The sequence below is a fragment of the Rattus norvegicus genome, chromosome 10 (assembly GCF_036323735.1).
Source record: "Rattus norvegicus strain BN/NHsdMcwi chromosome 10, GRCr8, whole genome shotgun sequence".
In the NCBI taxonomy this organism is placed as follows: Eukaryota; Metazoa; Chordata; class Mammalia; order Rodentia; family Muridae; genus Rattus; species Rattus norvegicus.
Window position 1 is genome coordinate 55,155,923 of NC_086028.1, and position 133,889 is coordinate 55,289,811.

The following is a 133,889-nucleotide window of genomic DNA, read 5'->3' on the forward strand; positions in this document are numbered from 1 at the left end:
AGCCTGGTCTACAGAGCAAGTTCTAGGACAGCAAAGGCTACATTGAGAAACCCTCTCTCACACACATGAAAAAAAATTACAAGATTTATTTTTTTAATGGTTGTTTCCCTCCATGTGTGTATGTGCATCATTTAGACGTGAGAGCCACCATATGTGCTGGGAAATGAACCCAGGTCCTCTGCAAGAGCAGCTGGTGCTCTTAACCTGAACCAACTCTCCAGCTGCCAAAACTCGTAGCTTTGTGAATGATAGCCAAGCATTCTACTGACTGAGTTACATCCCCGTCTTTGACAGTTTCTTAATCCTAATACAAACAGGGCTCACCTCTGCTTGTGGGTTTCCTCTCATTCATTCACGAACTCATTATTCGGCCCACACCTGAAGTCCTCCGTACCTTTGACACTTTTCCGATTCTTCTGTTGCGGCATTGAGATACCTTGATTGCCTTCCTCTGTTGGGATCTCTCTCTTTTCGCGGTCAGGGTTAGAATTAGAGGCTTTTTTTTTTTTAAGATGTATTTATTTATTATATATAAGTACACTGTAGCTGTCTTCAGATACACCAGAAGAGGGCATCGGATCTCTTTACAGATAAGGTTGTGAGCCACCATGTGGTTGCTGGGAATTGAACTCAGGACCTCTGGAAGAGCAGTCGGGTGCTCTTAACCGCTGAGCCATCTCTCCAGCCCAGAGTTAGAGGCTTTAACAGTGTAAGTAAGTGGTCGTTTCTGTGTACCTACTGCCTCCCTGGCGATTTGGTTCTTTTCTTGTCTCTTCTCTTTTTCCCTAAAAATCACAATCCTCAGCTCTGAAAGGACCAGAGGGGTGCAGTGGGCAAGTTTGCTGTTGGAATTATGACTAGGTGGACCCCAGGAGTGGCCAGCAGAGGGCGCGCTGGGACAGGGAGAGAGATCATACCGGGGCCGCCGCGTAGCGAGCACCGCCAGAGCGCACTTGAGGAGCGCGGAGCATTGCAGCGGCGCACTCGTGCTACTCCCAGGGGGTGCTGTACCAGATAAAAATGAACTCTGTATAGTGCCACCCATGTACTCTCATGTGGAGGAGACGGCACTCGGAAAGAGTTACTTAGAGCCATCTGCAGATTGGGAACCAACACTTATTCTCATAAGTGGTGCGTTGTTCCAGATGCCAAGATTACTACAGAAGTTTTACTGCTGCGGTGTTTTCTGCCTAATATGTGTTCAGAACATTAAAGGAATAAACGTTCAAAACCATTTCATATTAAGAAAAAAGTCATGATAAGATAGGATAGTCGATACTTGAAGAGACACACACTTTTGAGACGCAAAGAGAGCAAGTTTTAAGCAAATTGCATGTACAAGGGCGGTGAGCCAGTGGTCCCAAAGAAAATCTGAAAGTACTCCGTGGGAGACACCAGAACTGCGGCAAGAGGGTCAGGAGGTCAGGTTACCCAGAGGAGGCTTAAGAGAACTTTTCTGGAGCAAAAATAACGTCCTTTGGTTTGCTTGTTTTTAACATATGAGCTCTGCCTGGCCTCAAAAGTCTTCCTGCCTTGGCTTTCATTGTGCTGGAATTACAGGTGCTATCTACCATACACAACCTAAAAAGAGGTATGTTAGGGTATTGGCTACATGTATGGATATTTTATTCAAACTAAGCAAAGAGCTGTGCTTTGTTCTAAATCTGTAAACTTTGTTACTTTCTTTTCTTTTCTCATTTCTTGAGACATTGTCTCTCATTGTAACCCAAAATGTCCTGGAACTCGCTATAGGACCCAAGCTGACTTCCAACTCAGCAAGGATGCACTGGGGAGGCGAAAGCAAAAGGATCAGGAACTCAAGGCCAGGCTGCGTTACAGAGACCTTGTTTCAAAAACCCTAAAAACATAAAAAAAACAAGGGGCTTCTACTTGTGATAGCCACTGTGCCTGCCCTGGAGTATGCGTGGACGTTCCGTGCGGGAAGGTACCCAGGGCGGTAGGGGGTGGAGAGTAGAGTCCAGGCACCGACCGTCTGAAGAGTGGAGGTCAGCCGCCCCCCTGGCTGCAGAACCGCGGCTGCTGGCCGCTACCCCCACCCGGGTCGTCAGGGGCAACCTCGGAGGCTCGCCCGGGCCCCGCCTTGCGCGCAGAAGCCAGGTGGCCGTTGGGGCGCCACCAGCCGGTTTGATTTCCCGCGGCCGGTGAAAAGGGGTGGAGGGGGGAGGGGAAATGAGTCATTAGCCAATGGGCTGAAGCGAGTGCATCACGTGACGGTGGAGAGGCGGGGCCCAGGTGTACTTACGGAGTTGCGGGAGGGGGCCGTAGCTTCAGAGCGCAGTCTAGGAGGCGGGGCTGGCGTGCGGGCTTTGGGGGCTGCGCGGCTACGATTGGCCGGCGGCCGGGAGGAGGGACCTGAGCGCGCAGCTTCAGCCCACTGCGATTGGCCTCGGCCCGGGGCCCGCGGCAGGCGTGCGGGCGAGGCTCGGGGCGCGAGGACCGAGCGGGGTGGCCGGTCCGCGAGCCGGGGGGAGGGGCCGGGGTGGTGGTGGTGGCAGCGGCGGAGGAGGCGGTGGCGGCGGGGGCCGGTACTGGACCCGGCGGGATGAGCGAGGCGGAGGCGGCAGTGGTGGCGACAGCGGCCCCCGCGGCGACGGTGCCCGCGACGGCGGCAGGGGTGGTAGCGGTGGTGGTACCGGTGCCCGCGGGAGAGCCGCAGAAAGCAGGCGGCGGGGCGGGCGGCGGGGGCGGAGCCGCCTCTGGCCCCGCTGCTGGGACCCCCTCAGCGCCCGGCCCTCGCACCCCTGGCAACCAGGCGACGGCGGCCTCGGGGACTCCCGCGCCCCCGGCCCGGAGTCAGGCGGACAAGCCGGTGCTGGGTGAGGGGGGGGGCACGCGCTAGGGCGGCTCTGAGGGTCGGCGGGCTGGGGGAGGGGCAGCAGGGTTTGGAAAGCCGAAGGTAGGCCTGGCCCAAAGGACTAACTGGTCCGGGAGCTGCCGAACAAACTATTAGTGGATTCCGCTGGAGGGAAAAATTGCCGCACCTTCATGAGCCGGAGGGCCGGGCAGGCAGGTTCAGCTAAGGCTTTGGGTAGGAAAATAAAACCTCAGGGTCTGGCCACACCCCTGTTTGCGGGATACTTGGTGTAGTTGACTCCGGTTCTTGTTAGGTAAACCTCTGAGCTTGGGAAGCAGGTGAATGGGGACCCTTAAATTTAGGAGGGCTAGAATGGTGTTGAGCTTTGAACCCTGAGGGTGGACCAGGTGAGTACCCGGTTCTAGGTGAAAGACCTGAACTTCGTAAGATGTGAGGAACGTGGGTTTGAGAGCCTGAAATCCCTGTGTGAGTTCATCACTTAGAACTGGAGTAAGAGTACTTTACACTTCCAGTGAAACCTGGTTGACTCGCAGCTTGTTAGGGCGGCAGGTTAGACTTTAGCTTAGTTTTCTCTCAAAACTCAGCCCAACCCCGTCTCTTCCCCCATCTTACTATCCCCACTGCATCTCTGCCTGGCAGCAATCCAAGTCCTGGGCACTGTCAAATGGTTCAACGTCCGGAATGGTTACGGATTCATCAACAGGTATCCGAGGAACCCAGGGAGGGGGAGGAAAGGGTGTCTTTTCCGAACTGACAGACCTGTGGGATTGGACACCTTATTTCATCTCTACCCCTGCCAAGGCACATGGTTGTGATGTCCAGCTGAGGCTGGTTGAAAGTCTTTAACCACAGCACCAATGTGTGCTTACTGGCAAGAAGACGCTGCACCCACATCTTCAAGGGCAGTAGAGGATTAATGACCCAGGAACTTGGCAAACCTGACCCTAACCTTCCCAGCTCCTCTCTCACCTTCTGGAGTTGCTGCATTATTTTTAGCATGCTGTGTGCCTTTGGGGTAGAATGTTCGGGGCTCCTGGTTGGAGTCCTCACTGATTTCCGGGTGAAGGGCAACACTCCTGGCACCTTCACAACTTCTATCCCTTAAAGAGCTGTGGCTCATTTGAACCATGCACCCCTCTCCCCAAAGGAAGCTGATGTGCAGGAAAGGAAAGTGCCTGCCCGCCAGAGAGTGCTGCTTTGCTTCAGTTGCAGCCCCACCCATTCCAAGCTCTGGGAGAGGCTGTGGCCTTATTCTGACCTAGTAGAGCCAGGTCCTGACTCTGGCCTTCCCCAGCTCAGGCCCCCTGCCCAGCCATGCTCTCCTGGGAGCCTCAGTTCCCTCTTTACAGGCTGACCTTTGTGCAGATTCCAGTACTTGAAAACTAGAACATTTGTTCTGGGGAAGGCAGCTTCCTGCAAAGAGTCCTGTCCCCTGTCCTAGGACTAAACCAGAGACATAGGCAAAGTGGTGACCAGGACTGAGAGTATGTCCTTTCACCCTTGTTCAGCTTGTGTGGAGAGCTTGTGGCTCTCCAGGCTGAGGGTGGCTAAAGGCTTTGTGGCTGTTTGGAGAATGTCCTATGTTCTCTCACAGCTGTGCACCCCTGGCTCTGGCCCTGCTTTCTCCCTCTTTGAGCATAGAAGGAAGGAGCCTGTGGAATTTTCCAACCCCAATAGGGGTTGAAAGGAGAAGGAGATATTGGCCAGGGAGTTAGACCTGGCACCAGCAGGTTCTGAGGTGCCTCTGGGGTAGAAGGTGAGGCTGTCCTGGCTCCTTCAAGGTGCCTCTGCTGCCTCCTCCCACGTTTCCCTATGAAGTCCAAGTTTCTTAGTGGATTTACAGCATGCTTCTCTTTGCACCAGCTTTTGGGGCCCTGGTGGCTTGCTCTTCTTGCTCCCAGGGTCCCATCATATCCCCAGGAACTGGAACAGTGAAGAAGCTGGGCCCATCTTGGGAATGGGCACCTAGGGAGGCCTCAGTGGAACTGAGTGCCTTACCCATCACCCCCTTAACAACCCATCCTGTTCTGCAGGAATGACACCAAGGAGGATGTCTTTGTTCACCAGGTAAGAGCTAGGTTGGCTTTCTGAGGGGAGGCACTTGCCCTCCCTTTGGAAGCCTTTGCCATAACCCCTAGAGCTGCACACAATATTTCTCTGGCTCTTCACAACAGCCTGACTGTAGCTGGCCTCCCATCTGCCTCAGGTGCCTGTATGAACCACATTAGCCCAACTTCCATTGAGCTGCTAAACAGCTGTCAGAGTTGTGTGTTGCCCCCAGGGCATGGCATGCTCACCACCTCCTGGGACCTGTTAATACCACAGGAAGGAATCAGGCAATTTTCTGAGGGAAAGGCCAGAGACACTTGGGTGCAGTGAGTCTCAGTGTGTTCTGTCGACCAGCAGCAGCATCACCTGAGTTCTCCGGCCCCGCCCCAAGCCACTGAATTAATCAGACTTGGGGCTGGGGCCCGGGCACTCTGTTTTAACATGCTCCCAGGTGATTCTGATGCTGGCTAGTTTGAGAACCACTGCTGTGGTGGAGGTGCTCAGTGGGATTGAGGTAAGAAGCACAGTATGTTTTACCCACTTTACAACTTCAGATGGTTCAGCCTTTGTTTTGCTCTTGAGTTCCTACTGCCTCCATGTTTTGAAGTCCTTGGGGGTACAAGGGGAAGGGAGGACATCTTGGGGGATAGCAGCTCCCCTACTAATATTTTATTGTGGCACTGTGGAGATGTGCTCCAGGCCCTCCCCTTCCCCTCACTACTTTGACCACTTTCTTGCTCTGCCTTCCAGCCCTAGACTCCAATAAAATGTCACCAAGAATGGAGTTGGGTGGAGGCTGAAGCTGGTTCGAGGGATCCTGGCTTTGCTGCCCTCACCTTTCTCATGACTTTTCCCTCAACCAGACAGCTATTAAAAGAAACAACCCCAGGAAGTTTCTGCGAAGTGTTGGAGATGGGGAGACTGTGGAGTTTGATGTCGTGGAAGGAGAGAAGGTTTGGGAGCTGCTGTGGGGTGGAGTTGGCCAGCACTGTGGGAGGGTGGCCTGGAGGTGGTGGGCAGAGGCTTTGGCCCTCCTGGGACCAGCTCTGCCTCTGGCTGTGGTGGAAATGGGGCTTGCACTCTCTCACCTGATGTCGCTGATTGCTAGAGCTGCTCTGGAACATGTCCTAACGAACCCATCCCTGTCACCAGCCAGTAACATGTGGGTTTCTTCTCTTTAGTTCACCAAGCACTTCCATGTCTGTTTTCTACACGGGACCCCAGCCCTAACAGGACCCTCAGTCAGTCCTCTGGAATGAAGGAGGGACAGTGGCTCTCTCTATCTCATCCTGTCCTGTCTTTACACTCTGGGGGGAATGTGGCAGTTATTTCTAAGGACAAGTTGTTTCTTCTCAGATGGGTACAAACTCCTTCTGCTGCCCCTCGGGGGAGGGGAAAGGAGTGGTTTTGAGGAGTAATAGGGTAGAGGACTTGGGCCTGAAGAAGGGGGACACCAGTGATCTGGCAGGTTTGTAAGTGCTGTGTGTGTTGTCAGGGCAAATTCTGATTGTTGCTTCTCTACCTCCCCAGGGTGCAGAAGCTGCTAATGTAACTGGGCCTGGGGGGGTGCCAGTGAAGGGCAGCCGCTATGCCCCCAATCGACGTAGGTTCCGTAGATTCATTCCTCGGCCTCGCCCGGCTGCCCCACCACCCATGGTGGCAGAGGCTCCCTCAGGTGGGACAGAACCTGGCAGCGAAGGGGAACGGGCAGAGGACTCGGGGCAGCGACCTAGACGACGGCGCCCACCTCCCTTCTTCTATCGAAGGCGGTTTGTGCGAGGCCCTCGGCCCCCCAACCAGCAACAGCCCATAGAGGTGAGACAAGAGTTGCAGCCAGAGAGCTAGTTCTCCACATTATGGAAAAAACTTGGGGGGGGGGGGTTGTGAGGGCAGAGACCAGAGAATATCCTCACAGGAAGTAGAGCTAAGATCCAGGAAGTGCCAAGGACACCGGGAGCTCCACAGCCTACCTAGGCCTTTGTATGTTCCCAGGGCTCCGATGGGGTAGAACCCAAGGAGACAACCCCATTGGAGGGTGACCAACAGCAGGGAGATGAACGGGTACCCCCACCCAGATTCCGGCCCAGGTACCGAAGGTAAGACTGTTTTGTCTTCCCCTTCAGAGTCCAGTGTTAGGCCTGTGTGAAATGACAAATTCTAGAGCCTGGAGCAGATGAAGACAAAACAGGGAATCCTGGGGACTCTGCCCAGTTTCCTGATCTGTCAGTTTGATTCTTTATAGGCCTTTCCGCCCCAGGCCACCCCAACAGCCTACCACAGAAGGTGGGGATGGAGAGACCAAGCCCAGCCAAGGCCCCACTGATGGCTCCCGGCCTGAGCCCCAGCGTCCACGAAACCGTCCCTACTTCCAGAGGCGTCGGCAGCAGCCCCCTGGCCCCCGGCAGCCTATAGCTGCGGAGGTGAGAGTCTCGGTGTGAAAAAGATCAGCTATACTGTCCTTTTCCTTTGCTTCGACTTCTTCCTTTTGCACCTCTGCTGCTTTCCTTGTCCCCATCTCTCTGGTATCCTGCCTGGCCGACATTACTACCAGGACACCCTGCACAGGCAAGCAAGCCCAGGTTGCCATGCCCCATCCTTATCGCCAGCTTTGGAGTGGGAAGTGTGTGTGGGAACTGGTTGGAAGGGATGAGAAGAGGAATGTTAAGAAAAGGTTGTAAACAAGTAAGTCTTAATTTACCATTGTTCCTTAGACCTCAGCACCTATCAACAGTGGGGACCCCCCCACCACCATACTGGAGTGATTCCAACTCAGAGGACACCCAGAGCTACCATCTGGTGAGTGCTGCTTCTCAGGGTAGGTGACCAAGAAGGCCAGGATTGGATTCTGCTAAGTTACCCTTTATGATTGGTCTCTCTTTCTTTCTTAGGTATCTGCCAGTTTCCAACTGACTCTACCCAGCATCCCCCTCCCCCCTTTCCCATAATTCATGACATCAAAACATCAGCTTTTCCCTTGAGACTCAGGAGGGCCAAAGCAACAGCCTTTGGCTTTTTTCTCTTTTTTTCCCCTCTCCCCTAGCATGGGTTGAAGGAAGGGATCCATCCTTATTGTTCAGAGGCATCACCTCCCTCCCCTAAGTCAGGCTGAGAAGGAACCAGCCAGCTCATACCTCCTCCTGATTGTTTTTCTTCCCCACCCATTTATTTTTTGTTTCCCTTCGACCTCCCCCCATCACCTCTGAAGCCATTTTATGAACTGTCATGTGCCACCTGAGCCTCCAGTAAAAACAAAAGCAGGCTTTCTTGTTGTCCTGGTCTCTGGCTCTTCTGTTTGAGAACGAAGACTCACTGGTGGGTGGGGCTTCCTTGCTTGCTTCCTTAGTGGTGATAAGAACTCTTGTCACCAAGAACAACTGGATCCATAACTGAGGGTGAGGTCTTGGCAGTGTCTGGGCACTTGTTGAATATAGTTTACAACCATTTACTGTCGTTTAAGCATTGATAAAAATCAAGGTAGGAAGCCAGATGACCCAGCACTCAGGAAGCTGAGACCGCAGGATTTCTAACTCTAAGTCATCCTGGGCCACATATTCTATCTCAAGAAAACAGATGGTTTTAAGAAGTGGGGCGGGGTTGGGGATTTAGTTCAGCGGTAGAGCGCTTGCCTAGCAAGTGCAAGGCCCTGGGTTCGGTCCCCAGCTCCAAAGGGGGGGGGGGGAAGTGGGGCATTCGGGTTCAGGCCTGTAAACAAGCGCTCTGGATGGTTGAGGCAGGAAGTTTGCAAGTTCAAAGCCAGCCTGGGCTCTATAGTGAGACCCTAGTTTTTGGAGGAGGGAAATGAAAGTTATGAAAGTTAATGTGAATAAGTGACAGAATCTAGAGGCATCTGCTCTCTGGAAGAGGTGAGGCATTTTCTGTCTTAGCACACACTCCAGTTCCTCCACATCAGGACACTTGTCTCCATACAGTGACTTTATGGATGAATCTCTATATACATATTTAATACACCAGCCCCCAGGTTTCTGCTCCCTATCGTACATACAAAAATACCAAAGGCTCCCTCCCAACCAGTGTTTATAGGCAGCCTTTCAAATCCCCTCCTGCCTTAGTTGGTCAGAAGCTTTCGGGTTTAGCACCCTTCCTGGAGGGGAACAAGAAAGTGTTGGTACCCACACTTGGCAGCCCTGGGGAACAGGCCAGGGCCCCAAATGGAGACTGATGTGCTCTACCATCCTTGCCCTGTCAGGGATGTACTGTTGTGTTCCTTTGCCCTGGAGGGTGGAGCCTACAGCAGCGAGGCAAGGCTAGATTTTGGGAGGGTGTATCCTTTGCCCTGGAGGGGTCAAGACAACCCCCTTCACCCAGAGTCTATGTGGCAAGAGTTCAGTGAAAGCGCCAGTTTGTGGGAGGAGTCATAGTAGGAAAGCACTCACTCACAGCCCCCCTGCTTCTCATCCCCCTGAACTCAGGGCAGCTTCACCCTCCAGCAGACCCCTTCTCTTAAAGGGAACAGAAGTATTCTAGAGCTGAGTCTCTGGATAGGGGTAAGAGGAAGGCAGGACGGGAGAAAAGCCCATCTAGGTGGCCACAGCCTAGCCACAACACATAAATAATCCAAAAGAATCACACAGAGGGAATGAGGGGTATGTGACCCGCCCCTCCCTCCAGCTTCCCAGTTCCCCAGGCTGCTGTTTCCTTCATCCTGGAGGTAAGGGAAGAGAGGGCTAAAGTGCTGCGAGGAAAGGAGGGAGTCTGGTGGGGAGGGTGGCTCTCCCACCATTTTGCCCCTCAGTCATTCTCATCTGGCCCTAAGTATTCAAGTTCTGTACTGGGTTTCACCTCCTGCTCTAAGAGAGAAGGTGTCCGTCGGAAGGTGGCCGAGATCTGGTCAAATGTCCGGCCTCTGGTTTCAGGCACTCTTAGGAAGGTGAAGATGAAGAAGCCAAGCAGGAGGACGGCAAATAGAAGGAAGACGTAGGGACCCATAGCATCCTGGGACAGTTGGAGAAAGAAATGTTGACAGAGGGGTGGGAAGCCAGGCACCAAAGACTAAGGGAACTGGGGCTGCGTAAAGAACAGGTGTGGCTCCTTAGGAGGAGGCAGTGGGAATGACCGGAAATGGAAGCTTACATTGACAATTTCCTTTAGCTTTTTATCCTTTGCTCTCCTAAGAGTGTACACCTGGGGTAGATTTCTAAACCATTTATAGCATTAGTAGAAAGTTTAAGTTATACTACTGGTTTATTTTTTAGAAGGCATCTAAGCTGCTGGACCACTGGTTTCCACCCATCTATTTCTGCCTCTTTCCTTTGATCCTGGTGAAGTAACCCCACCAGACTTAGCTTCCAGGGACCACCTGCAAGGCAGGGAGTCCCTGACCGGACAGTGAGGGGACTAGGGTGCCTTGCCTCTCCCCTGGCCACTGGTGTGGGAAACCCAGCAAAGGGTAGGGAACCTACCGCAACATACTGGAAACCCATGCCAACGATGAAGTTACAGGTCCAGTTGGAGAAACCAGCTACAGCCATGGCTGCTGGGCGGGGGCCCTGGCTGAAGAGCTCGGCCACAATGAACCAGGGGATGGGGCCAGGACCAATCTCAAAGAAGGCCACAAAGCCAAATATGGCCACGATGGACACATAACTCATGGATGGAACCCGCTCCTAGAGACCAGGAAGGAATAGCAGGAAATTTGGGTCCGGCCTCTCTAGATTTCCCTTGCCTTTGGTCCAGGGTTTATCGTGTAGAAGCTGCTACTCTAGGCTAAGCAGGCCTGGAGCATCCCTGGCCACTGCCCTTTTAGACAGGTGCCACATGTTGCCTAGGTTGGCCTTGAACTTTTAAGGCCTCCACCTCAGCCTCCCAAGTGTCGAGCTGCCCTGGAGCGTCTCTGAGAGCTGCCATTTTGTTGGCTACCTCAGAAGGTTTCAAGGTAGAATATTCTGGTTTCTTGTTCCCTTGGCTCTGAAGCTGTGTTTCTGTGAATCATGCTTGTGAGGTTTCATAGGAACTATTACGCTAGGTTCCTATGTCCCCAGAGCACCTTGGAAACAGACTGTAGACTGTAGCACCCATGATCCTGGCACAGTCATAGAGCCTCTTGGGGCTATCCCCATGGGTAAGACTGCTGTGTTCTCAAAGTCCCAAGGCCTCACCAGCAGCAGCAGAGCCACCGTCATCAAGATGGCACAGCCACACATGCCTGCCAGGCCCAGGAGATGGAGTGTCCGTCGCCCAGCTCGCTCTACTAAGAGCACCTATGGGGAGAGTGGGGAGGGGGAGCAGTGGTTGGCAACAAACAAGGTAGGACCCCAGGGCACCCAGGGCTACAAAACCAATGGTGTGGCCGTTATACAGGCAAGAGTTACCGAGACCAACGTGAAGACGGTATTGACCACACCAGCTCCTATGGTGGCGTAGGCTGGCTGTTCCACCCCAGCTAACTCAAAGATGCTGGTTGAATAGTAGAAAACCTAGAAGTAAAGGGGCAGGAGAGGCAGAGCTAGAAATGTCTGGTCCTTTATTCCAATCACAACAAACTGGGCAGAGCCTGAGTGCTAATAGAGAAGGTGGCTTGTTCCCTTCTCCCTTTTCCCAAACTGGTACTTGACCTGGCTCTGCCTGGGTCTCCATACGTACAGCATTGATGCCTGAGAGCTGCTGGCTCAGCTGCAGCACCACTGCAATAATCAGAGGCTGCCGGTGGGTGCGGCTGCCCAGGAGCTGCAGCAAGGACAGTGGACGCTCTCTTTCCAACTTCCGTTTCTCATCCTTCAGCTCAGCCAGTGCATCAGACACATCAGCCCAGCCTGTCAGGCGCTTTAGACCTGGGGGTGGGGAATATCAGGCTTTATGGAACCTGAGAGGAGACCTACTTACTAGCAAGATGGGATGGACATATGGGCCTGGGCTAGATGCAAGGTGAGAGCTCACTCTTTCGGGCAGGCCCCTCCAGGTTCCGGATGATGTAGAGGTATCGGGGGCTCTCAGGACAGAAGGGCAACAGAAGCAGCTGCAGGAGAGCAGGGAGTACTGTGATAGCCAGAAGCAATGGCCACAGGGTAGCTGTGCCCAGCATAGACTCCAAACCCAACACCTGTAGGAAAAGACAGGAAAGAGGTAGAGTGACTTTGATCTCCCTCCTGCCCAAATACAGACGTCCACTCCAACTTCTACTCCTAGCTCCCCACAAAGCCAGGCCTACTTACCTGGGCAACCAGAATGCCAATGACGATGGCCAATTGGTTGAGTGTTCCCAAGGCACCCCGAAGATGAGTGGGGGCGATTTCTCCCACATACATAGGCACCAACCCTGATGTTAGCCCTGGGCAGAAGGAAGAAGAAAAAGCCGAGGATAGCTGCATATTCCCACATAGAAGCCCATACATGATTAAGGAGAGCAGAGGCACAGAGTGGAGCCATAGCACCTGTGGGTACCTGAGTAGGCGCCAATGAGGAACCGTCCGAGAATGAGTATCTCATAGGAGGCCGCGGCATTGGCTAGGCCCATGAGGGCGCCCCCCAGCACAGCCAAGACATTGTTGGCCAGCATAGCCCTTTTCCTGGCAGGCACACAGAGAGGAGGGCTGGTCACAACACCCATGCTATGGCCCTCCTTCCTACTCCTCCCCGCCTCTGCCCTCCAGCTCCATACCTTCCCAACCATTGAGAAATGATGCCAATGAGAAAGGAGGAAATCATGCCACCCACAGAGAAGATGGCCACGGAGAGAGCCCAAAGGGTAGTGAGGGTGCCTTGTGGGATGGAGTCCGGTCCCCCAGGACCCTGCCTACCCAGCCAAGTTGCATTGTAGCTCTGTTCAATCACCTGGGGAGGGGGGGACATAAAAGTGACTTGTAGAGACCTTTCTCTTCCCACCACCTGATGTATTCCCACCCTGACAGCCGTGGGTCACTCACTTTCTGTGGGGCGTTGATGACTCCAATGTTATAGCCAAACTGAAGGGAGCCAAGCACAGCTGAGAATACAGCAAGGACCAGTGTCCCAGTCACTCGCTGCTGAGGGGGTTCCCCATCCTGGGCAGACAGAAACAAAGGGGAGGTATGTCACACAGAGTCATGTTTGACTTCCTTCAGGGGCCCAGGCCCAGCTGGAGCAGGAAGATGCTGGGCTCCATCCAACATACTGGGTGAGAGAAAGTGGGCCATATTAGGAATTGTACAAAGCTCTCACTGTAAACAGAACTCCACAGGAACCTGGGCACGTAGGAGAAAACTGATGTCTGTGTCTACACTACAGGCAAGAGTTTGAGGATCTAGACCTCAAAATACCCCTGTGACCTTGAGACAGACTCAGATTTGTGTGACCTTGGGTAAGTCACTTCCCTACTCTAAACTGAACCTGGATTTCCTCTTCTGTCAGGTGATATTGTCTCCCTTAGCTACCTGTCAGTCTGTGAAAACTCTTGGAAAAATCAAATTCAACTATAACAGTATCCAAGACAGTGCCTGTTTTTATAAGTGTGGTGTTAACATCAGCTCTAGTCCTCATCTCTTCCCTCTGGAAGTTCTCTCAGCTTGCTCCAGCAGGCCCTCAACAGGCCCAAGAAGGGCTATTCCAGAAAGGGCATCTGGGTCATTGCTTTGGGGTAGCTTTTAGGTCTAGGCCTAGCCTCCCCTCAGCTCCTAAAATGGGACCAAGTACTCTGGGATGTGACGGGATTTTAGCAGGGAGAGAGAGTCATGTCCAGTGGAAGAGGAGGGATGGTAGTGAGTGGTGTGAGGGGCGGTGGCAGTGGTGGCTGCTGCTGGCGGCACAGTCTGTCTCCAAGCAGAAACCTGAGCTGGGGGGGGGGGGGGCTGACACTCCCCTCTGCCCCTCCACCCACCGCAAGGCCAAGAGAAAGTTCAGCCTCCTGGGGGACTGCCAGAAGTGGGGGTGGGGCCCCCGAAGTGCTCTGGTCCTAGAAACACTGTAAACCCGAACAGCTCCGGGAAGGTGAGTCTCCGGATCTGCCTTCTCAAATAGAGTCTTGGGCAGAGTATCACCGGATGCAGCGCACAGGAGAGTAGGAAACAAGTTCTGGATTTCTCAGAATCTAGTCTCTCAGCCTGGGCACGTAGAGCCTCTCGGACCCACTCTGTCTCTTGGCGGGATTGGAATTTGACCGTCACGGGTTGTCTAGGCTGAATATAAATAGCCAGCCCCCCATCTCCAACCCCTGCGCCTGCGCAAGAACCGCCCCCGAACTGACCCCAACCCGAAACCCAGCCCCCAAAATCTGAACCAGATTCCCCAATTCGCCCCAGAATGCTGAACCTTACTTCAGAGCCGATCTGCTGGAAACCCGACGGCATCTTGTTTTAAAAGAAGACTCAGGCACTGCAATAAAAAAATGAATAGGGTATAGTGTCCCGGCCTGGCGGGCAGAAGACCCCGGCCTTCGGAAGTGGTGTGCAAAGGGCGGGTCTGGTGGGACTCACTGCCACAACCCAAGGAACCGGAGAGCACCAAGGCTCTCCGGGATCTAATGAGATGGGCTTGAGGGGGAAAGATGCGGAGAGCTGAAGCCACCTCCTCACTCCCGCCCCGCCATGGGCCACGCCCTTCACAACACCCATTGGCCAGGAGCCCGCACACCCCAAAAGGCCACGCCCCCAACCCTAAGATTAATGCCAGCTGGGGAGACACGCCCCTAAGGTTCCCGCCTGCCTCTGGGATTTCAAAGTGGGGTCCTTGGAACAAAAGGCTCTTCCCGCCACCCAAAATCCTGGACTGCGAAATTTCTTAAAGAGTTAGTGCAACTGGTCCCCCTGAGAGGTGGAAGAGGAGGGTATGGGCTAGGTGTACTTGCCAGGGTACGGGGTAACTCCAGCAGGGTGACACAGAGCCTGCGGGTGTGTGTGTGTGTGTGTGTGTGTGTGTGTGTGTGTGTGTGTGTGTGTGTGTGTGTGTCAGAAACAATGCCCCGAAGTAACCCGGAATGGCTATTTTTAGCTCCCACGTTAGGCTCCGCCAAATGTCAGGTCCCGGGTGTCCCAGCCTGTCCCAGGCGGGGGAGGGCAAGGGAGATGGAGCCTTAAAGGGTCCGCGACTCGCTTCCCACAAGGAGATGACCCAAGGGACCAATAACTTCCGCTCCCCGTGTGTCTGAGAACCGTGTCTGGTCGTCCTATCTTTCCACGCACTTCTGGGCGGTGCACAGTCTACTGGCCCATCCCCTCCACACATTTCTCTACATTGGTTCCTGGAGGGAACCCAAGGGACAGGTGCTCACGCCGGTCACATCACCCTCTCTGAAGTCCCTGAGCCTCCAGGCATGTGCTGGCCGCGTGGGCGACAAGCTTTTCAGAGTCAGCTCCTGTTTTGGGTCTCCAGTTGAGAGGGCACGACCTAAGCACGTCCAGGGAGAGAGCACTGGCAGAGAATGTGGAGAGAGCTCAATTCAGAAAAAGCGCAAGAGAAGTGCAAGGCTTCTAGTGCCACCTAGAGGGAGAGTGAAGAACCTTAGTGAGTTGAACCAGAGTAGCGAGCTTCTGAGGTGGTTTTCATCTATAAACACTTCCCCTAAGAGCTCATTTACTTACAACCCAACCCTCTCTGGAGCACCAGATCCATAAGTCTAGCTGCCCCCAGAATGGTACATATGACGAACATGTACAAGCATGAACCTCCTTCTAAGTTCCTTTTCCCAACGAGCTAACCAGTCACCTTCGTTGTGTCTTGTCAACTCTGGTGTTTCAACCTCTCTTGCATGTTGGTCTTCTTCATCTGTAACACCACCACTTTAGTCCAGACTATCCTGACATGACTGCTTTTCCTGTTTCTCCTCTTTCCTGAGGAGGAGAGTGGAGGGGCAAGAAAGATGACTCAGCAGTTAAAAGCACTGACTGCTCTTCCAGACTCAGGTTTAATTCCCAGCAACCACATGGAAGCTACAACCATCTGTAACTTCAGTTCCAGGGAATCCAACACCCTTTTCTGGCTTTCATTGGCCTCAGGTACATAGGTGGTACATAGATATACGTGGAGGCAAAACGCCCATTCACATAAGAAATACTAAAATTAAATTAAAAATAAAGAGAAGCATGCCCAGGAATGGTGGGTCACGTCTTTAACCCTAGGGCCAGCCTGGTCTACAGAGTGAGTTCCAGAACAGCCAGGGCTTCAAAAACACAAACCAAAACACCATATACACATGCACGCACGCACGCACGCACGCACGCACACGCACAAACCCAGGAGGGTAGTTTACAATTTCCAAAACACATCACATTTGTTTCATTTTGTTTCGTTTTGACAGTCTTGCTGTACCTGAAGCTGACATGGAACTCAGTGTATAGTAGATTAGCCTCAAACTTGCTGTTCTAGCCAGACTTCTGAGTGTTGGGACTGTAGATCTGAGGTTAACTCCTGCCTAGAGTCACTGTCTTTTTGTTGCCCTGTGGTCAAGTTTGGATTCTCCTACCCAGATCTTCCCTTAACTGTCTCCTTCCTTGTCTCTACCCCTTCTCCTCTTCCTCTCCATCCTCTTCTTCCTTTCTCTCTTCCCTTTTTTTATCCTTCCTGTCCCTTTTTCCCTCTTCCTCCTTCTCCTGGCCTAGAGCTTACTATGTCAGCCACTCTGTCCTTGAATTTTGTTACTTTGGCCTCAGCTTCATGAGGCCTGGGATTACACTTGGTGCCTTTGCCTGTCCCTGAGGTCTGGAATACTAGAGAATTCCTATTCATCCTCCAAACCAGGGCTCTCGGGGTTGGAGAGATGACTCGGTGTTTAAGAATTCTTGTTGCAGGGGTTGGGGATTTAGCTCAGTGGTAGAGCGCTTGCCTAGGAAGCGCAAGGCCCTGGGTTCGGTCCCCAGCTCCGAAAAAAAGAAAAAGAAAAAAAAGAATTCTTGTTGCAGGGGCTGGGGATTTAGCTCAGTGGTAGAGCACTTACCTAGGAAGCGCAAGGCCCTGGGTTCGGTCCCCAGCTCCAAAAAAAAGAACCAAAAAAAAAAAAAAAAAAAAAAAAGAATTCTTGTTGCAGAAGACCTAGGTTAAATTCCCCGCATCTACATGGTGGCTCACAATCAAGTGTAACTCCAGTTCCAGGTGATCTGACACCCTCTTCTGACCCCTTTGGGCACCAGGCACACATGTGGTACACAGACATGCGTGCAAGCAAAACACCAAAATAAAATAAAATAAATAAGTACATCTAAAGGGAATAATTTTTTTTCTTTCTTTTTTTTTTTTTTTTCGGAGCTGGGGACCGAACCCAGGGCCTTGCGCTTGCTAGGCAAGCGCTCTACCACTGAGCTAAATCCCCAACCCCTAAAGGGAATAACTTTAAAGGTTCAATCAGCAGCTGCAGCAGCTCAGTTCTTCTGTAGCTCTTTCTGTTTCCGTCTGGAAACAGGGCCTCTGGTGTAGCAGTCTCTGATGGTGTCATCAAGGTGTTCAATGACATGAAAATGTGCAAATCCTCAAGGCCAGAAGAAGTGAAGAAAAGAAAGAAGGTGGTGCTCTTCTGCCCGAGTGAGGTTGAGACCATCATCCCAGAGGAAGGCAAGGAGATGTTGGTAGCAGATGTGGGGCCGACTGTGAACGACCCCTTACTCCACTTTTGTCAGGATGCTGCCAGACAAGGACTGACAGGCGCTACACTCTCTAGGATGCAACCAAGGAGAGCGAGGAGGACCAACCTGCTGTTCAACTTCTGGGCCCCTGAGAGTGCACCTCTTCAGAGCAAAATGATCTGTGCCAGCTCCAAGGATGCCATCAAGAAGAATCTGACAGGAATCAAGCATGAATTACAAGCTAATTGTTTCGAGGAGGAGGTCAAAGCCTGCTGCACCCTGGCAGAAAAACTAGGTGGCATCTTCCTGGAGCACAAGCCTTTGTGAGCCACCTCCAGCCCCCTGCCTAGTAGCCCTGGAGGTGCTCTTGGGTGTTATAGGCTGCCCCTTTCCTGCCAGGCAGAAGGGCTGGGGGTATCCCAGCAGGGAGGGGACAATCCCTTTACCTCAGTTTCTGATTGTTCCTCCCTCCCACCCGGTGCACTTTCTCCTCCCTCATCCCTGAGGGTTCTGGCCTTCTCAAGTTGATTTTGATTTTCTGATTCCTCTTGGGTTTAAGCAGACCAAGTCCTGTCCCAGGCATCCAGTTTTTCCCCATCCAGCTTCTAACCACAATAGTGACTCTGTGCTTGTCTGTTTAGTTCTGTGTGGAAATGAAATGTGGAAATGACTGTCCCTGTGCCAACTGGTTGCCCTCCCCTTTCCCTTGATCTTGGCCACTCATGGAAGCAGGACCAGTAAGGGGTCTTCAGTTAAAAAGAAAGAAAAAAGAAAAAGAAAGAAAGAAAGAAAGAAAGAGAGAGAGAGAAAGAGAGAGAGAAGGAAAGAAAGAAAAGGAAAGAAAGAGAAAGAAAGAAAACATTAAAAAGGCTAATTAGGGGTTGGGGATTTAGCTCAGTGGTAGAGCGCTTGCCTAGCAAGCGCAAGGCCTTGGGTTCGGTCCCCAGCTCCGAAAAAAAAAGGAAAAAAAAAAAAGGCTAATTAACAAAATAGAGTTTAAAAACAAATCAAGACTTCCCTCCTAAGCTATCTCTCTCTCTCCAAACCTACGTGTTTAAATGCATAAACACTTAGAAAGATAGTTTAAAGAGCGAGGCCGGGTATGATGCTGCTCACGTTTCATCCCAGTACTGGGGTATAGATGTGCGTGGATTTCTATGAGGCCAGTCTGGTCTACATATCCAGTTTCAAGCCAACCAGGGCTACACAGTGAGACTCTTGTCAAAAATAAATAAATAAAATAAAATAAAAATAAAAAAATAAAAGAGCGGGGGCTGGAGAGATGGCTCAGCAGTTAAGAGCACTGTCTGTTCTTCCAGAGGTCCTGAGTTCAAATCCCAGCAACCACATGGTGGCTCACGACCATCTGTAATGAGATCTGATGCCCTCTTCTGGTGTGTCTGAAGACAGCTACAGTGTAACTCATATACATAGAATAAAATAAATTTAAAAAAAAGATTAAAAAAAGATAAAAGAGCAAAGCTTGGAGGTAGGGTTGCACACCTTTTTTTTTTTTTTTTTTTTTTTTCCCCGAAGCTGGGGACCGAACGAACCCAGGGCCTTGCGCTTCCTAGGCAAGCACTCTACTGCTGAACTAAATTCCCAACCCCGGGGTTGCACACCTTTAATCCCAGCACTCCGGAAGCAGAGGCAGGTGGATCTTTGAGTTTGAGGTCAGCCTGGTAACAGAGAGAGTTCCAGCACAACCGGGGCTACACAGAGAAACCCTGTCCTGAAAAATCAAAAAAGAAAAAATGAGGGTTGGCAAAACGGCTCCCAAGGGACGTCCTTGCCACCAAATGTGATAACCTGACTTCAGTCCCAAGGTCGTATGCTATGGAAGGAGAGAATTGACTGTCACAATGTTGTCTTCTGACATGCACATGCAAAGTAAATGAATACATTATAGTAAACAAATAAAATGGTGAGATAGCTCAGAGGGCAGAGTGGTGCTTGTGCTCAGGCCTGATAACCTGGGTTAAATCCCTTTGTCCCACAAGGTGGCAGAAAAGATCTTTGGCTATGTGCCTGCTTTTGCACTCCAACACACACACACACACACACACACACACACACACACACACGAATGAATGAATGAATGAATGAATGAATGAATGAATGAATAAAATTTAAAAGATTGTGGAGAGGTGCTGGGGACATAGTTCAAATACAAAGTGCTTACAAACGCATAAAATTCTGGGTTGGATCCCCAGCGCTGTAAACTGTTGAGTATGGTAGCACAGGTCTATAGTCCCCAGGCAAGAAATTGAAGGTGACTCTAGGCTATATAGCCAGTACAAAGCCAGCCTGGGCTACATGAAAGTCTGGGGGTTGGGGTTTTAGCTCATTGGTAGAGTGCTTGCCTAGCAAGCGCAAGGCCCTGGGTTTGGTCCCCAGCTCCGGAAAAAAAAAGAAAAAAAGAAAGTCTGGCTTTTTGTTTGTTTGTTTGTTTGTTTGTTTGTTTTGAGTGTTGGAGACATAGAAGATTCAGAAGGTGAACAGAGAAAGAAGGTAGGGTATTTGGAGAAGGAGGATGACTAACACGGAGTGGAGAACAGAGGAAAGGGAGATTCGTGGATTCGTGAAACAGAAGCTCGGAGTGTGTGCTGATCTTTTACAGAGCTCCTCAGCTGGTTTATCTTGGAGCCTGTTGCAGCTTTCCCCAATCTCTCCCCCTTATCTCGGGAAGCTAATCCATGCAGACATTCGTTTTCTAAACCTCTGTATCTAGGTAAGGAGGCAAGGGGCTGGACCGTAGGAGAGAGATCCAGGGAGGCTCCCGCTCCCGCTCACCATGCAGGCTCTCATTTCCTTTCCAGTGTCCAGGTCAGAGGTGGAGGCATCAGTTCAGCTCAGAGAGCATTCCTCCTCCTCTCAGGCCTCTCCTGTGTTTGATTTCTGTGTTGGGATCAGGTGCAGAACACTGAACTCATAACATACGTTTTAATACAGCATTACTCTGTTGCCCAGGCTAGCTTGAGCAATTTAAGGCAATCCTTCTGTCTCAGCTTCCAGAGTATGTGAGCCACCACACCCATCGTAACCCATTTTATTTATTTATTTATTTATTTATTTATTTATTTATTTATTTATTTATTTATTTATTTATATTTTTGTTTATTGAGACAGGTTTTCTCTGTGTAGCCTGGCTGTTCTGGGACTTAGTCTATAAGCCAGGCTGGCCTCGAACTCAGAGATGTGCCTGCCTCTGCCTCCTGAGTGTTGGGATTCACACCTGGCCATAGCGCAGTTCTTTTTTTTTTTTTTTTTTTTTTTTTTTTTTGGTTCTTTTTTTCGGAGCTGGGGACAGAACCCAGGGCCTTGCGCTTCCTAGGCAAGCGCCCTACCACTGAGCTAAATCCCCAACCCCATAGCGCAGTTCTTGATTTGTGTCTTTGTTGATGTCTGGTTTGTTATTATTTTATTTTTAACACATGATTGGTGGTGGTGGTGGTTATGATGGTGTGTGCGTGCACACATTGTGTGCCACACATGTAATAGTCAGTAGACAACGGTTGGTGTTGGTTCTCTCCTACAGGGGGATCCAGGCTGTCATGTTTGCACGGACATTGATTTACCTACAGAGTCGTCTCAGCAGCCCTGCTTCTCCTTCTGAAGGCTTTATCTCCGGGTTCAGCATGTGGTCAAGGCAGGTTGAAAGAGTCACTATGTAGCACAGATGAATCCCTAAATTCCATCCCCGTACCAACCCCATACACCAGGCATGGTGGCAGCACATACCTGTAATCCTAACATTCAGGAGGTGGGGGTAGGATCAGGAGTTCATGACAACTTGAGGCCAGCCTAATGCTACATAGTAACATAGTGAGAGACCTTGCCTCAGAAGGCAGTGGAGTGCTCGGGAGGCAGAGGCAGGCAGGACCCTCTTATTGTACCTGCTTAGGATCCGTGAGTGGTCTCCTATGTCCCTGTGACTTCCAGCCACAACAAATAATAATGGGACAATGAGTATCTTATGATCAGTTTCTTTGGGAGACTTGTCAATGGCATGGCTGTGACTCGGTCTATATTTATATCTACCTGTAGAAGCAGAGCGGCTGAGTCACAGGGTGTCCTGCCTAGTTTGGCTCCATACTGTACTGCCAGCTGTCTCCAGAGAGGCTGTCCGTGTCTCTCAGCAGTGTGGGATGGCTCTGGCACCACTGTCCTGTCCTTCAGTATCACCCAGTGGTGGCTCAGACGACTGCCTGAGCTGAGCCCCAGCTGAATTACTTACTAACTTGGTGCCCTTTGGAAAGTGACCTTAGCTCTTTGTGCTTTATTTACCTCGTTGGTAAAACGAGAAGAGAGGTAATAATAGTAAGTGCATCCCAGGCCCTAAGGAAGGTGAGCGGTAACTGTTCAGAGTGTTCAGCGCCAACGGCAAGGGTCCAATCCATCTCATAGAGTGTACAGTGTGAGGCTCTGACATAACTAGACACCTGTGACCAGCCTCACAATCAAGGCAACGAACCCATCTATCACCCTTCTAGCCTCATATAAAAGTTCATTTTATGTTTATAGGCATTTTGTGCACCATGTGTGTACCTAGTTCCAGAAGAGACCAGAAGAGGGCAGGGGATCCCCTGAAACTGGGGTTACAGACAGATGTGAGCCCATCTGATATGTGTGCCGGGCACTTTGGCAAGAACAGTCCTCCTTTCTCTCTCTTTCTCTCTTCTCTCTTTCTCTCTGTCTCTCTCTGTCTCTCTTTCTTTTTCTTTTCTTTTCTTTTTTTTTTTTTTTTTTTTTTTTTTTTTTTTTTTTTTTTTAGGAGCTGGGGACTGAACCCAGGGCCTTGCGCTTGCTAGGCAAGTGCTCTACCACTGAGCTAAATCCCCAACCCTCTTTCTCTCTTTTTCTTTCTCTCTTCCTCTTTCTCTCTTTCTCTCTCTCTTCCTCTCTCTCTCCCTTTCCTTTCCTTTCCTTTCCTTTCCTTTCCTTTCCTTTCCTTTCCTTTCCTTTCCTTTGAGACAATGTTTTCCTGTGCAGCCCTAGCTGTTCTGGAACTCACTCTGTAGACCAGGCTGGCCTTGAACTCAGAGATTCACCTGCCTCTGCCTCCCAGGTACTGGGATTTAAAGGTATGGGCCATCACTCCACTGCCTGACACCCCTCTCCCCCCATCTATCTCTCAATATATCACACACACAATTTTTTTCTGTTTGCCTTTGAGATGGTGTCAAGTAGTCCAGGCTGATCTTGAGTTTGCTATGTAGCTGAGTCTAATCTTGAACTTCTGATATCCTGCCCTACTTCCCAAATGCCGTTATAGACATCTGTCACCACACCTGCTTGACTTGATTCTTTCTTATTGCTGTGCAGTATTTTTTTTACTACATTTATTTACTTCCATGATTCTTCATACCTATATGAGCCTGCCATAGAGCACCATGTGGAGGTCAAAGGGCAACTTGTGCAGGTTAGTTTTATCAACTGGGGCTCAAACTCGGGTTATCAGGCTTCAAAGCAGTGCCTGTACCCACTAAGTCATCTTGCCCGCCCATACATAGTATTCCAACATAGGATATAGTGCAGTTCCGTATTCCGGTCACTTGTTGGACTTATTACAGGTACAGTTGCTAGGAGCATCTCTGAAGAAGTATTTGTGCAAACATGTGCTTTCATTTCCTCAGAGAAAACCTGAGTTATATGACAGGCGTAAGTTTCATGCTAGGAAACTTCCCAACCTTTCCAAAGCAACTGGACCACTCCCATTCCTATCAGCAATTGTGAATTTCAGTTTCTCCACGCCCTTACTGATGGTATGTGGTCAAACTTCTATAGGCTTTAGTTGAAATGGACTTCATAAGTGTTCATTAAATGAATGAGACGTTGTCCATATTTCTTTTTTTAAAGATTTATTCATTTATTATATATAAGTACACTATAGCTGTCTTCAGACACACTAGAAGAGGGCATCAGATCTTATTACAGATGGTTGTGAGCCACCATGTGGTTGCTGGGATTTGAACTCAGGACCTCTGGAAGAGCAATCAGTGCTCTTAACTGCTGAGCCATCTCTCCAGCCCCCATATTTCTTTTTTTTTTTTTTCCTTTTTTCAGAACTGGGGACCGAACCCAGGGCCTTGCGCTTGCTAGGCAAATGCTCTACCACTGAGCTAAATCCCCAACCCCCCCCCCATATTTCTAATTATTAGAAATACAGTAAAAGTCAAGCATGGTTGTGTACACCTTTAATCCCAGCACCCGGGAGGCAGAGGCATGCTGATTGCTGTGAGTTTGAGGCCAATCTTGTCTACAGAATGAGTTCCAGGACAGCCAGGGCTATACAGAGAGAAATCTGGTCTTGAAAGAAGAAGAAGAAGAAGAAGAAGAAGAAGAAGAAGAAGAAGAAGAAGAAGAAGAAGAAGAAGAGGAGGAGGAGGAGGAGGAGGAGGAGGAGGAGGAGGAGGAGGAGGAGGAGGAGGAGGAGGAGGAGGAGGAGGAGGGGGAGGGGGAGGAGGGGGAGGAGGATGAGGAGGAGGGGGAGGAGGAGGATGAGGAGGAGGGGGAGGAGGAGGAGGAGGAGGAGGAGGGGGAGGAGGAGGAGGAGGAGGAGGAGATCCCTCCCCCCCCCCCCCCGCACAATAGGGAGAAAGTGGTATTTTCTTAGAGTTTTCTCATATTAGTAATGATATAGAACATCCTTTTAGGGTTTAGAGTTAGGGATAAAACCTTGCACACATCAGGCAGGTGTTCTGCCAGTGAGCTAAAACTGAAGCCTTTGTTTTTCTTGAAGCAGGGTGTTGTTACTCTGTAGCGCATGCTGGTCTTTCATTCACTAAATACCAGAGACTGGCTCTGAATCTGCATGGTGGCCCTTGGTTGTAATCTGAGAGTTTGGGAGGCTGAGGCAGGAGGATCATTGAGAGTTTGAAGCTAGCCTAGGTTACATAGTTCTAGGTTAGTCTGAGCTACAGTGTGGGAAGCTGTCTTGCAACAAAACACCAAAACCCAAACCAAACTCAAACTGTTCTAGTCTGTCTCTCAGGTGTTATATTAACTCTAACAGAACAATTTAAGGGATTAAGGAGTTTATTTGGCTTATGGATCACAGTCCATTGATAGCCACCAGGACAGACAAGGAGAACTGCTGCTTATTGGCCTGCCTTTTGACTTGTTTAGCTTGCTTTCTTTCAGGTGTGGATTGCCCTGGGGCTCTTTGTATTTTGATGCTAATTCCAGCAGCAGGAGGGGCTGCCTAGGAATCGCTACTCTGGTGACTTTCTCTGAAACTTCTCCCCAACTTTAACTTGTAAAATAAAGGCTAGAGCCTGTGATTGGGCAGGGGAAGGGAAGGTGGAGTTGAAACGTTTTAGTTTAAGGAGAATGAAGGAGGAGAGAGAGAAAGGGACTTCAGAGGAAGAGGAGGTGGAAGGAACATGGGGCACAAGACCTGGAGAAACCGCAAGTTCTAAGGGGTCTCCTCACTGGGCAGTAGAGTAGTGCAGTGATGAATCTGCCCAGTCTAGGCGTGCAGCTTGTGTTCATAGTAATTGAGTTGTGTTTTCTTGGCACGGGCTTATTTGGGTTGGAGATTTTACCCCAACACCCAGGACTTGATGCCTAGGTGTGGTCCTGTTCACAGTAGGCTGGGCCTTCCTAAACCAATTACTAACGGAGAAAACGCCCCCACCCCCACCCCCACCCCCACCCCCACCCCCACCCCCACCCCCACCCCCACCTCCACCCCCACCCAACAGACTCTCCTATGGGCAATCTGATGGAGGCAGCCCCTTAGTTAAGATTCACCTTTCCCAGATAACTCTAGTTATGTCAAGTTCGGCGAAAACATCCAATCAGTCATCACCTAGTCAAATGAACAAACCCCACAAATTAACCATCACAGACACACGCACGCACGCACGCATGCACGCACGCACGCGCACACACACACACACACTAAGGGGCTGGTGTATAGTATGGCAGAGCTATCATACCATACATCATTCCTGACACTCTGGGTTTGATTCCCCAGTACCACATAGAGCTGAATGTGGTGGCCTACCCTGAAATGTCAGCACTAAGCAGGTAGGTGCAGGAAGATGAGGAATTCAAGACCATTTTTGGCTACAAAGTGAGTTAGAGCTAGTTTTGATGGGTGTTGTGTTGTAATTCCAGCATTTGAGAGACCGTGAGTTCCAAGCTGGACCAACTAGTAAGACCCTCCACCTCCCAGGGGTCTTAATTCTAGCATTCTGGAGGCAGTGGCAAGCAGATCTCTGAGTTCCAGACCAGCCTGGTCTACAGAGAAAGTTTCAGGATAACCACAGCTACAGGGAGAAACCCTGTCTCAAAAAACCAGAAACCAAAAATCAACCAACCAAACAAAACAAAACCCCGGAAGCGTCTTGCCACCGAAGCATAGGGTGGGAGCGGCTGCTCAGCAGAAGGGCGCTTGCTGTTCTCGCAGAGGGCCTGGGCTTTGTTCCTAACACCCACACGGCGGCTCACAAATATATGTGATTCTGGCTCCAGAGGATCTGATGCCCTCTTCTGACCTCTTTGAGCATAAGACAAGCACACAGTACATACATACATACATACATACATACATACATACATACATACATACATACAAACATACATACATACATGCATATGCACATACATACAAGATACTAATACATATAAAATAAATAAAACCCAAGAGCTGTTCAATAAAATACTAGTGGCTTATTTTTGGTTTTGGTAGGTTAATCTTGTATAGCTACCTTGCTGAATGTACCTGTTGGTTCAACGATGGCCTCAAACTCACAGAGGTCTGCCTGACTGTGCATCCTCAGTGCTTGGATTAAAGACATGCCCCGGGCTGGAGAGATGGCTCAGTGGTTAAGAGCACTGACTGCTCTTCCAGAGGTCCTGAGTTCAAATCCCAGCAACCACATGGTGGCTCACAACCATCTGTAATGAGAACTGATGCCCTCTTCTGGTGTGTCTGAAGACAGCTACAGTGTACTCATATATAATAAATAAATAAATCTAAAAAAAAAAAAAAAAGACATGCCCCACTGCCTTCAGAGTTTTTTTTTTTTTTTTTTTTTGGTTCTTTTTTTTCCGGAGCTGGGGATCGAACCCAGGGCCTTGCACTTCCTAGGCAAGGGCTCTACCACTGAGCTAAATCCCCAACCCCGCCTTCAGAGTTTTATCTTCTTCCTTTTTAGTTCTTTTTTTTTTTTTTTTTTTTTTTTGGTTCTTTTTTTTTTTCGGAGCTGGGGACCGAACCCAGGGCCTTGCGCTTCCTAGGTAAGCGCTCTACCACTGAGCTAAATCCCCAGCCCCTCTTCTTCCTTTTTAATCTTTCTAGTTTCATACAATTCCTCCTAACAGCAGCCTCCTCTCCCTCCACTCCTCCCAGTTCCACCTCCCTTCTGCCACTGTTTTCCTTCAGAGCTGGTCTCCCAGGAGTATCAACCAAACCTGTCATAACAAGGTGAAATAAGACTCCTTACAAACACTTATACTAAGGCCGGTGAGGCAGCCTAGTAGGAGGAAAAGTGCCCTAAGAGCAGACAAAGGGGTCCAGTTCCACTATTGGGAGTCCCAGAAAATCCCCAAGCTAAACAACCACCACATACGTGCAGAGGACCTAGTGCGGACTTATGCAGGTTTTATGATCGCCAGTTCAGTCTCTGTGAGCCCCTAGAGCTCTTTTTTTTTTTTTTAAAGATTTATTTATTTATTTATTTATTTATTTATTTATTTTATGTATATGAACACACTATCGCTGACACACCAGAAGAGGGCATCTGATCTCATTACAGATGGTTGTGAGCCACCATGTGGTTGCTGGGATTTGAACTCAGGACCTCTGGAAGAGCAGTCAGTGTTCTTTTTTTTTTTTTTTTTAAAGATTTATTTATTTATTATATATAAGTACACTGTAGCTGTCTTCAGATACACCAGAAGAGGGCATCAGAACTCTTTACAGATGGTTGTGAGCCACCATGTGGTTGCTGGGAATTGAACTCAGGACCTCTGGAAGAGCAGTCGGGTGCTCTTAACCGCTGAGCCATCTCTCCAGCCCGAGCAGTCAGTGTTCTTAACCACTGAGCCATCTCTCCAGCCCCCCTAGAGCTCTTAATCACTGTGCCACCTCTCCAGCTCTGAGTTCTTGTGTTCTTGTATTCAATGATTTACTTCAAATATATGAGAGAGAGGGGGGAGTGGGGGGGAGATCGACAATGATGCTTGCTGGTGAGCTTAAGCCACTGCGTTTGTTAGTTGGATACAGGAAAGTGAGTGGGATAAACGGATTAGAATATCCATGAGAACAGAGAGGTACTTGAATGGGACACAGCATGCATAGTGTGTTATAGGGACAGAGAGAAGGCAAAAACAAACAAACAAAACAAAACCCCAACAAACTAAAAACTTTAGAAAAACCAATAGGGAAGCCAGAGATGCAGTCAAGGAGGAAATCTGTGAGTTCAAGGACAGTCTGATCTACATTGCAAATTCCAGACCATCCAGGACTACAAAGTATAAATAAATAAATAAATAAATAAATAAATAAATAAATAAATAAATAAATAAATAGAGTTGCTGGTGGCACATACCTTTAACCCCAGCACTTAGAGGCAGAGGCAGGACAAGTTTGAGTCCTGGTAGAGCGCTTGCCTAGCAAGCACAAGGCCCTGGGTTCGGTCCCCAGCTCCGAAAAAAAAAAGAGCATCTGTGCTCTTCTGGAGGGTCTGGGTCAGAATCCCAGCACTCTGTGGTGACTCACAACTGTCTGTAACTCCAGTCCCAGGGATCTGACATCCTCTTCTGGCCTCTAAGGGCGCTGCATGCATGTTGTGCACAGACATACACGCAAGGCCAGATGCCCACACACATAAAATGAAAACATTAACAAGGAAACAAGACTGCAATGGGTAGATGGTTGGAATGTTCCATGACAGCACCTCTGCCTCCCGAGACTGAAGGCTAATGGCCCCAGTGACCACTCCCAGCTTAGTGTCATACCAAGGTGTGGCACAGGGGTCTGGTGACATCTAATCTCTACTAACATCAATAGGTCTCAGGGTTAAATACACCATACGACCCACCACACAGCACAGACTTTCCAGCACCAAGTGTCAGCACTGCCAACATTGCTCCTTTCGCCCGGTGGCATGAGCCTGCAATCAGAAAGACAGGAGGCAAGAGTGTCATTGCAAGTTTGGGACCATCTTACTCTCCACAGTGAGTTCCTGGCCAGTCAGGGTTACATTAGCAGATCCTGTCTCAGAACCTCTACCAAAAAAGCCAGGCGTGGTGGTCCACGCTTGGAATTCCAGCACTTGGGAAAAAGAAGTAAGGAGGGTCATGAAGTCCAGACCACCGTGGCCCATGAAACAAGACCTTGCCTCAAAAAACAAAACAAAACAAAGCAAAAGTCATAATCCTGCTTCAAATCAGTGACTAAGTTCCAAAGGGGCAGGCAGTGCAGGGCCTTTGCTCTCACTCTTCTTTTGCTCATAGCGTGGTTCTCTCCCGACTGACTCATTATTTAAGTCACTTGCTCAGAAAGTCGCCCTGATCTCGCTTGAGATTGGACCCAGCCTTTTACATTACTCTGCCTCATTACCTTCAAAACAACCAGAGTTTTATGTCTTTATTGCCCCGCTTCCTCCTTACAGAAAACAACCCAGAGGAGTAGCAGTGTCCTTATCTGTCTTGTCTACCAGTGTATCCCTAGGGTTCATCGCAGGACATTTATAGGCATTCAGGAAATGCTAGTGGGACAGTAGAGGAACTGTTGTTGTTTTTTCTCGGAATTCAAAATCTAGACACCTCTATACTTTACTGGGCAGCAGGGAAATTGATACTTAATCCATAAGTACACAAATAAAGTTTCAGACTATGAGAAGAACCTTGAAAGGAAAGTACAAGTAACCATGAGAGATGACCTGACTCAGCGTGGGTGGGGCAGTCAGGTCGGGCTTCCTACTAGAGCCACAAAGGACGAATTTCTTAGCTGGGCAGAGGAAGGTGGGTGGGGTGAATGGATTAAAGCACTCAAGCATAGAGAACAGAAAGGTGCTTTATGGGGGGTCGTGGTGGACGGAGGTTTAGAACATGCATAGTATGTTTGGGGGACAGTTGAGAGACAAGGCAGGTACGTAGGTCAGTAATCTAGAGTGATACTTAGGTGTAGCTCGGTGGCACCAGCACTGGTGTGAGGCTCTTGAGTTCAATCCACAGCAACAGAGGAAAAGAAAAAGTGCCATGGAATGATTTTTTATTTTACTCTTAATATTTATTTACTTTTATGTATATGTATGTATGTCTGTGTCCGAGTGCATGCAAAAGCCAGATCAGGTTAGAAGAGATATTGGAACTGGGCATGGTGACTCATGCTCCTGCTCCACCCCCTCCCCCAAGGGCTTCACTTTATAGCCCTGGCTGTCCCGGAACTCACTCTGAGGACCAGTCCAGCCCAGCCTCTAACTCAGAGATCCAACTACCTCTGCCTCCCTCGTACTGGGAAGAAAGTCATGTGCCACCACTGCCTGCCACGCTCCAGCTCCTTTAATCCTAGTAGTCCATTGGCAGAGGCAGGAGGATCCCTGTGAGTTCAAGGCAGTCTGGTCTACATAGCAAGTGTCAGAACAGCCAGGGCCACTAAGAGAGACTTTGTCTCAAAAAATGAAATAAGTAAAACATTAGTAAATAACAACAACAACAACAACAGAAACAACAACAACAACACAAGAGGCATCGGATCGCCTAGTACTGGAATTACAGAAGGTTGAGTCATCATGTGGATGTGGATGACAGAACACTGATCCTCTGCAAGAACAGAAAGTGCTCTTAATTGTTGAGCTGTCTCCCAAGCCCCTCACTGAGGGACTTTTTAAAAAGAACGCAAGGTTTAAGTATACAGAAAGGAAGTACTCTGGGGAGTGAGTTTAGGAAAGGCTAGGAGCAGACTGGTTTGGAGGCAGTTGTCTCCAGGTGACAACTAGATAGTAGCTAGGCATGTGGTAGTGACGGTGATTCCTGAATATGCAAACAAGAGGAGAATGAGAAACACAGACTTTCAGAGCTGGAAGGCACACCCTTCTGGAAGGCTGGCTTTAAACTATCTATTTTTCTGCCTCTGCCGTCTTCCAAAAGCATGCAGCAACCACATCCAACCAGGAAACCACCTTAAAACAAAGCAAAGGGCTGGAGAGATGGCTCAGTGGTTAAGAACACTGACTGTTCTTCCAGACGTCCTGAGTTCAAATCCCAGCAACCACATGGTGGTTCACAACCATCTGTAATGGGATCCGATTCCCTCTTCTGGTGTGTCTGAAGACAGCTACAGTGTACTCATATAAATACAATAAATATAAAAAACTTTAAAAAAAAACAAAACAAAAAACCCAACCACCCAACCAACCAACCAACCAAACAAACAAACAAAAAAACAAAAGCAAAAACCCAGCTGTGTATAGAAGTTGACATCTATACCCGGCAATGGGCGGGGAGGCCCCGGTGGTCCTCTTGGGAAGTCCAGGTCTACACAGTGAGTTTGAACTAGACAGAGCTACAAGGTGAGATTCTGTCTCAAAAATACCAACCCACTCACCAAAAAACCAACCAACAAACCAACGAAAACCAAAACAAACCATCCCACAAAACAAAAATCCAAAAAGTCAAAAATAGACGCAAATAACAGAGTTCACGAAGTTCTGTATTCTAAACAAAAGCAGGTTAATTCTTCATTCTATACAAAAACAGGTTAATTATCGGCTGAACGAGAAGGACATTTAAAGATGTTTACTGGATAAATGGAGAACTTACAGAGAAATGTGTGAGGGGAAGAACTATCAAGAGAGGGGTCTGGAGAGATGGCTCAGTGGTTAAGAGTACTGCTCTTCCAGAGGACCCAGGTACAAATCCTAGGACCCACACTGCAGCTCACATCTGTCACAAGGGCCTGACAGCCTCACAAAAACATAACACGTGTAAACAAAAAAACAATGCACATACAAGTAAATTAAAGGGGCTGGGGATTTAGTTAGGGGCTGGGGATTTAGTTCAGTGGTAGAGCGCTTACCTAGGAAGCGCAAGGCCCTGGGTTCGGTCCCCAGCTCCGAAAAAAAGAACCAAAAAAAAAAAAAAGTAAATTAAAAAAAAAATCTAGCAAGAGAAGAAAGACCTGGGAGGTGGAAGGAGGAAGGAAGTTGTAGGAGAGATAGACTGAAAGAAACGGGTTAGGGGAGGCAGTGAGGGACACATTGTGCTACTGGGCTCCAAGGGTCTGGAAGGAGCAACCGTAGTCTGAAAGTGGGGGAGGAAATAAAAAGGCAGAAGGCAGGAAAAGGAGAAAGATCAACGGGAGGAATGAGAACCTTGGGAGACACGTTGGGAGGAAGGATGGGGTGAGTTTTGGAAAAGTAGGAAGGAATGTAGGGCTGAGCTAGGGTTTTCAAGGGATGAATTAAAGGCCACCCTGGGGAGTCAGATGCTAAAGTGGGTCGGAGGGGACGTGAAAGGGCACACAAATAGGTCCCTGGAAGCTCAGAATGAAGGAAAGAGAAAGTTTGTGGCTGGGGGAGGAGGTGAGGAAAATGGAAGATAAGCTGAAATGACAACCGGGGGAAGGAAATGTTGGGTGTGGCATGGCAGACTCTCTGACCTAGGTCTTACCCCTCTCCTCACCCTCGGATAGCTCCTTCAGGTAGAAGGAGCCTGTCTATTAGAGGAGGCGCTGACAGGCTCAGGTGCTAGTACATATACCAGTGGGTCTAGGGACCAGGCATGTGGGGGCTTTGGAGAGCCATGCTTTGTGGAGGGCTGCCGTGGAGGCTTGAGCAGTGAAGCGGAAGGTTGCTAGACTGTGTGTCTGGGTGCAGAAATTCCTAGAAGGGCGCAGCACGGGTGATTTTACTGTAATGGGTTAGGGCCTCTGAAGATGAGACAGGCCATGGTAGGAGACTAAAGACAAATGACCAAAGAGTGGAGGCGAAAGTCAAATAGCAGCGCCTGAGCCTGCCGTGGAAGGGTGGCGGGGAGCCTTCCCAGGGGCGTCTGCGGGCACTGGCTCCACAGCGACCCCGGAGCACCTGTACGGAAAAGAGAGAAAGGGGCCACCTAGAGTCTGCAGGGCAGACTCGGACCCCAGGGACTTCTGAGAAGCGATCGCCTATTCCCATCAACGGTTAGAGCCAGGCAAACGAAGGGGCGTGACCCTGGAGCTCGGGTTTCTTCCTCTTCACCTGGACAAGGAGGGGTAGGGGCCAAGACTTCCGGTTCAGGTGAGTGTCCCTTCGGTGACGTCAGGTCACTCTCGCCTGCCCCTCTGGTCCCGCCCAAGCTCCTGCGCTCCGGGTGCCCGCGGGGGCGCGTCCCCGACGCCCTCCGTATATATACTCAGGTGCGCCGCACCTGTTCGCCCGCACCTGCCGACTTCACCGCCTGCTCCTTCGCTGCGCACCGCAGCCCGGGACCCAAGGGCCCGCAGACTTTCTGGGGCCACGCCCTAACAGCCCCTCCACTTCTTGGGGAAGTCTCAGAGCACGCCTGAGGGAACCGCCTGGCCTTCGGGGACCGCTTTTGTCTGGAACCAGTCCTTCGAGCGAAGCCGGTTCCCTCAGTTGTGAGAGTGTCGCTTCACCGGAGGGGACGATTTGTGTTTGGCTCGGTTAACAAGATTTTTAGTTACCCGGTCAAAAAAATTTTTTTTCTCCTCTGGGTGACTTAAATCTCTATACAAAATTTCTTGTGTGGCTGCTCCCCAGATTTTTGTTTTACTATAGGGTCGCCCTCCCGGCGCGTCCCATCTTTTCTGAGACAAGGAAATGGCTAACTCGGGCCTGCAACTACTGGGCTTTTCAATGGCCATGCTTGGCTGGGTGGGTCTGATAGCGAGCACTGCTATCCCACAGTGGCAGATGAGCTCCTATGCAGGCGACAACATCATCACAGCCCAGGCCATGTACAAGGGGCTCTGGATGGAGTGTGTCACGCAGAGTACCGGCATGATGAGCTGCAAAATGTACGACTCGGTGCTTGCCCTGCCAGGTAAGATCGCGGGACGGACGGGACGGACGTGCTCGGGGTCAAGGTGGCCGGGGTTGGGTGGGGCAGGGCCGAGGCCGTAGGGCCGGACGCTCGGGGTTGCCAGGGAGGAGGAAGTGGAGGTCTTGGGCGCAGTCGGTGGGACAGAGAGGGAGCGAGCCTGAGATCTGGCTGTTCCACGTGGGCCCACGCCCCTCCGCCCAGGTCGAAGGGGGCAGCCCTTGACGAAACACTTCCCAATCCCCGGGAGTCAGTGGTCTTTCTCTTCCCCTGCTTTTTTTTTCCGGACAAAAGAAGAAGAGGGACGTAGGTGCTCAGGGCCGCAGAATCGTGCCCTCGTTAGACGTGGGACCGCACTTGTGGCCTCTAATCTTATCGGCCGATTAGCTGAAGCCACAAAACCCGGTGGCCTCGATAGCAGGGCCAAAGCTAGGACACGCGCCGGTTGGTGTGGCCCAAGCGAGGGCCTTAGCCGCCACCTGCACTTCCCTTTCGCCCCCTTTCTCCCTTCCCCCCTACCTGGAGCGGTTTCACCGAAACCTTGGCGCCCCGGGCGGGTTCTGGAGCGCAGGGCGGGGCGGAGAGACGGAAGGCCTCGGTGGCGGGGTGGGGGCGGGAACAGTCTGCACAGGGCCTACCTTGGACTAGGGGCCCCAGGCTGTCGGCGGAACTCGACAGGCGGACCACGGTCCAGGGGTTAGTGGGCGCGGTCTGCAGCGCTTAGACTGGCGCCATCCTAAGGCTACCTGCCATTTCCAGCAATGACCGCTTTCTTCCTCCTCCTCTGCAGCGGCCACGCAGGCCACTCGAGCCTTAATGATTGTGTCCTTGGTGTTGGGCTTCTTGGCCATGTTTGTCGCCACGATGGGCATGAAATGCACACGCTGTGGGGGAGATGACAAAGTGAAGAAGGCCCGCATAGCTATGACTGGAGGCATTATTTTCATCGTGGCAGGTGAGCCATGGGGGTCCAAGGTGGGACCAAAGCCTCACTCTTTCGTCCAGAAGAGCATAGCCAAGATCTTGGTCTGGACACCCAACACCAGAATCTTTTTTCTCTTTCTAGGTCTTGCTGCTTTGGTAGCATGCTCCTGGATTGGTCATCAGATTGTCACAGACTTTTATAACCCCTTGACGCCCATGAATATTAAGTAAGTATCCAGTCTAAAGACACATATGTGGACTTGGGACTTGGAGGACATCAAGTCCACATTTTGACTCCAATCCTCTCTCCCTACAGGTACGAGTTTGGTCCTGCCATCTTTATCGGCTGGGCAGGGTCTGCTCTGGTCCTTCTGGGAGGGGCCCTGCTCTCTTGCTCCTGCCCCGGCAGTGAAAGCAAAGCTGCATACCGTGCACCCCGCTCCTACCCTAAGTCCAACTCCTCTAAGGAATACGTGTGAGCTGGGGACCCCAGCCTGTGGGCAAGGTGTGAGGCAAAGGCCTCCTGGTCACTCCACCGCCAAACACCATGTATAGTTCCCTGTGGGAGGGGGGGGAGGGCCGAGGGGGGTGGGTGGGAGAGGAAGACAAAACATGGGGAGGGTGTGCTTTTGTACAGTAATAAAATTAAGTTTTGGAAATTAGGTCTTTTCAGGCTTTCTCCAGACGCAGACCCTTGCACAGAAGTTGGAACTAAAGTGTACCTACAGCACATGTAGTTCAGTGATGCCTCCAGGTCTTCAGCCCCTACTTTCTTAGGCCTAGTGCCTCAGCTTTAGTCTTAGGCTTTTACCTACTCTCCCTAAACTTCTTTCCCATTATTATTCCGTGTGCCCTAATGGTATATGGGTGGGTATGTGTAGGGCAGAGGATAGCTTTGTGCAGTGGGTTCCAGGGACTGAACTCAGGTCACTGGGAATGTGGCAAGTACCTTTTCCTGTTGCTATCTCACCATCCCCAACATCCACTCTTGTTTAAGCAGTTAAGAGAGGTTTTGAGTAACACACACATATATTTTATTAGAAATGGGCACGGGAGGAGGGGATTTCTTATTCTCTGGGCATATACTACACTCTCACCACCCTTTCTGCCCCAGCTTGATGCTTCTCCTTGGCTCACAAGACACAGCCTCTCCAGACAAAGCAACAAAGGCAGAGTCTGCTAACAGCAGGATGGTTCTGAGCCCACAGCCTTCCTCTCCTATATGTCTGTCAAATATCTAGGTCGTCATCTGGGTCTTCTTGGTCCACATCATCAAAAGCATCTGGCTCGTAGAAGATGCGGCCAGTGGTCTGGCCTGGCACTGGATGCAGCAGAGCTTGCTGTCTGAGGAAGGAAGAAATGGTGAGGGTGGGTGCTAAGTCAAATCTGGACAGTTCCTTCTAGGTACAAGGATATTAGCGTAGGTAACCCATCCCAGGTCTTTGCTCCTTAAGTTCTGAGAGTGATCAGCGCTGAAGTATCACTAGGTCCTGGACAGGACAGGGACTGTCCTGAACTGCTCTAATAATCCCAGGTCCTTAGCTTGAAGGCAAGGATTTTTCAGTCTTGCTTCACACCCACCCACATACTGAGTACAGAGTAAGAAGCATCTCCTGAGCTCCTATGAACAAACCCTCGAGACACTCATATACATTGTGGTTTTCACTGCTGCCTGGAGAAAAGGGTCACCTCCCCATCTGGTCTGGCTCTATTAGTCCATGGCTACCCAGGGCCCATGGCTTTACTGGAGGGAAATACAGGAAGGTCCTCTATCATTGTGGGAATTGGGTATAGGTGGGTATGGAACCACTCCCTAGACCTGTCTCTGGAGGTGGACTTCAGCCCCTATAAAATCTTGAGGTTAATCAATAACCTGTCATCACCCCACCTTTCTGTGACACAGATGCTGATCCAAGCCCAACCTTACTTTTCAGAGCTGAACTGGAAAGGCAGAGTGAGGCTGTCTTTGGCTTCTCTTTCTTTCTTGGATAAGTGAAGGTTAAAGGTCAAATGACTGGCAGGATCCACCTGTAGGCACAATGCTGTGACCGCTCAGATCTACTTTCCAAGTCCCAGACCCCCAACACTTCTACTCCCCCTCCCCCTTTCCGTGTTTTGAGGCAGGATTTCTCTGTGTAGGCCTGGCTGTCCTAGAACTCACTCTGTAGACCAGGCTGTCCTGGAACTCAGAGATCCCCTTGCCTCTGCCTCCTGAGTGCTGGGACTAAAGGTGTGTGTACAGCTGCCCAGCGAATATCTTGTTTTTATTTTTTCTTTTGCCAGACTCTAAGCTCACACCCTTGCTCTGGCCTTGCCATTTTTTTTTTTTTTTTGGTTCTTTTTTTCGGAGCTGGGGACCGAACCCAGGGCCTTGCGCTTCCTAGGTAAGCGCTCTACCACTGAGCTAAATCCTCAGCCCCTGGACTTGCCATTTTTGATACCTGGGTTGTGTGAGGATCCCGGTGTAGCTCAGAATGGAGGGGAAGACCTTCATGGAGATCCAGGCTGAAGTCAGGAAGAATGGAGAACCACCAAGTCTTAGGGAAGAAAAAAAATCCCCTCATTCATTTGCTGTAAGGCACATTCCTTAATTTGCTACATTAATAGACTTTTCTTCCTGAGACAGGGTTTCTCTATGGAGCCCTGGCTGGCCTCTCAAGTGATGGTGTCAAAGGTGTGCACCAGCCTGTCTGTCTGGCTTATGGGCTCTTGAATTGAGCAACCCTGAGTTCAAATTATGGTTCTTACATTAACTACTTAGGTGACTTAAATTTTAACATATTTGGGTTTGTTGCCCAGTCTGAATAACAGGATGAAATAATGACTTCAAGCACAGAAGTAAAACCCAGGTTGGGTGTGGTGGACACCCCTTTAGCCCCAGCACTTGGGAGGCAGAGGCAGACAGATCTCTGTGGGTTCAAAGCTAGCCTTAATCTAAGTTTCAGGCTGAAAAAGCTACACAGTGAGACCCTGCCTACACAAGACAAGAACACCACGGAAGTAACTAGACCAACTGTCCATCCCTGTTTGTTTTTTGAGGTGGCTGCATGGATCACACAGCCCAGGCTGTCTGTTCCTCAGCTTACTAGGGAACTTTAACTCCTGGTTCTTCTGCCTCTGCTTCCCAAGGGAACATCAAAGTTTTTCTTTTTTGAAGATTTATTTATTTTATGTGAGTACACTGTTCCTCTCCTCAGACACACCAGAAGAGGGCATCCGATCCTATTACAGATGGTCGTGAGCCACCATGTGGTTGCTGGGATTTGAACTCAGGACCTCTGGAAGAGCAGTCAGTGCTCTTAACCACTGAGCCATCTCTCCAGCCCCAGGAACGTCAATTTTTATCACTCATCCCATCTTGCTGCCTGTGCTGGCAGCTTGATGTCAATTCACAGAAGTCATCTAAAAGCAGGAACCTAAATGAGGACAAGCCTCTGTAAGAGCCAGTGGTGGAGTGTTTTCTTATTAGTGATAGATAGATAGATAGATAGATAGATAGATAGATAGATAGATAGATGCCAGTAGGGGCTGGAGAGATGGCTCAGTGGTAAAGAGCACTGACTGTTCTTCCAAAGGTGGTGAATTCAATTCCCAGCAACCACATGGTGGCTCACAGCCATCTGTAATGGGATCTGATGCCCTCTTCTGGTGTGTTTGAAGATAGCTATAGTGTATTCATATGCATAAAATAAGTAAATCTTTAAAAAAAATTAAAAAAGAGAAGCCAGTACACAGTTCTAGATCTCTTCCATGGCCTCTGCATCAGCCCTTGCCTCCCGGTTCCTTGCCCTGTTTGAGTTCCTATCCTGGCTTCCTTTGATGAGGGATGACAATGTGGAAGTGTAAGCCAAATGAATAAACCACTTCATCCTTAAGTTGCTTCTGGTCATGGTGTTTTTATACAGCAATAGAAACCCTGACTAAGAAACTGGCCTTTCTTTGATCCTAATCTCCAGTCTTCTCCGTTGTCTCTCCTGACCTGGTAAGTTGCACGTTGTTGGGGCCTTCGACAGAGGATGGAGGCTGAAGTCTGGTCCATTTTACCACTCAGAGTCACCTCTGTGTGAGCAAGGCTGCTCACTGCTCCCACGGGGCCAGGACCATGAAGCTCTTCATGCAGGAGGCCCAGGACCCGCACCTGCTCTATCAGGGGGTTATCACCTGGACAGGGACAATAAATGCAGAACATGAAAGATAACAGGCATCATTTTCTTGAAGGCCTCGGGGAGCAAACAGTGAAGGGAAGAAAGGAATACCATAACTGGTAACTGGACTTTTATCTTGACCAACCTTAGCATCTCACCACACATCTCTGTGCTTCTGTTAGTCCACACCTTAATTATCCAACATGGATATGATCAGGGGACCACCGACTTCAACACCAACAATTTATCATGTGTCTCCGAACTCTGTAGCCTTGTTAGTTACTGAGCTGCTGTAAGCTGTGTGTATCAGCCTCTTCCTCCCTCCTTGGGAGCACTACCTAAGATACATGGCACTGACCACTTTACCACACTATGCATGGTGTGCATGTGCCATGGCATGCTTGTGGAGATCAGAAGCTTACTTTTGTACACTGTTCTTTTACAATGTGGGATCCAGGTGTTGAATAAAGGTTATTAGATTTGGCAGTAAGCATCGTTACCCACTGAGCTAGCTTGTTGGTTGGCCCAATTTGGTACATTTTAATTCTTTTGTAATTAAAAAAAAGTTTGAGGTAAGGTCTCAGTAGATGGTCTGGACTTGACCAGGCTGGTCTTGAACTCATAAAAGATCAGCCTGCCTCTGGTAGGATTAAAGGTGTAAGCCACCACAGCCAGGTCTAATCAAACAAGTTTATTTTTATTGATGTGTATGAGTATCCAGAGGTCAGAAGAGGGTGTTGGTACTTGATCTCCTAAAACTGGAGAAGCAGGTAGTTGTAGGTGTTGGGAACCAAATTGCAGTCCATTGAAAAAGCAGCACGTGCTCTTAACCACTGAGCCATTCCCCCCAGCTCTCAACATTTGATTTTTTTATATAGGCCAGCATTTTTTTTTTGTTCTTTTTTTCAGAGCTGGGGACTGAACCCAGGGCCTTGTGCTTCCTAGGCAAGCGCTCTACCACTGAGCTAAATCCCCAACCCCCAGGCCAGCATTTTTTAAAAAAAAGATTTATTATTTATATGAGTACATTGTAGCTGTCTTCAGACACCAGAAGATGGCATCAGATCCCATTACTGATGGTTGTGAGCCATGATGTGGTTGCTAGGAATTGAATTCAGGACCTCTGGAAGAGCAACCAGTGCTCTTAACCAATGAGCCATCTCCAGCCCATAGGTCAGCATTTCAGATCAAACTATACAACAATTTCAACTGGCTTATCCTAAAGCTATCATATTCCCAACACTTCCTTTTTTTTGAGACAGGGTCTTATGTTGTCCAGGATGGTTCTGAACTCACAGTAAAGCTAAAGATGACCTAGAACTGATCTGCTTCCCTAGTACAAGGACTAGAGGCCTTCACAACCACATCCCCCCACCCCCATAAGATTTTCCTGTATCTATAGAGCCGCTCCAGGCTCCTATCTGGCCACATTTTGTCTGGCTGATCCCTGCTCTTTGAGATAAGATCCTTTCTCAAGGGATCAGTGCACATATCAAAACAATCCCTCTGCCTTACATCCCCTGTCAGACCATCTTATAATGGCTCCCTTTCACTTTTAGTTATTTATTTTCTTTAGTACTCTTAGGTTGTTCCTTAGTAGAGGAACCCCCCACCTCCTAAGTTCCGGATTACAGGTGTAAACACCTGCCTCGTCCAGTTTGTGTGATCCTGAGAACGCAGCTAGACCTTTGTAAGTGTGGAATTTATTTCCAGCCATTTACTTTTTTATATTTTTTATGACCTGAAAGGTCAGCCTTTGCTTTTCCATTATTTAAAATTGTACCTGATGATGCACTTGTTATACTTGTTAAAGGAGGAATGAGCTATTGAGCACAGCTGCCTGGCTCACATCACCCCTGGCCTCCAGCCTTAGCGCCCTGTACACTGCATGGAAGTACAGGCCTGTACTCAGCCAGGAGGCAAAAGCAGATCAGACGCTCAGGGTGGACCATCCTCTCTGCCCAGCCAGACCCTGCACATCCTCCACCAGGCAAGCGCACGGTGCACAGAAGTATGTGCAGACAAGAATCACACAAAAAAATGTAATCCAAACAAAATCCTCACAGCTCTCTTAATTTAGGTGTATGCTAGAGCTCTAGCAGTGGAGGCAGATGTTCTCGATTCCAGAAAACCCTCGAAAACAGACCCTGTGTAAAAAACCAAGAACAATTAAACAAACAAAACACTCCACCAGGGCTGGAGAGATGGCCGAACATTTAAAGGTTCTTATTTCACAGTCATAAGGACAGATTTGACCCTAGCACCTATATAATAGGCCCAGCACCCAGGAACATGCTGTACCCCAGCTCCATGGGAGGTAGCTGAGGAGCGGGGACTTGCTGGCTTCAAGTCTAACTGAGAACATTTGAGTCCCAGGTTCAGGGGTAGACTCTGTATCAGAGGAATAGACAAAGAATGACAGAGAAGGCACCAATTCTCTCTCTGGCCTCTCTTCACAGAGGCACGTGAGTGAACCTGTACACACACACTTGCACACATCACATATGGGTGTACATACTCCTGTTGCTGTTATTGTTTTTGTTTTTTTGATAGTGTTTCTTTGGGTAGCCTCTAGCTGTCCTGGAACTAGCTCTGTAGACTACTAGGTTGGCCTTGAACTCACAGAAATCCATGCAACTGTCTCTGCCTCCCAAGTGCAGGGGTTAAGTGTATCCACCTATGCCCAGCTAGATACACACATAAGCCTCAAAACAACAAACCTCCAACTCTACCACTCCACCCCCAATTGTCCCCAAAAGGACATGGCAGAATGTCACACTGCAGATCCCTGATGCTTATTGTTGGAAAAAGAAAGGACGACATTCTTTGGCAGGAGGAGCTGGACTAGGGTAAAGAACAAAGGGGGAACCTTCCGCACCTGCACCTGGGTCTACATTTCGCTGGCTCAGAGCATGTAGGGCTTGACAGAGTGTAACACAGGGAATGTGACATAGCAGCCAGCTGAGAGAGTCAAGGGCGATGGTGACAGAGCCACGGTCTGTCCTTCTGCACATGGATCTCAAGGCTTTTAGAGGTCCTTCAGGAGCAGCTTCCCCAGGTTGTGACCAGTTCAGAGGGTCTCTGAAGAGGTCATGGTAAACTAGGCTACAAAGAGAAAACAGGAACACATTACAACCTTGAGTTTCTTCCTAATTTTTGGACTCTTTCTCAATGTTTGCCAACATCTTAAATGTTAATGAAAGCTAATGACTGGAAGGATTTAGTAGCTGACAGCACATAGTTTGGTGTCTCATAACCAAGCTTGGCTTTAGACCCTATTTAAGACCTCCTAACTGGGAATTCTATCCTTTAAAGTTCTTTTTTTTTTCTTTCTTTTTTTTTTCGGAGCTGGGGTCCGAACCCAGGGCCTTGCGCTTGCTAGGCAAGTGCTCTACCACTGAGCTAAATCCCCAATGCCCTGTGACTCCACTTTCAGGGGATCTGATGCCCTTTTCTCAATTCCACAGGTACCTACACTCATGTGCACATATCCATTTACATACAATTATTAAAAAGTACATCTTGGCCTGGAGAGATGGTTCAGCGGTTAAGAGCTGTTTTCCAGAGGTCCTGAGTTCAATTCCCAGCAACCTCATGGTGGCTCACAACCATCTGTAATGGGATCTGATACCGTCTTTTGGTATGTCTGAAGACAGCTACAGTGTACTCATATATATAAAGTCAACCGATCAATCAATCAACTGATCAATCAATCAATCAATGTACCTATCTTGCCAGGCTGTAGTGGAACTTGGGAGGAAGAGGCAGGAGGATCTCTAAGTTCAAGGCCAGCCTGATCTACAGACTGAATGCTACCCAGGACTACAGACACAGAGAAACCCTGTTTTGAAACACAACAACTCCCCTACCCCCTAACCAAACCAAAAAAATTGTTAAACTAGGCATGGTGGTGCAAACATGTAATCCCAGCAGTCAGGAGGCAGAGACAAACATCTCTGTGAGCTAAAGATCTGTCTGGTAGACAGAGTAAGTTCCAGATCAGTCAGGGATATGTACTAGAACCCTGTTTCAGAACCAAAGCCCAAGCAAGAATAACAAAAGCCCTCTCCTGTAGAGATTCCTCTATGCAAAGGCCTCTATCATTTCTTACCACTGCTTTCTAAGATTTACTAGGGCAGGAAGCAAGGTTGCCTCATCTACTCTTCTGTCCCCAGTGTCCTAGCGCAGCTCCAGGTTTTTGATCCTCAGTATAGATACACCTAGTGAGTGAACATGGGTACTGCAGCAACCTTCTCAACTAGTCTCCACATCCAGGCTGCCTTGTTCTGTTACAGTCTCTACAAGGTAATCAATGGACTAGTGTTTCTCAAAGGTATGGTGTGACTCGCTCTCTCCCAACCGTCTTTGGCCCAACACCTAAACTTCTATTGTGCTCTGTGAGTCTTCTGCAGTCAGGTGCCCTTTATCGCTCTGACCTCTCCAGCCTGTCCTTCGTTACTTTGTTGCTTCCTTTGCCTTGAGGAGGAGTGCATCAGCGCAGCAGTGAGTGCTGATGCAAGCCCAGACTCTAGCACTGAATTAAGCAGCATTCTCAACAACTCAAAGGCAGTCGTCTATACTACCAGCTCCTAGGTCAGTAAGTACACTGCCTATCTTTTGACTTCTAGGGTCTTTCCTTTGGATTGCCCAACCTGTCATCACTCCTCACTGCCTCAGTTCCCAGCTACCTGAAACCCCAGCTTCAGATAATCTGATGTTCCTAAAAAACTACCTTCTCCTCTAATTACTATTATTAATAATTTTAGGAGATACGGTCAAAATTGTTATGTGGTCAAGGATGACCCTGAATTTTTGACCTGCCTGTCTACACTTCCTAAGTGCTGGAATCATAGCAGTGCTAGAGATTAGATTCAGGACTCTGAGCAGGCAAAGAAGGCACTTCATTACCAACTGAGACATGCATCTAGTCTCTAAAACAAGTTTAACAAGGATTTTACCTCACTTTTAATCATATGTATATGAGTGTGTGTGAGCACAAGTGCCCAAGGAAGCCAGAAGAGGATGTTAGATACCCTTGAACTGGAAATACAGGTATCCTGTGTAGGTTCTGACAACCAAACCGAGTCCCCTGCAAGGACAGTAGGCACTCTTGACTGCTGAGCCATCTCTCTAGCCCCTATGATTCATTTTTTTTTTCTTTTCTTTTTTTCAGAGCTGGGGACCGAACCCAGGGCCTTGCATCTGCTAGGCAAACGCTCTACCACTGAGCTAAATCCCCAACCCCCTATGATTAATTTTTAATATTAATTTTTAATATTTTTTTAAAGAAAATTTACGTAATGTGCATTGGTGGTTTTGAGTGCATTCATATCTGTGTGTGGGTGTCAGATCTTCTGGATCTAGAGTTACAGATAGTCAGCTGCCAGGTGAGTACTGGGAATTGAACCCAGGTCCTCTGGAAGAATCACCAGTGCTCTTAATCACTGAACCATCTTTCCATCCCCTATTATTTTATCTTCTGAGACAGGATCTCGCTAGGTTGCCTTGGCTGGCTTGTAACTTACTATGAAGACCAGGCTAGCCTTGAATTCATAAGAGACTGACCTGCCTCTGTCTCTCAAGTGCTAGTATAAAGGCATGTGCTACCAGGACCATCTGGATAGTGGGGATTGACCCTAGGGCTTGCTAGGTATTGTGGTACATGTCTTTAATCCCAGCACTCAGGAAACAAGCAGACAGACCTCTGTGTTTGAGTCTAGCTTGGCCTATAAAAGTAGTTCCAATACATTGAGAACTACACAGAGAAAGCCTGTCTTGAAAAACAAAAACAAAAAAGCCTACTTAGAGATCTAAAGATCATTTTTGCTAAACACACTAACTTCACTTGATTCTACACATAATGAAAATAAGATGAAGGCTTGGGGGTTGGGGATTTGGCTCAGTGGTAGAGCGCTTACCTAGGAAGCACAAGGTCCTGGGTTCGGTCCCCAGCCCTGGGGGGGGGGGGGGGGGAGATGAAGGCTTGGATTACTGCCTTCATACTGCGCCTGTCGCTTTACTTCAGTGTTTGAATTAGATTCCACCCACTTCAGCACTTTAGACGTTTGTCATTTTTTTTTTTTAAAAGATTTATTTATTTATTATATATAAGTACACTGTAGCTGTCTTCAGATACACCAGAAGAGGGCATCGGATCTCTTTACAGATGGTTGTGAGCCACCATGTGGTTGCTGGGAATTGAACTCATGACCTCTGGAAGAGCAGTCGGGTGCTCTTAACCGCTGAGCCATCTCTCCAGCCCGACGTTTGTCATTTTTAAAAAGCATTTATTTTATGTATATGAGTACACTGTAGCTGTCCTGAGAAACACCAGAAGAGGGAATCAGATCCCATTACAGATGGTTGTGAGCCACCATGTGGTTGCTAGAAATTGAACTCAGGACCTCTGGAAGAGCACTTTTCTGATTTCTGCAAGTACCAAGGCATGCCCATGGTCCACAAACATACGTAAAACACTTATACACATAAAATAAAATAAATACAAAACCTTTTAAAGTAATTTTGTCTTTTTAACATATAATTGTGGAAAAACCTTAAGAAAACAATCATTTAAGTAACTGTGGTTACTTGTGTTTTTTAAGGAATAAGATTTGCTTTTTTTTTTTTTAATTCATTTATTTTATGTATGTAAGTACACTGTAGCTGTCTTTAGACACACTGGAAGAGAGCATCAGATTCTATTCCAGATGGTTGTGAACCACCATGTGGTTGCTGGGAATTGAACTTCTGATCTTTAGAAGAGCAGCAGTGCTCTTAACTGTTGAGCCATCTCTCCAGCCCGATTTATTTGTTTTATATTTATTATTCGTTTAGAGACAGCGTCTCACTACATAGCTTCCCGACTGGTGTGGAACTCTACTATGTAGACCAGGCTGGCTTCAAATACAAGAGATGTGCCTTTATCTGCCTTGAGTGCAAGGATTAAAAGTGTGTACTACTGCAGTGACCCTTATGTCATTTTTTTTTTTTTTTCCGGAGCTGGGGACCGAACCCAGGGCCTTGCGCTCGCTAGGCAAGCGCTCTACCGCTGAGCTAAATCCCCAACCCTCATTTTTTTTTTTTTTTTTAATTAAAGAAGTCTTAAGGGCCGGAGATGGCTCTGCGGTTTAAGAGCACTGACTGCTCTTCCAGAGGTCCTGAGTTCAAATCCCAGCAACCACATGGTGGCTCACAACCATCTGTAATGAGATCTGATACCCTTTTCTGGTGTCTGAAGACAGTTACTGTGTACTTATATATAATAAATAAAAAAATTAAGTAACACAATCACTTAAAAAAAAATAAGTCTTGGGGTTGGGGATTTAGCTCAGTGGTAGAGCGCTTGCCTAGGAATCGCAAGGCCCTGGGTTTGGTCCCCAGCTCCGAAAAAAAAGAACCAAAAAAAAAAAAAAGTCTTAAAAAGTTCTGCCAAAAGGTTAATTTAGCCTATTACCCTTTGGAATTAGTATATTCCTTTATCCTGACCTGCATTTTCAATTCGATTCTAGCATCTATGGTCTTGAGCCTTATAACAGCCTCATGTCCCTTTCCATCACTGGTGTGTCCTTTCTCCAATCTAGTCGGCCAAAGTCTCTAAAAGACACTTCCCTAGTCTTTTAATTTTTACTGTCCCAAATCGTACGATCCCAGTTTCTCCACAATACGAGATTCTGTGCTGTCTGTTGAAGAGAAGCTCTTAGCAACTGTAGTCCGAATGAAACCGAATGTATTCTTACCGGCTGTTGACATCAGAGCCGAGACCTTCGCGAAACTCTTCTTCACTCACCTCACAGCCCAGAACGTGGACTTGCTCCCCACTAAGGCAGAGATGAAGGAGATATGTTGAAGAGTGGGGGTACCGGCTCCTTTCCCGGGAAGGACCAGGAGAAGCTGTGGGCTAACTCACCGAAGTGCAGATTTCTTGATAAGAGCCTTCAGGAGACCACGCCCCTCCCACTCCACGGAATCTGTGGAGAGCCAAATATGGGTGAGATATACTGAGCCCTCGGGTCTCCGACCACGGCTCCCACCCCTAGCCGGGTATCCCCGGAGGATCTTCTAGGCTCCCGCTCCTTCAGCCAAGCCCAAGGCTACCACCGCATGCCTTTATCCCTCACCTCGAAGAAGCACCAAACCACCGGTGGCCAACAACGAGTCCAGCATCTCTGACGCCTCAGGACGCCTTCTGATGTCGTCACCACTAAGGAGGCGGGGCATTGAGGATTGCGTCCAACCTTAAAGGACCGCAAAGTCCGGAACGCAGACCCTGTTTTCTTCTTTTTTTATGTTCAGTATTCTCAGAAGGCTTACTCGGAGGGGCCGCTCCTGAGCCTCTGTACACAGTCCTAGAGACGACATCCTTAATCTGTTCTTGCACCATGACTGGGGCGAGAAAGGCCGTTGGAACAGTTATCAGTGGGATGGGGACAAGGATAGAGGTCGCACGAGATCCAATCCCCAAGAAGGTCCGAACCTGGGAATAAATGACGTAACTCAGCCACGCCCACATCGTTCCGGGCTTCTCCCCAGGTCCCGCCCCGCAGTAACCTTGTGCGCGTGCGTAACGCTGCATCCTTGGTCAGAGCACTGCTTTCCTTAACTCTACCCTCCCTCTTCAGAATGAGTTGAGGGAAACATCAATCCCGGGGAAGTGAATACACGTCACTACCGGAAGTAATGTCAGAGGGGAAGAGGAGGAGGGAAGAGAGGAGGAGGGAGCCCTTTGGGCGGTAAAATGGCGCCTGTCAGAGTGGGAAGCCCAGCTGCAGAGGCTGCAGCCCCGCTCCTCAGCGGCTAAGAGATCCTGACCTCGGGGAGGGGGAGGCCACTCCGGCCCAGCGCTCCGCGCCTTTTGGCTCCCCCTCCCCTTCCTTCCCAGCTCCTGCGCTCAGGGGCCCCAAGAGTCGCGGCAGCCCATCGCGCGCCGCCGCCCCCGCCCGCCCCCTTCCCGGGGCAGACCCCTAGCGCGCCTGCGCAGAGGGCCACCCTTCGCTTCCCCCTTCCCCTCCCATCTCCCTCCCTCCCTTCTCCCTAGCCCCCTCCCCCACTGCCCCCTCCCCCAATTCTCCATCCCCTTCCCTCCTGGTCTCAGAGGACCCTGTCCTAGCCCGACCTGTTTCGGCCTGCAGCCCACGCGAAGTCGTCGGTGCCACTTCCCGCTCATGTGGGCCCCCGCGGGCTGCCCACGCCAGTCCCCCAGTTCCCGGTTCCGCTGGGCTTTCCCTTTGCTGGGGGTGGCTTTCTGAGCCACCCACTCCGTGCTCATCTCTGCAGCCTCTCCTGCCGCTCGGGGCCCCCGTTCCCCCTCCCTGCGGCGGGGGGCTGCCCCCGGGGGGCTGGCGGAGCTGGGCCGCGGGGGCCCCGGGGCCGGCGGTGCCGGGGTCATCGGGATGATGCGGACGCAGTGTCTGCTGGGGCTGCGCACGTTCGTGGCCTTCGCCGCCAAGCTCTGGAGCTTCTTTATTTACCTTTTGCGGAGGCAGATCCGCACGGTGAGTTTGCGTGGGTGCTGGCAGTGGTGGGGTCCTCTGTCCACGGTGCTCACGAAATTTTGGGATAGTGTTGGGCCTCTGTTTTAGGCCTAGGAGGGGAGCCTTAGCCAGAGCTTTACTCGTTGGAGAAGTAGGACACCTTTAAGCAGGATTTAGACCTTAATAAAAGAACCACAATTTTTAGTGGGCTTGATTTTTTTTTTTAATCTGCCTGGGGTAGAATTTGGCAGTTCTTGGGGGGCTAGAATGGTGCTTTCTTTAAGAAAGCTAGAGTTTGTTGCTAAAGAAAGAAGAGGCGGGGAACACCTGTTTGCTGGTAGCCAGAACTGTTGATATGGGCTTTGGAAAGACCCTCCTGTTGAAAGAGTCAGACTTCTTTGTCACTGGTGTGGGTGGGTAGGAGGGCATATGTAGCAGGGATGGGAACTTGGGAGAAAAGCCTTGGGTGTGAAGGAACTCTTCCAGAATGGCTCTGGAAATCTCTAGCATGTGCATATGGGCTTGTTAAGACCTTGGGACAAGAAAACCGATGCTTTTACAGTAGGTGTCTTTAGTTGTTAAGAGGGAGCACATTAAAGTTGGGTGTCTCATTAGAAGACCTGGCTGTTAGCTGGAGAGCTTGCATCTGAAGGTGGACATGTTTCTCCAGGAGACTCTAGCAATTATGAAGGGATACCTGGAGTGTAGAGACTGTTTGGATGAACCCAAGCATCTCTGGGTTCTCTCCCTCAAGCTTTTCTCCAAGGTAAAAATTACTTAAGCTACCATCGCTTCTTAGTGAATATGCCCTCATCACTTCTTCACCTCTGGAGGAAATCTCCTGAAGTCAGATTCTGAGGGAAATGAGTGAGCTGGGTGTAGGCTTTGGCAGCCTAGGTCAAGAGAATTCCCAGAAGGACTTTGGTGTACTGGTAGAAGACTTGACTGAATGACTTGGACTTGAGTTCATTCTCTAGTTCATTCTGGTCTGTTTATTTCTTCCACTTCCTGCTTTAGGGTTAGGATTATTCTGGGTGGTGGTCATAAGCACACCTAGTCTCCTTAGATAAGATAGGATCTATTCAGGGTGTGTGAGGCTGACCTGGTGTGGGCCTAACTCCTCTGGTTTCCTTCGTGCATTGACTTCTCATCCTTTCTTTCTGACCTTGCCCTGAGAGAATCCTACCTCTTCTCACAGCTCTTTTTTTTTTTTTTTTTTTTTGAGTATAGTAGTGCTCATCTCTGCATCTTTAGCCCAGCTATTGGAAGACTAGTTAACTTCCTAAACTGCTCTCTTCTGTAAATCACTGACCCCACAGCCTTTTGTCCTCCCTTTCCTTCTTCCCTTCCAGTCTGGTTTCTTCCCCACGCCCTCTCTGGCAGAAACTTGGAGCATTCCCTACATGCCCAGCATGTGCAACCCGAGATAGCAGGGCAAGACACCCGAGCTGTGTCAGCTCTCATCACAAGCTCAGGGAGAAGAGAAGGGCAGATGCCTTGGGATTAAAGAAGAGTGGGCCTTCTGGTTTCCAAGCAGGGGATGTGTGGCTTAGGGCCTAGGAGTGGACTGGAGAACATTTGTATGTTAGAACAGAGCAGGGGAAGGAATTGCCAAGCTCCGCATAGGAGCTCTGGGGATTAGGAATTAGCTTTAGAGAAGCCTTGGGGAAGCAGAGCTGGGAAGCTCAAGGTGGTGCTGTTCCCTTTCCCACCTTTCTGTAACAGTCCTTGCTTCTCCTGGCCTTCTGTACATCCTGTGAGCTTGTCAAGTAGAATGTTTTCATGTTTTCTACATTCCCCTGGGCACCAGGATAAAGGGCTCTTCAGAGATTCACTACAGCTTGTGACTTGGCTAGTAGAAACAGAAGCGGACAGGTGGCTGGTTAAAATAGTCCTAGTGGCCTCTAGCCAGAGGAACTTAACTGACCTGACACCCCTGGATTCCCTCAGCTACTGTTCCCCTCAATGATCCAAGGACTTCCTTTCCTCATTCCTTCTCTGCCCACTAAGAGTCTGAGACTCTTGCTTCCCATTGAAAGATGACAAGAGTCACCAGTGAAGAACTCTTGAGGTGAAGGGGGGTGGTACTGTGTGTCTCCTTGTTCAGTGTAGCAGGATAATATCACATTAAGAGATACTCTGCTCTTAAGTCATTATCCTTGCTACAGTCTTTGAGACACTGCAAGATTAGGCATGACTGAGAGGAATTCTTGTTCTTATGGAGGATTCATTTTAACTAAGGGGCTAAATCTAGCTGTGCAATCCTAAGCATGGAGGCATTTAATCCTTGTTGCCTATTTCATTGTTCTTGATACAAGGGTAATGACAATATTACTAGGATTTTGTTTTCATGGTGCTGGGAATCGAACCGAGATTGAACCTAATTGTCTATTGGATAAGTGTCCTACTGTTGAACTTTCCCTGTATCCCTGTTAGGATTATGTATGAGGTTCTAATCATATATACAGTGCCTAGCATATGATAAATGTTCAGTATTTGCTGTTATTGTAATTAGGAAGATTTAAGGGATTCTAATTCTCATCTCCCACTGTTCTTAGGTAATTCAGTATCAAACTGTTCGATATGATATCCTTCCCTTATCTCCTTTGTCCCGGAATCGACTAGGTGAGTATGTCAGATAGGACAGCTACTAGAAGGTGAAGCAGGGCTTTGGGCTGGAGGTCACTTGGTGTTATTCCTTCCCATTGTGGTTCAGCCCAGGTGAAGAGGAAGATCCTGGTGCTGGATCTGGATGAAACCCTTATTCATTCTCACCACGATGGGGTCCTGAGGCCTACAGTGAGGCCTGGAACACCTCCTGATTTCATCCTGAAGGTGTGTGGAGATTGTGGAATGTTTGTGTCTCTCACTGTGTCTTCCCAGGCTTGGTGTCAGGGCTTGGCAAGGCCTGGCACCAGGGTCAGCCAGAAGGAGAAAAGCAGGTGGTGGGCACGGGGCAGGGCCGGTGTGGTGGTGCTTAGTTCCCTTACCTTTTCCCCGTTCTCTGCAGGTGGTAATAGACAAACATCCTGTCCGGTTTTTTGTACATAAGAGACCCCATGTGGATTTCTTCTTAGAAGTGGTGAGTGTGCATGAGCCAACTGGAGCTCCCTGTTAAAAGAACGGTTGTAGAGTTCTAGGTGCTTACGTGTCTAGAGGAGAGGGTGAGAAGTTGGAGTAGTAGTTGGGGTTCTTTCTCTAGAGGAACAGAACCATTAGAATATGAATATATTGATATATTTTTAGCTTACATTAAAATAATAACAAGTGGTTTCATACCTGAGAAGCTGAGAACCTGTTTGAGAATCCTCAAGCTGGGTTGCTCAGCAGTGGGAGCAGCCTACAGTGTTTGCCTCAGGTTGGAGAGGGTGACAATGTGGTAGTTGCTCAGCCTATGAAGCTGGTGCTGAAAAGCTGGAAGGTTTCTGAAGTGCTGTGGGTCCTTAGATAATGATAGGCACCTGGGAATGCTGGGCGTGACCTCAGTGGAGGGAGCAGCTGCTGCAGCGTGGCGCCTCAGCACAGAGGCAGGAGGGAAGGTCAGATGAGGAAGAGGCAAACAGTCCTTCTATTGTGCCTTCCTACCTGGGCTGCGGTCGAAGGATCCACCAATGCTCGAGGCGGGTCTTCCCGCCTCAGTTAAGGCGGTGAGGATGGTTCTTCTGTTGAGCTCCCTATTGGTGTTCTAACTTGTGGCAAATTGACATTAAAACTAAACATTACAATCCATCCTTTGTTACTTAGGAAATTAACATGTCACTTTAAAAACCATAATCTTGGGTGGAAGGGATGGCTCCGAGGTGGATAATACTTGTTGCTCATTCAGACGGTCTGATGCTGTGTATAAGCACCCGTAGCAGGTAGCCCCTGAGTACTTGTAACTCCAGCTCCAAGGCCTTTGATCTCCATGGGTACTTGTACTCATGTACACTCCCACATCCACATAAACTTAAAAAAATCAAAAATAAAAGTGAGAAGTCATAACTTTATGCAGGGACATACAAATAAATCTTAAAAACTATACCTTTATTCCCTAAATCTCATGTTCACTTAGTAATATAAAGTAAAACTTTAAAAGTCCCACAGTCTTCAAAAAATTCAAGCTGGGAGGTGGTGCTGCATGCCTTAATTCTGGACTTGGGAAGAAGATCTCTGAATCTCTGAGTTCTAGGCCAGCCTAGGCCACAGAGTAAGTCCCAGGACAGCCAGGACTACACAGAGAAACTCTGTCTTGCAAAAAAAAAAAAAAAGTTTAAAGCCTCTTTAAAATATTCAGTCTTATTTCAAGAGGAAAGATCCAGGGTACAATCAAATCATAGCAAAACTAACATCTGGTACTGCAAACCAAATCCCACAGCTCAGTGTCTGACATCTGGGACCCACCTATGGTCTCCTGGGCTCCGAAGAGCTTGGGTAGCATCGCTTCTCCAGTTCTGCCATTCGTAGCACAAACAGCTTGTCTCAGGCACAGGCCAGCTGTGCTCCACATCTGCCATCATCGTCCATGGTCATCCAGTGATCCTGGCTGCTGGCACGTTTACCATTTGCCTCCTAGCTTCTCCCCAGGAACTCTAACCTTTTCACTAAGAAGCCTTAGCTTTTCTTCCTACTCTTTCAGTCCTGGGCTTTCCACTGTAATTGAGTCTGTACCTTCATCAGTGGACTCTCCTGGCCTTTCATAGTGCCAGGCTTCAACTTTTCTCCTTTAATTCTGGGTCTGTCATACCTCTAAACAAGTAGTGCCATGTGGGGCTCTGAGATACATACCATTGGCTGTCACCTTAGATGTAGCCTCAGCCCCTATAGACCATAACTTCTGTGTGCCAACCCTGAGGAAATAGGTTTTAGAAGATTTCACGGGGTTGGGGATTTAGCTCAGTGGTAGAGCGCTTGCCTAGGAAGCGCAAGGCCCTGGGTTCGGTCCCCAGCTCCGAAAAAAAGAACCCCCCCCCCAAAAAAAAAAGATTTCACCTCAGTTGATGCTGGTCTCTTACAAGCGATTCTTCAGCCTTAGCTAAGCAGCATCCATTAAAGCACAGGTTTCTCTTCCACAGACTTGTTATGTTGTTGTTTGAGACAGGATCTCTCCATGTAGTCCTGACTGTCCTGGAACTCACTATGGAGGTCAGGCTGGCCCCCAACTCAACAAGAGATCTACCTGCCTCTGCCTCTCTAGTGCTGAGAATAAAGGTGTACTTCCTCATGCTTGGCTTTGGGCCATAGATTTTTTTTTTCTTAAAGAGTTGTTTTTGGTATTTTGTTTTTTAAGTTTTATACGTGTGTGTGAGTGCCTGCATGAATGTCTGTGTACCATGTGCATGCCCGATGTCCATAGAGGCCTGTCAATGGAACACACAGAACCAGGGGTGCAGGCAGTTACATGGTGCCTGATGTGGGTGCTATGTCTACAAAGTCTTTTTTTCTTTTTTCTTTTTTCTTTCTTTTTTTTTTTTTTTTCCAGAGCTGGGGACCGAACCCAGGGCCTTGTGCTTGCTAGGCAAGCGCTCTACCACTGAGCTAAATCCCCAACCCTGTCCACAAAATCTTAACCCAAAATATTACGCTAACTGTTCTGGTAGTCTTGGTTTCCCTCTGAAACTTTACAAGCCAAGCCTCTGTTGTCTGCATAGTTCTCAGCATTATCTTCTAAGCTCTCCCAGAACAGCTCACTGCAATAAGCATTCAGTGCTTTCTTCAGCTCAAAAGTTTCAAATGCTTCCACAATCCTCTCTCAAATCAACCTCGTCCAGTCTGTCACAGCAAGATCCCATTTTCTGCTGCCAATTTGTAGTAGGATTTTCTATAGGAGCAAAATTGATAAGATGAATATGTATTAAAAGAATTTATTCATTTATGTTAAATGAGTAACGAGTTGTACACCTGAGAGGCTGAGAGCCTAGTAAATGCTATGTCCTTGTTGGAGAGGTGGATGACACGAAAATTGCTTAATCCACTGAAGGCAGTGCTATCTCTGGGTGGGCTGTCCTGAGTTGTGTAAGAAAGCAAGCCAGTGAGCAGCATTCCTCTGTGATCTACTAGTTTCTACCTCCACGGTGCCTGCTGTGGCTTCCTGCTTTGATTTCCTGACTTCCCTTAGTGATGGAATGTGACCTGAGCATTATAAATGCGATAAATGCGATAAATTCTTTGCTCAAGTTGGTTTTGGTCAGTGTTTAGTTATAACAACAGAAAGGCAAACCAGGACCGTGAATAAGGACAGTTCAGTAAAGGAGAGGCTGGGGAGGACAGGCAAGGGAACGGCTTTCAGTAGCTGGGGTTACAGTGATACAGTTCTGTTCTTTCACAGGCATCCTGCACTTTTACATTTGTACCTCTGAATCTTCCCCCCCCCCCCCCCCCCCCCCCCGGAGCTGGGGACCGAACCCAGGGCCTTGCGCTTCCTAGGCAAGCGTTCTACCACTGAGCTAAATCCCCAACCCTGTACCTTTGAATCTTAAGGGTCTTGGTTGCCTCAGACATTGGGCGTGGAAGCTTGGCAGGGAGTTCAAATACCTTGAGTTTTCACAGCCATTTGGTGTTACTTGAAGACTGAAAAAGAACCATTATGTCTAAATGTTAGTTAGTTTGTATGACACTGTATTCCCCTCCAACCTCCTTCAGGTAAGCCAGTGGTATGAGCTTGTGGTGTTTACAGCAAGCATGGAAATTTATGGCTCTGCTGTGGCAGATAAACTGGACAATAGCAGAAGCATTCTTAAGAGGAGATACTACAGACAGGTAAGGAGCCAGAGTCAGGTTTGAGTGGCAGGTTACGAGGGTGGGAGGTGTGAGTGGGGCTGAGGGGTGGGTGTGCTAACTAGTCCTCTGCATTTTCAGCACTGCACTTTGGAGTTGGGCAGCTACATCAAAGACCTCTCTGTGGTCCACAGTGACCTTTCCAGCATCGTGATCCTGGACAACTCCCCTGGGGCTTACAGGAGCCACCCAGGTATGGGAAAAGGTCTGTCAGGCCCAAGACATGCTTCTAAGGACATTTTAGTTAGGTTTTATTTCTGAGACAAGGTCTTCTTATATAACCCAGGCTGGCCTGACCTGACTCTGTCTTAGTGGTTCTGGGAGTGGAACCCAGGACCTCACACTAAATCCTAGGCAAGCATTATACTATTCAGCTATACCTCTAACTCCTTGAGAGGGTGAATGCAGGAAGCTAGGAGGCAGAAGAGTTGGGTCCTAGTTCAGAGTTTGGATTCCCTACTGTATTACAGATCTGAATGTAAGTTGTGTTTCTGTTTTAAATGAGGTATCCACTCTTATATGGGATATAAGACTATAAATGGGACTTCTTTATTAAATTCACTTCGAGTGAGGCACAGGTGTAGTTTGACCAGAACTCTAACCTCAAGCTGTTGGGAAGTCTATTAATTCACTTTGACATTTAAGGAAAAAGAAGATTTTAGGTGATTGACTTTTGGTGGGTGAAAAATGGGGACTTATAAGTAATAATATTGAGGAAAGTCTCATAGGCTCTTCTGAATTTTTTGCATTTTCTCAATTTTAATTTTACCTACCCTAGACAATGCCATCCCCATCAAATCCTGGTTCAGTGACCCCAGTGACACAGCCCTTCTCAACCTTCTCCCAATGTTGGACGCCCTCAGGTAAGGGAGGTGGCCTGTAGACTATAGGTTTTGTTCTTTTTTTTTTGGAGACAAATTCTTTTTATGTAGCCTATGCTGGCTTGGAACTTGCTTCTTGGACCTTGTTTTCGCTTCTCCAGTGCTGTGATTACAGGAGTACACTACCAAAACTGGCAGGATTTGGATTGCCAAGGAAAAGAGGTGTGGGAAATCTAAAAGAATTGGGGGGGAAAAGGCATTCAGAACTTAAGTGTGTGGGCCAGGTCTTCCTACTCATTACTCGTACCCTTTTGGCTTCTGTCCAGTTTCACTGTGTGAAAGTGTTATTGAGTTGTGTCTTGTCCAGTGAGACTCCGTTGTGTTAGTGTTGTCAACTGTAAGGTAGTCCACCAACGCAAGTTCCTGTCATTCCAGGTTCACTGCTGATGTCCGATCGGTGCTGAGCCGAAACCTTCACCAACATAGGCTCTGGTGACAGCTGCTCCCCCTCCACCTGAGTTGGGGTGGAGGGGAAAGGGAGGGAGAACTCTTCGGACGGCCGTCTGTAGCCCTGTCCAGTGTGAGGACTGCCTGGGCAGAGTCTGCTCCTCCCGCCCCTCTCTGCCCTGGGAGCCCTACACTCCGCTTACGGAGTCAGGATGGACACATGGGCCAGACTGTGAAGCAGCCTCACTCTTTGTGTTCACACTCCGTGGAAATGCCAGACTGGGACAGGCGAAGGCCTAGGGGAACCGAAACCGTCTGGTGAAGAGGCAGGACTGGCCAGAGTGACAGACATATCCCAGAGGCTCAAAAGAAGCCAATTCAACTTTGTTGTGATTTGATTTTTTAAAAACTCTTATACAAAACTGATCTAATTCTTCACTCCTGCTCCAAGGGCTGGGCTGTGGGTGGGGACTGGGATTTCGGGCCACTGGATCTTCCTCAGTCTTGTCCCTTCCTTACTTTTCCTCATTTTTTTTCTTTCCCCAACCCCCCAATACCTGTAATCAGCTCCTTTCTTCCTTCCTCTTTTAAACCATGCATTATAACTTTGAAACCAAAGCTGCCCTAGATCCTTCTCTGATGTTTTTGGAGGGAACTTTGTTACATTTGCTCTGCCTCTGAAGCAGAGGGGCAAGATGCTGTTTGGAGTGCGGAAGTGGGATTCAGCACAGGGATAAAGTAATTTATGCCGGTGTTTGGCTGGAAAAGCCCCACTGACTGGATAGAGTCCCTGATGCACAGTGGAAGAGCAACTTTAGGACATAGAAGGCTGAAGAGGAAAAAAATCTAGAACCCTCGAAGGGCAAACAGCTGGAGAAAGGCTGGGCTTGACTGGGAAGTTGACGTGGACAGGCTGAGAGGGCGCTGCCTACGAGCTGTTGGCACTCCGGCAATAACTTGGGGCGGAGCCCTCTTTCCTGGCACCTCCTCTCCAGAGCCGGGACTACATTTTGGCCCTCGCCACGTGATTCTCCGCCCTTTTCTGAGGTCACATGATTTTGTTTGCAACACTCCGGGATGTGTTCCTCCGCCCTGATATAGTCCCTATCTTTGGGATTTTTGCAGTTTCTATTGGTCCGCCTGAGTCTTGAGCCTTCGCTGTGTCTGCAAACCTCTTTCTTCTCCGTCTTATGGTATCCTTATTCACACCTTGGGTACTACTTTGTTTTGGTGTCAACGGCCACCTTCAGCGTAGCAACACGTTTCATGAATATCTAGACTTGTAATTGCCTTTCCCTAACGTAATTTCCGAAAATAACTGCAGAACTAAATCTCACGACTGCCACTTAGTACCACTCTCGTCCTCTGCTTTGTACTGTGGGGCTACCTGGGGAAGGATTTTTCAGTTGACTTGAAACGACAGCAACCTTATCTGCGATGTCATACGCGTAACTCACAAATTGATTCCAAAGCAGTTACGCTGAAGGCGTAAGAGGACGGAGCAGCGGGTTGCGCTAGCAAGCTGAGCTCGTGGTGTATGTCAGCAGGCGGGGCCGGTCCGGACGGTCGGGGGCGGGGTTGGTGAATAGGGAAGTGGCGCAAATTCGTGGATCGCTCCGCTGAGTCTGTTCGTCGAAGCCGCCTCCGCCGCCGTCCCCTGTCCCGGCCCCCCCCCTGGGTTCCCTCAGCCCAGCTCGGTCCAGCCCGGTTCTCGGGAGAATGAAGTTCGTGTACAAAGAGGAGCATCCGTTCGAGAAGCGCCGCTCTGAGGGCGAGAAAATCCGAAAGAAATACCCAGACCGGGTCCCGGTAAGGACTAGCCAGGGCCGACGCTAGCGTCGCTGACGCTGTCGCCACAAACTAGGCTTGAGTCTGGGAAAGCCGAGGTCAGACTCCAGTCTGCCTTGAGGTTAGAACTCTTGTCTCTGGTACCAAGGGCGAGAGGTCTGAAGAAGTAGAGCTGGGAGTGCGATGTGGACGGGAGAGAGTGAGACCTGGGAATTTCTCAGAATGGAGGCCTTAGTGAGCTTGACAACCAGAGTTTCCATGGCCATGCTCCCAAGTAGCTAGATTTAAGGTAGATTTTTTTTGACCTAAACAAGTTATCCTGTATTCACTGATGAAAATAGTTATTGTGATGAACCGTTCTGGGATCAATTCTCAATATTTAGGTAAGACAGTGAGGCCAGGATCTCTGGACCTAATGTTGATACACCACGCATGTAAGGATAAATATTATTAAGAAATGAGATTGCAATAGGCTTCAGTACAAGGAAATATTGTACCTTGAGTTCTTCATCGATATAGCTGTACGTTTTTTAAAATCTCATTCGTACCTTCCTTTCATCAGGTGATAGTGGAAAAAGCTCCCAAAGCTCGGATAGGGGACCTGGACAAAAAGAAATACTTGGTGCCTTCTGATCTTACAGGTGGGAGCTTGACCCATGGTGTATGTTTCTTTCTGTGGGTGGGCCTGCCATCTCTGTGGGAGGAGGCTTCACCTGGCAGCTGTTTTCTGGTGGCACCTACGATCTCTTTGACTTTCTTGTATCTCCTGTTTTTGGGCAGTTGGTCAATTCTACTTCTTGATCCGGAAGCGAATTCATCTCCGTGCTGAAGATGCCTTGTTTTTCTTTGTCAACAATGTCATTCCACCCACCAGTGCCACGATGGGTCAGCTGTACCAGGTATAGTACCATGGCCGTGTTTGGAGAGGAAAGAAAAGGTCAGCAGTTCCTGTTGGCTTACTAGCTTTAAAAGGTCAATAAAGTCCTGGGTTGGGATCTTAATAGCAGTGGGAGGAGAGAGGGTATGAGCTGGTGGAGTTGTTTTGACTGGGACTCTTACTACCTAAGGAAGTCTCTTTCCCTTATCCAAGAGTCCCAGATGTCAAAAAAATAGTTTGAGGAGTGGTGGTGTTGTTGGTTTTGTTGTTGTTGTTGTTGTTCTTTTTTCTTTCGGAGACAGGGTTTCTCTTTGTAATCTTGGCTGTCCTGGAACCCCCTCTTGTAGACCAGGCTGGCCTCTGAACTCCAGAGATCCACTTGGTTTTGCCTCCCTTGGGCTAGGCTTAACAAAAGGTGTGTGCCACCACTGCACTAAAACTTGACATGTAGACCAGGCTGACCTCAGGCTCAGAGATCTTCCTGCTTCTGCTTCTTGAGTGCTGGTATTAAAGGTGTTAGAAGTTCCAGTCCTGAATAACGACTGATAATGGTGCACACCTTTGATCCTCTAAGTCCAAGCACAGTTTTAATCCGATCCAGGCTGCTGGATTTCTTGGAGTTTGAGGCTATCCTAATGAGTCAGAGATACTTAGTGAGACCCTGTATCAAAAATAAGAAGTAAAAACAAAATAAAACAAATCAAAAACACCTTCCCCCCCAAATTAAAAAAACCCACAGAACCACTGCACGTTGGGTGTGATCATGCCACAGCTTCAGTCCCAGCGCTCCGGGAGCAGAGGGAGGTAGATCTCTGAATTCCAAGGTCAGTGTGCTCTACACAGGGAGTTCCAGGGCTACATAATGAGACCCTATCTCAAAAGCAAAACCTCTAAAAGATACCCCCACCCCCACCCCCACCCCACAGAGCAAGCAAACCCTTGAGAGGCTGAGGCAATAGTATCAAGTTGGAGGTCAATGGCTGCATAGTATAGTGAGTTTGAGGTCAGTCTTTTTCTTTTTTGTATTTTCCAGACAGGGTCTCTGTGTAATAGCCTGGTTGTCCTGGAGCTCACTCTGTAGACTAAGCTAGTCTCCAACTCACAGAGTTCCTCCTGCCTCTGCCTCCAAAGCGCTGGGATTGACGGTGTGTGCCACCACTGCCCAGCCAGGGTCACCATTTCCTAAAGGAGCAAGAGAATAAGGACAGTCTGCTTTTCTCTTATTCCTTTTGTACTAAGGAGCATGTCTGGTACCTACAAATGCTTATGGATGATCTGTACCTGTAGATCTATTTTGAGTCAGGTTCTTAAGTTGCCTTGGTGGCCTTGAGATTTCCGTCCTTCCTGCATCTGGAATTACCAGGCCATGCTTAAAATGATTCTTGAGGAATGTATTGGTGATAAATGGTTGGAGTAATGAGTTGCCTTAAACCTCCTTTTTGCTTTTACTTCAGGAACACCATGAAGAAGACTTCTTTCTATACATTGCCTACAGTGATGAAAGCGTCTACGGTCTGTGAAGTTGCTGTCCCGGAGGTGGGGGTTCCATTCTACAAAGAGAGGTGGCGCTCCTTCCTTGGCATCCAGTTCCTCCTTCAGGCTCAAACACCATCTCCTTTCTTCAGGACCTGCACTTAATGTTTGAGGCTGTCTCTCCAGTCCCTCTGAGCAGGAGGGGTAATGGTAGATGCAGCCGCTGTACATCTCTCTTTCCCCTTGTTTACCCTCCATTCCCACTCTGCTTTAGACTTCTGGATTGTCGATCTCTGTCACATCGGATGATTGTTTTGGTTTCTATTCCCTTTCTAACTGCCCACTGGGCTCAGAACCCCAATAAACCCTTCCTTTCACTACCTTCTTTTTGGGGGGTAGATGGAAGGGGTTGACATTGGGTGGGGGAGGTAGGAGGCACATCAATAAAGAGGAAACCACCGAGCTGAATTGAATTTGCCCTGTGTCATTCTACCTCCTGGCTTTTTGTTTCAAGTGTTGTGAACTTCAGTGGTGGGAAAGGAGGATTGAGGTATAGATCAGAGAACTAGGAAGGCATTGATGATGTTGGTCTTTCCTCCTTTTTTGATGAGTGGAATAATGTAAGCATTCTCTCATGAAACTTTAATTGTATTTATGTATTTGTGATGTAAACAAAGAGGTGGAGGTTGGTAGTGTGGGGTGGTATGGAGAAAGTTTGAAAGAACTATTTTTTGGTAAACATGTCCAAATGTTACTTCCCATTAAAGAAGATATGTTCCTGTTTGGGAGGTGGTAAAAGGACTGTCTTTAACTGGTTGTCACTGGCAGAGGTTGTGCCAGTGTATGGGATTCTGTAAAGTATAATTTGAGAGAGGGCAAATACTAGAAGGTGCCATTATCACTAGGAGAACTTCATCTCCCAACATCCATTTCTCCTGGCCGGAAGTGGGGCGGTTCCCTGTTGGTGGTAAAAAGGTACAAAGTGAGGCAGTATGGTGGCCGAGAGTTATAATCCCTTCTTCGTCCACTTTCTTGGTCCCGCCCAGCCTACACTTCCCGGGAGTCAGTGCGCACTCTTCCGCTCTCACCCCCCCTCAGCTTCGTATCTCCCCGCCACTCCCCTGGTGGTGGTGGTGGTGGTGGTGGGGAAGTTGCTTATTGCGCCTGCGCCAATCCGTGGCTTACTGGGAACTGAAGTTCCGGAGGATCTTGCATGCCCCTTTCCGCTGCCCCTGCACAGACTACAAATCCCTTGGTGCACTGCGCGACAGAGCCGGCAGGGAGGGGGAGAAGGGAGGGAGGAGAGAGGAGGAGGAGGGAGCAGGCGGCCGGCGGTGCGGGGGGAGGGGGCCCGGTCCGGGAGTGCGGGAGGCAGTGGTAGAGGGAGGAGGCGGTAGCGGACTGGAGTCTCAACCGCGCCAAGGCGGACACTTCGGTGGAGCGAGGCAGTAGAAACACGGAGCACCCAAGGCAGCACCGGGAATCCCGGCTTAGAGGAGGGGGTCGCCGGACCGAGTGAAGGGGAGGGGGCGATGCTGGAAGCCATGGCGGAGCCCAGTCCCGAAGGTAAGCTCTCCATAGGCACAGAGGACAGGGAGCGGGTGAGGATTCAATGGGCAAAGTTGGAGGTCGAGCCCCGGCACCCAGCAGAGGAGTGCGGGAAAAGGGGTCGGGGCCCTGGCTCTTGAGGTGGAAGGGCGATGAGTTGCGATACCTTGGAGAAAGAGGAGTGGGAGACTGGGTCGGGATAGTTAGACATCAGGCACGGTGTGGATAGTGGTGGTGGGGTGTCTAGGGATAGGCGCTGGAGACCTAGCTTCGGGGACTAAGGGCTGAAAGGCCTCGCTCGGACTGGTTGGCGCTCCGAGACAGAGAGGCTGAGGGAATCTGGTTGCCGGAGAGTAGTTGAGGGAGCACGAAGAGGATTGAGTGAGGGGCCCGGTAGTTGGCCGAGGTGGGGGAGTTTGTGACGGTGTCGCTTGAGCACCTAGTAGTTGCCGCCAGAGATAGCTTGGTGATTGTTGGAGGGGTGGGCAGGTAGTTGTGGAGTGAAGAGAGGGTCTGGGTATTGTCTCCGGTAGAGAGCTCGATACTGAGGGGTAGTTGTGGGGCCAGATAACTGGGAAGCGAGGCTAGCCCGGTACTTGTAGGGGCGGCCGGGCGAGGGGGGGGGGTTAAGACCGGCAACTTGCGCGGGTGGGGGGGTTGGTCGGCTAGGGCAAGAGCTTGCGAGTTGTGGAGTGTATTGGGGGGCAGCGGCGGCGACAGGGGGCCTTCTGTGGAGTGGCTGGATGGTGACCGGGGGCTAGAGTTTAGGGGTCCGTAGCCTAAGGGACTCGCTGAGTACGGGGGCAGGAGGGGGGCGGCCGGAGAAGCTCGGAACTGGGCCCGGGGGCCCGGCGGGGAGCCCGAAGAGCTCGAGACGGGGAGGGAGGGGCTAAAGCCCCGGATGGGGGCGGAGGGACAGCGAAATTGTGGGGAGCGCGGCCGCGGGGTGGGGTGGGGGGGCAGGAGGGGCTGTGTCCGGGCTGCAGCTCTTTGCCTGTCCCGGACGCGAAGTAGTGTCGGGAGTGTGAGCCTGTGTGTGTGTTTTGGGTGGGGGTGAGGGGCGCGCCCGGCCTCGTGTTCGAGTAGAAGCGGCCGGAGGGCGGGGAGCAGTTCAGCGTGGTCATCCTGGACCCTGGGGGCGGGCAGGCGGCGTGTGCGGTCTTGGAGGGCCCAGGGCAGTGGAGCGCGGCCGGCTAGGAACTCTGGGCTCCGGGCGCGTGTGAAGGACGGGGGCGGGCGGTGGCCTGGTCTCGCCCCGGGAGCGGTATGGCGGGGTGGGGCGCCAAGAGAGCCGAGTTGACTGGAGAGGCTGGGAGGGGGCGGGGCGCCGGGCCTCTGGTTGGGGGAAGGGGAGCGCTATAGCGAGGCCCGGGAGGGCGCCGCGCCCAGGCTCCGCCCCTCGGGGCGGAAGGGGGAGCAGGGGCGGGTCCGGCACAGCTGGGGGCTGGCTGGCCTGGCCAGGCGACCTAACAGTGGATGGGATTAGGTCGGGAACTCCAAGGTTTAGAGGTAGGATTTTACACAGACTCTTTTCTAGTGCCTTGACTCAGCTTTTATTGATTTCACAGATCCGCCTCCGACTCTTAAGCCCGAGACTCAGGTGAGCTGTCCCATACCGGTACACTGCCTATTTAGGGGCTGTGGTTTTGGGAGTGCTCCTTTAACAGTCGTGCCTGACTTCCGTGTGATCATATGTGTCTTTCCTTTTAGCCACCGGAGAAGCGGCGGAGAACAATTGAGGATTTCAACAAATTCTGCAGTTTTGTCTTGGCCTATGCTGGTTACATCCCCCCTAGCAAAGGGGTAAGGAACAGGAATGTAGCTGACTTGGGTCAGAGTGAATTACTTTATAGGAAGACCCTACTGTAATATGTGAGACTAAGAAAACTAGAGGCCCTTAGGGCTGTGGTGGGAAAGCTGGTTTGGAGGGATGGAATAACCGCAGTAGTGCTTTGAACTGCAGTAACAAAGATTCGGAGTGTTGGTTAAGATTTTTTAATGGTTTTGAGTGGCTGTTAACTAAGTGTTTCCAGGTAAGTTGGAGGGAGATGAGTGTCCTAGCAAATGAGATACCGAAACACAGTTATCCTGTACAGCTGTGGCCTCGGGGGAAGATACGGTTAGAGCAGCACATGTCAGGTTTGGGGTCGGGAAACTTCTAGTTCCTGGTTTTTGTGCTGGATATGTGGCAGGGCTGAGCTGTCACTAGACTCCGGCTGACCCTAGTCTCTTCCTCCTTTTAAGGAAAGCGATTGGCCAGCTTCTGGCTCTAGCTCTCCATTACGAGGTGAGAGTGCAGCAGACAGTGATGGCTGGGACTCAGCCCCGTCGGACCTTCGAACTATCCAGACTTTTGTTAAGAAAGCAAAATCATCAAAGAGAAGGGCAGCTCAAGCAGGTCCTACCCAGCCAGGACCCCCAAGGTCCACTTTTTCTCGTCTGCAGGCCCCTGATAGTGCTACTCTGCTTGAGAAGATGAAGCTCAAGGACTCTCTGTTTGATCTGGATGGGCCCAAAGTGGCATCTCCACTGTCTCCCACATCGTTGACCTCCCGGCCTCCTGCTGCTCTCACCCCAGTGCCACTGTCCCAGGGGGACCTCTCCCAGCCTCGAAAGAAGGACCGAAAGAATAGAAAGTTGGGACCAGGAGGTGGGGCTGGCTTTGGGGTGCTTCGGAGACCTCGGCCAGCTCCTGGGGATGGGGAAAAACGGTCTCGAATCAAGAAGAGCAAGAAGCGGAAGTTGAAAAAGGCCGACCGGGGGGATAGACTCCCACCTCCTGGCCCTCCTAGGGCTCCTCCCAGTGATACAGACTCTGAAGAGGAGGAGGAAGAGGAAGAAGAGGAAGACGATGAGGAAGAGACGACAGTGGTGGGTGGTGGTGGAGTTCCAGCCCCTGTGCTCCCAACACCCCCTGAAGCCCCCAGGCCCCCTGTTACAGTGCACCCTGAAGGGGCTCCCCCTACTGACAGTGAAGGCAAAGATGCGGGCAGCACAGAAACAAGCCAAGATGGAGATGGCAGCTCCAGTGAAGGAGAGATGCGGGTCATGGATGAGGACATCATGGTAGAATCAGGTGAGAAGGGTAGGGCTGCCCCGGCATGGGAAGCTGGGGTGATGGGCTTGGGGGCTGTTATGAGTTAAGCCTTGAAGCAGAACACTAAACAGACTTTTTTCCCCCCAGGTGATGACTCATGGGATCTGATCACATGTTACTGCAGAAAGCCCTTTGCTGGGCGGCCCATGATCGAGTGCAGCCTCTGTGGGACATGGATCCACCTCTCCTGTGCTAAGATTAAGAAGACCAATGTTCCTGACTTCTTTTATTGCCAGAAATGCAAGGAACTTCGGCCAGAGGCCCGGCGGTTAGGGGGTCTTCCCAAATCTGGAGAACCCTGACGTCACTGTTTAAGGCTGGAACTTCTGACATGGGAACTGAGCCTCAGTCTCCAGCCTTCCCTTGGATTGAGGAAGGTGTCCCCACTTGAGGGCCAGAATTCCCAAGGGAGAGGTGTCCTACCTGCTCCGTGGACTTGAAATTGACCCATTACAATTGGGTTAGGGGAGGCTGGATCTGTAGACAAAAATCTCTGTCCAGTGAACCCTCCACCCTTTTCACTTTCAGGGCCAGGGCTCAAACTGGGCTGTAATGGGATAGTTGTCTATGAAACTGTAGTGTAAATACAGCACTCCCTTCCTCACATTTCTTCTTTCTTCCATTTACTTTCTTCTACACCGGATGTATTTTTAATTTTGGGCTCCCCCATTTGAGCGAGGTTGCTCAAAGGTGGAGAACCAAAGCCTGGTGGAGTGAGGAAGGAAAGCAAAAAAGGTGTCAATTATCACTCGCCTTGTTTTTAATAATATCGGCTGGCTGCTTGTACAGACGGCCTACGTGTTGTAAATAAAGCAGAGTGGGCTCTTGTGTTTTACAGCCCTTGTTGTCCTGTTTGGGGAGGGGATCTTTGGGAAACCTGGTGGAACTTTGGGTAGAGTTGGGGCTGAAGCCCACTCTTAAGTCCAGGGCTGTAATTTCACAGTTGTAGAGGTGGAAAATTTAGGGGCTATGTCTGGCTTGGACTCTAGGAGACCCTGTCTAAAGCCCCTCATCACCACCTTCCACGATAAATCAAATCTCTAAAGGAGAAGCTTTCAGCTCTCTCATCCCAAGTACAGTCTAGGAGCTACCTACACTAAGGGCTTAAGTTGAGATTCTCACTTAACAGCCCATAACTCACGCCCCTCTAATAGTTGCTAACTGAGGTCCCTTGAGCCTCAGATGAGTAAAGCAAAGTGGGGGCCAGTTGCCAGCATTCCAGAGAGTAGAAGCTTGCTAAGGTGCTTGGCGGGGGAGGGGGTGTTACACGTTTTGGGGGCGGAGTCGTCTAGGGCTGAAGACCGTTGCTCAAGGCAGTGGTCACGTGAGTGTCTAGGTGGAGCTTGTAGTAACGTGACATAAGGAAGTCACGTGAAGGACAGTCCGCTGCGCAAAGTGGGCGGGCTTGGGTCACGTGGCATGGGGAGAGGTGGGCGGGGACCTCGGTGCTGCTCGCGACGTCCGTGGTGGTAGTGGCCCTCGTCTGTGGGGTCTAGGTTTTGAGTCTCGCCACACGGCTCTTCTCGATCAGACCGCTGTTCCACGCCATCCTCCTTGGACACGTCTTCCGCACTGGCCCTGCACTGCCGGCGCTAGCGCGTCAGTTTGCGGGTGTGCGCAGGCGCGGCGGGGGCGCCTAGTCCTGTTGGGTGGGCGGCTGAGCCCGGGAGCGCGTGAGCGAGACCATGGCGGGCAGCAGCGCGGGGGGCGGTGGTGTAGGCGAGACGAAGGTGATTTACCATCTGGATGAAGAAGAGACTCCTTACCTGGTGAAGATCCCTGTCCCGGCGGAGCGCATCACGCTCGGCGATTTCAAGAGCGTTTTGCAGCGGCCCGCGGGCGCTAAGTACTTTTTCAAGTCTATGGATCAGGATTTTGGGTAAGCGCGAGGCCTAGACTGAGAAGGACGGTGGGTGTGCTGGTGTGGATTGGGAGATGTTGAGGCCTGTAGTGGAGCATAGCATATTGTACTGTGCTAAGGTAGAAAGCCCATCCCAAGACAAACACGGTTATATTTGGACACATAGAAGAACGGGCTGAATTTTAGCAAACCAGAGGCGAGAAATTTAGGTTGGAAAAATGGGGAACATTGGTTTGTTTGGCCATTCTCTCCCCGTGATTTTAGCCAAAAGGCAAATTAGTGATGCTTGAGTTTATTCTAAGCTGCTGAGGCTAGAATCATCTATCGTTTGGTAAGTTGGTACGCTCTCAGACGTCTGCACATGAGTGTATAGAGATGCTTGTAATTTCTTTTTCTGTTTGCTTGTTTTGATTTGTTCTTTTGTCTTGAGGCAGGGCTTTATTCTTTGTATCCTAGGCTGGTTTCGAACTCACGGAGTTCCTGCCTCAGCCTCCAGAGCTGGAATTAACAGGTGTGAGCCAATATGCTTGGCATGCAGTGTCTTTATGTAGACTGGGCTATAGTGAGACAATTTAGGCTATTAGTTAGGCTTATTAATTAGGTTCCATAGTATTTCGGGACGGTGTAATCCGTAATAATGCGGAGAGAGCTCTACTGGGATATATTAGGCTGTCTTGAAGTAGATTTTTCTAGCAAAGCATGTACTAATCTGGACTCTTCTGGGTTCTTATTTTCTGTTAGGGCCAGAACCTTTTTTTTTCCGGGACCGAGGAGAGTTGGAGGATTTTTTTGTTTGTTTGTTTGTTTGTTTATTTTTTAAAAGATACTTTATATGAAAGTTAGTAGTAGTGTGTACATCTTTAATCCAAGAACTTGGGAAACAGAGGCAGACAGATCTTTGAATTAGAGGACAGCCTGTTCTGCAGAGCTAGCGCCAGGACAGCCAGGACTGCACAAAAAAACCTTGTCTGAAAGCAAAACAAACCAAAGATACTTTATGTTTTTGGGTGTTCTGTATGCATAGTTGTGTACCACACGGCATGCAGTGCTCACCGAATCCAGTAGATGGCATGACATCTCTTAGAACAGGAGTTCGCATATGCTAGCCACTTTGTGTGTGCTGGGAATTGAACTCCAGTCTTCTGCTGAGCCTGTCAGTCTACTGCTAAGCCAGAACTTCCTTCTGTTACTGAAGCTAACTAGAACATACCGCCTTGTCTTGAACTTGTAGCAGTCCTGCCACTACATCTGCATCCAGAATGCTAGAACTAGGTATGTGTGGCAATATGCCTGGTCCAGACCTAGGTTTATTATGTTATAAGACAGGACAAATGGGGACAGATAGGCTGGTGGTACCACTACATCACAGCAGAACGGGGTATTGTAATCAATATTGGTGTAGAGGACTGCTAGTATGGAGACACTGGGGGCTATGCCAGAAAAGATTGGGTTTTGGGGTGATTTGTGATGTTCTGGGTGATCCTGGGCTGGACTGGGACTGTAATTATGGTAGAGTACGGCAGCCTTCTGTTGTTGTAGCTGTTGGGACAGCCTTCTGTGTCTCCTGGCTCAGACTGCATTAGGCTGGGATGTCCTGAGTTTATAAGCAGGGATAGTAGGGTCCTGGGGAGAGAAAGGTGACCTACCACCTGGGTAGGGAAGGGACTTCTTACCTGTGAAAGTCCCTGGGTTGGAGCACATCCCCCTCTGCTACTTGAATAGACTGGACCCTCATTAAAGACTGTTCGACTTTGAGAAAGTGATGCGATCTAGGGAGTTGTCTTGGATTTCCATCAAAGTTCTTCTTTTTACATTATAATTTTGGGCAATTTATTTAGCTTTTGTGCTTTGATTTCTTCATCTGTGGCACGGTGATAATCATAGTGCAGAATGCTTAATTTAGGTGCACAGCACATGGTACATTCTGGGTGACTGGTAATTTTCATTTAGTATTGAGGCTAACTAGTTCATAGACTAGATTATAGTGATAGGAAATTGCTTGCTTTAGAGGAGACAGGGCCATGCCAGGTTGGTTTATGTTAGGAAGAGTTATGCTGAGTAGATCAGTGCTGATAGGGCTGTGTTGTCTTGACAGCAGATGTATTCATGAGGCCTATACTCAAGCCCCCAGAGTATATTAGGTTGGAGTTAATCGGACAGATGTATTTATGTGCCATGCATGCCCAGTACCTCTGAAGTTAGAAGAAAGAAGTCAGATCCCTTGGAACTGGAATTATGGATAGTTGTGAGCCACTAGGTAGGTGCTGGGAACCAAACCTGGGCCTTTTGCTAGAACTGTAAGTGCTTTTTTTTTTTTTTTTTTTTTTTTTTTTTGGTTCTTTTTTTTGGTTCTTTTTTTCGGAGCTGGGGACCGAACCCAGGGCCTTGCGCTTCCTAGGCAAGTGCTCTACCACTGAGCCAATCCTCTAGCCCCCATCCCACCCCCAAGAACTTCTACTTTGAGGGTGAGGTTGTTATTGTGTATATGAAAGAATGGTTTGTGGCTCACATTTCGTCTGTGTTTGCTAATGCTTACAAAGGTGAGGGCTTGTGCGCACACCCAGGACACCTGTGGAATAGAATAGGTATTGACACTTTCTCATGGGTATGAGAAGGAACAAGCCTAGTCCACTGCAGGAACCTGTGGGAGGCTGGGCTTTGGGATTTTTCAGGCTGAGCAGATTGCTTAGTGAGGTGAGGCAGCCGGAAATGGGAAGCCCAGCTTCCTCTATTCGTGGGAGCTTTCCACACATGGGGTATTATTGTTGCATTTAGTGTGTTTGTACCCAGCAAAAGCCACACATTTGGGCAGGTTCTGGATGTGAATTAGAGAGAACTAAAATGCAGAGGAACAGCAGCAGATTACATGAGGACCAGAGGCTTTTATGGGACAGATGTGTAGGACAGAGACGGTTAGGCTGCCTGCCAGCCAGACTCCTAAGTTAGGTATCTGGAGCAGTTGTTGGGAACTGTCCCAGAGGGAATTTGGAGTGGTACTATGAGGTTTGGATCAAATGGGAAGAAGTCTTTTTAGCGGCACTGTGCCTCTACAGATGAGTGGGGGAGGAGGGGGTCTTGGGATAAAATAAGGAGAGTCTGGGATTACTTCACTGTAAAAGCAGAGGAGCCAGGCATGGTGAGGCATGCTAGCCATGCGGCATAGCTAGTTTTGGTGACATATGCCTTTAATACCAGGATGGAGAGGCAGAGGCAGGCAGATCTCTATGAGTTTGAGGCCAACCAGGGATACAGCTCGCTGGCTCTCTCTCTCTCTCTCTCTCTCTCTCTCTCTCTCTCTCAGGGATACAGCTCGCTGGCTCTCTCTCTCTCTCTCTCTCTCTCTCTCACACACACACACACACACACACACACTAACTCTGCTGTGCTTGGACTGGATGGAGATTGGGAGAGACTTGGAATGAGATTCGGAATGGGGGTGACCAGTTTAGCCTTACTAATCCCCTCTCCCTGTTTTTTGAGACAGGGTTTCTTTGTGGCGCCCTGGCTGTCCTGGTACTCTCTCTCTCTGTAAACTAGGCTGGCCTCAAACTCAGGTTACCTACTTCTTCTTCCAGAATGCTGAAATTAAAGGCACGTGCCACCACCATCCAGCTTCTGTGTGTGTGTGTGTGTGTGTGTGTGTGTGTGTGTGTGTGTGTGTGTGTGTGTGTGTGTAAAACCCTGGCTCACTGAGTGCCTCCTGCCTCGGCCTCCCATGTGTTAGAGTTGAAGGTGTACCCTATCACACCTGGCTCTTAGTAATGGCTCTTCTCTCTCTGCAGGGTGGTGAAGGAAGAGATCTCTGACGACAGTGCCCGCCTACCTTGCTTCAATGGAAGGGTTGTCTCCTGGGTAAGGGACTCGTTACCAAGCTGCTTCCAACCTCAGTCTATCTCGGCACACCCCACACACCCCCACCCCCGCATGCTCAGTCACTGGTGGCCCTGGCTTCCCTCTTTTCTACTTGTGGATGCAGTGAGCATTCCTCAGCCTTTTCTTCCTGTAGCCTCGCATACTGGCCCAGGTCTCTGGGACCCTGTTCCCTTTCTTTCTGGTCCTCTTCCTTTACTCTTTTCTCGTAAAGCACTTCCCAGTGGAGCCATGTTTTCTCACTTACACTCCCCTAGCTGGTGTCATCAGAGAGCCCCCAGCCTGAGACAGCGCCCCCTGCCCATGAGTCTCGGACAGAACTGGTTCCTCCACCTCCACCATTACCCCCTTTGCCACCAGAAAGGACCAGTGGCATTGGGGACTCAAGGCCTCCATCCTTCCAGTGAGTCTTTTACGGTTTTGAATCCAGGGGAGGGGAGCGAAGAGGGGAGACTGAGGATCCGGTGCTCTGTCCTTCTGACTTTGGTTGAAACTCTCTCTACCTGTGTAGCCCTAATGTATCCAGTAGCCATGAAAATCTAGAGCCTGAGACAGAAACTGAATCCGTCGTATCACTGAGACGAGACCGACCTAGGAGGAGAGACAGCAGTGAGCATGGCGGTGAGGGGTCAGGCCCTGGAGGCAGGGTAGACTGTGAGCTGGGCAGGGAGGCAAGCCTCAGCATGCCGAGCATGAAGAATGGGAGGCCTGGCTCCTGACACGTTTGTTTATACACAGCTGGTGGCCACAGGCCTGGCGTCCCCTCAAGGCTGGAGCGCCACCTGGCTGGGTATGAGAGCTCTTCCACCCTCATGACCAGCGAACTGGAAAGTACCAGCTTAGGAGATTCAGATGAGGATGACAGCATGAGTAGGTATGGCTTCACACATCTCTCCTCTGCCCGCCCTCGCCCGAGGCGCTCGCCCCTTGTCCTCCCTCCTTCCTAGCCAATCTTCTTGTTTCCTGTGACTCCCTGACCACTTCCACCCCCAAATGCTCTGCTTCTCTCTCAATTGCTATCAGGTTCAGCAGCTCCACTGAGCAGAGCAGTGCCTCCCGCCTCCTCAAGCGCCACCGAAGGCGAAGGAAGCAGCGGCCGCCACGCATGGAGAGGGTGAGGGTTCTTTTGGGAGAAGTAGGCTTTACTTTAGCTGGCCCTCTGACACAGGCTTGTGGCTTATGTCTCTGTTGATGGGGAGCAGTTCACATCTTCCCTGTCTTCTTTCTGCAGACCTCATCCTTCAGCAGTGTCACAGATTCTACAATGTCTCTCAACATCATCACAGTCACACTCAACATGGGTATGGAGGGTCCTGATGGCAGATGGGAAGGAGAGGGTCTCAGGGTTTCTGGGGCTCAGTCCCCTCATATGGCCTCCCTCCACAGAGAAATACAACTTCCTGGGTATCTCCATTGTGGGCCAAAGTAACGAGCGTGGTGACGGAGGCATCTATATAGGCTCCATCATGAAAGGGGGAGCGGTGGCTGCAGATGGGCGGATCGAGCCTGGAGACATGCTTTTGCAGGTGTGTTGACTGGCAGCTGGCTTGGGCAGAGGCTCTGCCTGTTGCACACTGCCTGTGACCCACTGCCCTTCCTTGCAGGTAAACGACATGAACTTTGAGAACATGAGCAATGACGATGCTGTGCGGGTGCTGAGAGACATTGTACACAAGCCAGGGTAAGTCTGTGCTGCGTCTGCTCCTTAGGCCTCGACATTGTACACAGACTATGTTACTCCAGGCAGAGTTGGGCTTTCTAAGCTTGGGACAGCCTGATTTACATAGTGAGTTCCAGACCAGCTAGGTCTACATAGTGGAGAAAAAAAACAACAAAAAACCAGTGCTATAGAGATGGCTCAGGGGTTAAGAGCACTGACTGCTTTTCTAAAGGTCTTAAGATCAAATCCCAGCAACCACATGGTGGTTCACAACCATCTGTAATGGGATCTGATGCCCTCTTCTGATGTGTGTGAAGATAGCTATAGTGTACTCGTATACATAAGATAAATAAGTCTTTAAAAACAAAACAAAAAACCTCCCAAAATTGCAAATCTCGATGGCATGTCACTTCAAACTAAAGCATGAAACAGGTGTGGGTGAGTACCTCAGAAAAGGCCACCCACTGTGTGCTCCTTTCCACTCCCACCCTCCTCACTGACGGTAATTACCGTCTTGGCTTCTTTGGTCAAGAAAACCTTTAATGGTTTTCCACCCATGCCTGAGTCCTGGAACAAGATGGTGTGGTGTTACCTGTTTGAGGCTTCCTGTGAATGAGCTGTACAGCGTGTGCTCCATTGTTTCACGCAGCAGTGTCTTTAACTTCTGAGTGTAGGTGAGTCATCCACACTGTGGAGGCCTTCACCCTCACACTCTCAAGCCCAGTTGTGAGAGCTCCTTTCTTCTCCACCTTTATGTCCTCAGTCCTCCAACCATCAGGCCACGGGCTTCCGGAGGCCTCTACTGAACTGGTCTTCTGTTCCCCACAGCCCCATCGTGCTCACCGTGGCCAAGTGTTGGGATCCCTCTCCCCAGGCCTACTTCACCCTCCCCCGAAGTGAGTGATGCCTTGAAGTTAAGAGATCTGGGGAGCCTGGGCACGCGCCTCAAACTTGTAATCCTGGCATTTGGGAGGCTAAGACGGGGTCTCTAGAAGTTTGAGGCCAGCCTAGGACTGTATAGTGAGTTCCAGTCTACCCTGAGCTACAGAGCGAAACCCTGTCTCAACCAAACAAGAACAAAAAGATTAGAAGAGCCAGAAGTTGTAGAGAATGGGTTCAGGAGGGCCAAGGGAGGGAGGAGGGACAGGAGTCTTAATTCTGGAACAGATAGGACTAGTTTTCTCTGATTGAGCAGTGATCATCTTGGTCATTATTTTACTTTATTTTGTACCAGATGAGCCCATACAGCCAATTGATCCAGCTGCCTGGGTGTCCCATTCAGCTGCGCTAACCGGTGCCTTCCCTGCTTACCCCGGCTCTTCATCTATGAGCACTATCACATCTGGCTCCTCTCTGCCTGATGGTGAGCCTCTCCCCTCCCCGACCTCCCCATGGGAGTGCACCTTTCTTGAGTTCTCTGTTGTCTCTTCTGTCAGGCTGTGAAGGCCGGGGTCTCTCTGTCCACATGGACATGGCCTCTGTGACCAAGGCCATGGCAGCCCCAGAGTCTGGGCTTGAAGTCCGGGACCGCATGTGGCTCAAGATCACCATCCCAAACGCCTTTCTAGGTATTCCCAGGCCTTGAGCAATGTGGCATGGGAAGGAGGGAGGAGTTGGGAGGAGAATCTGACCTCTCGGCACTGTGTTTGATCCCAGGCTCGGATGTGGTAGACTGGCTGTATCACCATGTGGAAGGCTTTCCTGAGCGCCGGGAGGCCCGCAAGTACGCCAGTGGGCTGTTGAAGGCGGGACTCATCCGGCACACTGTCAACAAGATTACTTTCTCTGAGCAGTGCTACTATGTTTTCGGGGACCTCAGTGGTGGCTGCGAGAGTTGTAAGTCAGCAGATCTGGCTGTGGGATAGCAGATTGGCAGCCAGCCCTAGGCTGGTCTATGCCCCTGTACTGCTGAATAAGCGAGGTACCAGAGCTGTATCCCCAAGGAAGGAATGCTTCCTTGTGAGTCTCACAGAGGCATTTTTGGGCTAGTGGCGATCGCCCTGGTTGTGTCTGCAAGGGCAGCAGGGTTTCCTGTCCTAAGCCATCAGAATCTCTTTGGCTTCTCTATTCTGGGGAAATGGCCCCTGGTTTCTCTGTCCTCAGGAGTCCTGGCCTCCTCAAGCAGGGACCTCTCTTTCATTTCCTTCCAGACCTAGTTAACCTGTCTCTGAATGACAACGATGGTTCCAGTGGGGCTTCAGACCAGGATACTCTGGCTCCTCTTCCTGGAGCTACTCCCTGGCCCCTGCTGCCTACCTTCTCCTACCAATACCCAGCCCCGCACCCCTACAGCCCACAGCCTCCGCCCTATCATGAGCTTTCGTCCTACAGCTATGGCGGAGGCAGTGCCAGCAGCCAGCACAGTGAGGGTAAGTTACCAATACAGCCAGAGAAAGAGGGCACAAGTAGAGGGGTTCAGGGAGGAGAGGCAAGAGCAGGGCATGGGTCCAGGGCTGAACTTCATTTCCCTCATTCCCTCCCCCTTCCAACAGGGAGCCGGAGCAGTGGGTCAACAAGAAGTGATGGGGGGGCCGGGCGCACAGGGAGGCCTGAGGAACGGGCCCCTGAGTCAAAGTCTGGCAGTGGCAGTGAGTCTGAACTCTCCAGCCGGGGAGGCAGCCTTCGGCGGGGTGGGGAACCTGGTGGGACTGGTGATGGTGGACCCCCTCCATCCAGGGGCTCAGCAGGTGGTACTCCTAACCTCCGAGCTCTCCCAGGCCTCCATCCCTATGGACCTCCACCTGGCATGGCTCTCCCCTATAACCCCATGATGGTAGTCATGATGCCTCCACCCCCACCCCCTGTCTCGACAGCAGTACAGCCCCCTGGTGCCCCTCCAGTCAGAGACCTGGGCTCTGTGCCCCCAGAACTGACAGCTAGCCGTCAGAGCTTCCACATGGCCATGGGCAACCCCAGTGAGTTTTTTGTAGATGTTATGTAGGACCCATCTTGAGGCCACATTGGGTCTGTGCCCTTGGCCTGGTAAGTTTCAACTTGGTGCTCTTCTTAGTGCCTGGGCTCAGCCTGGTGGCTGGTGCCTACCAAAACGTTTTTTGCCACTGTGACTCTCACCAGCAGTGCCTGGTCCTTCCCCTTCCTCAGGGGTAGATGGGGACCTTTGGTTATTTTTAGCTTTATTTTTTATAAGCTTTTTGGGGGGTTAAAATAGACTTTCTTATATTTGGGGGAGTATTTTTTTAAATAGACAGTTCTTCTTTTATATGGAGAGTCCCTTCATATACACTTTCCTAGGTCCCTTCTAAGCCCAGAATATGACCACCACCTCCAGTTGTTAGTCAGCTTCATGGCCAGGGTGGGTGGTGGTCAGTGGTACCCTGGGAAGAGGAAGGGTTGGGCTGGGTACCCTAGACAGCAGTCCAAGGAGGCTGATGGTGTGTTGGGGACTGTGTAGCTGCCTTTGTTACTCTATTTATTTTAGTCACTTGTATAAAACACCAAATAAAGCAAATAGAGGCAACTCCCCAAGCCTCTGGGTCCTTTCTTTGGGAGGCAGGCAGTGGAGAGGAGGGACTTGGTAGAAAATTTATTGTTCTTAAGGCAGTAAGTACTCCAGTGCCCCCATGAAGGGGGCCTGTGTTTGGCATAGAAGAAGGCACACGACTGTGCTAGGGCCTGATTAGGAGTCTTCAGACTCTAAGGGGGTTACTGGTGACCAGGCCACCATTCTCCACCATGGCCTTGGAGATACTTCTGAAGTTACGAAAGAGCTCCTGCTGCTGAGGGTTGGACTGAAGGCTGGCCATGTTTTCTCGAATCCGTGTTGCAGCCTGGGGAGAGGGAAGAAGAGGGTCAGGCCTATGTCCTGAGTGCCCACCTGTACTGGGTGGCTCCAAGGCTCACCTCAATGCACCAACTATCACAGAGCATTTTCTCATGCTGTGCTGTCGGGTAGCCCTCACTCAGGGATCTTGAGGCTCTGTAAGAAAACAGGAGGTTAAAATAATACTGAGTCATGGTGCTGGCCCAGCTACTCTGGCTCAAACCCGCCGAGCTTCCCACTCTGTCTTCTTACCTGGAGAGAACCACCACCATGGCGTAGAGGTCAATGGCTCCATCTGCCAGTCGCTGCAGCAGGAACTGTTCATCTGTCAGGTAGATGAGGGTGGGGGTATCAGTCTGAGGGAGGGACTGAGGGAGGTAAGGGGGTTGCAGAGCTCACTCACTGACAATCCCTTTCTTGTGCTTCATCAGCTTCGCCTCCACTACAGTGGCAAATTGTTCCAGAGCCTGCACTGCCTGAAGAGACAGAGTCACAAAGCTCAGGAGAGGACGGCAGCGCACCGGCACAGCCTCAGGCTCTAAGACTCACTTACCAGTTCACCACTGCGACTCAACTCTGGGTGGACAATTCCCGAGAGACTCAGACCACTGCCAATCCCTGTCCGCCTGAGAGGAGATAGAAGAGGGACTGATCACTTGCTGCATACCGTCTTGTCTCCCCCGGCCCTGGCCCCTGCGCTTACCGCCTCAGCTGTTTGCTTGCTTCTCCTATGAGGAGGCCAACATTTCCAAGAGGATTCTTTAGGGCATTACCAAGTCCCGTGAGTTCCTTTCCTTTGTCCTGTGGGGGAGGAGGGTCCGGCAGTGAGTACTCAGTGTCCTTCACAGTTCTTTCCCTGAGTCCCTTCCTCTTACCATGCAGCCTTGTAGAGCCACAAACAGTCGAAGAATGTCATTTGTCCCTTCAAAGATCCGGAAGATTCGAATATCTCGGAGCACACGCTCTACCCCTGGTTCCTGGCACACGGGAAGACACACAGACCTCAGAGATGTGCCTGTCTGCGCTGAGCAGATGCCCTTGCTGAGGAATACTCTACCTTCATGAAGCCCATGCCCCCCATTATCTGGATGCACTCATCTGTCACTTTCCAGGCCGCCTCCTGAGGACAGAAGCAGAGAAGTTTATTTTTTGGAGCTGAGGTCCTAAACTGGACTCTGCCCTCCATAATGCCTGGGTCCTCACCGAGCCAAAGATTTTGCTGATGGCAGCTTCTATCTGGAAGTCTTTGAATCCCTGGTCCATGTTGGCACTCAGCATGTAAGCCATGGACTGAGGGGGCATGGTTGGAACATGGGAAAGAAAACAGGAAAAGCTGCATCAGATAGAATGGTTACTACTCAAGCCTTCAAGACCAGCTCTGATCTACTCCCCCAACCTTGAATTCACTTTAACTCCCTGGTCCAATATTTGAGGTCCTCTGATTTGGTAAATCAGGGGCTTCGAGGCTTCAAGCTTTTTAAAGGGGTGTATTAAAATTAGTGTTTGGTACATCTGGGAAGCACTAGGCAGAGCAGCACAACTCTCCAGAAGCCGAACTGACTATGCCTCCTCGCATCCCCTAGGGCATTGGTGTAAAGCTGGAGACCCACTGCCCCAGGTGCTGCTGGGGGTTGTAGTCTGACCCAACTGTGAAGAAAGCCTTAGGTCTCCAGAGAAGGAGCACAGGAGGCCCTTACCTCAGTCACATACTGCAGAATAGCCATCCGAGCCAGCTTTTCCTGGATCACCCCAAAGTTGTGAATTTTGTCCCCAAACTGGGTACGGTTAGTAGCATGATCAACCTGAAAGAAGGCACACGTCACCCACTGTGGTTCTGCAGTCTCCATTTGGACGGGCTGGAGACCTAACTATGCTGACATGTGAGTGCATGCATGTGTCCAGGCTCCAAGGAAGGGTATCAGAGACGGGCAAAGGGCGGTTCCTCCAGGCTGGCTAGAGGCTGAGCTGGGACTCACCGCCTTGGCAATGATGGCTTTCATGGTGCCTGCTAGGGTTGCAGCCATCCCAAATCTTCCGTTGTTGAGGATGTTGACAGCAACCTTGAAGCCATCTCCCACTTCTCCTAGCACATTCTCTGCTGGCACCTTGACTCCATCAAAGTACACCTCTGATGTGTTAGATGCCTTGATGCCCATCTTCTTTTCGGGGAGCCCACTGAAAAGGCAGGGCAGGAAAGTTGAGGTGTGAACAGGTTGCTGTGGGGGAAAATGGCCTTTTCAGTTCTCATGATCAGGGGAGAACTTCCCAGACTATAAAAAGAACACAGGCACTGCCCAGGTGCCCAGAGGGCTACAGATATCTAGCTATGACCTGTTACCTGGTGTTCCCCCAGGGAAACAAAGGGCTCTTACAGAGATAGCCCCAGTGTGGCCTGTAATGACTGTTTGAGAGCCCAGTGCTGTCACCTTGATTCTGCTGTATTGCCCCCACACACTCACTTGGTAACCCCTCCAAAGCTCCCTGATTCTGTTGTATTTGCCTATACATACTCACTGGGTAACCCCTCCAAAGCTCCGTTCCACTACGAAAGCTGTGATCTTCTCTTTCACGGCCCCCGTGGCTGCATCTTTAATTGGCGTTTTGGCAAAGACAGTGAAAATGTCTGCCAGACCCCCATTACTGTGGAAGAATGAGGTGATTAGTACAGGGCTCAGGGCAGCAGGGTCAGGACATGAGGCTGAAGGGAAGAAGAGGAAGATTGCCTGATCCAGATCTTGCTTCCGTTGAGAGTATAATACTTTCCACAGGGGCTAGGTACAGCTGAGCTTCGGATAGAGGCCACATCGGACCCGCTCGAGGGCTCAGTCAGGCAGAAAGCCGCCAAAGCCTGCCCTGTGGGGAGAGAACTGCTTCACTGGGGATCGTGACCATTAAAGTCGCCCCCCTGTCATGCCCCCAGGTGGTTCCTTGTAACACCATGAGCAGTGTCACACTTCTTACCCCTAGGTTTCTTAAGGCTACCTTACCGGATGCCACTCTGGGGAGGTATTTTTCCTTCTGGGCCTTTGTGCCATAGAGCAAGATGCCTTTGAAACCGATGCTCTGATGGGCTCCCAGGGTAACGCTAACACCAAGGTCATGCATGCCCACAATCTCTGCCAAGCGAGCGTACTGGAGAGAAAGGAGGCATCAGTGATTGTAGCTGGCTGCGTTGAACTTGCCCTCAACAAAGAATGGGCAACAACAGCGGAGGCTGGCCTGGGCTGTCTAGTGAAGTGGGGTCACAAAGGGCACAGGGAGACTGGTGACGTAGCTCAAAGGTAGGCTGCTTCCTTAGCATGCATGGGGCCCTTTCTCCTAAGGAGCAGGGACATCAGAGGTCTTAGATGACTTTCTTTTTCCCTTCTTGTTGAGACAGTCTCATTTTGGAGTTCCAGCTAGCCTGAAACTTAATGGTTTTTGATTTTTTCCCTAGACTGGCTTTCACTGTGTGGAGCCCTGACTGTCCGGAAACTCCTCTGTAGACCAGGCGGCCTTAAACTTGGATCCGCCTGCCTCTGCCTCTGTTCTGGGATTAAAGGTGTGCACCACCATGCCCAGCTGCCCTTGGTCTTAATGGGAAGGTTGCCTACTGTAATGGGAAGTTTGCCTACTGTGTTGTTTCACAGTCCCTCAAGACTTGGAAACTAGGGTTAGGTCCATGGTCCTAGTCGGCTGCACACAGATCATGCTTCAGGGGAAGATGTGTAAACAGCTGAGAACTGGGGCAGGCACACAGTACCTCTGGCAACTTGCTTGGCCCTAGTGGTGAGTCTGTCAAAGCTGGAGCAATGTGGGATTAGTTAATAAGGGGGAGCCTCTCACCTGGGTATTAGAGAGGCCCAAACCACCCAGCTCGCTGGGTACTTGCAGACCAAATGCCCCCAGTTCTTTGAGTCCCTGCAAAGTGTCCTCCTCCACCTTCTCCAAGGAGTCATTCTTGGCAGGGTCATTCACTTCCTGGGCAAGGAATAGGATCTCACATTCAGAGGCTGCATTGAGCTCCTTAACATCTGCCTACCCCGCTGTGCTCATTCCTTACTTCAAAGAACCGGGCCACTGGTCCCACCAGCTCTTTGAGAAATTGTGTCTGTTCTTCATTGAGCACTGCAGGGTGGGAAAGAACAGACTAGTCAGGCAGGGAGAGCTACTCTGCCCACACTGCCACTGACTAAGCCTTTACTTACCAGATGGGTATGGGAACACCTGGTCGGTGGTAAGCTGGCCTTTGAACATTCCCACAGCAAAAGACTTAGATTCCTGGGTGAGAAAGGAAAGACTTAGAGGTCACTGCTTGGTGTGAGTCTACTCCTGGTTTATAAGTGTCAATCCAATTTCCAGTCACTTACCGCCCTGGCAGGTTTTTCTCTGGTGGAAGCATCAGAGGAGAGGGTCTCTGGCTTTTCCAGAACTGCCTGGAGGAAGGGGCAGATGAGTTAGGCTGGAGATGGGTCTTAAAAGGCGGGCACGGGGAAGCGCTAGCTCTAGGAAGTGTGCGTTCAGTGTCTTTTCCCTTACTTTCTCACTAGGGCACCCTGGCTTGCCCTTTCCCCTACTTTCGGTGACAGAGCTGTCCCCAGGTGGCTGGGACCAGGAGAGAGACGCCTGTCGGTCGCAGGCAAGTGGGAGCTGGTAACTCCCATCTCTACGACCCTCTTCACCCGCTGTCACTTACCTGAGTGGCCTCACTGGCATAAAGTCGCTGGGCAGAGGTAGGCCGGGGTTGTCCCTGAAGCGCAGCAGACCGCGAGCTGTAAGGAGTCGGGGTTCAGTTCTGCCCCGGTTCCCGGACCCACTCTCCCCCTGCTATATACGGACCTTCGGGCCCCCAGCCGCAGCAGTTGTCGCCCCACACTCGGGGTCATCCGGGCCGACTGCATCTCCAAAGCCGCCGCTGAAGCCTTGACCACTGACCTCTTCTCCCGTCTCGCCTGCCCAAAGGTTGTGTATCTGGGCCCTGACTCATGCTCCACAATGCACTGCGTGGTAGGGGCGTGGTCTCTGGTCTCGATGCATGGTGGGAGCTGAAGTTCCGGCGTGTACCAGGTCCCTGTATTCTACTTGACCTAGGGTGATCCATCTTCAAGCGATCCGTTTTCTTCCCCAAACTTTTTAGAGCCGCTGGACTAAACGAAAGTCTTATCCACTAAGAAAGGGAAGAAATTAGATGAGAGCAAGGAAGAAGAGTTTGAGCGACTACAGCCAGAGGGATGGAGGTAGACTTGAGGGAGGACTTTCTAGCTAAAGTTAAAAAAAGCGAGGTAGGGTAAATGTCAGATGCAGAGACCTGGATTATTCGGAAAATCTCGCCTTCAAATAAAGAGGGGCGTGAGATGGCAGACTTAAGCTGGGGTATGCTCTATGCAAATTTTGGGACCTAGGAGATTTTGTCATCTCAAAACACTTCTAAAAGCACGTAGTAGGAGTAGTAGGAGTCTCTAGTCTCTCATGGACTTTGGGAGATACTAAATCATGATCACCATTAATTTGAGGCCATATAGATCCTGCTAAAGTAAAAACTCAAAATACATGAGTCTTGAGAAATGTATACTTTTTTTAAAAAAAAAAGAACTTTATGTGGGTCTATATATAAGCATGCACACATGGGTGCAGTGTCTATAGAGATAGGAAGCCATGGAGCTGGAGTTCAGTTGTGGGTCTCCCGATGTGGCTGCTGAGAACAGAACTCAGATCCTCTGGAAGAACAATATGCATTTAAAAAAATGTTTTAAAGTGTTACTTTAAATTTTTTATGTATGAGTGCTTATAATATATGATATAGATATAGATATCAACTGGAGTTACAGTTAGTTGTGCATTGCCATGTATGTGGGCACTGGAAACTGAACACAGGTCCTCTGTCTGAGAGCAACAAACGCTCTGAATTGCTGAGCCATCTTTTGAGCCTGGTCTAAAAGTTTGTTCATGTGTGTGTGTGCACTCAAATAAGCCCTTATGAGAAGGCAACTTTCAATAGTTCTCTCCACCTTTATGTGGGTCCCTGATGTCAGGCTTGACAACAAGTTCATTTACCCAGTGAGCCATGTCACACCCACTCCCCACCCTGTCCCCCCTGTCCCCTTCTCAATATGGTCAGGTCTGGGAAGGAAAAGCTGAATTCTGAATTGTTGGGACTACCTTAGATAGAATCATCTCCCCCCACTCTCAGAAAAGTTGCTAAATTATGCCAGATTTTTGGGGAGGCACACTATGTGAGCAAGGTGTCACCTGATGACCTGGGGAAGAACGGAGCCATGACCTGCTTGTCTACACTACAACTGCTTAGGGTGAAGACAGCTCAGCTTCAATCCTGGCGGATTAGGGAGATTAAATGGAGAGAAGAGAGATGTCCCAGAGACCAAGAGGTGAAAAACGGGTCTTTGAAGGGGAGAGATCTAGGTCCGTGATGGGGGCCCAGGGGCTCCTTCTCTTGCTGAATCTTTCCATAGGGTCCAGAAAGAGAGGACAAAGGCTGGGAAAACCTTAGATGATTAAGTATGTGAGTGGCTTGGTCTCCATCCTTTGTCACTTGCTTTTTACCAGCTCCCAGGTCAGCCCTCTGGCTCCTGGCCCCGCCACTATTGCGGTGGGCACCTCCCCTCCTCACAGTGCTGCACAGTGACCTCTTCCAGGCCTTGCTGGGTGAGTAATGCTAGTGTTCTGAGGGGCCACAATGGAAAGGGCTGGCCTGCGGTATGGGGTCACCTGTTATAGGTTCTAGGCTGGTTGGAATCCTGCAGAGCCCCTAGTCCAGGCTCTTGCTTTTGTGGTCATCCCACTGTGTCCCAGCAGCATCCATCCTAGCTAGAGGAACTTGTCTCTCAACACACAGAGCCATGGGTAGCAGGGGTGGCCAGAGGGGCCTGAGGTTTGGGAGGTGACTTAATTCTGTTCCTGTGACAGACATCCTGGACTATTATGAGGCTTGCATCTTAGAGAGTCAGGTAAGGTGATGATGGTGGGTGCCTGGCTTCCTGACTGCTCAAGCTGGCAGGACTGGAGGGATGAGGACGTTCTTGCTAATTTTAAACTGAGACTTAGGGGCCTTGGCAACAAAATCCCTAGTACTGACTGAGGAGTCGGGGGCACTGACAGTGCTCTTTCTGTGGGCAGCCAGCCCTGTACCCTTTCTCCGTTCTCCCCTTTCTTGGCTTGCCCCAATTTCAGCACCAGAAAGTCCAGGTCATAATTAATTACTTTTCAGACTTCTTCCTGTGACTCCTAGGGGAGAACTAGGTCCCCAAGGTTCTCTAATGTTAGCCCCTCCCTCAGCCCCGTACCCCGTGGTGTGGCCTCCCTCCAGCACTCAACCAGCCAGGGATGCTCTCATCTCAGATGTGGGCCTTTTCCCTCTAAGGAATGAAATCCGTCCTCGTCTTTAATGTCATCATCGAGGTTAGCCAGGTCTCCATGTTTGCCGTAGGGCCTCTCTGCTTGTGCTTCTATCTCCTTTCCCATTATCCGGGTTCCTGCCAGCAGTGAAGGAGTTAACACTGCCAAGGCACCCCCCCATTCTGGCTCCTAGCTCCCTCCCTCCCTCCCCCTGCTTCCTCTCTCCTCCTCTCTCCCCTTCCCTCCTCGGCTCCGCGGCTACATCGGCCGCTGCCATCTCCAACCCCCCCCACCCCACTCCCCCGCCACGGCCCCTAGCCCCTGGCCGTTTGGCAAGACCCCCGCATACCCCGGGGCTTCCCGAAATCCAGATCCCCTCCCCCACCCCAGCTCATGCCCCAGCCCCAGAACTCCGGGGCTGCCAGCCCCCTGTGCCCCTGCCCCTCCTGAGAATCGGGGTGTGCTCCTCAAGCCCCCTCCCCTCCACTGGGGAGCCCCCTTTAGGGTCCCCCCTCCCTTCCACGCTCCCCTACCCTTCTCTTCTCCAACCTTCTCCTTCCCCTCTCACCCCTCCCCCCATCCTGGCCCCCCCTGCAAAAGTGGGGTGCGGAGGGGGGAGGGGTGAGAACCCACCGAGGGGAGGAACAAAACTCCAATGAAGTCAGAGCCCCCTACTCGCCGCCGCGGCCAGGCCCCCCAACATGGACTGTCTCTGTATAGTGACAACCAAGGTAAGCATGATGGGGGGAGCAGTGGGGAGGGGGAGTAGGTAATGAATTTGTGGAGAAGGCTTAGGTAGGCCTTATCTAGGGTTGCAGGCACTGAAGTGAGCGCATCTAAAGTAAGATGTATTAGAGGGGTCACAATTTAGTTTTGGGGTTCACATCTGAGAAAACGATGGATTTGGTCCACAGGTGCCTCCTGGAGTGATCATTTTGTACCTATAAAGAAATGGAGAATTTGATTTGGTGTTTGGGGTGTCTTGGTGGGCTCTGGTGTTCATCAGCAGTGTTTTGAGGGCAATTTATTTAAGGAGAAGCCCGCCTGCCTCACATGGGAGTTCTGCTCATATATGTGGGAAGGTGGGCTATGTGAGTGTGTTAGGGGGAGGGTTGTCTTCCTTCCTGGGCAAAAAAGCTCATTTCAAGATGCTGACCAATTGACCAATTTTGGGGGGGTGTCTCTTGGCATAAGGGTAAAGGTTACTGGTTGTGTCTGGCTTGTCTGGCTGTGTCAACTAGCAGGTAAGGGTGGGCCTTCAGGTAATAAAACATCTTGTGCTAGACATGTTTGAGATGCTCCTGATTTGAGGGAATTGTACATTTAGGGTTTAATTATGTGGAATAGAGTGAGTGACCTGGGAGTTTCCAGAGGGCTGAGGCCTGATGCAGCCTTACCTGAGAGAATGGACCAGGTGGGATTAGGATTCAGGGTACTCCCATGGGAGCTAGAAGGTTGCAAAGCTGAGGTTGTCATCTCGTAAGAAGGATGAGAGGTGTGGGGTAGGAGGATAAAAAGAAGGTAGTTGAGGAGGGGGACCATGTGGGTGGTACAAAATTTGGGGGTAGCCCAGGCAGGTGCCCACTATTCCCATCTCCCACATTTTATCTAGCCTTGGTCAAGAGAACAGAATAGCAGATGGGGAGGGGGGCTGTTACCCTGACGCTTGAGAGGACACCTGGATCTAAGGGTCTCTGAAGGCTTGTGAGGTGAAGAGGCCACTGGGGTAAAACGGTATAGAAAGAGGGCAGGGCTGGCGGAACTGGGATCCATACAGGGTACAAGGGTGTCCCTGTGGTCAGAGCCTGGAAAGAGTGGGAGATCTGGGATGAAAGCCCAAGAAGCTTAGGTCGGTCGCTTGCTCCCAGACTCTGGGACTGGCAGGCTAGATGCCTGGTGTGAGGAGGGAGGCTTGGGCGGGCGGCAGGCAGCTGGGGGTTGGGGGGTGGGACAGGAAGTGGGGGCCGGGGGAGGCGGGGTCCGGGTGAGTCACAGGCTGGGGAGGGGGTTATATTTAGTGGGAACTGCAGCTTCTTATGGAAGGAAGCTGAGGACACACATGTTCCTTGCCACAAACTCACACATGTGTATACACATGCATTGTGCACGTGTGAACATGATTAGAGATTGGGGACTGAAGATTTCAGGTCTGCATCCTTTACCCCATCTACAGGGCTGGTTGTTTTTCTCCTGGTCTGTGGATTTTGGGCTTTCTTCCAGGCTGCTGCTTCTCTTATCCCCCGTAGTTTTCAGTAGATTTTTGTGCCTCGGTTCTTCTAGCCCTCTTTCAGTCAGTGTCTGCCTGTGTTCTTTGTGCCTTCTGTCCTTAGGCCTAATCCCTGGCCTTGGCAACCTAGCTGTCATCACCTTTGTACTGATGTATATAGGAACTCATTGGAATGTGTGAGTTCTCCTTCTAACATGAACACATGAAATCCAATAAGGGTGAGGGGCTTAGTAGCACTGGTAGCTATTCTGAGTGGATGTGTCTATTCATTTCTCTGCTCCAGTTTTCAATGTGTTCGATGGAACACATGATTGAGCAACCCTGAAGGTAGGAGGCTTGCCTAGAGGATCATGTATTCAGGTCTTACTGAGGTTTGGAGACCCATGTTTGCAACATTCATTGGTCAGAAAACTTGTCAGCCTTAGATGGAGGGACTCCAACTCCCATAAGGCCTTGAGGTACAAGATCCTTCAATAGTAGAGCGTCGTGGTCCACAGGACTGTTGGGAGTTGTGGTTCCTCTCTATCCAGGCCAGTTGAGGGTGGCCCAGGAGAAACCAGCAGGGGGCACATGGCTTCTGCCCTCCGAAAATGCTGGGGAGTGGGATTGGGAGTGCTCAGCCTTTGTAGTCACTGAGCTCTCCTGGTCTGTTTGACAGCCTTCCCATTTTTCGTTGCCTATATTTATAAATTGCTGCAGTAATTTAAGGAACATTTTTGAATACTTAATATATGTTCAGCTCTGTACTCCGTGGAAACTCTGCTTTACAGCTATCACTGAGTCTTATTCGGTACCTAGATCTCTGCCAGTATCTCTATCTCTGAGCAGCTTTCTCCCACTCCGCCCCCGTCCCTCCCCCTTCTCCCCGCGCTGCTGCCGCAGTTGTCATGGTAACCAGCGACGACTGAAGTTGCGTGGCGTACTTGAGGGCAGGGCGAGGGTGGTGGAGGGCGGAGCAGAACAAATGGAGGCTGGGGGGAAAGTAGGGAAGAAATAGGGGGCATTTGGCCAGGGCCCTGGAGGCGAAGTGGTTAAGCCCTCTGGGTGGTCCTTATTGGGCAAAGCTAAGATGCTGTGGGCGGGGCAATGTGTCCAATAGCTTCATTCATTGGTCGGCAGGGGCGTGGCGGAAGGGTAGTGTGGGCGAGGCCGGGGGAGCGAATGGGCGGGAAGCGGAGGGAGGCGTGGTTTCATGGAGCAAGTGGGCGGAGTCGGCTTACTCTATCAGAGGAGGCGGGCAACAACCCTCAGAAAGGGGAGGGACTAGGTTGCCAGACCAAAATGAGGGCGGGGCTGACCCGGGAGGGGCGGGGTGTGGTTTCTATCTGGAAAGGAGACCGGGTTCGTGTGGCCATAGTCCCATTAACTGCGGGATGCGGGGGTCTTTGGAAAGGAGAATCCGTGGGTTGGAGATATGACGTCTCAATTTTTCTAAGATGGAGGCCTGTTCAGATTTCATCAGAGTTATCCTCCTACCTCAGCTCTATGTTCCAGGGAGGCAGTTGCTAGGCGACGGCAAAGTCCTTGATTGCTGCGTTGCCAGGCAACGGGGAAACGGAAAATGGAGGGAAAAAGGAAATGGGGGATGAAAGAGGGGTCTTGATAGTCCATAGTGCCTACTGGTGGAGAAGCAGGGTCTCTGTATTTTCTAGACTAAAAAGAAAATTTGAGTAAAAGCCCGTTCTGCATTGGTTCTTTCTGAGGATCCATACATTTTATTTAGGTAGGAAACTAGGACACTGAGAGGGGTTTATCTTGGGGGCTTACCTAACAGAGGCCAATAAAATCAGGGAGGCCAATAAGTGCAGGGCTGAGATTCTGAAGAGGCCGTTAATGCTTTTTGCCCTGAGTGGGAAGTTTATATTTTGTAGATAGCTGATTTTGGAAGAACCTTTATGAGAGGGGTGAACATTCGCTGGGAGGATCTCTGGGTGGGTCTCTGGGAGAGAGGTTTAAGAAAGGGCAGAAGACGGGTTGGGGATTTAGCTCAGTGGTAGAGCGCTTGCCTAGCAAGCGCAAGGCCCTGGGTTTGGTCCCCAGCTCTGAAAAAAAAAAAAGAATTAAAAAAAAAAGAAAGGGCAGAAGACTAAAGTGATATGGGGCAATTTAAGGTATTCTGAAAGATTTGTGGGTCACTGTACATTGCAGTCCAGATATCATTGGTGACATTATTATTTTGACACAGTGTCTCACTTCTGTAGGCCAGGCTTGCCTGGAACTCATAGAGACCAGCCTGCCACTGCCTCCCTAGTACTAAAGTTAGAGACATGCACCACCATGCCTAGCATGAAGCTTTATTTTACCCCTTTGAGTGTAGAGAAGATATATTGGGAGCAATCTTCCAACAAAAATGTAGCTCAGAATCACAGAAAAGATGTTGAAAATGGGGTAGAGGAGGCAGCCAGAAAATAAGTAATTTACTAATTTGAGGGGTAAAGAAAAAATAATAGTAAATTCATGCCTGTAATCCCAGAACTTGGGAAGTGGAGGCAGGAGGATCAGGATTCTCAAAGTCACCCTCAGCTACATAAAGAGTTTGGGGCCAGTCTATGTTATATTGAAACTCCAGCCTCCCACAGAGAAAGAGAGAGAGAGAGAGAGAGAGAGAGAGAGAGAGAGACAGAGAGAGACAGAGAGAGACAGAGAGAGACAGAGAGAGACAGAGAGAGACAGAGAGACAGACAGAGAGACAGAGAGAGACAGACAGATTGGAGAAAGAGACAGAAAGACTGGAACTGTCAAGATGTGAAAAAGGCATTTACTGTCAAGCCTGACAACCTTACTTGGATCCTTGTAACTCACATGATAGAAGGAGAGAACCAACCCCCTAAAATTGGTCTCCGACCTCCCCATCATACTATAGCACCACAATAGAGGTAATAAAATTTTAAGTAAAAGATAAGATAATTTTTTATATAAAGGGCCAGAGTTTAGGAATAACTTGAAGAAACTGCAATGGAATTTGGAAGGTTTGCTTTAAGGCAGATAAATAATACTCAAAATTGGATTCTGATGAGGTTTTGGGTATTGATGAGGTATTTTATAAAGTCCAACATATCATTCAGTTTAGTGATTTCGATGAGGAAACTCCAAACAAATTTGAAGAGGCTTTATTTGGATGTTTGTGTTAGCTGAGGCTAGTACATTAATGTTAAGGTCATTAGTGGCGGACTAGGGAACAGATAAAACTTCTAAAGGAATGATTTAAAGGGCATATGAATTTGAGGACACATCGAAGGTCTGTGGTCTTTTAAACTCTTGAAGAAGCATTGTCTAGTTATGGGATGGGGCTGGATGGGCTTCAGGAACTCTGCCAGAGATTCTTTGGAATCTTATGGGATGTTTATAGTCCAAAGGCTTTGGGTGGGGGCTTGTGAGATCCCTAGTGATTCTCAGAAGTGATATTGAGAAATATTGCTGCCTCCCCTCTAGTCTAGGAGTACAGTACTGATGAGATATCCAGTGGAGTTTTGTAATAGAAGCCCAGTGTTTTGGGGGTGGTGGAGAATTAGGTGAAATAGGGGTCCCTGAGAACCAGAGATAAGTTGCTAATTTTACAAGTGTCAGTATCTGTAGAGGGGTCGAAACAGGAGTACACTGTGAGAAGTTGAAGACAGTAGGGAAATAGCCGGGATCGAAAGAAGTTGGTAGCCAAGAGGGTCTCCCCTCACCCTTCTCTCCCATCATGACGCTCTCCCGTACTGCGCAGGCGCCGCCCCCCCTTTTCCCTGGCCGCAGCCTCCTGTCGCCGCTGCCGCCGCAGCCCCCGCCCCCTCGGCCCCTCCCCCTCCCCAACCCAGCACCCTTGCTATCCCACCCATACCCTCCCCTTAGTCCCCCTCCCCTTCTCCATGTCGACTCGGAACAGATTCGCCTCCATGTGTCTCTGCGTGGTACGTGCCGCGGTACGGGATCCGGCCCGCTTCCCTCATCCCAGACCTCCCCCCCACCCCCCAATCTCAGGATGCGAGCTTCAAGTGCTGTTGCTCTTCCCTCTGCTTGGCGTGGGGTCTTTGGGTTGCAACTTCTTGAAAACAGGCGCAGTGGGTTGTACCTCTTGTTATTCACTTTAACCCACACCCCTCCATTTTTGGGGTGCAAGCCCCGGTTCCAGGTCATTCTGTGTAGCTGGGGCTTTGAAGGTAGGGGGATGGAACAGGCCCATCATCTATGTCCCACCCACAGGTCTTGTCCTTGTTTCAAGTCCTAATATATTGGGGGTGCAGACTTGCCCCAGGAGCATAGAGTGCCAGTCAAGGCCCTGCATTCCAGTGGGTTATAGATGTGTCCTCCTTCCTGTTTGGTTTCAGCTGCTTTGTAATCCAGGACTGCGAGGGGTCAACCTCCCCAGCCCCATGTTTGCAATGTCAGAGTTATTCTCCTACCCTTCAGAGTCCTTTCTCAATGCAAAATTCCCGAGGACTGACCATAGAAAGGCTTTAACTCTTCCAGCTACATTTTGAGAACTCTGGTTCTTCATTCTGTGGTCCTCAGTTCCCACACGTCGTCTCCATCTCCCAGTCTCCAAAGCCTTTTCTTTAGTATCAGACTTAAGTCCCTCCTCACCATAAGGGTGGAACAGGGAGATATGGGGACTCACCATGATAAAAGATCCCCTTCGGTTCTTGTCGAGAATAAATGCTTGTCTCCATGTCTCCATTTCCTTTGGTGCACCTGGCCGTTCCTCAGATTGGAAGTCTCCTGTTAAGTGGGGTGACCATGAAGGGACATTGAACTCAGGTTCTCCCCAGTCTCCAAAACTTGGGAGATGCAAGTTTTGCTCCTGCTTAACTTATCATGCAGGGAATTCAGGGCCGCTCCTATTGGCATTTATTGTCTGGGGCCTTACTTTTCCCTCAGCTTGTGCTACGGGCAGTCAGGCTGTTGACCTGCTCATTCAGAACTGCTAATCCAAGACAGCTCAACCCTGGAGAAGGGCTATCCTGCCTGTACACTCTACTTACTTTCCTTCCTCTCTTTCTTTGGGGGGGCGGTTAAAATAGGGTTCCGGCTGGTACTGCACTTACTATGTAGCTGTGGGCCACCTTGAGCTTCTCAGCCCTCTGCTTCCAGAGTGCACAGGAATTTTTTTCTTTTCTTTTTTTTCGGAGCTGGGGACCGAACCCAGGGCCTTGCGCTTGCTAGGCAAGCGCTCTACCACTGAGCTAAATCCCCAACCCCTGAGTGCACAGAATTTATGCATATACTACCACGGCAGATTTTCTTCTCTGTATTCTCCATTTCCCTTGCTACTGACACTTAGAGTTTAGCATTCTCTAAATCTGTGATCCACACGTAGTGAGCCCCACTTTCCTTCTTTAAGGCTTTTTAAGCGCGTAGAGTGTTTTTGTTTGCTTATTTTATTTTATTTATTTACTGAGACAGCATCTTACTATGTAACCCTACCTGGTCTGGAACTTTCTATAAGACCAGGCTGGCCTCGAATTCTCAGAGATCTGCTTGCCCCTGCCTCCCAAGCACTGGGATTAAAGGCCTGCACTGTCAGCTCAGGGTGCTGCTTAACCCTGGTCACCTCTAGGTCTGAGGGTCTTTTGTTGACAGGGCCACTTGCCTCCCCTAATTCTTTCACTATCCTCTTAACAGTCAATGTGATTCTTCATCCTCAGAGTTTTCAGAGTCATACTCAGCATCAGACATTGATGGTCCTTGATACGCGTCCTTCCTTCTTAGTCTTGCTATGTCACCCTCCAAATGCTGGGACTCTCACTTTCTCAGAGACCCTGGGGCAGGCAGAGATTCTGCCCATGTGTACTAGTGGCTTTACTTGGTTTTCTCCCCCCCACCCTCACCCCGAGCCCCCAGGGAGACCTGCATCTGGCACTCTCTCCCTTCTTCTCTTGAGTCTGGAATTTTCACAGTTCCCCTTCTGCGGGGGTCAACTCTGGAGGGGAAGGGCCTAGAAGGGCATAGTAGAGGCAGGTGTGGAAGGAGCCAAACTGACTTACCTTCCTCCGCTGCTGACTCTCTCTGACCCCCAGCTAATCTTATTTACTGATGTTGCTATTAAGCTGGTGTAGGAGGTTCTTGTCCTGGCGCCTGGTTAATTGGTAGTCATGTTGAGCCCTTTACTTCCAAAAGTCAGGGCGAGACCAGAAATTCAGTTTGAGCATTGTTTTGTCTTCATCAGGGGGCCTGGCACTCATTTCTGCACCCAGCTTCCCACCTGAGCCTTCCTGCCTCTGTTCCCTGCTTCCTCCCCCATTCTGTCCCTGTCTGGTTATATCCGGATTAGCTGGCTAGCTTCTGGGGCCCCTTTGCTGAGTAACTGGCAGTGAGTGAGGCCAATGAAGGAAGAGTGGGACAGGTTTAGCCCTGGCCTGCTTAAGGGCCGTTGCTGGCAAGTAGTTTCTAGCGGAAGTACCTGACTTCGGTTCCTGTTTGAGGCATGCAAGGTGCTGGAGAGCCAGTTGCTTATGGGGGAGAGGCTGCAGTGGGGAAACTGGGGCGCTAAGGGTAGGTGTGGGAGTGGGGGATGATGATGGGACAAAGAACTTGGGGATACATGAGGTTACAAGGGTCAGCTGCTAGAACTCTTAAAAGGATGGCGTGGAAGATCAAGGCTTGCTTGGTAATGAAGACAACGATGGGGGCGTGAGGTAGACTGCCAGAGCCATAAGATATGAGTCGGAAGTTGGAGGATGGAGCCTGGACTTGGGTAGAGATGAGAGGTGCTGAGGCCTTGGCTGGAGAGGGGGCTGTCGGGAGGGTGGAGAGAGGGGAGCCAATGGGCTGGAGGAGAGGGAGGGGGAGGAGTTGGTCAGGCCCCAGGGCCTTCCGCACTGCACTGCTCTGGGAAAAGGAGGCGGTCCGGGCGGGCGCCTGGAGCTAGAGGCTCTGGACTGGCCCAGTGACGCTGCCTCGGTCCCCATCCCCAGAAATACCGCTACCAAGATGAAGACACGCCCCCTCTGGAACACAGCCCGGCCCACCTCCCCAACCAGGTAAACGCCCCCGAGCTGGTGCACGTGGCGGAGAGGAACTTGTCCCACCTCGAGGCCGTCCACGGGGTCGTGGGCCACGCCCACCTCTCCCCCATCAAGGTAGGAGACCCTGGCGGCCCCCTCCCCAGTGCGGCCCTCGGAGCCTCGGAGCTGCAGCAATTCCCCAAGGGCCGGTAGGGCAAGAGCTTTGGGGGAAAAGATTGGGTTGGCCTGGCATCTGGGTCTTGGGCTCCTGGGGCAGGGGTGAGGCTTCTGGATTGGGGCTGGGGATAGACGCTGGAAACACTTTGGTCTCACAGAAGATAAATAGGCCAGGCAAGTGGGAGTGGGCTCGGAACTTAAAGCCAGGATGTATGCCTTTGCGTATGTTTGGTGTGTTGAAAGGATGGATGGGTCCCCAAAGAAGTGCCCCCAATGCCAGGGCGCTCTTCATCCCTCCACACCCCAAGTCCCTGCTTCAGATTTCTGTGTCCAGAGCTCTGTTCCAAGCTCCTGGTGCCCTCATTTGCTCCTGTCCCTTTCCCCACCTCCTCCCCCAACCGCCGCCTCTGGGTCTGGCTCTGCCTGTTCCAGAGTCTCCAGCGCATTCCATCTGGCTGGACCGAGACTTCAAGTCTTGGTCCTTTCTGCTTCTTCCTGTGCCCCAGTCTTTGCTCCCCTCCTGTGCACCCCCGCCCCCCTTGCTGGCTGGCTGGCTGGTTCTTGATGCTGTCTCTCTCTTCCTCCCACGCATGCATCTCCTTCCCCCTCTCGCTGATCCTCAGCTCAGGCCTCTGTGGCCTGATCAATCCTCTCCTGGTTTGAGCAGTCGGTCCTCTCTGTCCTCCAGCTCCCTATTTCTTTCCCAGTTTCCCCTGATTGCCTCTGTCTCTCTGCTTCCTCCGGGTCTCACCTCCATCCACACCTCCCATCTTCCCATCATCATTATCATATATGCCCACCTGTTTGTTCCCCTTCCCCTCCTCTGTGCTTATAGTATGCGTTTTTCCCCCTCTAGTCTGGAGAGGACTTTTATTTCCCAGCCCACTCTCTCTCAGTCTCTTCTTTCAGGGACACAAGCTGTGAGACTGAGAAAGATACTGGGGGGCCAGAAGCGTGGGATGCTCTAGGAAGGGGGACCCCAGTTGCTGACATTTCACTAAGAAAATGGGGATGGGGCTTGTGAGCCAAGGTGTGCAGCAGGACAATGGCTGAGGGAGGAGTTGGAGGAAGGTGGGAAGGGCAAAGGTCTCGCAGCTCGGAGGGCAAGACTGTGGCATTGGGTCTGCTCGCTGAGCTGCTTGAGACCAAGGAAAATGAAGCGCAGGGAATGGGAGCCATAGGGAATATTTGTGTGCAACCCCCTGGCCTCAGGAAGTTAAAGAAGATTCCAGATGTCTTTTGCAAGATGGTTCTTGAGGGGTAGATGGTTCTTGAGGTGGTAGGTGAGGATAGGAGATGGTAGGGGATGGAGCTGAAGGCTGGTATGGAGACAGGAAAGGGGGTGGAGAATGGCGATGGGGTTGGGGGGTTGGGAGATTTTGGAAAACTGAAGGCTGGGGACAAGGATCTAGGGAGGGTGTGGGATGAGAGTAGAGACAAAGAATAGTTAGGGAGGGATTGGTTGGGTGTGGAGAGGGCTGTAGTCAGTATAAGGAGGGTCTGAGGCAGTGTACCACGGAGGATGAAATTGTGGATGACTTCAGCAGCCAGTGACTATTGGCTAGACAACAGCGTTTGCTTGGAGGAGAAAATGACAGACAGTTGATTCATGGGTATGGAATCTATTATGGGGCCTGAAATGGCTGGGAGTTTCTGGGCTTGAGAAATAGCAGTAGGAGAAAAGAGGGGCCTTTATAGGAGAGGGAGAACTTGGAGGGGACGGCTATCCTCATGCTTGGTCGGTTTCAAGTATTGTCTAAGGAGGAAATAGATTGGGGACCCCCGGAAGGAGTCTCTTGGCAGTCTCACCTCATTGCCATAGAGACGTGGCTTCGGTTGCCCTGGCAATTGGGGAAGCCCCTAGGACAATTCTAAAGCTGGCCCCGCCCTGCAGTTTAGCTAGAGACCCGGGTGCGTTGAGGCCACTGACGTCAGGGACCAGGGCACGCCTCGCTTTAACCCTTTCTTTAATGAAGTGGGGGCAGGGAGGAGGGGAGCAGTAGAAGAACAGGCTAGGTTCTGGATGCTTTTTGCAATTCCTCCTTCCTGACGTTCTTTGCACTGCATAGGGTGAGGGGCTCTAAAGGCAGGTTATTCAGGATGCACTGCGCCCACGCCCACGAATAGAATCCTCCAGGCCTCTCCGGCTGGCTAGCGGTAGGCGGGTCTAGAGCCTGAGAGATGGGACTCATCGAGTCCTTTGCTCTAGGGAGACTGTCGTACCTTAGGCCACGCCCCCACCCGTTGTCCTGACTACCAGGCCTCCTGGAGGTGGGTCTCCCCAGGTCTTGGCTGGTCTTAGATACTGTTGCTAGGCAACCTGGTCCCTGGAGGAAGGGGTGGATTGGATGGCGGGTGGGTGAGAGAGAGGGAGGGACCAGAAGCTGGGGAAACCCCGGATTCTCATGGCGCAAGATTTAGAGCAAATGTATGCCAAGGTGAGGGACAAATTTGGGGAAGGGTTATCAAGATATCTGGATGATTGTGAAGGTATAGAGACAGGAAAAGGGCCGCAAAGGGGAGAGCAGGACTAGTAGACCTGAATCCTGGGGTGTAATGCGTAGCACGTAATGCATGTAACACCCTGTAGTGTTATATCCGGTGAGAAGCACCCCCCCCAGCTTGCCCTCCCCCCTTTCCCACTCTTTACCATCTGCTGTTCCCCTCTCCGTCTGGCTGTCTCTCTCTCTTCCCTCTTCTCATACACCTCCTTAAACATAGAGGGGCCTGGGTGGGCAAAGTTGTGTGTGTGTGTGTGCTCTCGCGCGTGCTCGCGCTCTCTCGAGTGTGCACGTTTGTGTAATGTAGCCTGAGTTTGGGTCCTTGAGTAGCTCTGCAGGTGGTAGAGTGGGTTTGACTACGTAGCTAAAAGGGATCCATATTGGTAGGACCCACCTTTGGTTATGGACTCCCTCTGGAGATGAGGCTAAGGCAGCTTTTTGTCTTCTGTCTCCTCTCACAGGCCAATTCTCCCCCTGTGATTGTCAACACGGACACCCTAGAAGCCCCAGGATATGTGAGTTGTTTAGATTGTGGGACTGGGGCCATAGCAGAAGGGTCTAAGAGACAAGGAGGGAGTGAACCCCTATATGGGGAGGGAGGGGTATGTTCTCCGACCAGAATGTTTGTCTTACTGTTCTTGTGTTTCTGCCCCGTGCTGGAGTTGCAGGTGAATGGAACAGAGGGGGAGATGGAGTATGAGGAGATCACATTGGAAAGGGTGAGCACCAGCCTCCCCCACCCCCTCCTGCCAGGTCCCTTGGCCCAGTCTGGTGTTTCTTTTTGTGTGTCTGTGTTTCCTAGGTGTCCAGACTCTTAACTATGTCTCTGTGTGTTCTAGCTGCACCTTTTCAATCCTGTCCCGTTCCCTTTCCCCTTGAGGGAATTGGGCAGTAAGGGGAACTGACCCTCTTACCCTCTCTTTTCCCAGGGTAACTCAGGTCTGGGCTTCAGCATCGCAGGTGGCACTGACAACCCGCACATCGGTGACGACCCGTCCATTTTTATCACCAAGATCATTCCTGGTGGGGCTGCAGCCCAGGATGGCCGCCTCAGGTGGGGAGAGAAGGCAGGGTTGAGAAAGCTCGTACCCTGGAAAGGGAGGGCTGGGCAGTAGGAAGCTCCTGGCTCAGGCTCAGATTGTTGTTTCCAGGGTCAATGACAGCATCCTGTTTGTAAATGAAGTGGATGTTCGGGAGGTGACCCATTCAGCTGCGGTGGAGGCCCTCAAAGAGGCAGGTTCCATCGTTCGCCTCTATGTCATGCGCCGGAAACCCCCAGCCGAAAAGGTCATGGAGATCAAACTCATCAAAGGGCCTAAAGGTAGCTCTAGTAACGCATTTAGCTCCCACTCTTCTGCTTCTCCCTGCCTTCAGGGCTCGCTCCCCGGGCCCGGGACAGCCACTTACCCTCTTCCTACCATCCAGGACTTGGCTTCAGCATTGCGGGGGGCGTTGGGAACCAGCACATCCCTGGAGATAACAGCATCTATGTAACAAAGATCATCGAAGGAGGTGCTGCCCACAAGGATGGCAGGTTGCAGATTGGAGACAAGATCCTGGCGGTGAGGACCTCAGTCATGTCTGTAGCTCAGACCCAGGTCTCCCTTGCAGGCCTGGGATCCTCACTGCATGGCCTTAGTCCATTTCTGGCTCTGTCTGAGCTTTGCTTCCCTTGACCCCAGGTCAACAGTGTGGGGCTGGAGGACGTCATGCACGAGGATGCCGTGGCAGCCCTGAAGAACACATATGACGTTGTGTACCTAAAGGTGGCCAAGCCCAGCAATGCCTACCTGAGTGACAGCTATGCTCCCCCAGACATCACAACCTGTGAGAGCCCTCCAAACCTCAGAGCTCCTCCTGACCCACCCTCGTAATTCCTAAGACATGCCATTCTGTGACAGCCCCTGTGACCTGTTTCCATGGGCCGACCACAGCCTCTGACCCTTGTGGTGGTTGGGGAGAAGGTGGAAAATTGAACATGGCAGAGCACTAGAAAGGATCATTGATGTTCTCCAGTTCATAGACACAGGCCCACTTGGTTTTATGGTTCTGACCAAATTCTCAAGTAACAGATAATTCTCACGTTCTTTAAAAGTGTAGTGATAGAGCTGGGCATAGTAGTGCACGCCTTTAACTCCAGCTCTTGGGAGGCAGGGACAGGCAGATCTCTTGATTTTGAGGCTAGACTGATCTATAGAACAAATTCCAGGACAGCCGGGGCTACCTTGGGAAACCTTGTCTCTATACCTTTTCCCCCCAACCCCGACAATTGTAGGAAGAGAACCAGATGTGATGGGACATACCTGCTTTTCCAGCACTTGGAGGGTAGAGGCAGGAAGAGCGGGAGTTCAGGGCTATCTTGAGCTACATAGCAAGTTTGAGGCCAACCTAGGCTTCCTGAGACTATGAAAAAATGGGGAAAGAAAGAGGAAAGGACAAAGATTTCACATTCGTAAGAGCAGTTTACATGGTTACAAAGACATTGTGAAAGAAGGAACATGGAGGCCAGTGGTCCTCTGGAGTAGAGAGGCTTCAGTTTGGAACACCCCAGTAGGTCCCCACACATGGCAGCACAGTAAGAGGAAAACACTGTCACAGAATAAGGTTTGTTTGAGAAAAACCGAAGGTGGCTTAATGTTTGAAAGCCTCTTAACATGATTCAGCATATTAAGAAGTGAGAAAGGTGGTTGTGGTAGCCCGTACATATAATTACAGCCAGAGGCAGAGGCAGAGGCAGGAGGATCGGAAGGTCCAGGCTAGCCTGGGCTACACAGTGAGAGAAGAACCTGTCAGAAGAAAGAAGATCAAGTGTAGATGTGAAAGGCAATTGCTACTCAACATCTGTTTTCAAACGAAACCCTTCAGTAAGCCCAGGAGCAGGGGTTTTGTGACCAGCAACAGACCTTTCCCATAGCTAAATCCTAGCAGAGTGTCTCCAGGAGTTAGGCAAGGAGGCCTCTTCTAGCGGTTACCTCTCTAGCCTTGCAGCACTGTCCTCATGTTGGTGCTGCTGTGTCCTACCAGCCGAAGATTATTCCTGGAATTTCCAATAATCGGGGGGGAAAAAAAAGTACTTAGCCAGGCGGTGGTGGTACACACCTTGAGTTCTAGCACTTGGGAGGCAGAGGCCCGCAGATCCCTGTGAGTTTGAGGCTGGGCAGGTCTAGGACAGCCAGGAACGTACAGAGAAACCCTGTTTCGAAAACAGACAGACAGACAAACAAAAACTTACTTCTTTCTTACAGTGGTGACAGGTGGATCCCGGGGCACCATGCATGCTGAACAAGTGCTTGCCTCTGAGTTACACCCACAGGCCTTACCGCCCTGTATAGTCCCCTCGTCCTCCCTTCCCCTTCCTCCTCTTAGTGCAGTGAATGTAGATTTATTAAGGAAAGTGAGAAAGAAAGAATTCCTCAGATGGCTCCATTTCTTCCCAGTCTCACCGCCCCCCCTTTTTTTGGACAGGGCTTTCCTGTGCAGCCCCAGCTATTCCCTATGTAGGCCAGGCTGGCTTTGAATGTGTGCCAATTCACTTGTTTCAGCCTCCTGAGTGCTGGGATTACAGGTGTGTGTCACCACGGTTAGTTCTGGAATATTTATTTATAGGTATCTTTTTGTTGTTGTTTCAACACAAGTTTCTCTGTGTAGCCCTGGCTCTCCCCAACTTACTATGTAGACCAGGTTGGCTTGGAACTCAGCTTCCCAAGTGCTGGAATTAAAGATATGTATCATCACGCCTGGCCCCATTAGCCAATTCTGCTTTCTTTTTTTAATTAGAAAGAGAAAAGGGCTTATTTATTTGTTTGTGTGTATTTGTGTCAGTACGGACATGTCCTGGTGTGTATGCAGGTCAAAGACAGCTGGTGCTCTCATTCTACGGTGAGGGTTCTGGGATTCAAACCAAGGTCATCAAACTTGGTAGCAGGCACCTTAACCTATTCAGATGTCCCATCCCATGATTTGTCTTGTTTTGTTCTATTTTGTTTTGTTTTGTTTTTTCTCAAGACAAGGTCTCACAAGGCGGCTCTGGCTGTCCTGGAACTATGTAGACCAGGCTGGGCCTTGAACTCACAGAGATTCATTGCCTCGGCCCCTACCTCCTCCCAGTACTGGGATCAAAAGTGTGCACTGTTTTTTGAGACACAATTGTGCCGAGATTTCAGGCTGTGTTGCCATGTCCAGCCAAACTTCTTACCTTCCTCCTTCTTTTGTAAGACATTTTTTTTTCGGACTTCTTTATCTTGTTTTAAATGTGTGTCCTTGTTTTGTGGCACATCTGTCCATCCGTGTACCACTTGTGTGATCTGTGCCCATGGAAGTCAGAAGTGTGTTGAGGGCTCAGGTCCCCTGGGACGGGAGTTAGAGGTGGTTGTGATGCACCATGTGGGTGCTGGCAGATGAACCAGGGTCTTCTGAGAGAGCAGTAAGTGCTCTTAACTGCTGAGCCTTCTTTCCATCCCTGGTTTCCCTGGTTTCAAATGCAACATTTACTTACTCTTTTTGTTTTATTTGACTCTCAAGCAGTGTGATTCTCAACCAGGATAATTTTACTGGGGTAAATTTGTCATGATGTTTTGATTATTATTGTTAGAATGGGGATCATGATTGTCATTTGACAGAGATATAAATTTGACAGGAAATATAATAAGTTGATGAGAAAAGTGGTGAAGAATTTTTTTGAGACAGAGTCTCATGATGCAGCTCTGGCTGGCCTGGAACTTGTTTTACAGACCAGTCATTATAGAGACCAGGCTGGCCTGGAACTCACAGAGATCCACCTGCCTCTGCCTCCTGTGTGCTGGATCTGCAGGTGGGCACCATCATGTCCATTGAAAATGATGACACCCTCCCACCCAAGTCAGGGTCTCTCTGTGTAGCCCTGGCTGTCCTGGAACTCACTGAGATGCTCTTGCTTTTGCCTCCCAAGTGCTGGGATCAAAGGTGTGCACTACCACCACCGAGCAGAAGTGATGACATTTTACTGAAGGGTATAAAAACAGTGTTTTAGGTGAAAAAAATTTTAAGGCTACTTTTTTTACATTTATTTAATGCATGTGTTCGCATGTGTGTGTATGTGTTCGCATGTGTGTGTGATCACAGGCTCACATGTCATAGTGAGTGTGTAGAGATTGGAGGACCCTTTGTGGGAGTCAGCTTTCTCCTCCCATCATGTGGGCGCTGGGGATCAAACTCAAATTGTCAGGCTTGGTTGGCAGAGATCTTTATTCACTGAGCCGATATGCAAAAACCTTAATATGTAAAAGATCTCAACCTTCCTCACATTATACATCTTATGGAATACTAATTAGAATTTCAGAATTTATGTTGCATCTTAAAGTTCAATTGGAAAAATGTGTGGGAGAGTAGCTAAGACATTCTTTTGGGGAAGAATGAGATTATTTCCTTTTTCAAATATGAAACATGTTTACAGCATATTCAAATTTAATGGCACTATTTGGTTTTGCTTTCTTTCTTTCTTTCTTTCTTTCTTTCTTTCTTTCTTTCTTTCTTTCTTTTTTTTTTTTTTGAGGCAAAGTCTCACTATGTAGCCAAGACTGCCCTTGAACTGGTCGTCCTCCTGCCTCAGCCTCCTAGGGCTGGGATTACAGGTGTGTGTGATCATATCCCTCTTTCTGGTACTTTTTTGTTGTTGTTTTGGTTTTTTGTTTGTTTTTCTGAGACAGGGTTTCTCTGTGTAGTCCTGGCTGTCCTGTCACTTGCTCTGTAGACCAGGCTGGCCTCAAACTCAGAGATCTTCCTGCCTCTGCCTCCATAGTTCCAGGACTAAAGGTGTGCGCCATCACCATCCAGCCTCTGGTACTAGTTCTGAACTTACCAAAATTAACTTGAGTTCCTTGGGGAAAGGGATGGTTTCCAGTCTTGGCAAGAAGCACAAGAGGCAGGAGGGGTAGAATGTACTGGTAATCACAAGGTTTGGGAGGCTAATGTAGGGGGATTGAGATTTTAAGGGAAACCTGGGCTACATAGAACCTGCCTCAAAAAATGGCTGGGGATGTGTTTAGTGGGTGGAGTGCTTTTCCAGTATACACGAAGTATACACATGCTCTTGGTGATCAGGAGGAGGAGGAGGAGGTGAAGGATCAGAAATTCAAGACTACACAGTGTGTTTAAGGCTAGCCTAGGCTATATGAGGCCATGTTTCTTTTTAAATTAATTAATTATGAGTACACTGTAGCTGTCTTCAGACACACCAGAAGAGGGCATCAGATCTCATTACAGATGGTTGTGAGAATTGAACTGAGGACCTCTGGAAGAGCAGTCAGTGCTCTTAACCACGGAGCCATCTCTCCAGCCCCGAGGCCCCTCCCTCCCTTCCTTCCTTCCTCCCTCCCTTTTTCGTTTGTTTGTTTTAAAATAGGGCTGGGGAGATGGGACCAGAGTCTTGCTCTCTAACACTCACAGAAAGCTGGGTGCTGTGATGCATGACTTCCATCCTGACTCTGAGGGGTGTGCAGAGACAGATGGGTTCCTGGAATTTACTGCCCAGTTAGCCTAGTCTGTGAGTTCTAAATCCAGCTAGAGACCATGTCTTAAAAAGTAAGGTGGAGCTGGGCATTGTGATACACGCATTTAATCCCAACACTGGGGAGGCAAATGTCAGTGGAGCTCTGTGAGTTCAGGGATAGCCTGGTCTACATAGTGAGTTCTAGGACAACCGGAGGTAGGTGGTGAAATCCTGTATATAAACAAACAAACGAATGAACAAACAAATAAAAATTAAGATGGAGAATGATTTTGGGAAGACCCTTGAAGTCAGCCTTTGGCCTCCATGCTTGTGCGCGCGCGCGCGCACACACACACACACACACACACACACATCACCACCACCAAATAACCAAGCCAGAAACAAATACGTAAATGTGTAAGTCATACTAGAGGGCCAGGAAGGGGCCCAGGATTATTAGTGTCACAGCAGTCTTGTTGAAGAGGATTTTTCTGGCCTTACATAATTTATTTTATATGCAAACACATGAGGTCAGAATAATACCTTTATTTTTTTTAAATATTATTTAATGGATATGAGTACACCAGACACACCAGAATAGGGTATTACAGATGGTTGTGAGCCACCATGTGGTTGCTGGGAATTGAACTCAAGACCTCTGGAAGAGCAGTCAGTGCTCTTAACCGCTGAGCCATCTCTCCAGCCCCCAGAATAATACCTTTGAAAACAATTGGGTATCAGGCATGGCAGCAGATGTACCGCATGGCGATGGACACAGGTACTCAAAAGTGAAGTAGGAGGATCAAGTTCAGCGAAGGCGTAAGCAACATAGTGAGATCCTTGAAAGTGGGAGACTTGAAAGTAAAACCAAAACCAAACTTGGTCAAATGGACTCAGGCTGGGGAGCCATCATGTGGTGGACGTACAGGTTGAGCAAGACCTGGGGTCCCATCTTCACGGCAGCATTTCCCCTTGTTACCCTTGGAGAATGCTGGAACACCTAGAGACAGGCCATTTCTTCATGGAAATGTAAATAAGGGAGAGGCTCAGTCATCTGCTCCCACAACTGTGTACGCTCATCACAGAGTCAGCTCAAGGTTGCCAGGCAGCAATTCTGGTGCGTGTGTGGGTCTGTTTTCTTACCGTTTTTGTTTTGAGATAGGGTCTCATTATATAGCCCAAGATAGCGTCAAAGTCACCATGTAACCCGCACTAGCCTTCAGTGCCGTCCTGTCCTCCTCAGTGGGATAGTAGGCTCGAACACAACACTCAGCAGGTAGGAGAGTCCTTTGTAAAAATCTTATTAATGATTGTACAACATTAACACTTTGCAGTCCCTGTGAACACCAACCTTAGACACCACCCTGAATGCCCATAAGGACTCTGGTAGAAGGGTATTGTAACGAGCAGGTCAGATGATGACCCCAGAACCTGACAGTCCTAGAAAGACAGGCAGTCAGCTCACACTTCCCCATTTCTTTTGAGACAAGGTCTTACTACATAGCCCCGGCTGGCCTGAAACTTGGGGTTCTACTGTCCCAGTGGATCTAAAGTGTGGGTACCACACCCAGCAGACGTCACTGCGTCCTGTGGCAGGCACAGTTCGCCCCTTGCTGGGTGAACGTTTCATATTGAATTTGAGCCTACTAAGCCTCTGGGACAAGCCCAGGGAAACAAAAAGGGAGCAGAGATGGGGCACAGGCTAAGCAAGACCACAGGGAAACAAGTGACTATTATCGCTCATAGAATGTGGGAAATACTTTAGACAAATGACCCAGTTTTAAAAAAAAACAATCACCCAACAAAACAACAAAAAACCCTAATGACTGGGCAGAGGGAGGGGCATTGAGAGACCTGAGAGACACTTTAACCAAAAGGCAGTCAAAAGCATGATGCCAATATCCTCCTGTTGGCCCCATTCCTGGCATACTAAAGACATATGACCTCCCAACCCTTGCCCTTTGATGTCATCTGTAAACTTCTGACCCCTGCTGCGGGTCACCCACATACCTTTTTGGCAGAATAATTCCTCTTTGACTGAACCTGGCTCTGGGCTCCCTCTGGAGGGGACAGATGGGTGGGTGCCACGGTCACAACATCTTCATCTCATGCCCTGTCTGCCCTCAGCGTATTCTCAGCACCTGGACAATGAGATCAGTCATAGCAGCTACTTGGGCACTGACTACCCCACAGCCATGACCCCCACTTCCCCTCGGCGCTACTCCCCTGTGGCCAAGGACCTGCTGGGGGAGGAAGACATTCCCCGGGAACCAAGGCGGATCGTGATCCATCGGGGCTCCACCGGCCTGGGCTTCAACATTGTGGGCGGCGAGGATGGTGAAGGCATCTTCATCTCCTTCATCCTTGCTGGGGGTCCAGCCGACCTCAGTGGGGAGCTACGGAAGGGGGACCAGATCCTGTCGGTGAGAGAGGCCTGTGCAAGGGTCTGCACTGCCCCCCAAAGGGAGTTCTCTGCTCTTGGGGAGGGACTGGATGGGCTCAAGCCTGGTCCAGCTGGACCACTCCCTGACCCACTCACTCCTAAGAATGACTGTCTTCCCATCCCAGGTGATAGCATCTTCTCCCCTTTCTAGGTCAATGGTGTTGACCTCCGCAATGCCAGTCACGAACAGGCTGCCATTGCCCTGAAGAATGCGGGTCAGACGGTCACGATCATCGCTCAGTATAAACCAGAAGGTACCACGCCTAAGTTTTCTGTCTTGGTTAAGGTGGACCTCAGCATTGTCTCTTTAGCTGATGGATGGTCTCAGTAGGGGTGGAGCGAGGGTTGATGGGGTGTGGCATTAGGATGGGACAGAGTTCCAGAAACTTCTTGTCCTTTCTCAGAGTATAGTCGATTCGAGGCCAAGATCCATGATCTTCGGGAACAGCTCATGAATAGTAGCCTAGGCTCAGGGACTGCATCCTTGCGAAGCAACCCCAAGAGGGGCTTCTACATTAGGTAAGAAACTTCCTGGGCCTGACTCTAGAGGCTTCCGTGTATTCTTCTCCCCCTGAACTTGTGTCCAACCCCCAAACAGCTCCTCCTCTAAATCCTGCCCTTCTACTGTCCCACCCAGACGTGACACTTAGTCAAGGGTTCATAGACTTGGCTGCACACACTGGTCTTCTGGAATAGCCCCTGCCCCAAGTGTCTGAATTGCCTCCTAGTCTCTGGTCACACAAGCACTTTCCTGATGGCTCTCCTGCTAGGACCTAAGGCCAGTATTGACGCAGCAGGCATCTCTAACTTCTTCCCTCCGTCCCTTCCTCTCTCATTGCCTAGGCTGAGTTTGAACCCCTGTGCTGTAATAATCTTGCCATAGACTACAGGCGCTTGTCACCATGCCCAGCTTTGGGATATTTTGAGTCATCCTCCAGCTTGGCATCCTTGTGTGAGGCCTCGGTGGAGGGACTGCAGCTCTTCTGTGCCTACCTCCTGTCTTTCTTACCTCTTTCCCTTCCTCCCATTCTCCTCTCTGTGTAGGGATTGACTCCAGGGCTTCATGCATGGTAGGCAGGCACTGAAACCACTGTTGGAAACCCTCCTAGCACACCTCCTGACGGCTCAGTAACATTTGTTCCCTTCTCAGGGCCTCCTTTCCCATGAGCCCCCTTCCTGTCTCCTCACAAGGCATCGAGGTCCCTCACAAGGCATTGTCCCTCTCTGTCTGCTTCCCCTGTCCAGGTGGCTGGTCTTATCTGCCCTCTGCTACACAGGCGTCCCTTAGAGCTGTGTGGCCTGTTGTGATGCCTTCTTTGAAGTTCCAACTAATTCTGGCTGTTGCTTTTAGGCCATCTCCGTTGGGTTATCCATGGGCCTGTCGCAGCCGACAGGTCCTAGACTGAGCTTGCAGTGTTTCTCCTGGATGCTTGTGTTACTTGGGGGCCCCGCACCTAAGAGCTCCCTCCCTGTTGGAGGCTGGTAGGCGCCTGGGGTCTCACTGCTGGATGATACTACATGACCATGGGGGCTTTTCACCTCAGCAAGGAGGAAGCCCCCCTTGCTTTCCTCTGCACCTTCGTCCTTTGGGAAACTTCCCAGAACCTTTTGTCCTTAGAGAGGTCAGGCATTGCTGTATGTGACACCAGCGGTTTCTTGCCTTGCTGCAGATCCCTTGTCCAGAATCTGACTGACTCTTGTGGGGCCTGGTGCGTCCTTCCTGGGGTCCACAGCCAGGCCCTGACCCATAGTCACTTGTGCTACAGGGCCCTGTTTGATTACGACAAGACCAAGGACTGCGGTTTCTTGAGCCAGGCCCTGAGCTTCCGCTTCGGGGATGTGCTTCATGTCATTGACGCTGGTGACGAAGAGTGGTGGCAAGCACGGCGGGTCCACTCCGACAGTGAGACCGACGACATTGGCTTCATTCCCAGCAAACGGCGGTGAGGCTCCCAGGGCCCTGCAGCTTCCCCCATCGAGATATCCAAGTCCACGTGGTCTCCCAGGGTAGACACTCAGTACAGGACTCTTGGGAATCTGCAAGGCCCTGCTGGGGACCATGGCTCCCATCGACCTCTGGGAGAGGACTTCTCTGTGAGGGACATAGAGCCCAGCTGCTGCTGGAAGATGGGATTCCCACCTGGTCCAGAGGGTGGGGACCTCACTGAGCATGTCTCTACTATTTCCTGTGTCCCGTAGGGTCGAGCGACGAGAGTGGTCAAGGTTAAAGGCCAAGGTAGGTGGAAGGTAGATGACGAACTTGGAGAAGTGGTAGGGGTGGCCTCTGAGCTAAATCCTGAGCCTACCACAAGGATTGCTTTTTTCTTCTAGGACTGGGGCTCCAGCTCTGGATCACAGGGTAGGTGGGGTTAACTGGAAAGCTGTGGGGTGAGCTGAACATGAAGCTCCCCTTGACGTCCTTGGGGGAAGCAGGCGAGACGGTCTCCAGGTCACCTGCCTTGGAGAGCCCCTTGCAGATGCCCTGTCTCCTGCCAGGTCGAGAAGACTCGGTTCTGAGCTATGAGACGGTGACCCAGATGGAAGGTGAGCCCTGGCCCCAGCCTCAGCCCTCCTGCCCGCCTGCCCTGCTTGCTGCCTGAGCCAAACCCTTTCTCCCCAGTGCACTATGCTCGTCCCATCATCATCCTTGGACCCACCAAAGACCGTGCCAACGATGATCTTCTCTCCGAGTTCCCCGACAAGTTTGGATCCTGTGTCCCTCGTGAGTATGGGGACCTTGGATCTCTATGGAGTTGGAGTTGGGGGACTCAAGGCCTGTCACTTTGTCAGGGTCGTGACATTGGAGTAAAGTGAGACACAGATCACTTTAGAGGAGGGGTTCTGCCCACCCGCTTTTATGTCTGTAGCAAACAAGGCTGGCCAGAACCTGGCAGGCCCCAGGGTGACAGGCAGTTCTGTCCTACCTTCGTCTCAGTCTCCCTGGGTACTCTGAGGGGTTGGCTGATATAGACTGGCATTAAGGGGTGGTGGTTAGATCTCTGTGGGGCGGAATGACTTCTTGGCAGATACGACACGTCCTAAGCGGGAATATGAGATAGACGGCCGGGATTACCACTTTGTCTCCTCCCGGGAGAAAATGGAGAAGGACATCCAGGCACACAAGTTCATTGAGGCTGGCCAGTACAACAGCCACCTCTATGGGACCAGCGTCCAGTCTGTGCGAGAGGTAGCAGAGCAGGTAAGAGCTTGTGGGCAACGTCATCCTCTTCCTCCTGCCCGCTCCCTACCCCATGGCCTCCTCCAGCTCTCTCTAACTCTCTTTCTCTCTGTCTCTTTCCCTGCTGGGTCTGCACTCCGCTCCTCCACCTCCTCCTCCTCTTGGGCAACTCTGACCGCCTGCTCTTCCGTGACCCGCTCCCCTTGCTTCCTGACCCCATGCTCCCCTCCGCCATCTGTCCCTGTCTCTCCGGCTTCTCCTCCTTGCCCCATTTCTCCTCTCTTCCTGGACCTTTGCCTTTGATGGCTTTGCCTTCCCCAACGTGTGCCTCTCTTTCTTCCTGACTCCCCTCTGCTCCTTTCCTTCTTAAATGGGGGGTGGTCCCCACTACCCTCTCTCACATCCCTCCTTTCCCCCTTTCCCCTAACGCTTTCCACACTGCCTGCCCTCTCTCTGTGGCTCTTTTCTCCCATCTGCCTCCCCTCCCTCCCATCTGTCTCTCCCATTCCTTCCATCTGTCTGTCCTCTGTCTGTCCTCCCCTCCTCCTCCCTCTACCCTAATTTCGTTATCCTTTCCCTTCTCCGCCTTCCCCTGCTTGCCCGGCTCTACCCTCCGCACCCCACCCGCCCCGCCCCTTGCCTTTGCTCTGCCTCCACCTTTCGGGTCCCCTCTCTCCTGTCCCACACTGTTTCACCCCATGCCTTCCTGGGCTTGGCCTTCCGTCTTCCTTTCCCTCCTCCTCTCCATTGGTCACTCTCTCCACTCCTCTCTTCTCTTGCCGATATGTCCTTTGGCATCTGTCACTTCCCCTTTGGCCAACCTCCCGCCCCCACATTTCTATATTCTCCATCTTTTCCTGGTACCTCTGTCTGTCCTTTCCTGCTACCTGCTGGTCCCCCTCCGCCTACCCTGCCTGCCCCCAGGGGAAGCACTGCATCCTCGATGTCTCGGCCAATGCCGTGCGGCGGCTGCAGGCGGCCCACCTGCACCCCATCGCCATCTTCATCCGTCCCCGCTCCCTGGAGAATGTGCTGTGAGTATGGTCCTGGGGGCTCCCCCACTGTTCCCTCTAACTGTGACCCTGGGCTCTCAAGGTCCCCCACCTTGATCTTGTCCACTTTGTGGACAGCAACTCCCACAGTGTTCAAAGAGCTGCATTGAGAGTTGAGAGTCAAGGCTTGAAACAATGGCAGACCTTTCCCCTTCTCCTGCCTTGGGTTAGGCAGGCCTACAGTTCTCAGTAGCCCCCTGGGGCATACACAGGCTGGGGCAAACCAGAACCTCAGAGGCAGTTGGGCATTCCAGCTAAAGGCTGGAAGGATGAATTCCAGAGGTCTTAGATGGGGTGGGTTGCCGTGAGCTCATCTGTGGCCCCACAGGGTATCAGAAATCATATTGTTTGCTGTGTGCTCCAACTATGAGAGAAGTTGCAACTTAGCCTACCAGGAAGGAGGTAGAGAGGCAGAGAGGACCCTACCCCTCATGTCTGTGTCTTTCTCCCTCTTGACAGAGAGATCAATAAGCGGATCACAGAGGAGCAAGCCCGGAAAGCCTTCGACAGAGCCACGAAGCTGGAGCAGGAGTTCACAGAGTGCTTCTCAGGTGAGAGGCCACCCGCTTCCCTGAGCCACGGAGTCCGTGAGCCACAGAGTCCAGGGTGTACTGAGATTGCATGGAGTGCCCTACTGGGTGTGGTCGGTGTGGGAAGAGGTGTCCTGTCATTGGGCTCAGGGAGCCATGGCTCCTGGCTGAAGGAGTCAGAGGTGCTCCCTGCTTTGGGCTCCTTGGTCACGTCTTTGGAACCTTGACCTTACTCGCTACTCCACTTGACTTGCAGCCATCGTAGAGGGCGACAGCTTTGAAGAGATCTATCACAAAGTGAAACGTGTCATTGAAGACCTCTCAGGCCCCTACATCTGGGTCCCAGCCCGAGAGAGACTCTGATTCCTGCCCTGGCTTGGCCTGGACTCACCCTGCCTCCACCACATGGGCCCTTGGTGTGGACTGAATAGCCCAAGTCCTTTGTACCCCAGCCTCCCTTCCCACCCTTCTTATTTATTTCCTTTCTAACTGGATCGAGCCCACTGGAGGGGGGACACTCCTCTGCATGTATCCCTGCAACCCAGATCAGGGCCCCTGGACCCCAAGAACCTGGGGTCTGGGGGAGGGGAGCTGGGCTCCTGGTTCCGAGCCCTTGCTCCTTAGGACCCCTACCCCCGCCCGCCCCCATGCACACATAGACCCACTGGGGGCCTCTGCCCTCCCCATTTTCTCCCACACACATTCCAGAAGTCAGGGCCCCTCTCAAGGAGTACCCGCTGTAGGGATGCAGGGCCACAGGCTTCCGCGCTCTCCTGAGGCAGGGGCTGGGGTCACCCCTGCCCCATCATAACTCCCCATGCCATTTGAGTTCTCATTTATTTTCTCCATTTTTTTCTTCTCAAAGGTGGTTTTTGGGGGGAGACGCATGGGGGCTCTCCTGAGGGTCCCCTGTCTTTCACACACCTCCCACCTTTTTTCTTTGCTGGTTTGCATGAGTGGAAGGTCTAACTGTGGCTTTTTTTTTTTTCCTGGGATTTTATTTTATTTTATTTCATTTTATTTTTTTGGGAAAAGGGGAGGGATGGGTCTAGGGAGTGGGGAATATGGGAGGGGGGTGGGGGGGCAAGGGGTCAGGGGTTGGGTGTCCGGGAGCCAGGGGAGGACAGGAAATGCTGCCGCCTTCTGCAATTTATTTATTTTTTCTTTTGAGAGAGTGAAAGGAAGAGACAGACACTTGAAACCCCGTGTGTGGCCTGGTTCTTTGGGGTGAAGGGGGGAATGGAGAGACACAGGTCGGGGCCTGGGATAGGTGGCTCTGAGAACTTCAGATCCTTCCTTACCTCACAGAGAATAGGGTGCCTAAAAGGGTCCTGGGAAGGAATTACCAGACCGAGGCAGACAGAGACAATGCTGACAGGCCTGGGAAGAGCTGGAGCTCTGCTAGTCCCTGGCAGACTCTGAGCTCTGCAAGCTCAGGTTTGCCCTGACCACTCCCCTAGCTGGCCTCATCCCTGTTGAAGGCATATTCATTCCTAAAGAAAAACACAGAAGCTCCTCAGCTCATAGGGGATTGAAAAGGACCCATGTATAAAACTGTACAGAATGTACAAATTTAATATACCTGACTGGCCGAAAGCGCTCAGCTCCATTCATCTTAAAGGGCTCAGAGCATAGGCCCTTGGTTGGGCAAGCCTGTTGTGTTACAAAGTATCCAGCAGCCTAAGTGCCAGTCTGGAAGCTGAAGCTGCTACTGTTGCTCAGCGTCAAGAGCCACCCCAGTACATTGCTAGCCCTTAAAAAGATTTAAGGAAATCCAATTATGGAGGCATATGCCCCTAATCCCAGCTTTTGGGAAGCTGAAGCTAGAGAACTGGGAGTTCAGGGTTAGCCCAGGGTATCTAGCCTGAGCTTCAGAATGAAGCTACTTTAGAAGGTCAAACAAAAAGCAACAACAACAAAAAAAGTAGTTTCCACCGAATGTGTATTTCTTGGTATTGTTTTAAAGCCGGAAAAACTCTAGGTTGACCCATTAAAGATGGGACTGCATAGAGGAAGCACTCTTTGTTATATTTATGGGGCTGTGGACAGAATTTTTTTTTTGTCTATTTGTTTTATTTTTTTTCCAGACATTGTTTCTCTGTGAAACCCTGCTGTCCTGGAACTTGCTCTGAGAGCAGGCTGGCCTTGACCTCAAAGATCTGCCCACCTCTGCCTCCCGAGTGCTGGGATTAAAGGCGTGTGCCACCACTGCTTGGCGTGGACAGAGTCTTTTTGAGAGTTTGCTGGGTGAGGGATGCCATGTGAATCGTTACTGTTGGATTTCTTTGTGTGCCACTTTGCAGGATTTGAGGAGTCTTGGCAAATATTGTGGCTAAGAAAACAGAAATGTGACCCCAGTGAGAGAAGCTGGAGAAGTGAAGATGAGAGTTTAGTTTCAGAACTTGACAGATAAGCTATTTGCTTGCGTCAGCTATGATGCCATCCCCACATCTGTCTGATTATCAGGGAACACCCCCCACCCCCCTGCTGGGCCCTAAGAGTTCTTAAATCCTCAACAATTGCAAAAGGGCAGTTTCTGTAGCCATCCCTGAGCAAAGATGAGAGATGACTGCAAAAGACCAACCTAGGAGGAGTGATTCTGGGGAGGATATGCCATCCAGCCGTCAAAGCAGAGGTCCCTGAACTGCTGGCTGTCCCATAAACCCATGACTCTCTGGATCGACCAGGGTAATTATCCGTACAGCATCCTGATCCACAAGGCTCACCATTGCAAGTCTCGGGGTGTAGGACCCAGGGGTCTGAGTGCCAGGAAAGTTCCCCATGGTTCTGATATCTTGTGGCTTTAGGGGAGATTCTCAGATAGTTCTCTTAGCTTGGTTCTGTGTGGGATGAGGTAGGATGAGGCTATGCTGACGTCCTCTGTCTGGAGAAATCAAGGAGCTGAGGCAGGTGCCTTAATGCATCTGTCTTAATGAGTCTGGGTCCAGGAAGTAGAGGAGCCTTTACCTAGAAGGGGTACATCTCCCTGCTCTGTTTCTTTGTTACTAAGTTTCCCAGGCTGGGCTTCAATTTGTCATCCTGCTACAGCGTCCTGAGTGCCGGGATTACAAATGTGCACCACCACACCAGGCTCAAAGTCTGCATTATTATTACTGCTTTTAATTAAAAAAAATTAAATTCACTTGTGTTTGTGTCTATACAAGTGTATGCTACATGCTTGTGGATGCCCAGGAGACCGGAAGAGAGTGTTGGATTCCCTGGAGCAGGATTACAGATGCTTGTGGGCTACCCAGTGTGGGTGCTGGGACCCAAACTTGGGTCCTCTGGATGGGTGCTCTTAACCATCAATCCATCTCTTCAGCCCCTGTTTTGTTTTTTTCTTCTCCTTTTTCAATTGCTTCTTAGATTTCTTTGTGTGTGTGTGTGTGTGTGTGTGTGTGTGTGTGTGCGCGCGCGCGCGCGCCCCTAAGTGCACATGGGCACTCATGCACAAGCGTGTGCAAACCAGCATGCATGCATGCATACACCAAGGTACATGTGTGTGGGTCAAAGACCAACTTGGAGGAGAAAATTTTCTGTTTCCATCATGTGAGTTCTGAGGATCAAACTCAGGTTTCTAGGCTTGGTGGGTAGTATCAAGGAGGTGTCAAGCCATTTCATTGGCTATTGTTTTGTTTTATTAATTTTGGGGGGAGGAGGGTTTCAAGTTCCCAGCCTAGTCTCAAAGTTGTGTAGGCAAGGCTGACCTTGAACCCCTGATCCTTCTGCCTCCAGCTCCCAAGTGTTGGGATGCAGGCATCCACTGTCGTCCCTGCCTTCCGTTATTTTTAAGTGATGTAAATGATCTGTGTACCTGACAAATTTGCACATTCAAGAGGTTAAAAATGTTGCCTCCTCATCTGAGGAAGCGTGGTTAGCAGTGTGAAGTATGTTATTTCAAGTCTACAAGGAATGTTTCCCTACAAGGAATGTTTCTCACCAAACCAGGGGCCACAGGCTGGGCAGATGCTCTACCACTTAACTGTGTCCTCAGTTCCATTGGTCCCTTGAAGCAAATTGGAAAAATAATTTTTTTTTGAGACAGGGTTCAGAGATTTTCCTGGAATCCATTATGTAGACCAAACTGGCCTTAGACTCAGAGATTCACTTCCCATTCACTAGTTTAAAGGCATGCATCCCTTCCCTGTTCTTGACACTACATTGAAAATGTTTTAATCTAAAAATGTTAAAAATATTTATTTCATGTATGTGAGTACACTGTCGCTCTCTTCAGACACACCAGAAGAGGGCATCAGATCCCACTACAGATGGTTGTGAGCCACCATGTGGTTGCTGGGAATTGAACTCAGGACCTCTGGAAGAGCAGTCAGTGCTCTTAACCGCTGAGACATCTCTGCAGCCCCTAATTTAAGATTTTTTTTTATGTGTGGGGCTGGAGAGATGGCTCAGCAGTTAAGAGCACTTGTCGGTCTTGCAGAGGACCCAGGTTCAACTCCCAATGCCCATACGGTGCTTCATAACCATCTGTCATCCTAGATCCAGGAAACCCACATGCATGCAGGCGAAACATTCATACGCATAGTAAAATACATTTAAAAAATAAAAAGTTTATGTGTATTAGTGCTTTGCCTGCATGTGCGTCCAGGCACTGTACATGTGTCAGGCCACGAGAGGGTACTGGGTCCTTGGCACTGGAGTTGTGAGCCACCGCATGAGTGCCATGAGTCAAACCCAAGTCCTCTCAAGAGCTGCTGGTGTTAGCCATTGAGCCACCTCCCCCACCCCAGAAGGCAGCGAAGAGACCCAGACTCCTAAATTGACCTGGATTCAAATCCTGACTTCTCTTTCCTTACCCTCTTTATGTTTTTCACCAAATCCTCACTGGATCTTCTTTTAGTGCCGGCATGTTTTATGTCCCTAACGATGGGAATGAAAAAAAAAAAAAAAAAACAGAATGAAGACAGATGCAGATAATTAGAATCGATGAGTGCTATTACGCAAATAAAGTGACTGTTGGACATCTGTCCAGGGCTAGTTTGGGCATGTGGCCTCCCTTGGAGCAATGCTATATTGAAACATAAACAGAGACAGGCGGCGGAGTGTGCCTAAAAGAACATCAACAGGTAGGGTTTAGGTGTGGAAGCTGAGAGGACAGAAGAGGGCACGGGGGCAGAGCAGAACCGAGGGGACCAGGCAGGATCCGGCTCATAGACCCTTACAGGTATTCTAGCCCAAGTGCCACGATGCAAAGCTGTCAAAGGGGCTGAAGAAATGGCTCAGTGAGAAAAGGTGTGTGTTGCCAAACCTGATGACATGAGTTCAAGTCCTCATATGGGACTTATACGGTGGAAGGAAAGAAGTTGTCCTCCGACCTCTGCATGCTCACAACCACACAATAAATAAATGTTTAAAAACAAAACAACAAGCAAACAAACAGAGAGAAGCTATCAGAGTGGCAGGATTCTATTTTGGCAAGAGGGTTCTCCGTGCCAGGAGAGAACGTACAGTAGGGGGCGATAGAGAACCTAGAGGTAGTTGCCTGTGTTGGTAAGAGTCTTTGACCCTTTGGGCAAGAAGCCCAAGCCCTCGGGGCCTGTTTCCCTACCTGTAAAGCGCAGCGATAACTGCCTACCTAGCTGTGCCCTTAAGAGGAATAAACCACACAGCGCTAGTAAAGCCCTTAGCTCTGGATGAGGTGCTCAGTAGAAAGTGGTCACGTGGTACGTGATCGGTTCTGAGTCTCTTCGCTTATTGGGTAAACCTGAATGTTACATAAAACCCAAGGCATTCGGCATTTTAAATCTTTTCTTAAATCATTCACCCTTTGAAGGGAAGGAGACGGAAAGATTTGGGCCACAGAACTCCAATTGCTCTAAGGCTGCAAACTTGGGGTATACCTGGGTTGACTGAGAGGCAAGGCGGGATGGAGAGGGACCCTGCTGGACTTGGGTAGTTTATGCTTCTTTTATCTCCAAAGGAAGGCCCTGTCAACTGTAGCGTTGGGACACTAAGGCCCCTGAGGTGTCAGCTCCAGTTGGTGCAGGGGCCCATCTCCTTCTTCCCTTGGCTGTCCCTCTCTTCCCTCAGCTTTACCTCATCCACACAGCCAGCATTCATCATGTAAGCTCTCTGCCTTTCCCTCAGCCCTGGCTCTACCTGACTGTACCCAGCTATGGGGCTCACAGGAATCCAGTGCTGGGTTACCTCATCTCGAGATCTTCCAGAGTCTGAGGGGCTTGATGTATAGTTCCTATTCTCTAAGTCTGGGGTAAGGTCAAGATAGTGTTACCATACATGACCTTGGAAGTGCACATGACTTGGAAGGCAGTTCAGGATGGAGGTCTCTTTTGTGAAACAGGAGGGACTATCTGAGCTCAGACATTGTGTTTCTAGGCCTCCAACTTTGCACTATGGAGTGTGCAGAGCCCCTGGATCTGGGGTGTGGATCCCCACACCCTTTCTTGACATGAGAGTTCTAGCTCGTGGAGGTTTGAATGAGAATGGCTTCCCATAGACTTGGAGACTTGAATGTTTCATCCCTAGTCGGTGGAACAGTTTCAGGAAGAATTAGGAGGTGTGCCCTTGTTAGGTGTGTCACCCAGGGATAGGCTGTGAGGTCTAGAGATCCCATCTAGTCTTGCTCTCCTGGTCTCCTGTTTGTGGATCAGATATGAACTCCCTCTCAGCACCATGTCTGCCTGCTGCTGCCACATTCCCCGCCATGTTGGTCATGGGTTCATCCTCTGAAATTATAAGTAAGCCCCTAATTAAATGCTCGCTCTATCTATCTATCTATCTATCTATCTATCTATCTATTTCAATAAGTTGCCTTGGTTGTAGTGTCTCTTCACTGCAAGAGAAAAGTAACCAAGACACAATCCAACCCTTTCCGGGGTGCCGGTGAGAAGAAACCAGCTCTCAGCATACAGAACTCAGCATGGGCCCTCGCAGAACAACGGACTCATCATTTTTAACTTTGACAAACCCTTCAGAGAGGCATTAATCCAGCCTTTCAGAGGAGCCCGGAATGGTCTGCTAACAGGCGTGAGGCTTCTCCTGTAGCATCCTCTTCTGGGGCCTCCAGTACTCCACACCTCTTGCTCATCCTTAGCATCCGCATGCTCACCTTGGCCCACTCCTCAGCTTTGTAGCCAGCCAGGCCTCTCCCAGCCTGAAATACTTCCTTCTTTTTAGTGTTCCCCAAAGGAGACTCATCTCTCTCTCTCTTCTTGGTTTCCTGCAGCTCCCAGCTGGCAGCTCGAGAGCTACTCTCTGCCCTCCCCTGGTCAGGGATTTTATCTGTTTGCTGCTGCTGTTGGGAAAAGACACCTGGGAAGACAAAGGAGGAAAGGTTTGCCCTGGCTTAGGCTTTCGGAGGGCTCCATCCCGGGTTGGCTGACTTGGTGCGTTGGACTTGTGACGAGGTTGAACATCATGGCACCATAGGGAGTGTGGTAGAGAAGGCTGCTGGCTGTGGAGCAGCTAGGGAACAGAGATGGAGAGAGGGTCAGTCAGTCCCAATGACCCACCTCATTGCCTCTGGGCTACTTAGCCCCACTGACCAAGCCATTTCTACACCAAGGCCAGGCCACTATATCCCTTAGATATCTGGCCTCACCACTGTCTGGCCTGCACCTTCCCCTTCCCTTTGTTGAAGCCCTGGGGATTGGGTCCAAGGCTTTGGGCATGTCAGGGAAGCTCTCTACCACCAAATGACATCTCCAGCCCAACTCGAAATTCTTCATGCTCCCAGAGTATAGCCACAGAGTCTCTAAATGTGCTGCTCATGCAGGCCAATCAGTAAGAGATCTTTGAGCACGCGTCTGTCTTCTCGGTATGTGGTTACTTGTCCCTCGAAGGTCCCAGGGCTTCTTGCCTCCTGGGACTTACCTTGTATGTGGTCCTTTTCCACAATGAGGAGGGCTGACCTAGGAGACCAGAGGACAGTTTAGAAATGATGGGCCGTGGAGTTGGGGATTTAGCTCAGTGGTAGAGCGCTTGACTAGGAAGCGCAAGGCCCTGGGTTCGGTCCCCAGCTCCGAAAAAAAGAATCAAAAAAAAAAAAAAAAAAAAAAAAAAAAAGAAATGATGGGCCACTTCTCTGAGGCTAGCCCTGCAGTCATGTCATGAGGACATTCAAGCAGCCTCGTGGACAGGCCTGTATGGTGAGGGACAGAGGACTCCAACCAGCAGTAATTTGCCTGTCGTAGGAGTGAGTCACTTTGGCAGCTGATTTTCCAGCCTTAGTCCAGTCTTTCAACAAACACATCACTGACTGAGATCGTGGTTGTGTCCTCGGGAGAGATTCTGAGTCAGAACCATTGGTCTAAGCTGCACTGTAACCTTCACAATGAGTCGTCTGTGTTGATTGCTTAAGTTGCTAAGTTGTGGGGGTACTTATTTTGTAATAAATGACCAGGACACATATCCAATGGGATGGATCTATTGTGTGTGTGTGTGTGTGTGTGTGTGTGTGTGTGTGTGTGTGTGTGTGTATAGTGCATAATATATATTATAAAATGTATTTCTTTAAATAGAGATCTGTTGAAAAGGGATGAAAGACTACGCACACACATCCATACATTCACAACCCACACTTAACATTTACTCAAATGTGTGTGGACACTACTCCAATACTGCTCTCTTATCCATAAGCTTAGGGCATGGCTCGCTCTAGATTTCAGAATGCCTTCTTCCAGGATAACACACAAATAGAGAGATGCAAAAATCCTGGGTTTACAGAATTTTTCAGTTTTACAAGCTAATGGCAAGGCCTCACCAGCACTGTGAAAACAAGAGCCTCAGTGCTCCCTCACCCCTAGGCCCTGGTGCTCCCTCACCCCTAGGCCCCGCCCTGCTCCCTTACCCCTAGGCCCTGGTGCTCCCTCACCCCTAGGCCCTGGTGCTCCCTCACCCCTAGGCCCTGGTGCTCCCTCACCCCTAGGCGCTGGTGCTCCCTCACCCCTAGGCCCCGCCCTGCTCCCTGCCAGCCCCTCCCTCTGTGAGTATACCTACTATTCAGACTGGATCTGTGCCTGTTTGTTTGCCAGGATAAACTAGATCGTAAGTGGCAAAATCAGAGAGTGTTAAATTAATGGCCCAATTTTCACCAAAATGGTTGGCAGCAAGCCCAGTACATGTAAACATGAAGATTTTTAGGACACAGACAAGCAAGGACACCAAGCTGTTGGATTTACGTAAGCGGTGCCTTCCTGAATAGCTCACAGCCTCTAGACATCCACAGAGCACTGTTTTCACTTTGGAACCTCACAGGGGGCCTGTTATATTTTGAATATCGCTCTCGTCCCAAGCTAGAGGCTGAGTTCTGACAGGCCTCTCTGAAGCTCTCAGGACTGGGAGGGGCCATGTTTAAGCCTCTCTGGGGACTCAGGGACCTGGTGTGTGTGGAGCAGCTAAGGACCCTGTTCTGAGCAAGGTGCAGCACACAGGGCACTGAGTTGGACTGCCCATGTTTTAGTCTGCACTCTTCTGTGCAGTATGGCTCTGACAAGCTTTTGTCTTCCAGGGCCTCAGCTTTCTTGCCCGCAGAATGTGTTATTCTCTGGGGATGAGAAAGGTTGAAGCCCTGGGGCACACAGAAGAATCAGTGATTTCTTGGCCTTGGTCCCAGGGGGGAACTGCTCCTCCTGTTACCTCTGTGCTGCTTGGAGGACTACGGTAGAGTGAACTGGTCAGGCTAGGGCTGAGGAGCCTGGAGCTGAGACCCTAGGAACCTGCAGCTTGCAATTATAATGCTGAGGTCACAGGGCAGGATTGGGCAAGAGCGGGGAATCAGCTGGTGCCTCTGATCCTGTTCAGGGATATTTGGATATTCTGGGAAATTCAGGACCAAAAGGGGGAGGGCTCTGAGGGGAAACAGCAAACTGAACCCCAGCCTTTTTAGACCTGTCTCACCCACAAAAAGGTAAAGAATATTGTGCGTGTGCGTGCGTGCGTGCGTGCGTGTGTGTGTGTGTGTGTGTGTGTGTGTGTGTGTGTGTATGTAGACTCCCCTTTCTGAGAAATAGAATAGAACTCACCCATGCCTCCCTTCCTCCCCAGTACTTTCCCAGTTCCAAGTCTATTCCCTCCTCTGTTTATGGTCCAAAGTCCTGGCGTTGGTGATGCCAGGTTCAGCATGCTCAGACACACAGGGGCCCTGGATGGACCCTGTCCCCTCCCCTCCCATTATCCAGGGCTGTCCACCTGGTTCTTCAGGCTTCAGCCCCCTCCTTAGCCTGGGCTCTTCGTGGTGCTGAGGGACCTTCAGTAAGTACAGCAGGGGGAGAATGGATGGGTGGCTGCCAGGACAGAGTGGCTGGAGGGGTCCTGAATGTGCAGTTCACATGTGCAGTATGTGTAAATGGAAGAGGGTAGATTTCTCTTAGACAGGATGTAGCCTTGGTTAGCCTGGAACTCACTCTGTAGACCAGGCTGGCCTTGAACCCATAGAGATCCACCAGCCTCAGTTTCCTGAATATGGGGATTAAAAGCATGTCTCACCATGCCCAGCTATAGGATGGATCTTTGGATGTCAGGCTTGGGAGCAGATGGGGGCAGGGTAGAAGGAAGGCATGTTCACCTAGTCAGATGTAAAAGGGATTTAGGCTTCCTCCAGCTCAGAGTCTGTTAGCCCCAGCCTCAGCTCTAAACTTGGCTGTCCTAGGTCCTGCCCCAGTGCTATCATGACAAAGGATTATCAAGATTTCCAGCACTTGGACAATGAGAACGACCACCATCAACTCCAGAGAGGTGAGAGATGCTCCCTTTCAGCGAGGTGAGGAGTGCTCCCCTCTGGAGGAGAACATCAATGACTCTGTCCCTCCAGCTCAGCTCCTGTTTCCCTGTGGAGATCCCCAGTTCTGCCCCATACACTTAGAAAACAGTGGCTGAGTCACTCCTGCTGGGAAGTTGGGTACAGGGCATAGCGTTGGAGTCCTCAGTGACAGGTGTCCAAGCTTCCTCCCAATGTTACCCACTTCTCAAGACCCCAGGCAGTGGGTGGATCCAAGGTGTGGGCGTACTGAAGGTAGGGGACATGAGTTTATTGTCAGTCCCTTCTGAAGTTAGTCCCCGTTTCTTCTTCAGTTTCCACAATGTGTATGTGGGGGTGGGGGTGGGGGAAATCAGGATCAGTTTGGCCTAAGGGACCCTTGGAGAGGGGGCTGAGGGTCTCAGCTCTGATGGAAGATGAAGCATCTGCTCTCCCTACTTCTTTGTCCTCTGAGCAGGGACTGTTGTGTAAAAACAAATACAGGGCTCTTAAGATATCCCAGGTGGGCAGTGTGCTTTCATGCAGGAAGGGGGACAGGGGAGGAAACAGGGGAGGCCCGCAATGCCAACCGACAGGACTGAGTATCATTTTTTCCCTTGGTGGGAGAGGCTCACCTTTTCTCCCTGCATGCAACCAAAGACGCACAGGATTCATGGAAAGAGGAAGAAACCCACCCTTCCCACACTTTGGTGGAGCAGTGACTCCCCAGGCGCGGTTCATCGACTGTAATGACAAAATTACGCCACAGGGTGGCAGCAGAGGCCCATGGCCTCGCTGGTGCGAGGGCAGGTCAAAGCTTTGCATTTCTGATAAGCCCCTTCTCTATCTTTCTTTAAGTCCTGCAGGGTTGCCCACCGCCTACATTTCTTAATTTATTCGGTTCCTCTTAGTCTGCTGGAGAGCTTAGTTTGCGCTCTTCCTAGTAACTCGGGATTTAGATTGGCCCAGGTCGTGAACTCCTGACACCCTGTCTTGCAGGGCCACCTCCCGCTCCAAGGCTCTTGCAGCGACTCTGCTCTGGATTCCGTCTCTTCCTGCTTTCCCTGGGCCTCAGCATCCTGCTGCTGGTGGTTGTCTGTGTGATCACATCCCAAAGTGGGTCGCCAGGACTGGGAAGAGAAAGGGGGCAACTTCTGGGGTGTGTGAGGGAGTGCTGGGTGTAGTGGTTGGTAGACAGAGCCAACTTATTTTTCTCTACCCACATCCTCTCTTGCCCAGATTCCCAACTCCGGGAAGATCTGCGGGTTCTAAGGCAGAATTTCAGCAACTTTACCGTGAGCACTGAGGACCAGGTCAAGGCCCTGACCACCCAGGGTGAGGGGGGCTGGGTCTGGCGCCTGGGTCTGGGCGAGGGGTGGTTGGATTGTCAGAACTTTGAACATGTTTATCCTCTAGGAGAGAGAGTGGGAAGAAAGATGAAGTTAGTCGAGTCACAGCTGGAAAAACATCAGGAGGATCTGAGGGAAGGTGAGGGTAGTGGGGGAGGAAAACGAGGGGGGAGAGGGAGGGAGGGGAGAGGTGGGGGGAGGGAGAGATGAGAGGGAAAGGTGAGGGTGAGAGGGCAAGGGAGAGATGAAAGGGAAGAGAGGGGGAGAGGGAGGGAGGAGAGGGAGAAGGAGAAATGAGGGGTAGGGGGGAAGAGGTTACAGGGAGAAAGAGGGAAGGGAGAGAAATGAGGATGAGAGAGAAGGGGGAGGGAGGTCAGGGGGCAGGGATCTGACACCGGGGCCAAATCTCTCAGCCTAGATCAAAGTTTTGGCCAGGGGGCCTGTGATAATTGGTTGTTCCCTAGTGTTCACACTCACCTAATTTCTTCCTTCTCCCTCCCCTCTTCTCCCCTCCTGGCCTCTGCGCTCCCCCCACACCCCCTAGACCACTCTAGATTGCTACTGCATGTAAAGCAGTTAGTGTCTGACGTGCGAAGCTTGAGCTGCCAGATGGCCGCACTTCGGGGCAATGGTGAGAGGTGGGGGATGCTAGTCCTACTTTCTTGAGCACCCCCACCCTGGTAGCAACTCAGCTCTTCACCCCCCCCCGAACACCCCCCCCCCCTCGTCCTCCACCTCAGGCTCTGAAAGGATCTGCTGCCCCATCAACTGGGTGGAGTATGAAGGCAGCTGCTACTGGTTCTCCAGCTCTGTGAAGCCTTGGACGGAAGCTGACAAGTACTGCCAGCTGGAGAACGCCCACCTGGTGGTGGTGACTTCCTGGGAGGAGCAGGTGAGGCCACACTGGGTTCCTCTGGGATGCCAGGTGTAGAGAGGTCACCAACTCTGCTTCCTTCCTCAGAGATTCGTCCAGCAACACATGGGCCCCTTAAATACTTGGATTGGCCTAACTGACCAGAACGGACCCTGGAAATGGGTGGATGGGACAGACTATGAGACAGGCTTCAAGTGAGTGTGTGTCTGTGGCAGCTCCTGTCATCCTGGGCCGGGGCCCCTGACCTCCCAGCCTGTGTCCCAAGGCTGGGGACATGGCTGAGAGTCTGGCTTCCTGGGACTCATGGCCGTCCGTCTTCTGTCTCTAGGAACTGGAGACCAGGGCAGCCAGATGACTGGTACGGACATGGGCTTGGAGGGGGTGAAGACTGTGCCCACTTCACCACCGATGGCCACTGGAATGATGACGTCTGCAGGAGGCCCTACCGCTGGGTCTGTGAGACAGAGTTGGGCAAGGCCAATTAGGAGCCTCCATTCCCCTGATTTATTTCCTGAGTGCCTTGAGCTGTGAGGCTTAGAGTTGGGAGGTCCTACTCAAGGGTCTCCCCATCTTTGGGAACTTTCATCTAGGATTTTAAGGGGCTGGTAAAGAATGGTGTTTGAGGAATGTGGTATGATGCCTGGTGGTGGTGGTGGTGGTGGTTATTGGAACCCATGACACTTTGTGCAGTGTGCAGCTTACTACTGCCAACTTGTTTTTGAGAGTAAAAGAAGGAAGATAAACATTCCTGAGCTGTCTGGTCACTGGGGGTTAGGAACTAGGCTTGGGTTGGCTCACATTAGGAAGGCCTCGGGTCAGCAGCGTCGCTGTGAAAACAGAGTGGACTTTGGATAGCGCAGCCTGCTAGCAGCCTGGCCTCGCTGTGCACAGGTACAACAGCCAACAGCACGAGTTAATATTCCTCCCTAAAGTCCCATTTGGAAAATGGGATGATTTGGACCTCTGTCTCTGAGGGCAGGCCCACCGGAGAACTGCAGCCTCCCAGTGCTGAGCGCTCCCGAGACTTGGAATGGAACACACTGGCCTGCCACACTCATCACAACTGCTTTATAGACTGAATAAGTGCGGTGAATACCCAGCCCGGGATCGCAGACACCTGCAAGAAATCATACCATATAATATATACTTATATAAGCATATGCATACATTGAACAAGTATATATAAATGACAGGATACGTATGTAGTTTTTATAAGTACAGTACAGGAATATAATATTTTTCTCTATAGAAAAGATCTGCAAATCTGACATCTAAAATTCGAAACAAGCGCCAGACTTGGATGAGATAGTTGGGACATGTATAACCAGCAATCAGTATCAGGACTGTGAGGAACTAGGAAGTCACAGAGGAAAACTTAACTGGGAAATGTGAAAAGACACTGTCAGAAACATTCGTCTCTTCAGGTGGGGGGAACTTTCCATGTCCACAGGCAGCAAGCGGTCTTCCCTTCTTCTTGCCTTCCTGAGGTAGCCGCCTGTGGGCCTGTGGCTAGGGACGCTGCCCACGCAGGCCTCTCAACAAGTAGATTGACTTCAGTATATGATGCTTATCATTTGCTCTGAAGTAACGTTGCTGTATGTGGATTCTTTTTAAGATATTTAGAAGGGCTAGAGGGACGGCCAATCAGTTAAGGAAGTGTATTGCTCTTCCAGAGGTCCCAAGTTGGATTCCTGGCACCCACAACAGGCAGCCCCCAACGGCTTGGCAGCCCTCAATAGCTTGTAACTCCAGATCGAGGGGTTCTGACACCTCTGGTTTCTGAAGGCGCCCCACATACACTCACGCAGACATACCCACATTCACAGATTAAAAGTAAAATAAATCTTTGAAGAAAAAAAAAAACAACAACAACTTAAAGAACTTACGTGAAAGATGTGAACTGAAAGATAACCATACAATATGAACCCCATCTACATAACCATAAAAAAAAGAAAGAAAGAAAACCCCTCAACAGTAACTAACGGGAAACTCCATGGTGGCAACATGCAGATGCTTCATGGTCTATCACGGAGCACTCTTATCTGATGGATTCGTTGCAAGCCGTAAAAGCAGGTTGTGTGTGTGCTTGTGTGTTGGGATGCGTGGAGACCACAGGTTGATGTTGGTCTCCATTACTCTCTACCTTATGATTCTCCAGGCCTTTGAGGTCGAGCCCCTCGCTGAATCTGACTACACTGTCTGGCCAACAAGTCCAGGGGTCCCTCAGTTTCCCCCTCCCCGTTGCTGGGATTGTGGTCAGATAATGCTGTACCTAGGTCATTATTAATATTTTTTTCACGGGTGCTGGAGACCACACTCCAGTTCTAAGCCTTCTGTGGCGAGCATTTTACTGACTCAGCCATCTTTCCGACTGGCACAGGTACTTACATCTAATCTACTGACCATTAGGAGTTACTCTACACAGTGAAACAGGTCATCGTTGTCTCTCTTGATGACAACTTGTCACTGGCGACAGCAGTAGAAAAACAAACTGGAACAGGGGTCACAATGGCATACTGCTTGCCCAGGAAAAGATCTAAATTCAAAATGCAAAGTATGGGCAGCCATGTGCATGCTGTGTCCCCACCATTATGATGTAGAAAGAAAAGGTAAGTCAAGCCTCGAGTCAGGCGCATTTCTGTAGCTGATAACGGCCTGGATACTCATTCTGATCCATAAAGCATTCTCGTCAGAAAACCCTCCCCAGACACTGCCTTAATTCTGTTTATTATCTGAAATCATCTGTGCTTTGGAATGTGAAGGGGGATGCAGTGACTTAGATTTGGGGTGAGGCAGACTGAGGAGGGTTATGGAGCTGGGGCGGGGTATGTGCTTTGAGACTTTCAGCGGGGTTTAAAAGAGAAGACACCAGGGGTTGGGGATTTAGCTCAGTGGTAGAGCGCTTGCCTAGGAAGTGCAAGGTCCTGGGTTCGATCCCCAGCCCCGAAAAAAAAAAAAAAGAAAAAAAAATAGAGCCGACACAAAAGAGAAGACACAAGAGGACAGAGATAGCTGGGTTATACAGCTGGAGGCATGTGAGTGTTGTACATGGCGCCCGCCAGGGTGGGGGGGGGGTGGAGAATCAAGGAGAGAAAGTCATGTTCATCTGGGTCTTGATTCTCTCAAGTTTAGTTCTCTGGGGGGGGGCAGCTCAGCCTTTTTCTTTAGTGGTGGTGGTGGGTGTTGGTTTGGTTTTTGAGACAGGGTTTCTTTATTTAGGCCTAGTTGTCCTGGAACCAGCTCTATAGACCAGTGTGGCTTCCAACTCAGAGATCTGCCTGCCTCTGCTTCCTGATTAAAGGTGTGCACCACTACTGTCTGACTAGAAGGTGGTTTCTTAGGAGCTGAAGGAGGCAGCCTGGGGGTCAAAGGAGGGAAATTAAATGGGGGGGGCATTAGAAAGTTGCAGCCTGGGGTTGGGGATTTGGCTCAGTGGTAGAGCGCTTGCCTAGTAAGCACAAGGCCCTGGGTTCGGTCCCCAGCTCCAAAAAAAAAAAAAAAAAAAAAAAAGAGGGTTGGGGATTTAGCTCAGGGGTTGGGGATTTAGCTCAGTGGTAGAGCACTTGCCTAGCAAGCGCAAGGCCCTGGGTTTGGTCCCCAGCTCCGGAAAAAAAAAATTCACTGCTGTGCCAGGCTTTTTAGGGGTTGGGGATTTAGCTCAGTGGTAGAGCACTTGCCTAGCAAGCGCAAGGCCCTGGGTTCGGTCCCCAGCTCCAAAAAAAAAAAAAAAAAAAAAAAAAAGAAAGTTGCAGCCTGTGTTTGGCAACTGATGCAGTTCTTGCGCATCTGATGAGCATACAGAATGGCTGGCCTAAGGCAGGAATGGATGACTGGAGGATTTGCCCAGCAGTCCCACTCCCCACAGCTGTTAGCTGTTAGCTGTTAGTGTTAACCTATGCTGACTGATCTGGCTCCAAATGGCCCCAGAGAAAGTTCTGGAACAGAACACGTAACTCAGACTTGTAGGGCCATTGTCAGTTAGTACAAGCTGAACTGTCTGCCTTTGGTGGTGGCAGAAACCAACGGGTGGAAGGGCTTTGAGTGGGAGGAGTCTTCTGTGGTCCACATTCCCAAACTCTGGTAAGAATGACAGGGATGACTAACACCAATAGCAGCTCAAACATGAAACACGGAGGAGTGACTTTAGAACATGGTCTGCCAAAACCTAACGAGATCATAACCGTACTTGAATATGGCAACTGATTCTCAGGGAGGAAGCCTCAGTGCTGCACCAGGCCTTTAATCCCAGTGCTGGGCAGGCAGAGCAGGGGGATCTTTGTGAGTTCAAGGCCAGCCTGGTCTACAGTGGGAGTTCCAGGATAGCCAAAGCTGTTACACAGACAACCATATCTTGAAAAAACCAAACCAACCAAACCAAACCAATCCAAACCAAACACTACCCCATACCCTAAAATCATAAGCTATGTGGTTTTGCTTAAAAAAATTTTTTTTGACACAATGAGTCTAAATTTATCTGGAAGGTTGAACATGTGAGAACTAGATAGCAGAAAAGTTTTTAAAAGAACAGATAGGATAGTTATCTTTCCAGAACTTAAAACCTATTACCAAGCATTCTGACCTGGCTTGGATAGGGACGGAAGAGGAAGGAGTTCAGGGCGCACGCAGAACTGACTCCAGAGCCGGGTCGTGCTGGTGGTGAAAAGAATTCAGTGGGAACCAGCCTGAGCAAAGAAGGGAGAAGGATGGCAGGATGGGGGGGGGGATCATCCGTGGGACCTCCGGGCAGGAGTGCAGGCTAGCCTGGCGCCTGGGTCCTTCAGGCAGGGGTGTAGGCTGGCCTGGCGTCTGCTAGGGCGTCTCCATGTATGCCCTCTCCTTCTTGCAGGTCATCTGCCTCATCTTTAAACATCCTATTGTGGCTTGGATTCTTTGCTTTCCCGTGTTAATCCCTATATTATTCCCAAACTTTAGGGTTCAGCTACCATCGTTCGCATCCGAAACCCCGCCCACCCCCAAATGACTAAGAAGGGTCCATTTGGGTTACCTGATAGTGTAGTAATAAACCGGAGCGGCGGGTCATATCACATCATGGTTGCTACAGTGACTGTGGGAAGAGGGGCATGGAATGTGTAGGTGCTGATATGTGTAGGGGTTGGAGGTGAGGGCAAACAGAGGTAGGTATCAAATATACCCAAGGCCCTAGACGCATATGGTGGGCAGTATCCAAGAGCTTCACATCAGAAAGCAGGAGACAGGCTGTGAGACAGTTCTCATTTGATCCACTACTGATCTTATTACCCTTTCTTTTTAGGCTTTATTTGTTTATTACGCATTTTTATATGGGGGTTTTATCTGCATGTATGTCTGTGCACTACATGTATGCAATACCTGCAGAAGCCAGAAGAGGGTGCCATGTACCTTGGAACTGGAGTTACAGACAGTTGTGAGCTGCACAGTGGGTACTGGGAGTCAAATCTGGGTCCTCTGGAAGAGCAGCCAGTGCTTGTAACCACGGAGCCACCTCTCCAACCCTGTCAATTGAGTTTTTGGGACAGAGTTTCTCCGTGTGTAGCTCTGGCTGTCCTGGAATTTGCTCTGTAGACCAGGCTGGCCTCAAACTTGCAGAGATCCTCCTGCCTTTGCCTCGCGGGTGCTGGGATTAAAGGCATGCACCACCACCCTCTGACAACTTTTGTTTCTTACTTTGGTGATGGTAATAATTTAATTCTCCTCCTCCCCATTACAAGGCCTTGAATTCACAATCCTCCTGTCTCAGCCTCTTGAGAGCTGAGGTTATAGGCGTGAACCACACTTGATCAGTAACTTATTTGTGATAAATTATCTTTCTCAATTCCAAACCTTGGGCTGATGCTTCCCAGACATTCTAGTTTGAAGGTTATAGTCCTTATTGACTAGATTAAAAAAAACAACAAACAACAACAACAACAACAACAACAACAACAACAACAAAACAACAACAAAACAGTGGAACTGACACAGAGGAGCTCTTGCTCTTTCCTGTAAAGAACCCAAAGGCTCTTTCTCACTCAGAGTCGTGGGTTTTGCAGTAAAGTATTGTTTGGAACAGCTACTGACTGCATCTCTTGCATGGTGGAAGACATCCTGTGGGCACTGTCTTAGTGCCTCCGAGTGACCAGCTCGATCTGACTGTTAGTAGTGGATTTGTGTCAGTTCATTCCCTAAAAATCTTTCTGCTGAATAAAATTCCTTCCATACACCCATACCTTGAACGCACTTCATTCCATATTCAGAATTTCCAATTATATGCGTATGCTGCCATTTTTGACAGGAACATAATAACAGGTATAAATAGCACTTTTCTGTAACATAGCACCAATCGAGAAGAAAGTCAATTCCAAGATACCAAAATATTTCATAGCTGAAGGCAAGTACTCTTCATACTTTTCTTACAGCACAGTAGGAAGAGTGAGGGCTTGCACTTTCTTTTCCAGATCGGTGTCTGGGACAAACCTTTGAGGGTCCAGTCATCCCCCATCTGATTCGTCTACAATGTTCTCAGAAGTGTCTCTTGCAATGAGAAGCTCTTGATAACTTCTGAATTAGTCAAACAAGGAGTCACAGGGAGGAGGCAGGAGGTCTCCTGGTTCCTCTGAAGGTCTTGGCTCTCTCACACCAGGGCCTTGCCAGTTTACTCACACTGACAGACCACAGGCACCCTTACACTTGCAGCTTCATGGAGGAAGGCTGCAGAACTGAGCTGGCAAGGTCCAGGATAGAAGACAGATGCTGCTGCTTGGGGGGCAACCTGACTGGACCCTAACTCCTACCCCAACTCCATCACAGCCCAGTCTGACCCAAGGTGCTGAAGAAGGATGGAGAGAAGGAACAAGCAAACACATGGCTCAGAGGGACATGGCAGCATGGCACTGAGCCAGAGCACCAAACAAACAAACAAACAAACAACTAGTCACTGGTACATTCTCCTCAGATGTACCAACCAACCAACCAACCAACCAAACAACCAACCACCAACCAACCACCAACCAACCACCAACCACCAACCAACCACCAACCACCAACCACCAACCACCAACCAACCAACCAACCACCAACCACCAACCACCAACCAACCACCAACCACCAACCACCAACCACCAACAACCAACCAAACAACCACCAACCAACCACCAACCACCAACCAACCACCAACCACCAACCAACCACCAACCACCAACCACCAACCACCAACCAACCACCAACCACCAACCACCAACCAACCAACCAACCACCAACCACCAACAACCAACTACCAACCAACCACCAACCACCAACCACCAACCAACCAACCACCAACCAAACAACCACCAACCACCAACCACCAATCAACAACCAACCAACCAACAACCAACAACCAACCAATCAACCAACCACCAACCAAACAACCACCAACCACCAACCACCAACCAAACAACCACCAAACAACCACCAACCACCAACCACCAACCACCAACCAACCACCAACCACCAACCACCAACCAACCAACCACCAACCAAACAACCACCAACCACCAACCAAACAACCACCAACCACCAACCACCAATCAACAACCAACCAACCAACAACCAACAACCAACCAATCAACCAACCAACCAACAACCAACAACCAACCAAACAAACAACCAACAACCAAACAAACAACCAACCACCAACCAACAACCACCAACCAACCAACAATCAACCAACTAAAGATTCCAGAGAAACTGTCCTATGTGTGGATGTTGTAACTAATTTGCTCACCTCTTGAAATAGAAGGCAGGTACCCTCTGGGGACACCTCCAGTTAACAGTGATCCACCATGCTAGACATCTTGGCAGATGTCCAGATTCTGGTCTGACCCTGGCTTTTGTTCAGACCTGCAAGGCTCAGGAATCAACACTTCCCTCGAGGTTTCTTTGACTGGACACAGCCATTTTAGTGAGTTTGCCTCTGAGTTGGACCAGTTAGGTTTCCTGGTATAAACATTTCAACGATTGGATTTATGGATTCTAACATTGCTAGAACAGAATCCAAACACAAGTGAGTTTATAGAGTTTAATAAGGGAGAAATCCTTTGATTTCCAGACCTGAAAATTCTGGCTCTGCAGGCATCAGAGCACGCAGAGCATCCATGGGCTAGCAGCAGCGTCTCACTGGGGCTGTCGTCTACTGCATTGATAGAGCTGACTGGGTGTTCCAATACTGAGTCTGCCAAGCTGCTTCTGGGTGAAAGGCTACATGAGGTCATTGAATTCCATGTGCTAGAGCCCAAATGCTGCCTTTGTTTTGCTATAAAATTAGTTGCCTGCTAGGGAGCACGTTATCTAAACTCTGAGAGTAAAGCTAGAGATATGATAAACCTAAGGCAGGAAAACAAAATAGAGGCCAAGATCTGGGACACAGCTGAGCAGACACCACTTAACCAGAGTTCAGTTTCCAGCAACCATGCCAAGTGGCTCATAACTGCCCTATAACTACAACTCCAGAGGGGGGATCTGACACATCTGGCCTCTACAGGTAACTGCATGTGTTTGAACAGCTCCCCCACTCCAACATACACTCACACACATGCACTCACACATACTCACTCACATGGGCACACATACTCACATATATACATTCACACACACACATATACTCATACACACAATAACACACACATGCAGACACAGGCACACACTCACAGATATACTCACACATACACATTTACACACACACACACACACACACACACACACACTTAAAAATAAGTTGAAAAAATTTCTATGACTGCAAACAGGACCTCTGGAAGTTCATTTAGGGTGGAGCTGACAAAGCATGGCAGGCAAGCAAGTGATTGTGGACTAAGGAGCTGACCTTGGATGACCTTGCATCCTTCAGAAAATTCAATGTGCTCTTGCCTTCTTGCTCCCTACTCTGTCCTCTCCACCTTCCCTCCCTCTTCCCATTCCCATTCTCCCTCTACTCCTCTACTCTCTCTTTCTCGCTCTCCCTTTCCCTGTCTCTACTACCCTTACAACTCCCCTCCCCATGCCCTAAATAAACTCTATTCTATACTAAGAAAGAAAGAAAATTCAATGCATTAACCTGCCCCTCCCAGAGGCGTTACTGGGTCTTCTTCTTTATCAGGCCTGTCCGTCTCATTGAACGACTCACAATAGGCCTTGGTTAAGCGGCCAGAAGTGTTGTCAAGGGCAGCCTACTGAGAACATGAAAGCACTCGGTTTTGTTCAGACTAGGGAAGTGTCATGGTCAGAGTGTCTGAAGGTCGTCGAGGGAGGACAGAAGACCTAGGGAGAACTCTACACTGAGGGAATTTACTGTAGATGTCGAGAAAGGCTGAGTCAGATGTACGTGTTTGATGCCAGGTTAGTAACTCTCAGCCCAGTAGGCAGGGCACTGTGAGCTCCATAGCCGTTCCTGCCCACTCTGAGTGTTTGTTTGTGACTGGAGACTTGGGACAGGCCTTCCCAAGATGCAGAATATTACCCTACTCAAAGGCTCAACAGGACAAATGCCAGCATTAGAAGAATCAGGGAGAGAGTAGCCATCTGTATTTGGGGGTGAAAAACTGGTTACTGAATTTAAAAGTCACAATACATGCAGTGTATGCCGTATGTCTCTTTGAAGTCCACAGACTGCAGTGATAAGTCAGAGGGGCACGGGGGTGGTAAGGAGGGATTCGGTTCAGTACAGCTCAGTAGCTGGTGTTGGTTGAAACTTCTGAAGCTTGGCTCTGGTTTGTTTTATGCATATTTAAGCACAGCATGAGCTAGAGAGATGGCTCAGTGGTTAAGAGCACTGACTGCTCTTCCAGAGGTCCTGAGTTCAAATCCCAGCAACCACATGGTGGCTCACAACCATCTGTAATGGGATCTGACGCCCTCTGCTGGTGTGTCTGGAGACAGCTACAGTGTACTCATATGAATAAATAAATAAATAAATCTAAGCACAGCACAATTTGGTGAAAATGATTTTGGTGATAATTAACTCAATCCCAGGTGCAAAACAAAGCAGACATAAACCTTCTCGAACAAAAACTCAAATGCAGATCAACTGTGACTACAACAAACTCTTTGTAAAGCCCAGAAAGATCGTTTCTAAAGATTGATTGAGAAAAACGAACTGATAATAAGGGTCCAGTGCTGGAAAAGTCTCTGGCCACAGAGAGGGAGCAAAGGTCATCAGACTGGTAAGCATGGCCTCTCTGAGCTTTCTAGAAGGGTAACAGACAGGCTCTGCACTCCTTCCCCTGAAGGAGCCACTCTGTATGGTTAACATTCTAGGTTCCCCTAATACAGTGGTTCTCAATCTGTGGATCTCAACACTTTTGAGGGGGTCACATATTAAATATTCTGCATATCAGATATTTACATTATAATTCATAACAGTAGAAAAATTACAGTCATGAAGTAGCAATGAGATAATTTTGTGGTTGGGGGTCATCACAACAGGAGGAACTGTGTTAAAGGGCCGCGGTGTCAGGAGGGTTGAGACCGCCACTCTGATGTTTATCTGTGAGCTCCGAGACCCCAGTACTTCCTACAAACATGCACCAATAGGTTCACAGAGGCTGGCCTGTGTGCTGTATATGGTCCCAGATGTCAGGCTCTGTCTGCCAGGAACCAGATTTTTGTGCTGGCCATTAGAATTTACATTAGGTAAATTGGCATTTCTTTCAAGATAGGTATACAGAAAACACATGGGCATCTTTAAATTCTGTGCTGTTACAAAATAACTGAATCCATCAATAAAAATTTCTCTTCATCTAAGTTAGGATTATCATGTAATAGAATTCCACAAGGGAGGAGTGTATTTAGCAAGCCGCGTGCTAACTAAATCTGCTGGATAGGGGAGAAATCTGGCAGATTAGGCTGGGAAAGGAGCTGGTATGTAATTACGTAATGGTCCTTCAGGAATGAGGTCTATTAGGAGAAGGGGTGGGGGAGGTCACAGCTGGATGCAGTGGTGCACACCTTTGAGTCTAATACTCAAAAGGCAGAGGTGGGTTGATCTTTGTGAGTTCAGTGCCAACCCTGTCTTCATATCTAGGACAGCCAGAACTACTTAGTGAGACTCTGTTTCAAAACAAAACAAAACAAAACAAAACAAAAACTCCAAATAAGTAAACAATTTAAATTTTTTAGAAAAGGAGAAGGGGTCTCAAGACCCTGAGAGTCAGGATGGGGCCACGGAGTGGGTGGACATTGGAAAAGGAACATACAGTGTATCAGAAACAGCACGGCAGGACCTTAAAGGAAGAGAGTGGGGCAGCCCTTTAAAACCCTGAGAGGGGCTTCATTAGAAGGGGCAGCTTGAGATAAGGGAGGGACCATCAGGACAGGACGACCTGAAAATTCCTTAAGCAAGGGGGCGGGGATGTTTCTGATTTTTATAGTTTTGGAGGTGCTAGTGAGAAGTTTTATATCACATGACTTAGTCTGGGCTAGCCCACACACTGAAGAGCGGGAAGGAGCCAGGTACTGTTTATTGTTATATGTAAGCTGCAGGGAGGTGTGTCTTGATTTCCTCAGGTTGTGGGATCTGGCCTCTTAGAGTGATCAGAGTCTTTAAGAGACAGGCCTATAATCTAACAAATTCCTGTTTCAGAATCCCCATTAGACTAATTAAATTCCTCTTTTGCAAGACTGTAGAGTTGGCTAAGAAGACGAGCATGAGGAAGGGACTTTCTCTCTAGTGAGCACCATGTAGAGGGAGGGTTGGCAAGGCAGTCCCCTGCCTGACTGCTTTGCAGAAACTTTTAAAAAGTTGTTTTAAAACAATGTATTATTTTAAGCCGGTTGTAGTGAGATAGCCTTTGATTCTAGCATTCAGGAGGCTGAGGTAGGAGGACCTCTGTAAGTATGAGTCTAGCCTGGTCTACACTGCCAGTTCTAGGCCCACCAGGGCTACATGGTGAGACTATGTCTCAGAAAAAAAAATTATTCTTAGATAAAGTAGCTTGGTTCCGCTTGCAGTAAGAATTGTCTGCAGTTTTCAGGTTGCTCTGTGGTGGAAGTTCTTCCTCCTCGAGGGACTCCATTCCTCTAGTTTAAGCCCCATGGCCAGGTGTGCATTCTGTCTAAGCTCCACCCCACAGTTACCTGGCAACAGCAGGTGTGTCTGACTCACTAGAAAAGGAACTGCGGGTTTTAGCTCAGTTAAACTGTGGGGATTTAGCTCAGTGGTAGAGCGCTTACCTAGGAAGCGCAAGGCCCTGGGTTCGGTCCCCAGCTCCTGGGTTCGGTCCCCAGCT

The 133,889-nt window shown here is 50.0% G+C and overlaps 12 protein-coding genes and 2 non-coding genes across 42 annotated transcripts; 11 read left to right on the forward strand and 3 right to left on the reverse strand.

Moving 5' to 3' along the window:
• Positions 1-2,497: 2,497 nt before the first annotated feature.
• Ybx2 (Y box binding protein 2) lies at positions 2,498-8,155 on the forward strand. The gene is made up of 9 exons (NM_001305212.2): positions 2,498-2,837; positions 3,476-3,539; positions 4,870-4,903; positions 5,749-5,838; positions 6,416-6,700; positions 6,878-6,981; positions 7,128-7,305; positions 7,597-7,681; positions 7,774-8,155. Exons 1-8 carry the CDS (start codon positions 2,564-2,566, stop codon positions 7,645-7,647), a joined length of 1,080 nt encoding a protein of 359 aa, NP_001292141.1. The 5' UTR covers positions 2,498-2,563; the 3' UTR covers positions 7,648-7,681; positions 7,774-8,155.
• Positions 8,156-8,798: 643 nt separating this feature from the next.
• On the reverse strand, positions 8,799-14,367 carry Slc2a4 (solute carrier family 2 member 4). Of its 3 annotated transcripts, XM_006246596.5 has the most exons (12): positions 14,290-14,363; positions 14,131-14,188; positions 12,766-12,882; positions 12,501-12,673; positions 12,284-12,408; positions 12,055-12,170; positions 11,780-11,942; positions 11,486-11,673; positions 11,215-11,319; positions 11,002-11,103; positions 10,306-10,509; positions 8,801-9,838 (listed from the first exon to the last, which is right to left on the reverse strand). In XM_006246596.5, the coding sequence occupies exons 2-12, from the start codon at positions 14,161-14,163 to the stop codon at positions 9,635-9,637; spliced, it is 1,530 nt and encodes a 509-aa protein (XP_006246658.1). In that variant the 5' UTR covers positions 14,164-14,188; positions 14,290-14,363; the 3' UTR covers positions 8,801-9,634. The 3 variants fall into 3 exon arrangements, with proteins under 3 accessions (NP_036883.1, XP_006246658.1, XP_063124525.1); NM_012751.1 differs by having other exon boundaries at positions 8,799-9,838; positions 14,131-14,303; XM_063268455.1 differs by lacking the exon at positions 8,801-9,838 and having other exon boundaries at positions 10,069-10,509; positions 14,290-14,367.
• A 1,537-nt stretch (positions 14,368-15,904) lies between these two features.
• Positions 15,905-17,876, forward strand: LOC102555366 (cofilin-1-like). Its single transcript, XM_039087851.1, has 2 exons — positions 15,905-15,949; positions 17,182-17,876. Exons 1-2 carry the CDS (start codon positions 15,905-15,907, stop codon positions 17,692-17,694), a joined length of 558 nt encoding a protein of 185 aa, XP_038943779.1. The 3' UTR covers positions 17,695-17,876.
• A 14,871-nt stretch (positions 17,877-32,747) lies between these two features.
• Positions 32,748-34,949, forward strand: Cldn7 (claudin 7). The gene is made up of 4 exons (NM_031702.2): positions 32,748-33,369; positions 34,157-34,321; positions 34,433-34,517; positions 34,607-34,949. Exons 1-4 carry the CDS (start codon positions 33,147-33,149, stop codon positions 34,767-34,769), a joined length of 636 nt encoding a protein of 211 aa, NP_113890.1. The 5' UTR covers positions 32,748-33,146; the 3' UTR covers positions 34,770-34,949.
• A 351-nt stretch (positions 34,950-35,300) lies between these two features.
• On the reverse strand, positions 35,301-47,027 carry Elp5 (elongator acetyltransferase complex subunit 5). 5 transcript variants are annotated; one of them, XM_017597092.1, is made up of 8 exons: positions 46,553-47,027; positions 46,342-46,402; positions 46,172-46,252; positions 41,314-41,540; positions 38,270-38,451; positions 36,732-36,827; positions 36,218-36,318; positions 35,301-35,634 (listed from the first exon to the last, which is right to left on the reverse strand). In XM_017597092.1, the coding sequence occupies exons 1-8, from the start codon at positions 46,650-46,652 to the stop codon at positions 35,520-35,522; spliced, it is 963 nt and encodes a 320-aa protein (XP_017452581.1). In that variant the 5' UTR covers positions 46,653-47,027; the 3' UTR covers positions 35,301-35,519. The 5 variants fall into 5 exon arrangements, 4 of the variants coding, with proteins under 4 accessions (XP_017452581.1, NP_001001718.1, XP_063124714.1 ...); NM_001001718.1 differs by having other exon boundaries at positions 41,320-41,540; positions 46,553-46,859; XM_063268644.1 differs by lacking the exons at positions 41,314-41,540; positions 46,553-47,027 and having other exon boundaries at positions 46,342-46,408.
• A 97-nt stretch (positions 47,028-47,124) lies between these two features.
• Positions 47,125-56,547, forward strand: Ctdnep1 (CTD nuclear envelope phosphatase 1). Of its 4 annotated transcripts, none has more exons than XM_006246643.5 (9): positions 47,136-47,926; positions 48,576-48,671; positions 50,464-50,530; positions 50,622-50,740; positions 50,916-50,987; positions 54,527-54,643; positions 54,743-54,866; positions 55,440-55,524; positions 55,918-56,547. In XM_006246643.5, exons 1-9 carry the CDS (start codon positions 47,825-47,827, stop codon positions 55,976-55,978), a joined length of 843 nt encoding a protein of 280 aa, XP_006246705.2. In that variant the 5' UTR covers positions 47,136-47,824; the 3' UTR covers positions 55,979-56,547. The 4 variants fall into 4 exon arrangements, with proteins under 4 accessions (XP_063124715.1, XP_006246705.2, XP_006246706.2 ...); XM_006246644.5 differs by having other exon boundaries at positions 54,743-54,854; XM_063268645.1 differs by lacking the exon at positions 48,576-48,671 and having other exon boundaries at positions 47,125-47,926.
• A 995-nt stretch (positions 56,548-57,542) lies between these two features.
• Positions 57,543-60,865, forward strand: Gabarap (GABA type A receptor-associated protein). The gene is made up of 4 exons (NM_172036.4): positions 57,543-57,738; positions 58,280-58,358; positions 58,498-58,616; positions 60,049-60,865. Exons 1-4 carry the CDS (start codon positions 57,649-57,651, stop codon positions 60,112-60,114), a joined length of 354 nt encoding a protein of 117 aa, NP_742033.1. The 5' UTR covers positions 57,543-57,648; the 3' UTR covers positions 60,115-60,865.
• Positions 60,866-61,428: 563 nt separating this feature from the next.
• Positions 61,429-65,549, forward strand: Phf23 (PHD finger protein 23). 7 transcript variants are annotated; one of them, NM_001399559.1, is made up of 5 exons: positions 61,429-61,633; positions 63,184-63,215; positions 63,326-63,418; positions 63,860-64,691; positions 64,800-65,549. In NM_001399559.1, the coding sequence occupies exons 1-5, from the start codon at positions 61,600-61,602 to the stop codon at positions 65,012-65,014; spliced, it is 1,206 nt and encodes a 401-aa protein (NP_001386488.1). In that variant the 5' UTR covers positions 61,429-61,599; the 3' UTR covers positions 65,015-65,549. The 7 variants fall into 7 exon arrangements, with proteins under 7 accessions (NP_001386488.1, NP_001004272.1, NP_001386489.1 ...); NM_001004272.2 differs by having other exon boundaries at positions 64,061-64,691; NM_001399560.1 differs by lacking the exon at positions 61,429-61,633 and adding an exon at positions 62,571-62,649.
• A 773-nt stretch (positions 65,550-66,322) lies between these two features.
• Positions 66,323-75,584, forward strand: Dvl2 (dishevelled segment polarity protein 2). 2 transcript variants are annotated; one of them, XM_006246715.5, is made up of 15 exons: positions 66,323-66,591; positions 70,356-70,425; positions 70,701-70,846; positions 70,955-71,052; positions 71,182-71,317; positions 71,467-71,557; positions 71,675-71,744; positions 71,830-71,969; positions 72,048-72,124; positions 72,932-72,999; positions 73,338-73,466; positions 73,540-73,671; positions 73,760-73,939; positions 74,254-74,472; positions 74,596-75,584. In XM_006246715.5, exons 1-15 carry the CDS (start codon positions 66,398-66,400, stop codon positions 75,042-75,044), a joined length of 2,199 nt encoding a protein of 732 aa, XP_006246777.1. In that variant the 5' UTR covers positions 66,323-66,397; the 3' UTR covers positions 75,045-75,584. The 2 variants fall into 2 exon arrangements, with proteins under 2 accessions (XP_006246777.1, NP_001165527.1); NM_001172056.1 differs by having other exon boundaries at positions 66,364-66,591; positions 70,955-71,064.
• A 51-nt stretch (positions 75,585-75,635) lies between these two features.
• Positions 75,636-80,864, reverse strand: Acadvl (acyl-CoA dehydrogenase, very long chain). 2 transcript variants are annotated; one of them, NM_012891.2, is given in 20 exon segments: positions 75,636-75,891; positions 75,965-76,040; positions 76,137-76,209; positions 76,288-76,360; positions 76,438-76,510; positions 76,588-76,685; positions 76,760-76,861; positions 76,942-77,004; positions 77,088-77,174; positions 77,582-77,686; positions 77,861-78,059; positions 78,399-78,524; positions 78,608-78,737; positions 78,872-79,016; positions 79,710-79,844; positions 79,927-79,991; positions 80,072-80,144; positions 80,234-80,299; positions 80,560-80,635; positions 80,703-80,783. In NM_012891.2, coding segments are annotated over 20 exon segments (1,968 nt in total). In that variant the 5' UTR covers positions 80,765-80,783; the 3' UTR covers positions 75,636-75,750.
• Mir324 (microRNA 324) lies at positions 77,441-77,523 on the forward strand. Its single transcript, NR_031771.1, has one exon. It is a non-coding gene; the product is annotated as a microRNA 324 (primary transcript).
• A 2,610-nt stretch (positions 80,865-83,474) lies between the features above and the next one.
• Dlg4 (discs large MAGUK scaffold protein 4) lies at positions 83,475-111,858 on the forward strand. Of its 7 annotated transcripts, none has more exons than XM_006246687.5 (20): positions 83,475-83,947; positions 92,340-92,405; positions 95,509-95,562; positions 95,716-95,766; positions 95,977-96,101; positions 96,199-96,368; positions 96,473-96,609; positions 96,730-96,874; positions 103,641-103,936; positions 104,108-104,210; positions 104,361-104,475; positions 105,723-105,899; positions 106,156-106,192; positions 106,288-106,315; positions 106,453-106,500; positions 106,577-106,678; positions 106,983-107,155; positions 108,059-108,168; positions 108,646-108,737; positions 108,973-111,858. In XM_006246687.5, the coding sequence occupies exons 1-20, from the start codon at positions 83,918-83,920 to the stop codon at positions 109,077-109,079; spliced, it is 2,166 nt and encodes a 721-aa protein (XP_006246749.1). In that variant the 5' UTR covers positions 83,475-83,917; the 3' UTR covers positions 109,080-111,858. The 7 variants fall into 7 exon arrangements, 6 of the variants coding, with proteins under 6 accessions (XP_006246749.1, NP_062567.1, XP_038941695.1 ...); NM_019621.2 differs by having other exon boundaries at positions 83,862-83,947; positions 95,707-95,766; positions 108,973-109,917; XM_039085767.2 differs by lacking the exon at positions 83,475-83,947 and adding an exon at positions 89,318-89,336.
• A 6,518-nt stretch (positions 111,859-118,376) lies between these two features.
• On the forward strand, positions 118,377-122,401 carry Asgr1 (asialoglycoprotein receptor 1). 6 transcript variants are annotated; one of them, XM_039085168.2, is made up of 10 exons: positions 118,377-118,602; positions 118,874-118,946; positions 119,344-119,429; positions 120,430-120,546; positions 120,670-120,765; positions 120,847-120,918; positions 121,324-121,410; positions 121,520-121,671; positions 121,741-121,847; positions 121,982-122,401. In XM_039085168.2, the coding sequence occupies exons 3-10, from the start codon at positions 119,363-119,365 to the stop codon at positions 122,136-122,138; spliced, it is 855 nt and encodes a 284-aa protein (XP_038941096.1). In that variant the 5' UTR covers positions 118,377-118,602; positions 118,874-118,946; positions 119,344-119,362; the 3' UTR covers positions 122,139-122,401. The 6 variants fall into 6 exon arrangements, with proteins under 6 accessions (XP_038941096.1, XP_008765991.1, NP_036635.1 ...); XM_008767769.4 differs by lacking the exon at positions 118,874-118,946 and having other exon boundaries at positions 118,478-118,602; positions 119,344-119,454; NM_012503.2 differs by lacking the exon at positions 118,874-118,946 and having other exon boundaries at positions 118,557-118,602.
• Positions 122,402-125,069: 2,668 nt separating this feature from the next.
• Positions 125,070-125,142, forward strand: Trnat-agu28 (transfer RNA threonine (anticodon AGU) 28). Its single transcript has one exon. It is a non-coding gene; the product is annotated as a tRNA-Thr (tRNA).
• The last annotated feature ends 8,747 nt before the right edge of the window (positions 125,143-133,889 follow it).

Bases quoted from the DNA above. Each gene is read 5' to 3' on its own strand.
- Ybx2 (NM_001305212.2), top strand. From the start codon at position 2,564: ATGAGCGAGGCGGAGGCGGCAGTGGTGGCGACAGCGGCCCCCGCGGCG. The intron at 2,838-3,475 runs GTGAGGGGGGGG...TCTGCCTGGCAG, and splicing joins GGCGGACAAGCCGGTGCTGG to CAATCCAAGTCCTGGGCACT. The intron at 7,306-7,596 runs GTGAGAGTCTCG...ATTGTTCCTTAG, and splicing joins GGCAGCCTATAGCTGCGGAG to ACCTCAGCACCTATCAACAG.
- Slc2a4 (XM_063268455.1), bottom strand. From the start codon at position 14,163: ATGCCGTCGGGTTTCCAGCAGATCGGCTCTGAA. The intron at 12,883-14,130 runs GTAAGGTTCAGC...CTGTCTGCCCAG, and splicing joins TCCAGCAGATCGGCTCTGAA to GATGGGGAACCCCCTCAGCA. The intron at 11,943-12,054 runs GTAAGTAGGCCT...CTTTTCCTACAG, and splicing joins TTGGCATTCTGGTTGCCCAG to GTGTTGGGTTTGGAGTCTAT.
- LOC102555366 (XM_039087851.1), top strand. From the start codon at position 15,905: ATGGTGGGTCACGTCTTTAACCCTAGGGCCAGCCTGGTCTACAGA. The intron at 15,950-17,181 runs GTGAGTTCCAGA...GTTCTTCTGTAG, and splicing joins GGGCCAGCCTGGTCTACAGA to CTCTTTCTGTTTCCGTCTGG.
- Cldn7 (NM_031702.2), top strand. From the start codon at position 33,147: ATGGCTAACTCGGGCCTGCAACTACTGGGCTTTTCAATGGCCATGCTT. The intron at 33,370-34,156 runs GTAAGATCGCGG...CCTCCTCTGCAG, and splicing joins CTCGGTGCTTGCCCTGCCAG to CGGCCACGCAGGCCACTCGA. The intron at 34,322-34,432 runs GTGAGCCATGGG...TTCTCTTTCTAG, and splicing joins CATTATTTTCATCGTGGCAG to GTCTTGCTGCTTTGGTAGCA.
- Elp5 (XM_017597092.1), bottom strand. From the start codon at position 46,652: ATGCCCCGCCTCCTTAGTGGTGACGACATCAGAAGGCGTCCTGAGGCG. The intron at 46,403-46,552 runs GTGAGGGATAAA...GGCTCTCCACAG, and splicing joins TGGTTTGGTGCTTCTTCGAG to ATTCCGTGGAGTGGGAGGGG. The intron at 46,253-46,341 runs GTGAGTTAGCCC...TCTCTGCCTTAG, and splicing joins ATCAAGAAATCTGCACTTCG to TGGGGAGCAAGTCCACGTTC.
- Ctdnep1 (XM_006246643.5), top strand. From the start codon at position 47,825: ATGATGCGGACGCAGTGTCTGCTGGGGCTGCGCACGTTCGTGGCCTTC. The intron at 50,531-50,621 runs GTGAGTATGTCA...ATTGTGGTTCAG, and splicing joins TTTGTCCCGGAATCGACTAG to CCCAGGTGAAGAGGAAGATC. The intron at 54,644-54,742 runs GTAAGGAGCCAG...CTGCATTTTCAG, and splicing joins AGAGGAGATACTACAGACAG to CACTGCACTTTGGAGTTGGG.
- Gabarap (NM_172036.4), top strand. From the start codon at position 57,649: ATGAAGTTCGTGTACAAAGAGGAGCATCCGTTCGAGAAGCGCCGCTCT. The intron at 58,359-58,497 runs GTGGGAGCTTGA...GTTTTTGGGCAG, and splicing joins GGTGCCTTCTGATCTTACAG to TTGGTCAATTCTACTTCTTG. The intron at 58,617-60,048 runs GTATAGTACCAT...CTTTTACTTCAG, and splicing joins CGATGGGTCAGCTGTACCAG to GAACACCATGAAGAAGACTT.
- Phf23 (NM_001399559.1), top strand. From the start codon at position 61,600: ATGCTGGAAGCCATGGCGGAGCCCAGTCCCGAAG. The intron at 63,216-63,325 runs GTGAGCTGTCCC...CTTTCCTTTTAG, and splicing joins CTCTTAAGCCCGAGACTCAG to CCACCGGAGAAGCGGCGGAG. The intron at 63,419-63,859 runs GTAAGGAACAGG...CCTCCTTTTAAG, and splicing joins ACATCCCCCCTAGCAAAGGG to GAAAGCGATTGGCCAGCTTC.
- Dvl2 (NM_001172056.1), top strand. From the start codon at position 66,398: ATGGCGGGCAGCAGCGCGGGGGGCGGTGGTGTAGGCGAGACGAAGGTG. The intron at 70,847-70,954 runs GTGAGTCTTTTA...CTACCTGTGTAG, and splicing joins TCAAGGCCTCCATCCTTCCA to CCCTAATGTATCCAGTAGCC. The intron at 71,558-71,674 runs GTGAGGGTTCTT...TTCTTTCTGCAG, and splicing joins GGCCGCCACGCATGGAGAGG to ACCTCATCCTTCAGCAGTGT.
- Acadvl (XM_063268458.1), bottom strand. From the start codon at position 80,764: ATGCAGTCGGCCCGGATGACCCCGAGTGTGGGGCGACAACTGCTGCGG. The intron at 79,845-79,926 runs GTAAGGAATGAG...TTCCTTGCCCAG, and splicing joins CAGTGGCCCGGTTCTTTGAA to GAAGTGAATGACCCTGCCAA. The intron at 78,101-78,398 runs GTGAGTATGTAT...TTTCCCCCACAG, and splicing joins AGCTTTGGAGGGGTTACCCA to CAACCTGTTCACACCTCAAC.
- Dlg4 (NM_019621.2), top strand. From the start codon at position 83,918: ATGGACTGTCTCTGTATAGTGACAACCAAG. The intron at 96,369-96,472 runs GTAGCTCTAGTA...CCTACCATCCAG, and splicing joins ACTCATCAAAGGGCCTAAAG to GACTTGGCTTCAGCATTGCG. The intron at 106,679-106,982 runs GTGAGTATGGGG...ACTTCTTGGCAG, and splicing joins GTTTGGATCCTGTGTCCCTC to ATACGACACGTCCTAAGCGG.
- Asgr1 (XM_039085168.2), top strand. From the start codon at position 119,363: ATGACAAAGGATTATCAAGATTTCCAGCACTTGGACAATGAGAACGAC. The intron at 120,766-120,846 runs GTGAGGGGGGCT...TTTATCCTCTAG, and splicing joins CAAGGCCCTGACCACCCAGG to GAGAGAGAGTGGGAAGAAAG. The intron at 121,848-121,981 runs GTGAGTGTGTGT...TTCTGTCTCTAG, and splicing joins GACTATGAGACAGGCTTCAA to GAACTGGAGACCAGGGCAGC.